Raw genomic sequence first — 129,862 nt, 5'->3', positions numbered from 1 at the left:
TAAAAGCATGGTGGCTTAGCTATGGCTATTGGTAACAAGATGCTATTCTTCCACCATTTTGTGACCACCCAAATTGTTTGGTGTGTGTTTGATGCTATACTCGAGGTCTCAAACCTAGGGAACTTGTGCTCTCCAATTATCGGTTTATTCGTTTTCTAAATTCATTTTGATACCAAGCTTTGAAAATGTAATTATTTCAACACATTTTTAAAAATATAATTCGAGTTGTAGTCTGTCATCTTGAGCTATATTTTTTTAGTTTGATCCGATCACATATATAAAAAGCATTTAGAGAAATTGTTTTCATGAAATTACAATTGTAAACCCATAAATTAGTATATGATGCAAATCTGTTAGTAATATCTACCCGATCATAAATTTACCAAAGAATAATTATATTCTATAATAGTAATTTGGGCATTTAAATAAAAGGAGCAAGACGTAATTTAACTCCAAATATCATTGCATAGCATACCCGCAACGTAATTTAAGTCTGTGCGCGTATGTATGTGGTCAACAAACTGTGGGCTGTTGCACAAGTGCCTTGGGGAGAAAGACAAATTATTTTTCATCTTACAGAACTATAGAAAAACGAGTTGCATCAAAACAGTCCATTTTAACCCAAAACAAGTAACTGAATTTTGATCCGTCCAATAATTTGAAAATTTCCAACGTCATTGTTACCAGAATAAAAATTGAAGCAGATAATAATTTCATCATAAGGCAAGTAACAAAATTTATGTATTGTCTTGGCCTCTACGTTTTGAGGTCTATGTTTTTTTTTTGGTACAGACTTTTTTAGGTTTATGTTATGAACGTGAAGCCTATATTTATGTGTTTTAATCAATAACAACGGGTGTCTATGAGTAGCACGATCTTAATAACTTCCTCCATTTGCATCATAGTTGCTTTCTTGTGAATGAGGAAAAGCCTAACCGACAAGTAGGTTGATGCGACTCTATTTTGTTGGTACAAGTTGATCTGACCCTTGTGTGAAGGGGTTTAGGGTTTTTGATAGAAGTATACATTTTATATATGTTTATGGCAAGAAGATGTGACAATGCATTGTGTGAATAATTAGTCACTTAGGAGAAAATACGTTTTTAATGTGTAGTTTATGAGAAATTGTATTTTCCAATTATTTCAATGAATATATATGTATCAAGTATTTAGAACTTTATCTTTGGATAACTTTATCTCATTTTTCTAATTCGTCAAATATTAAGATGTATTCACTATGAGCCGGTTGAGCCCTATTAATAATAAGTCAATTTTTTTAACGTGCCGATGTAGCGATGTATGTGAGGCGCGTTAAACTATATTCATATGTTATTCGCAATAGTTAAAGAATATATAAGGTATTCATCCGATCCAGATACATGTCATGTAGGCGACTTTACCGGAAACACAAAAGGAGGTTGCTCTATACTTGACTACTTGAGGTACCATTAAATAGTTTTTTTTTTTTTAAAGTTCAAATGTATTTGGGCTCGGGATGAAGCCCATTTTATGAGGGTCGGCAGTTACGTGCAGCAACAATGAAATATAGAGGGGACATGTCAGGAGTTGGCCCAATACGTTGTTCGTACTTCGTACCCAAGAGCTTTGCTCAGTATAAACCTAGTTAATTATCAGCCAATATGAGCGTGTGACAAGAAATCTTCGAAAAACCTGAGGCTCTCGACATTTATAAAGAAGAATGGGTTTATGTTTGAACAGATAAAAAGTTCGAAAGGAATTTTCACCTCGTAAAAACCTTGGATTGTATATGCTCATAATAAGTTGATCATCGAACAACTTGTCGTTGAAAAACAAAACAAGGATATACAGTTTTCATGGTATATGGATCAACATCCAGATTATAGCAGAACTCAGGTATTCTTATATTGGTATGGAGCTACTCATTGGGATTTTATTCAGGTACTACTGCATGCATGCTTGCTTGTCGTTAGAATCATTAGATTTGCTCGAAGATAATAGTACAAATTTTCCAATCGCGTAATGTATTGTGTACATCAATCGATCACTCAATATAATGTCTCAATCCGATGAAAGCTATATGCCTACATATACATGATCCTGATGATGTATGCAGTATGTATAGATGTATGTAAATCACTAATTAATTTATTTAACTAGCTAATTAGGCCTATTTGATTGGACTTGCTGATTAAGGTCGAAAAGGCCATAAAGCATGATGCATGTAAGAGGGACGTACGGTCGGCATGTATAGACAATAATACAAAGAGATACGTACACACATATATAGCTACAGAACAAAAGGAGTTGAGCATGCAGTAAGGTCCAGACAGATAAATACGTCGGGGGCTTAAGATCTTGTCCACCGACCCATGTTCGGATTCTTCTTCGTCAGTTTTGTTGTTTGTTTAACAATCTATTTCCTGCGTGGCTGCGCCGCAGGCACAGTTGGAAGTGTCGCGCATGCGATTAAGACTCTGACCTTGGTGTTCTTTTGTAGCAGACTACTGCATTACACCATTTCATCTTGACCGAGATGATACATTGGCGGTATTGGTTATTACATTATAAAAGGCAAGCATGGATGTTGACGAAGGAATTCTGAGTTCAAACTTCATCACCAAGCTAAGGAATCATGCATGAAGAAGCTAACACTACCGGAGTTATTATATACTCATCATAGTCATCGAATTCAATATGTATATATATAGGGGCGATCAAGAGTGGATGTTCGCACAACCCTTAAAGTGCGGACGTCTATGCGTTTTCAGCCGCTTGGCGCCGATGGCGGCGATTTTTTACCGGATGAACAACAACCATCAATATAAAACTTATTCTCCATGGTGGAGTCGCAACAAAACCAGTTTGTAGCTAACTCGATTGAGCTTGAAGTTTCTGCCATTATAGTTGCCCAAACCTTTGATTCTTGATCTTCTTTTATTTTCATGGAAATGCATACCAACATGCCATTGTTGTTCATCCGGCAAGAGAATCTCCGCCATCGGTGCCGAGTGGTTGAAAACGCAGAGACGTCTGTGTTTTAAGGGTTGTGCGGACATATATATATATATATATATATATATATATATATATATATATATATATTTTTTCTAATATATACATTCACAATACTTTTAAATTTAGCTGATCAGCATCTTATATACATTCTCAATATGTATGCCTGATTTTGAGAAAATGAACTCTCGACAGGTTGACACTACAAAAGTCTAATTACGTGCCTTTGCTATGATGCAATAGTATATAATTGAAGGAAAACCAATAATTTACTAGGTGCTTACTACGTACATTTTACTGATTTAAGTTTACATGCAGATCACACGCATCATCGATCAAATAAATCCCACACTTAACCAAAATATACATAAAAATATACATAGAAGATTTACCATTTACATTAATTACATATCTTTGCTGAGGATACTTGGAACACTCGATACTAAAAAATGCCAGATCGAAAACCAAGAAGATCGTGCACTGAAATCTAGAAAACTTTTCCAATCAATTATAGGAACGGTGTTTAATTTTATGGTCCCAAAACCAAGTTGGGGGTTCTGGCATCGAATACATTATGCATCATTAGCTTACATGTGCCCTAAAAGACTTGGGGATCGACAGAACTCATACTAGTGACCCATCGCCTCTTGGCTCAAAAGAACCTGATTGACTGCACCGATAACGAGGTTATGCTATGCTAGCTCGACCATCATGATCAAGAGGACCACCCCAATGTGATCAAATGCTAGAAATGGTTGAGAAACTATTTGGTATTTGGTATAGACGTATAGTATAGTAGTATGGGAATGAAATTTGAATTTGAACTCAATCTTGAACCGTGTTTAAGGAGACACCAACATTCCATTTCATGATTGACATTCTTTGGTTTGAAATAAAAGAAGAGGTATAAAGATGTTAAGAGAATTTAAGAATCAACTTTGTGATGATAATCAAGTGTAGTGTCCTTTCCAAACCCTTTATTTAGATTGTAATTTGTAAGAGAAAAGAAAGGATCGGAGATCGACAAAGCAATATGTGCATAAAGAAGAGATAAGATTATGGATTTAAGGGGGTAGGTTTTGGAGAAGCTTGAAGCTCAAGATTAACATGCCGACGTACTTGTATATGTTAAATTGATGACACAAAAGTGACCTGTCTCTCTAGCTATGGTTCTTTCTTTATCGACTATTCAACATGTAGATAGTGCATGGCATGTGGAAAATCCAGAACAAGATTTATGAACCCCGGAGAAGAAAAGAAATGCAGAATAATATGTAGTATATTTTCTGTAGATCCTACTTGTACGCGCTACTTATAATTTATAATCAACAATGCTTGATAATTATCTCCTGCACTTTACAACGTGTTCCATGAAGATCACAGAGCCAGACACATAGAATTTGGAAGCGGAACAGTAACTGATAAGTTTCTTTGTTTTATAATTTATATATTTGCTTGTGAATGAAGGTTATACTTGACACAAAATTCTGAGAACTTCTTATTACACGTGAAACTTGGTTGATTGCATTTTGTGATTGAACTTTGATTCATCTATGAGTGAAATTACAGATACACGAAAAGATAGTCTCTACGTGGTCAGGGCCGGCCCTGAGAATTTGGGCGCTACATGCGAAATGAAAAAATGGGGTCTCCTTACAAAAAATGTAGGTACAATTTTTTCTTCTAATGATTGAAATAAGCTGCAAAACATAATAGTTTATTGAAGTTATAGTTACTATACCCAATGCTTTTGTAACCATAATGATGGTGGTGGGAGAAAAATAAATTTTTACTCAAAGTAATTACCGAATTGATGATGAACCGGATAAAAAAAGATGACAACTAAGAAATAAGGATGATTCATATGATCACACAAAGACACAATCGGCAAATCATTGATCAATCAACAACACACATACCATAAATTAAGAAAAACCATAAACATATTTGACTCAAAAAAATTGAAATTTGCAGATATGATCACTTACCCACACGTTGAATTGGAATTGACATTGTTCTCTCTATTTCCCAAATTTGTTGGAAACTAAATCTAACCTTCTACTTCGTTACATCAACAAGAACACAGTTCTTTTTACGTTTATAAATCCCAAAATTTATCTCTCTATTTCACCTATATATAAATAATAATGTCATTTAAACAGACCTGTTTTTCTTTCGGGGCCTCCTGGGTTAGGGGCTCTAGGTAGCCGCCTGATGGGGCAAGCCCAGGGCTGGGCCTGTTCGTGGTCCTTGATTGCTCAAAATTTAGCAAATGATTACTTACTTTGAAAACCCCGCATGCAAGGTCCTCACAAAGTAATGAAAGTTTCTTTGGCTTCTTTGGTTTACAAAGAAAATTAAAGGAACAAAACGATCAATAAATGAAGTCCTTGATCGAGAACCCTGTTAAACATTAGAGAAGGATTGAATCGATTGATCGATGTTCTGGTCTCAATATTGAGACGATAATAGAAAATAAACCCTAAATGGTCTTGAATGAAATTAAAAGGAAATGATTACTATGAATAACTGAATAACATGCAGATCAGATCGATAGAGCTAGCTAGCCGGATATATAGATTCATTGTTCGGTGTACGGTGAAAATAACGTGGGAACAACCAAACAACACAAGTCGCTTTATTCTCTCTGTACTTTGGACCCCCTCGCGATTTCGAGTGTCTTCTTCACGCTGCCAACCTCGAGCTTCCTAATGGCTAGCAAGCCAAGATGGAGCATCCTCGATCTAGTGATTTCACAATGATGTGATCGATGAGAGCTAGCTATATTCCCGCCAAGCTTTTCATTTGAGTAATTGAATTTACCATCAACTCAAGTAAATGAAGGAATCCTATTATATAGACCCTTGCATTCTCAATAATATGATTTAATTTTTGAAGTATATGTACTATCTATTTTGAGCAATTTTAGTAACATCTTACTGGAAAAATGGAACGATAGATGGACAAGTTCTTTTAGGTGGATCCGAGTAAGGAACTCTTTGGAAATACAAACAAACTGTGAACGAATACAATGAGCAGAGTAAAACCTAATACTATCGATCAAGTGCCGAAGAGCCCTAGCTAGAAGAGGGTAATGTCACGTGACTAACGGGTGGGGTGGGGTGGGGTGGGGCGGGAGGAGGGGGAATCTATCCCTTGCTTGTAGGAGGAGGAAAACGTTGAGGTCCTACTGGTTTAATTTGGACCCGCAATTTGGAGTGCTCTTTCGGTATGCTAGCAATCTTTATCGAGGACCCAAATATTCTCTTATCCCTCTCTTTCACTCTCCTAGCTTCTGTCACCGTGTCACTATATTTGGTGTGACGATCATGCCGTGTTGTATGACGTCTGCACTATCAGCATCGACGGCCCGTTTTGTCCCATCCCAACAACCCTGACGTCCATCACCGCCGTTTGTTTCAACCAGCAGGAGTGTTAGCTAGTCAAGCTGAGCTCAGATGTGGGGCCTGTGTTGAGCCTTGTGCAGACACGGTGGGGGCTCACTCCTTCTGCTACCGACGGTGTTTACACCCTAAACCTTGAAACAGCGAGCTGAGCTTAGCAGAGCATAAGAGAGCTAGCGCGCGCGCGCACACACACACACACACTCTCTCTCTCTCTCTCTCTCTCTCTCCCCACTGCCTTTATCTTCCCTTCTTATAGCTCCCCCAGTCCAACCCCCCACTCACACATCATTCTCTCATCTCCTCCATCACTTCCCTCTACTACTACTACTACTACTACTCTCTCTCTCTCATCTCACAGATAGTAGTAGAAGTTTTACCTAGTGAAACTGAGAGCTAATTATTTGATCTAACTAAGAGAATGAGATGAAGTGTGTATGAAGGGAAAAGCTTTGGTAGTTTGTTCCAGCTGCTGATTCTTCTTGTTCATCAATCATCTGGATTTAATTAGTTCGCTTTGTGTGATGAGTCATAATTCTCTTCAAGTTTGCATGGATTCAGCTGACTGGCTTCAGGTACGGTCCATCGATCACCTTAATACATTCTAATTGCTTTGTTAAGATCTGATGCTTAGAACATGATCCTCCAGCTCCAGAGTTATGTACTAGATCGACAAGTACTCTGTATATGATCGCTCATTGATCGTGAAATGTAGTAATATGCTCAGAAATGTCATAGAGAATTCGAAGACGCTTAATACAAATACAATGTATATGCATGGAAATGGTTTTAGCTGATCTCGTATTACAAGTTTACAACATTCATAAACACCAGAAAGGTATTGGCCAGATACATCTTTTAGGCCAAATTTTCTAATTTTTGTTTTCTCTTGCACAATTAAATTTTGAGACATAGCTCAAATATGACAAGGGAGAAGTTCAAGTTAAGCTGGATGTTACTTCCAAATATGGAAACAATTATAAAGAGAGAAAAGCTAAATATGGAAAAAAAAAAAAAAGAAACCCATCTTGGTAATTCAACAAGAATGTCTTGATAAATTATTGGTCATGTACGTCTAACATGTCAAATCCTAGCATTATTTGATTACTAGATATTTATCTCAAAGGACAAAGAATGTCTTGTCCCGTAGATTTTGTGTTAGAACAATAATTCTGACGCAATCTCTATGTGTTTATTAAATCCATTTCAGGGCTCGATTCATGAGGACCATTCTCCGATGGACTCTTCTTCACCACTATCCGGCGACATTCTAACGTGCTCAAGGCCCTTGATAGAGAGAAGGCTGAGGCCACCTCATGACCAATCCCTCAAGTGCCCGAGGTGCGACTCCACCCACACCAAGTTCTGCTACTACAATAACTACAGTCTCTCTCAGCCTAGGTACTTTTGCAAGACCTGTAGAAGGTACTGGACCAAAGGAGGTACACTCAGAAACATTCCTGTCGGTGGTGGTTGTAGAAAGAACAAGAAGGTTGCTTCGAAGAAACCTAATGAAGATCACACCCCCTCGATGAACCCTAGCCATCTCGGGTCGTCATCTTCGTCTTCTCATCACAACCGTACTGATCTACAGCTTTCGTTCCCGGACCAGATGCAGCTTTCGCATCTCAATAACTTGATGCTTGGTGCTCAAGGGACAGGAAACCCTAGTTTTATGGATGGAAGGTACGGGAACATCAATGGAATGCTGGAGAATTCGAATCAATTGAGGCCAATTGATTTCATGGAGAGCAAGTTGGAAGCTATTGTGGGGAATTCTAGGAACTATGATTTCATGGGTGGTGGTGGTGATAGTTTGGGTATGGTAGGTGGCCTTAGCAATATGGCCGCTGCTCATGGATTAGAATCTGGCTTCCATGGTTTTTGCTCAAGTCCATTTGGTTCAATGTCTCTTGATCATCATGGGAATAACAATGGAACTAATTTCATGGACACTTGCCAAAGGTTAATGTTGCCATATGAAGCGAATGAGGATCAACAGCATCATCAAACTGACATTCATGACGTGAAGCCTAACACTAAGCTCTTGTCTCTTGAGTGGCAAGACCAGGGCTGTTCCGATTCCGGAAAAGAATCATCATATGGGTACCTCAATGGTCTGGGATCATGGACAGGCGTGATGAACAACTACGGGCCATCTGCGACGAACTCATTAGTCTAATGAAATTACTAATTATTTGTGTGATTAGTGACTTTAATTTGATCAGTTATGATTATTTGCATTAATCAAAGAGTGTAGGTTAATTACTCAACCACGTACTACTAGTTTCTTCGTATATGAATATGTATGCCTTCGTTGAAAATGGTTTCAATTTCTTTCTGTTATGAAGGTGTTCCAGTCCTTTCATGTAAATTGTAATTAAGGTACTCCAGTCCTTTCATGTTGTTTATTGACTTAGTGAAGTAATCATTTAACAAGGAGTGTGTGTGAATGAGAACCTGGAGAGTCCAAAAATGAGTACTGCCTTGCTTTGGTGGATTCATTGTTTATGATTACTAGTTTGTACTTTTGTTTCTTTGGTTCTTTCTCCTACTTTGTTGTACTCTTAGTCTTGGCTGAAACTTTACAAGCTAGTGCAGGCAAGCAAGACGTTAATTTAAAGGTCAAAGATTTTGTTTTTGTAGTACCGGACTACCGGTACCGAGACTGATACACTATTCTCTTTTTAGTGTAAAAACTCCTCTTTATGAATTATGATTAAGTTATAACTTGAATATGCTTTGTGCTTCGCGGTTAGGAACTTGGCATGCTTTACAGTTAATTTATAGATGTTCGTGAGATGTAGAAATTAAAATGAGACCAAAGCCCTTTCGATCGATGAAAGCCGGACTATTGTTTCAAGTTTCATTGTATCTACAAGTTAGAACGTAACCATATATTAGACGCGAGCTCTGATATGGCTAGGGAAAGAAAGATAAATCAGCCAAACCTCTATATCTGCATTATCTGGCGATGGTATTCTTGTCCACTTAACAAGCTAGCGGGGGTGAGTCCGAGCGCGCGCCAAGTAATAGGACAGGGTTCTTCGCTGAGAAACTTACATAACCTACAATACTCGCGCATATACATCCTCCTCGTCAAGTGCTCCACGTACGGTTCCGATCATGACTAGCTATAGAACACTCACTAATTAATCTTGTGGGAATAAGATGCATGCATGGATCCTCCTCGATCCATGGTGCTATTTGGTTCTTCATCCTCGGGTAAAAATTATTTTCTCCCTTTCTCTTGCTTCCCTTGGGCTCATCTTTTGACGACTTGAGGCCCATCGGTCTTTTCTTGCTGCCTGACTTTCACCATTGCCTGCCAACGAGTTAGGGTTTGGCTACCAAAAATTGCCCTCCCGACTTTATATATCAGAATCCATTTTGCATAATTGGGCCGGACAATAAAAGAGTGGGGAGTTAAAGGCCCAAAAGGAAGTAAAATAAGATCACCGTAACCCGACCCGAAGAGCCTATATCTCTCTCTCGTCTCTGCTCTCTTTCCCTCATTTCTCTCTGTTGGATTTGGCGGCTGTTAACCCGACGGTGAGTTTCTCCTACATGGGTTTTCTTAAATCTTATATATTCTTTCCGGGCTCTTTTATGTATTTGTGTTTTTGTTGATGAACCCAGTGAGAAAGAGGTTGGGTTTTAGCTTTGGAATCGCTTTGTAACCGTAGAGTAGTTTGTTTCTTTCCCAGCAATTTTGTTTGTTTTGTACTGGCCGCTTACATCTGGTTCAATTCTGCACACCACCACCTGTTTCTGTAAATTCCCCAATGAAACTGCTAAATCTATATGTTGACTCATTGACGTATGGTATATGCACAAAGATTGGATTTTTGATTGGTAAGACGTTTTAATGAGACATTGTGCTGTGAAAAAGCAACGATCTGGGCTTTGCTGACTCAAGTTTGATCCTTTTCTTTCTCTGCAGAAGAGAGAGAGAGAGAGAGAGAGAGAGAGAGAGAGAGAGAGAGAGAGAGAGAGTTGCCAACATAGTTCGGGCAGTTCAAGTTGTTGGAACTCGTATGAGGCATTGTTCTCACTGGCCCTGAATCATGAGGATTATTGCAGTTGCCAGATCCTTTCGTGCTCGTTACATGCTGCCTAAAGCAACTGGTCATTTGCAAGTTCGTGCGTTCCAACACGATTTTGTTCCGAGGGAGCCTAAGTCGAAGCCGATACGGTACAAATATCCGGAAGTTTATAACCCCTATGGTCCTAGACCCCCACCCTCCGATAAGATTGTTCAGCTTGCTGAAAGAATTGCGGCACTGGCTCCTGCAGAAAGGAGTCAACTTGGTCCTGCACTGGTGGAGAGCCTAAAGCTGCCGCAGTTTCAGCCCATTTCAGTGGAAGGGGTGGATTTAGGTCCACAGGGAGGGGCTGCTGGTGCGTCAAAGGGTGAGGAGAAGAAGGTTGAGAAAATTGCTTTTGATGTCAAATTGGAGAAGTTTGAAGCGTCTGCGAAAATCAAGGTGATCAAGGAAGTGCGGGCTTTTACCAGTCTAGGATTGAAGGAGGCGAAAGATCTTGTCGAGAAGGCACCTTGTGTGCTCAAACAAGGGCTTACCAAAGAGGAAGCAAATGACATGATTGAGAAACTAAAGGCTGCTGGAGGAGTTGCTGTTATGGAGTAATATTCTAGTTGTTTTAGCGTTTGGCTAGTTTATGCCCCTCAAATGAGCTGCATTATCGTTTCTGGTCAGATGATATATGGTAACTTCGTTGCAGCCTTTAATGAATTAGAATGTAGGAAGTAATAATTGTGGATCTATATTTTTCATTGCTTGGTACAAACTAAATCATGTAGTTCAGACTGCAAGGTTTCTTCAAGTCGTTAATGTCATTGTCCGCTCCATAAGTAATGGGAATAAGCTTATAGACCCTTAAACCAGGATGAGTGGATGCAGAGAAAACGATTTTAGTGATTGTGAGCAAGGCATGGACAGTGAAAACATGTATAAGATGTTATTGGAGGAACAATGCTCGACGGTGGATATAATTTAGGTCTCGAATGGGGAAGTGGCAATGCAGGAAACCTTCTTTGAACTTTCAAGGGCTATTGATCATATCATTTTCCAGCTACAGATATAGTCTGCGGAATGAAACAAAATTCTGGCCAAGAGACTTAATTTGCATGGTTGTCAGTCAAATCGTCTCTAACTACTTATGAAATGCTGAAACATGGCACTGAAGAAACGGAAGCTGCGATGAACATAGCACTGGGAACATGGATCACAAGGAAAGTAAGAGCCTTATTAAAGAAAATACAGTGTCTCCAACAGAACTAAGCTGAGATTAACTCTACAATAGTCATTATTTTGTTTTTAGTATCAACATACAGTTACAGTGTATCGTTTCTGTATTAAGCATCAACATACAGGCATAACCTATATCGTTTTCGTATGATGTAGCAGCGTCTCCAGAGTCAAGTCCGCCCACACCTTCATTAGACCCTACAATTGGAGCTTTTAACTTATTGGTTCATATCTGCAAACACAGTCGTATATCTTTCCTTTAATCAACTTCTCTGCCAACCTTTGATTCTTCACCATTGCAAGCTACAAAAGGATATTTTTTTGTTAACTTGGTTTTTACTTAACACTACAATAAGATTAAAGAACAGATTACATAATGAATACATCAAAACATGGGATTTCTGAACTGGTGATCAAAAGAAAAAGAATCAGTTCCACATTTCAAAGTAGACAACACGAGTATCTCACCTTCAAAGCATCACATTTGAACCTGGCATTGAAGTTGGTATGAAGAGATCTGCCCATGCCTTCCAAGATAATCTGCATGGATAGTATAAATAAGTACCAAGACAGAATTGGTGATTTCAAAAGTTTTCTACTCTTTTTATGTGTCTTTCCTAATATTGTAGCAACTGGAGAATATCATACCAAATCAGCCTCTTTTGCAGCCGCCGCTAGCTCTGAGCTGACTTGCCGCAAGTCTATGCAAGGACTGCCACAACCATTCTCAACAACCATTAATGGAACTGATGATGAATTTCCTTTAGAACCATCTAGGTTGCTGACCATGGCATCCACAAGCAAGCCACCCGCTTCAGCAGCTCTCCGAAGAATATCACAATGCTGTTGATCAGAAAAATCAGTTTTTTGTCTATGTTTTGTACAGAAGAGAGAAAGTTAAATGACTACAACATGTTTGAAAACCAATAGGCTTGAGACCCAAATGCAGTATGGAAACAGAAACATAGTTGTGGTTATGCATTGAGACCAACCTTGGCAGCTTCAGCAACAATCTCAGGAAGCTCCATAGCAGTGACATCATTTAGAGCAGGAAGGGAGTTGGCAACTAAAACAACCTGGAAAAACAATCTCATTACATAAGTTTTACCACAAATTTTAATGCAATGGAAAATAAACTATCTTAGTCGAGCATTTGCAAAAAATGAATTTCGGAAAACAAAGATCACAAAATAAAAAGACCCTGTTTCATTCTCTCAGCTACATTTATCTTTGCCTATATGTTTTATGATTTAGTCTAAAAGACCTAAAGCACCTTGTGCTTGCAGAAATGAACAAGGTGATAACAGCTTCACCAAGTAAATGTAAGGGACTTACCTCCGTGCCACGTCGAAGCAGTTCCCGTGCTAGTGGAAGCATTCCTAAAACAACATCAGCACCTGCGTTATCCACAAAGAGCAAAGCTCTTTTATGTGGGCGAGGTTTCTTGTCTCCAAATCCAAACATTCGTTTTTGAAAGACATCAAAATCATCCACCTATATAAAAATGAAGAGCACATTTACAGAGATTGAGTAATAATACAAATAACTGAACTGACACCAGAGTATTGTTTGGATCCACTTACCCGCCAAGGTCTATGCATCTTATCACGACTCATTCTGTAAATTTCAATAATTGTTCCTTTGTGATAGAGATCCACACAGGCATGGGAGCCCCAGTCAAAAATGTTTGCAGCAAGAACTCCTTCAATGAGTGAAAGCATTCTTGTTTCCTGCAGATAATCATGTTAATGGATAGTAGGCAGGTGAAGTGGTAACGGCTGGAGGTATGAAAACGAATGAGTGCTTGCTAAATGGAGAATAAAGTTTGACAAACCACCCGGTAGAAACCAGAATAACGATTTTAATCTTCAAATAACAGGCTTGCCATATTTTCAGGTAAGGTGTTGCAAAGATAGAGCATGAAATACGAATATACAAATATCAGGTCATGCCATGATTATGCATGTATTAATTTGAACCGTAAGCTCTAGGGATGAAGTACCAGAAGTGTACCTCACTAATACAAACATCAGGTGATACCATGATTATGCATGTATTAATTTGAACTGTAATCTCTAGGCATGAAGTACCGGAAGTGTACCTCACTCATACTATCAAGTTCCATGAGCAGATCGGGTAAAACAGCAAGTGATGCCTCGTTTTCCCTGTTACATCATAAAAGAGGGGGAAAGCGGGTTAAACCAGATGAGACATACGTCACGCGCACCACTTATGCGTTCTCTGAACCCTATACTTATATATATCACCACAAATAAGCTGCCCAGGTGGAAATTATCTTAAAAGCTTCATTGAATAAAGTGCAGCTACCTTTGTTTTATACTTCTATAAGCATCAACAAATTGGAACTCCCTCAAGCATTCTTCTCTGAGTTCCAGTAGATTGGCCAAACCTAATTTTCCATATGCAGCAGGCTCCTCCATCAACCTACATGAGGCGTTCAGATCCTTTGATTTGTTGATAACTTATCCAGTCATTGTCGATACTTAATACTACTAATATATAGAGAAGCCACATACACCTACCCTACAATCATGGTACAGATATACCTAATGAGAACCTCACTCCACTAGATCCCATGCCAAATTACATTTTGCTTTAGGAATACATATGAGATATAATTTTATAGAGGATATTCTTACCGTGCCAAGTGCACAGAAAAAGCTCGAGCAAAGGCATCACCTCTTCTTTTGGCATCTTCTGTCCCACCTTCACTTGCAACCGCCTGCAATGTTTCACATCAAACTCTCAAAATCATAAACCAATGATAAATCATATCCAATCTCATTATTCATTTATAAGAATAAAACCCAGCAAATACATCAAAAAGAAATAGAATAACAACAGAGGACAACTACATCAACAAGACCAAAAATGTGAAGAACCTTGACATTCATCAAGATTTGCCAAGAACGATAAAAGACTCTGGTATACGTTCATGCTCACCTTATCAACAAGGTCTGGCAGATGCCCTGAGAGTACAGTGAACCAATACCTAAAAGACAAATCACAAGCCAATCAGTCCCAACAGACAAAACGTCATAGTTTCTTTGGAATCATAGTTAGATTACCCACTATAGAGAATTTAACTTTAGGGATTCCAAAAGTGCTAATAGCCACTCACTCTAATTCACTGTGATCTGAGAGATCAATCGTGTTAGGCTCATACCTGCAATTCAACAGACATGTCAAAAAGTATGACCATGATGAGCATTTAGAAGAAGAAAACATGATTTTTTAACCATAGTAAAGATCATGTAAATTCAATATAGACATATAATGCAAATGTCAGTATAACGAACATGAAAGGTAATTGGCTGAGAGAAAAGCATAAATAGTAACTGTGTTCCCTCGCACATTGTCTCAGTCCTTGATACTTTCAAAACAAAATGGAAATGGACACAAGCAATGTTGCCATTCAAATTACAACTGACCTATTCTTTCTTTTGTTTCTTCAATGACATATTATTATGAAACATATAAGATTGAGATGAAAGAATAAACACTTAAAATAACAGTTCGCTGGGCTAAGTGATTGAATGATCAAATGCATCAGAATATTATCTAGTTTTTTGTTCCAAGATAAATGCATCAGTTTTGACATTTGTGGGTGTATTTAAAATTGGAACCTCATCTTAGGTTAGAGTGCTCCAGTTACCATAAAATTGTCTTCTGTCCACAAGAATATTATCTTTGCATAATTAGCAACACCAATCCATAAGTTTACTTACGTTTTTGGATCCACCAATAATGGAAATACTTCCAAAGTGGGTACCAGATGGAGAACCCCAATGTTGAAAGCACTTGCATCAGGACGCAGGGTACCTCCTTTGGATGATGGAACTTCAAAGCCTCCAAGTCCAGTAGTTCCAGGTGGATCCATTGGCACAGGAGCGGTGATCTCAGTTCCCTTCCGAACAAACTTCTCCATCCACGAAATCTGCATTCGAAGTTTCTGACCTTAAAAACTCTCTTAAATAGTTGACATTACTCATGCAAAGACTAGACTTCTGTTAAAGAAGAACAACAAGTAGACTATACATACATGTACATATTTTAATCCAATAATTTAACAAACCGAAGCTAAACTATAACAAAATAATTTAGGATGGAAGAGAAGACTGTCAAAAATCAATTGCCAACATCAACCAAAAACTCAAATGTGCAATAGCTCCAAGGACAGAATGACTGATAAATAAGTAAACTACTCCCCAATTCAATGTGGATACCAGAATGAACTACTAAGATTATTTGTTTAGAAGCTTCACAGAAATGCTTGCTTCTTGAAAAGGAGATCAATGGGTGAAAAGAAACTCACAAAAAAGGCCCCTATCCCCAAACAGCTAGAGAAGTATCACAACTATGGATATCCTTAATGAACCTAGATGGATTTAATGAGGCACACCAGCACTGGCATATAATTACATACAGGAGCATTCAAAGTTTAAGACTAGCCCCATGCAATGGTTTGTCCAAATTCTAGCAGCTCTCATGGTCGCTCATCCACAGATTCCAGCCTTTTGCTTTTAAGCCAAGTTGACCTACAGGCAGAATATATGCCTGTATAGGTGCTCCAATAATATAATTGTGAAACGCTTGACATGGGCAAAATATGATTACTAGGATCTGTTCAAGTGATGGACCACAAAAATCCCGACCCTTGTTTATTTTTCCATAATTTTCCCGGTTGTTTGATTTTGGAAAATCATAAACTAACTGTTTGACATTTTTCAGTTCCATCAATCCTATAATTGCTTAAAAAACAAGATTTGGGATTGGGGAGATTTTGGTGAGAAAATATGAACATGAGATTTTAGCCGAAAAATCATGTGCTAAATAGTCCTCAATTTTTGGTGAAATCATGGTCTCTGACAATATTTATGTTCTTTGAGAAGAAAGTTCCAGGTTTTGGCTCTTGTTAGGTTGATAATCACTTAACATCATTCACTGAGCTCAGCCTCACTTGCATGTTGTAGGTCCTTCTGTTTGGACTCGGATGACATGAGTTCTAATGGTTTGGAATAATATCATCACGACATTCTACAGAATCAATCAAATGGGGTCACTTTCAAACTTTACTTTGTTGCACTAGTGGGAATGCCCTGGGCACTATAAGAATGGATTGATATACCTAAGACAGACATCTTATTTAACAGTTATAATATAGCCAATATATACCACTACAGTAGCTGGGTTATTTGTACTAAAGATAAACAAGATTAAGTCAATCAACCAAACTCTGGGCACTAAAGAATGGATTGACATACCTACACAGACATCTTAATTAACAGTTATTTTCAGCCAATATATACCACTACAGTAGCTGGGTTATTTTGTTTTTTGAAGGAGTAGATGGGTTATTTGTATCTTAAGATAAACAAGATTAAGTCAATCAACCAAGATTGGTTAAAATCAGAGGGTTAGCAGCTGAAGATCAGGTTCTCTAACTCTGACAATACTTACCTTCTCATTCAAATCCCCCAGTGGTGGACCGTGAATCTTTCCTCCTGTATATGATGCGCCCATGGGAAACCTTTCGACCAAGTGGTGGACCATCAAGTCATCAAGACCATGCTTTTCATAGCTCATAAATGCACCTAGTGCTCCCAGAAACCCTTCATGTCTTAAAAACATTGCCTGTGCCTCTCCTTTTGACCTAAAAGAAAATATATCAACTTTATAATGTCAATGTAAAAGGATGAGACGAGCAGCTAGGAAAGCATGTCACACATAAGAAAGAGAATAAAAGAGGAGAAAACGTCTTAATTTCAATGCTGTAACACGTACCAGAACTGAACTGCAAAGGAGATGGTGTCCATGGTATAAGCATGGCCCCTAATGAAAAACCCTCCAAAAAATATTCGTTTCAGACCAAATTGTAGTGCATTTAAATAAGATATCTGCATAAAATAAGAGTTCAGTCAGACCTATGGGTTACCGTGATTATTTCTTGAATCAGATGAAAGAGTTAAGAGATAGTTTTACGTACATCTACAGCCACATATTAACTAATATCTACTCTCGAATCGAAAAATAATAACTAACCTATTAAAATTATGATTCCACAGGATATAAATAAAACAAAAAATTGCTTTCAGTAAATATTTCCAATGCATGTTCACTTGGTATTAGTACACAGGGTACTAACAGCTTAGGGTTGGGTCTAATTCCATGTACAAAACAGGTCATGTTTTTTTGTAAGCTACTAAAAGTGGTAATCACCAAAATGTGTTTCCAGTATATAAAAGTAACAATAATCTACAATGTAACCCAAACAATTTATTTGGAGGAGAAATACAGAGGATGCAAAAGGTAAGGTTATTGCATATTCGATCTCACATATTTTAAGGTACTGAGTAGAATGCAAAACAAATATAATCTTGTAACTACAGAACAAACCTGGCCAATATTGTAAGAAATCATTCTTAAGAGAGACAGGGATATATCTTCAGGTCTGTAGTCCTCAAGCTCCTTGTTGTCTGAAATAGTCTTTCCAAAACTAGAAGCAATGGTTGAAGCTGAAAGACCAATCTGTGACAAGTTTTAGGATAATGAGAGGGTTAGTCACTCCATCGACAAAACAAATACAAATTGCCAATAATGCCTGGTGTAAGTAGATATTCAAAGTGTTCAAAAAAGCATATGCAAGTTATAAATCTGATAAATTACAGCAACAAGTGAACATTAGTCATACCTTTGAGTAATCCATACCGCCATAAATGTCCCCTACAAGCATGTCTATATTACTATTGTCTCCCCTTTGACTAAGCTCTAACAACTCGTCGAAACTGATATGGGAATGGATTAGCAGAAAGAACAAAGACCTTTGAGTCAAAGACCGTGACCATGAAGAATATAAAAGAAAGAGGATGAAGAACAGAAAGACAGAAAAATCAATTAGCAGAACAAACTAACGTATTGCATTTTGTTAACAGCCTTCCTAAGCCCCAATAGGTACCACCACCTACATTTGTCCCACTTACTCGCTGAAATTTTCCTTCTCCATCAACCTATACCAACCTCATTACTTGTTATATCAAAAAAGTCTCCACAACTGGCAAACATACAAACATAAAATTGACTTACCTTGATGATACTAACACCGGAACCAATAGTAACAAGAAGATAAGGATACAAATCGTTCGGGTCAATTTGCACGAACTCTTTCTTGCCCTCCATATGTGTGAAAGCTTCATGTCGAATTGCCTACTAGAATCATGGTAGAACATCTAGTTACCTTTCTGATATGTATGGTAATCATGAAGGAAAAATATGCAAATGATTATTAAAGAGTGCAAACACGTGTAATTGTAGTATACAATAAAACGTTCTAATGTCCTTGGTTTAAAATAATGGACAAACAAGTAAATACCAGTTATCTAAATGAAACTTTGCACACAGAGTAGTAGTACGTAGAGAAGGAACCAAAATGACATCTTTTACGAAACATCCACCTTGAGTAAAAAATTTGCTCCAGCTACAAGACAATTCATTTCATCTTCTTTGTCAAGGCCAACCCCAAGCCTTTCCTTAAAAAGGTCTGCAAACTTGTATGCCCCACCACCTGTTGCCTTCAATAAGGAAGGACCTCATTAATATCAATATGAGTGAAAAGTGCACAACCATAAAGAATTTCTGAATTTAAACATGATTGATAAAGCAGCTATAATACCTTAATAACAGCATTTTCATTTGTTGGGGCATCAGGATTCCAGATACGAGCATCCATCCCTATTCACATTTTGTGAACAGAATCATATAGTTGCCGGAGAGTTAAGAAAATTACATCAACTCATATGCATCATTAACTTCATGAAAATTTAAAATAAATACTGATTAATTTGAGAATAAAACAACAAAAACAAGGGCAAAAGACAGCACGAGGAGTAACCTCCACAATGAAGTTGTTTAGAATAAATGAAGTCTAAGCACTCATTGATCTTGATTGTCTCAAACTTCACAAAATGAAGCCTTCCACCAAGAACAGGGTAGCTTCTTCGACTACCATTGGAAATTCCCAGTCTCTCCTTCAGAGTTTTCTTCCTTCGATCATCAATTGATTGGTCTTCATGTCTAGAAAAATACACCAACTTGATGAGAGATCCTGCCAGTAAACCACACACAGGTTTAAGAGCAGAATATATATACTAAACAAGTTCAAAGAGTTTTCAATCTTATCACAGTTAGGAAAATTCAAATAACTAAGGCATCCCACAGTACATAGAGAGAACTATCACAACGTGTGGTTTGCTAAAAGGAAGAAGATAAAAGCTGAACCATGTGATAATAATACTATCTTCTCATTCATCAACGTTGATCACAGTAATGCTCATTGGATACAAACCACAAGAAACTGAGAAGCCCCAAAACACAATTGCATGCAGTGAAAAGTTGAAACCTTCAACTCAATTACCCAAAAACACAGCTGAATTGATGAAGTATTACCTCCAATATCCAAAGCCAGATGAGACAAGTGATCAGACTGATTAGGCAACAGAATAGTAGGGTCCCTCTCTTCAAAAGTCCCCTGAATAGCAGCTTTGCTGAGGTCCAACTGAGGCCGAGAGCCAGACCGGTGAATGGAACTTCCGGTGACCGGAGCCATATCTTTCTCAGTATGACCCTCAATTTTATCTAAAGATAAAGTCTGCTGCTTCTCCTTTATAGTATCGTTAGTTCCAAGAGGTTGCTGAGTTAGACCCGCCATTACTCCAAAACCTCCCAAAACACACCACCAACCTCACAACTGTTTGTTTTCACTGACCTATTACATAAAAACAAACAATCATTGGTCCAAACTGGATTGGAATTTCTAGTCCAACTTTGAATTTATTAAATAAAAACGGTGCCCCAGAAAAATGAGGTGCCTTTGGGTAACAGCAAGCACATAATTATGGACCCAGAACGCTATAAAGATTGAACCTTTGATTATAAAAATAAAAAAGATGAGATGGGTGAAGTGGAAGAGAGATATGTAGTTGAACTGAATATGAAACCAGAAGTAACTGTGTGAGAAATTAACAAAACACCAACCTTAAAAGCGTGAAGCTTGATGATTTTTTGTGTTGATGTACGAGGATTTGGGAGAGATTAGGAGAAGAGTAATAGGTGGGTCGTCGTCTGTTTAACTGAGTTGGTGTTCAAGGATAGGGGGAAGTCAGCAATGGTTGTATTCGGATCGGTTGGCGCGCCGGGTGTTAGAGTCTGTACTCGCCGAGGGAGCGCGTGAAAGTCACCGAGGGCTCACTGCCAACAAACCAGTCAAATTAACTCTCAAGTTCCGAGTCTAAAATGGTGACGCAGACATAACGTCGGAAATCTGGTTCTTGTACTTTCTACCTTCAGTTAGGATTTGCCCGATGAGTTTTTCTCTTAAGAGAGTGATAATGAGAGAACAGAGTTGCGTTGCAACAGCATATGTACAATTGAAACTTCTTGCAAAATGATGGGATTCATACTTGTCATGTCAACCAAGAAAACCAACTAGTCCTAATCGAAAACACCAACAACGTAGGTTCTACTGTTCTAGATCCGAGAAGTATTTGTTGTTACGTAAGCGAATCACAAGAAGATAGCAGAGCTACCTTTTGAGTAGATGTTCTGAATTTCTTAATTGTGACACAAAATGGGATGAAACATGCTGAACAATAAGAAAATATAGTGAAATTTCTACAAGAAACTCAATAAATTGATCACACGAACAATCAATTGATTAGTATGTTGGAGGTCAAGACCATTCTGAATCTCCTGACCAAAGAGAGAAAATTATGTTCCACTAATTCACTCTGAAAACCATTTTACCATGCCTTGCAGCTCATAAAGTAAATGCAAAATATGACTCGTAAGCCCAATTCAGCAAACCAGCCATGCTAAAAATGGGAAATCCAGCACGCAAATATCTTCAAAATTTCTGACCAAATATATATAACAGCTTACTGTTAGGAAACTCAACAAGCAAAGAAAAACCGAAGCCGCCTTCATATTTAATTTGCATTACGACTGTAAAGTGGTCTGTTCAACACAAAAGGAAAAGAACGTATCTTTTTGGTACTCAGAACATACAACTTGATGCCAATCTAATCCAATAAACCATTATTGCAGCAACCAACTACCAAGCTAATCAGTAACTGGACATCAGGTTTTTTTTCATCATCATTCAACATAGTATTTAGGCACTAGCAGCCTTCCCCACAGGTGAGGCCTCTGAGCTGCCATTTGTTGTTTTAGTCTGCTTTGTTTGGTAATCTTTCACGGCAGCCTTGATGGCATCCTCAGCAAGCATGCTGCAGTGTAGCTTGACTGGAGGAAGAGAGAGATGCTTTGCGATTTCCCTGCACAACATTCAAAGAGTATAATCAGATCACTGATACACAATGTGATCAGACGATTGGAATGCCCAGGAAGCAAGAAAATATTAGCTCAGCTCATTACGCATGCATATTTCCCACTAGAGTGGAACTGGCGACAACAAATTTTGAACATGCTATGAAGGCAACTTAAAGAAGCGGACCCTCACTTCAACAGAAAGAACTAAGATAAAGTGACCATAAGAAACTGTTTTCGGGTGAAGTGGGCATCCAACAAGGCTATTCAAAGACATAACACCAACAATGGCACCCAAAACAAAACCTTTCAGGTTAAATAAATCATGGAAGGGAATTACACAGACATGCTGGTGGGCAAAACTAACATAAAGCTATTCTTCTCATGTACTCTACAAAAACAGTGAGCAGATGACAGCAGCAAGCCAGGAAATGTTTCATCCTCGCCAATAAGTTAATCCTAATGGAATAATCTAACATGACAAGCTGTGAACCCAACTAGGTATCAGATCACTTTGTTAAAGACAGCATCCCTAAGAAAGCAAGTTTTAACACTACTTCCTAAACACTGAGAATAAATCACAGCAACAATAATAGGTTTCAGAGACACAGTCCAAAAGCGGATACTATAACATGCTACGACGATTGGAGATACAAGCCTAACAAACGCACCCAAATAGGCGATCATGTACAGCACACAACATCCGCAACCGAACAAAGATACGAAATTCAATAAGAACTCACGTGTTTTTAATGGTCAGCACTTCCTCCATTTGCTTACCCTTCACCCATTCGGTAGCTGAAACACGAAACCATCCAACCATTAGACAAATAACACCAAAAGCTACCAATTCATGTAATTTAATTCACATTAAACAATACTAAAGCAAAAACTAATCAATCATCTGAAGACCTGAACTAATCAATTCACCAAATTAATATGAACATGAACAGTAGAGCTACTCAAAATTATAATAAAAAAACAAAGAACTGAATCAAGGGATGAGGTCACTAACCGACGGAGGAGGAGGCGATGGCTGAGCCACAGCCGAATGTCTTGAAGACGGCGTCGGTAATCTTGCCCTGCTCGTCGACCTTGATCTGGAGCTTCATGACGTCACCGCAGGCGGGAGCGCCGACGAGTCCGGTGCCGACGGAGGGGTCGTTCTTGTCGAAGGAGCCGACGTTGCGGGGGTTGTCGTAGTGGTCCACCACCCTCTCGTGGTAGAAACGACGCGGCGCAGCCATCACCGCCGGCAGCTGGGCCTCGCGGGAGCCCTGGAGGAGCCTCTTCGTCACCAGCCTCAACATTTTCGTAGGGTTTTTTGGGGGTTTCTCTTCTCCTTCTTCTTCTTCTTACTTGGTTTCAGGTGGGATTCGATTTTGTGAAGGAAAGGCGGTGTCTCTAATTTTTAAGGGGATTGAGATGGAGAAGGGCGGTGTGGGGGGGCTACGTGGACGGTGCAGATGACTCATGACTGTTTAGATTAAGGAATCGGTTTCCCATTTTTGTGGATGTCCTTTTTTATTTGAGGGGTAAAGTCGGGTCATTAAAAGTTCTACTGTGATGATAAGAAGAAGAATAAGAAGAAGAAATTGTGAGTGAATTGCTTGGATGAAACTTCAAAACTAAAGCATTCAGATTATCACTAATGTGATCTAAAAACCGGCGGCACATCTTTAAACTCAAGTTTTCAACCTGGAAAATTAACTACCATAGTCTTTCAAGGAGACTAAGCTCATGATATTTGAAAGATGATTTTCAACTTATAAAGTCTTACAATAGATCTTTAATCTGGTTGAGTCTCAAAAAGTTTGGTCAATGTTTTTAAATTCTTTGCATTGGAGTGTTAGTGATGGTAAGAAGATATCTTGTTGGCAAGATAATTGGTTGGGTGAGCCTCTTGCTACTAATGTTGGAGTATGTGGTTTTATTCCACTTCATGCTAAGGTGAATGATGTTATTGTTGATTCTCATTGGGTTCTCCCAATATATTTTATTTCTTAATTCCCTCAAGTAGCAGAAAAAATTGAGCGCATTGCTCTGCCTGGTGCAGACACATCTGACTCTTTTTTATGTCTGCACTCATCCTCAAGAATTCTGATGGCAAAAGAAGCTTTTGTTTCCTCAAATCATGGTGAGCATAAAGATTGGGGTAAAGTGATATGGAGTAAAACAATTCAACATCGCAAAACTCTTGTTGTTTGGAAGGATCTTCATGAGTGTTTATTAACTGATGAGGTTTTACAACGATAAGGTTTTTCACTTCCATCTCGTTGCTCCTTTTGTGGAAGTCATGCAGAATCAGGTACACATCTTTTTTTGCATTGTTATGAAATTGTGGCTTTATGGAAATGAGTTTGTCTTCTATTTTCTCATTCATTCTCGCCTTGGAGTACCATTGATGAAGTGTTTAATGGTGTTGGTGTTTTAGCGTTCCCAAAACCTAAACGTCTCCTGTAATCTAATTTGGTTTATTTGGATCACTATGAATTTGGTGCGTTTCGAATGTAAGATTTTTAATGTGTTGGAAGCCAAACGTCATCTTTTGGAATTGTTCAGAGAGTCTGCTGTGCATTTTTTTCATCCTTACAAGAAGCATCATGATATGTATATTTTTTTCTATTCTTGGTATCTCACAATTGTTTGACAATGCTACCAGCTTCATCTCGTCCTTTAATTAATGGTTTTTTGGCTGAGGGTTTGCTATTTGCTAGGGGTGTTTATATTTATGGTTTTACATGTGTGGGTGTACACATGCCGGATTGAACTTTTATTTATCCTATTTGTTGGAGTTTATTTGTAATACCCCGATTTTTCGGGTTTGCATTGTAAAAATTCTCGTAAGTCATTTAACTTGAGAATTGAATAATATATATATATATATATATATATATATATAAGTACACATAATTGCAAGATTTTTTTTTAAAAGCTCATGATATTTGTAAACTCCTCAGTCTTTACTGGGCATAGAGGTGGCAAATGGGCTCAAAAGCCCGAGCCCGGCCTGAACTCGGCCCGTTAAAAATCGGCCCGGCCCGAGCACGTTAGAAGTCCGGCCCGACCCGAGCCCGTTATTATAATGGGCCGTGCCTGGCCGAGATATTTTGGCCCGTGGGCCCATCACGGCCCGAGCCCGTTTTTAGCCCGGCATGACCCGATCACGGTTAATTCATGGGTCGGCCCGTTAGACACATAATTTTATATTATTTATATCAATATTTAAACAATTATCATTATTAAACTTGAATATTATACTTTTTAAATTAAAATCTATTGATTATTTCATTATTTTAACTATAATATTTCACAAATATTATCAAAATACTGAATAAAACGTCATTATTTTGAGATACGTAACATTTTAAAAATAAGATTATGAAATGTGTTGTAGTATTTTATCTATTTTACTACTCTAAATAGTTATATAAAACAAATATTCAAATTACATAATATTTTTTTTAATTGTGTCATATAATGCTAATGGGCCGGACCGGCCCATTTTTTGGCCCGGCATGGGCCCGGGCCGTGGGCTGGGCCGGGCTTAATATTTAAGAAAATGGCCCGGCCCGAGCTCGACACGATAAATAAATGGGCCAGCCCGAACACGGCACGAGCACGTTTTTGGCCCGTTTAAAATGGACCGGGCCGGCCCGTTTTCCACCTCTAACTGGGCATATCGCAATATCGACGGAAGAAGATCTACGATCCAAAAAGTATCTAGTAATGCTATCGAACCTACCTCTGTCATGATCATTGAAAAATATGCCATGCTCCCATTCACCACTAGTAGCATACTTGAAGCCAAACTCAGGTTGCATGACGACATTTATGTTGTACTCCCTAGCCAACAATTTCTTTACGTAATCTTTCATCACCCATATCTCGACCTTCAGACCACTTCCTTTTGGTGACGGAAATGTCACCACAATAGCCATGGATCCTCTTAAAGTAAGCAGGTGCAAGCAAGAGTCCGAGTTCGAGCTACGCAATGCGGGGGAGTAGGAGTCCAATGAAACTCTTCCTTTTTGAAGTCGAAAGAAATTATATGGCTTTTCAGTAGACTAATACCCTAGGAAGCACGGAAACATGGGGGAATATGTGTTTCCGAACTGTGACGGAAACACGTTTCTAGAAAAAATGTATTTTGGAAACGCAATGGAAATACGAGTTTATGAAAAAATGTGTTTTGAAAATGCGAGTTTCTGATAAAATAAAGGTTTTTTCTAAAAAATGAAGGGCTAGATATATTTTCGTTGAGTCAAATGACTCATTTCAACATATTTTCAACCTCTCGCTGATTCGCCGACTCTCACTCCCTTTTGTTGATACTTAGATCTTTCATTATAATTGTGTTATTTCTTTTTTGGTTGGTAACTATAGCCACCTGAATACAGATGCTAGTAGTGGTGGTTAATCTGTAATGGAGTGTTGAATTCAATCTTTCTACTCTGGAAACTGAGTAATGGCAAAATTAGATACTTGCATGTCAAAGATAAGATTATTTTGTACTCTGCAGGGAACAGTACTGTTAATGTTAAGAATCTATCTAAATCTCCTATATCATCACCTGTATGTATGTGTATGCAAGTGATTAGAAATTAGAACCTATTAAAATCCAAGAATTTCTACCGTACTTATTTCGAAAATGAAATAGTGATTATGAAGATGTGGAAGAATGAGTTGCACCATCATAGATATAAACTAGACAGAGTGATGGGTAGACGAGACATTGAGACAAGTAATTTTTAACAATACGTCCGTGTTTTGTGGAATTACATTTCTGAGTTCCCAGCATTCTAATCCCAAATGACTTCTCTTATTTTGTATCATTCATTCATTATTTAGGTTCATCGAGTCATTCACATTTTTGGTAGATGGAGTTGCACAGCTACTTGTACACACTATACCAATAGATAGGGATGAACGGTTTATGTGTCTGATTCTCATATTTGCACAGATAACCCCTTGAAAGTGAACTATGCTCGGCTACGGTCGCTAAATATGTCTCTGATGAAGTTAGTCGGAAATTTTCCGATAATCTACCTCCCTTGCTCTGAAATATATATGTATCTGGGCCAAGTTGAAGTGCTGAACCTTGTGGTTGAGCAAAATAAAATTGTCATAACTCAAAAGCTATGCCAATCTTGTTTGACAAATCCTATGTCCGAGTTGCGTGTACGAGTACAAGGAAAACAAGGGTGCAATACCGGCAGGCAATGAAATTTATAAACCAAATTGAAATCATGGAGAAGAGAGGGGAAGGGCGATTAGTCTTCACTCTTCAGGACCCAAATATACTAGGAAAAGTCATAGAAGAGGCTCATATTTTGAACTTGGGTTAAAAAACCCCAGGCCAACCAGAAAGAGCAAGAGAAGGAAGTTTGTACCCAAATCCAAACCTTCTTTTTATAGAAAAGCATAGTCCACAGTCCACACCATCTATAATCTTACTTGTATATGCAATAAATGTCGTCAGGCTATATGTATGCATGACTGCCTGAAACTCGTGGTTAAACAGAAAGTCGTAATTAACCAAAGATTGAGAACAAAAGAATCAAACAAAGAGACAATTCCACTACAGATTGCTCCTAGCTTTCTAGTCGCTATAAACATCAGGGGATTCAGGGCCTCTAATTTCTGAAAGTCTTCTACTCTTTCACTTCAGTGTTTCTATCATGAAGTCCTGACAATTTTTTTGCTACCTACCTACAATGTAACAACACAAAACACATCAAATCGAAGTATCGAACCTTTCATTTCTTCATCCTCTTTACCTCTATCTTTGATCAATAAACTCATTGCTTGTGACTTGGTTGAGGTTTTATTTGCTACCCAATACTGAAATGTTGCTAGCTAGCTAGCTAGTCGAGCTAGAATCTTGAGCAATTAGATGATTGAAGAACACGCGTTTATACATATATATTGTGGGCACTAAGAGAACTTCAGCGTTTGACACTCTTTCCTGGGATTTTTTGTTAAAGGTGCTGACGGCCTTTGGTTTCAATCAGACTTTCATTGATTGGGTGCGAGCAATTCTTGAATCTGCTAACCTTTCTTTGTTAGTCAATGGAAGGACTGTAGGATACTTCTCTTGTGGTAGGGGAATTCGCCAGGATGATCCGCTTTCCCCATTAATTTTTTGTTTAGCGGAAGAAGCTCTTAGCCGGGGTATTACCGATTTGGTTCACAGAAACAAGCTTCGTATCATATCCTCTCCACGTGGTATACAAGCTCATTCCCATGTTCTTTTTGCCGATGACATAATCATTTTTTGTCGCGGTGATCGTAGAACCCTGGGAGTTATCATGTCTTATTTGGAGGAGTATGGTCTGAACTCTGGACAAACTGTTAACAAGGCTAAGTCAAAAGTTTTCATTAGTAAGCATATGCAACCGCGTAAGCATTCCATTGTCTCAAAATTGAGTATTTCTCAAGGGTATGCTCCATTCATTTATTTGGGTGTTCCTATTTTCCGAGGTAAAACACGTGTCAGTCACTTTAGAAGTAGTACAGACAAAGTTCACACAAAATTTTCTAGCTGGAAAGGTTATATTTTGTCCATGGCTGGTCGTATGCAATTAATTAAATCCTTCATATCTAGTATGCTGGTTTATAGCTTCCAAATTTATGAATGGCATGTGTCATTACTTCGGAGGATGGAGACTTATTGTAGGAATTTTTTATGGTCGGGTTCTGTTGATAAGAGAGGTATGCCTTTGGTTTCCTGGAAGGATTGTTGCTTGCCTTATAAAGAAGGAGGGTTGGGTCTCAAGCAATTGACTACGTGGAACGCTATTTTGTTCTTAAAAAGCATGGGAGGTTTTTTTCCAGCTGTCGGAGGGTTGTGATTTGATTCGCACCAAATTTTAGAAGAATGACCAGGTACAAAGATCTTATGTTATTTCTTCAATATGGCCAGGTATAAGAAAATATTGGGACATTGTCATTGCAAATGGACGTTGGATTATTAGAGATGGTTCAAAGGTTTCTTTTGGCATGATAATTCATGGGTATGCCTCTCATTCATTTTTTAACGTGCATGGGGGGTTATATCATCAAATGGAGGTCAAAGTCCTTAATTATGTCCATGATGGAAGTTGGAATTTTCCCTTCCTTTTGCACTTTCACTTTTCCAGCGATATGTGCTTTTGTGAACAAAGTTCCAATCTCTATCACTACTCCCGCTGAAGGCAAGCTTATTTGGTCTCCTTCTACATCAGGGGAGCTCACTGCTAAAGAAGCGTATAGTTTTTTTAAGCCTATTAATCCTCCATTAATATGGGGTAAGCTAATTTGGGCAAAATATATTCTTCCTCGCATTTCTCTATTGGCTTGGAAAGTTCTACGGGGGCGGGTTCTATCAGAGGATTATTTACATAGAAGAGGCATATCTCTAGATTCAGTTTATAGAGACTACAGAGGTACGGTTTTAGGTGCTTTCTCTTCTACTTTTGATATCCCTAGCTCAGTTGATGCAGAAGTCATGGTGGTCATTAAGGCTATTGAACTAGCTTGGGTTAGAGACTGGAAGTTTATATAGTTAGAGGTGGACTATTCTCTTATTCTTATTTATCTATAATTTCCTCATCTAGTTCCTTTGAGTCTTCGTGTGGAGTGGTCTAATTGCTTGCATCGAATCTCCCGAATGCATTTTAGATCGAGCCATATTTTTCGTGAGGGCAATCAAGCTGCTAATGCTCTTGCTGATTTCGGTGCTTCTTCAGATAGTTTTACTTGGTGGGATTAGTTCCATATTTTCTGGTGAGTCACTATAATAGAGATCAATTAGGATTTCCTAATTTTCATTTTCGTTAAATGTTTCTTATTTGGTTGAGAGATAATTATGTTTATTATTCTTTATTTATCTTTGTATCTTTTTTTTTTCAATAAATTTTCCTAAGAGGAGTTGGTTTTCTCTACGCTTACCAAAAATAAAAACTAAGAGAAGTTCATATCGTACATTCTCATGTTTATAAGCTAGGCCAGAGAAAATGAAAGCACGTAGACCGGTATATTGTATACGTAAAACGTAAAAAAAAAAAAACTATGCAAGATCATAAGCATGTATATGTAATTGATTAACGGATCGCAATTGCTAGCTTGACACAGAGTGGTACATGCAAATGATGCAATGGAGTACTTGATCGACCACAATGATAGCTAGCCAAGCAGCCAGCTAGGTGTATCTATCTAAGCTATAAAGCCAAGCTGCATGAAAGTACTGGCATTAATTGTTATCCGTCCATCTTAGCCAATTAGAGTATGCATGCCATTGGAAGTGGACCTGTAAATAATGAACATATATGATAATTAAGCGACAATTTGTACCGAAAGATTTTCTGAAAGCCCAAGTGAGCAAATTTTCCACATATATATCAATACAGGACTGCTCCTATACGGGACAGTTTTTACGGGATGGAAAGGGACAACTCAGTAATAGTCATTGGATAATTAATGAATTGATCTGACGGCTATAATTGCATAATCACACAAACTCAATTATCAAAGACTCATACCCAATCACTTCTCTTGCTCCACTAAACCACGTGAGTCCATCTTCTCAGATTCTCTCTTCTTCTTCCTTCTCCTCAGACTCTTTCTCTTCTTCTTCTTCCCTCTTCTCAAATTCTCAATCCACAATTTGGGTATTCTACAATCGATCAAGCCTCTCATATGCCACTTTTCTTTCATCCACATCATTATAAGGCGTGTATATCTTGGAGGTACTTTTTTACTTTCCTGAATTTGGATTTTTTTTCCAATTTAAAGAACGAGTTTTATAATCATGAACATAGATTACTTTTGCTTATGATTTTACTGCTGGTGTTCTAAGTGGAATGAATGCGGCAAACCCTAACATTTGATTTTCTCTTTCTTTGTTTTAATCGTCAAAATTTATATGACCCCTCTTTGAAAGTATGGCAATATATTAAATTGAAGCACTTGAATTGTTAAATCAATAGCTTATTAATTTACATAAACTAATGCTCTGCTATTGAGAATTTTGTTTGGTTGTTAACTTCTTTATAACTCTTGCTTTGTTGATTATGTTGTGTTGAAAGTTAATTAACAATTGTGTTTGGAATGTAGTACTACATTATGACCGGTGAAGAAGCATCAGAAGAGCCTATTGTGAATGTTGTTCAAGATGAACCAAAACTTCAGCTGGGTCAGGAATTCGAGTCAGTTGAGGAGGCTTATCACTTTTACAATGATATATATGCAAAAGTTGTTGGTTTTAGTGTGAGAATGGGTTCAAACAAGAAAAATAAGGTGAATAGGGAGATTACTTGGAAACAATTTTTGTGTTCCAAGGAAGGAAAATCAGACGAGACTCCTACAGAAGAAAGGAATTTCGGAATGAAGCGTACGGGGTGTAAGGCAAGGTTGAATATCATTTTCAACAAGACAAGCAAAAAATGGTGCGTAAGTGACTTTGAAGAGGCATATACACATGCACTTACAACCCCTAAAAGGGTACATTTGTTGGCATCACACCGCAAGCTTACAAAGGCAAAAAAGTGTCTCATGGGAAAACTTAGTAGTGTTAATGTTCCATTAAGTCAACAATTCAAAATAATGGAGACAGTGGCAGGTGGTATATCAAATGTTGGTTGTGTTCCCAGAGATTTGAGAAACGATGAAAGAAATCTGAGGGAAGAACTGAAGGGACATGATGCAACTATGTTACTGGAATACTTTGAGTCAGAAAAAGAAAAGAAGCCCTCTTTCTATTTTCAGGTTGATAGAGATGAAAATAACAGGATGAAGCGTTGTTTTTGGGCTGATCCTACATCAAAGAAGTCATATTATTTCTTTAATGATGTTGTTGTGTTTGATACCATGTACAACACAAATAAATATAATATGATCTTCGCTCCAATCACAGGCGTCAACCATCATGGGCAGACAATTGTATTTGGTTGTGGACTTTTAAGTGATGAGAAAACTGAATCGTTTATTTGGTTACTGGAACAATGGCTAAAAGCTATGCCTAGTGGTCCACCGAAGGTTATAATCACTGATTAAGATCCGGCAATTGCAAAAGCCATCGCTCAAGTTCTTCCACTAGCACTCCACCGTTTTTGTATTTGGGACATCATGTTTAAATTTAAAGATAAGATTGGTCCAGTTATTGCTCAAAATTATTATGGAATCTTTAAATCCAACGTATATAAATCTGAGACTAGAGAAGAATTTGAAGCTAGTTGGAAGAATGCTCTGCAACAAAGCAATCAAGAAGCTCATGTGTGGCTGAACACAATGTATGAATTACGAAGTAAATGTGTGCCTGCATTTTGCAACCACATCTTTCATGCAGGTATGCAAAGTAGTCAAAGGGTTGAAAGTAACCATTCTTTCTTCAAAACATTTGTTTCAGAAAACAATTCTTTATTTGATTTTGCTACAAGGATTGAAAGGGGACTCAGACAACAAAGACATGAAGAACTGATTCGGGATCATGTTGATAGTAATGAAACTCCGAAGACAAGGACGTTCTATCCCATAGAGAAGCAAATGCGTGAGGTGTACACAAAAGAAATATTTTTGAGGTTCCAAGATGAGTTGGTTAAAAGTACTGCTTATTTGAAATGTGAAATTGAGAAAGAGGATGAAAGTGAATGCATGTATATGGTTATAAGGGCTCCATATAATGAACAAAGCTGGAAAAGACGACATATTTTTCATGACAAAGTATCTGGTTTTGCTAAGTGTAGTTATGGAGGCTTTGAGATAGAAGGAATTGCATGTAGGCATATCATTTTCTTTTTTCGAAGTATGAATATGGTACATTTGCCAAGTGAATACATCTTGGATAGATGGACAAAAAATGCAAAAGTTGGAAGAGTTTGGGATGATGATGGAGTGGAAGTTAAAGATGTGGGTGATAAGACATTGCTAATGAGATATATTCAATTATCTCAACTTTCACAGGCCTTGATTGATGAGGCATCTCTTTCCCAGGAAGCAACAAAATATTTCACAGATGGACTCAACTCGCTTCGTGTTGGAATTAAAGAGCTTCACTCAAGTCTAGGTGTTGAGGAATCTCCATCCACAAGTAAACGAAAACCGGAGCAAATACTCATTGAGGAACCATCTCAAGTAAAAGCTAAAGGAAGTGGGAAGCGGTTGAAATCATCCAAGGAAATAGCAATGAATAAGCAGAAACATTGTGGAAAATGTGGTCAAACTGGGCATAACATACTAACATGTGAGAAGCACAATACTGACATGTAAAATTTTTATTCACTATTATTACTTGATTTTATTTTCCTATATGATTAATTAATGTATCTTTAATATTATACATGATCAGTTCAAGCCAAGTCAACCCTGCAGACGAATCAAATGCAGCTCCACCTAGCATGTAAATGATGAAGACATGAAGTTAATCACAAATCTATTTTGTTTTAGCATCTTTTTTGTTCTTTAGATATGCAATGCACTATAATTTAGATCAGTTTGGTTGCGATTTGATGAATGTTTTGTCATTCAAGCACAACCCCATAACTCAGTATATTCTTTTGGATTTTAAATGCAACTTATGATTGTGAAACATGATGTATGTTACATGTTTCAGTATATAGTTTATATGAAGGAATGAAGCAGGCAAAACTCTATTTCAGCCAAAGCAAATTAAGTACCCTTCAAATTATCATCATGTTAATTAATTAGCTCAGTAAACAAACTAAACATACAATTTCTGGTAATCTTCTAGTTGAACACAACAAATTATAATGCCAATGTTTACATTGTTTCTACTCTCTCTCTCTCTCTCTCTCTCTCTCTCTCATTCATTATTGGAAGTAGTACAAACCAAATTCCACAGCAGAATAACAATTTATTAACAGTAGATTATAGAGCAGCTGGTTCCTCTCCAAATTGGTGAAAATTTTCTCAAGGATGGTAGTACTAGTAGATTGAGAGTCTGAGAAGAGGGACTCACGTGGTTTAGTGGAGCAAGAGAAGTGATTGGGTATGTGTAACGACCCTAAAATTTTGAGCTTAAAAACTCAAAATTCTAAAGTCGTTAAACACAAAATAATCTCAATAAAATCGAAATCATTTAACGTGCACAGCGGATCATCACTGAGTTCTCAATACAACTCAGAAAACCAATTATTACAAACCAAACATATAATTCAACATTATATCAATTGGAAATGTATAATCCTCACAAGATAGTCACACCAAATCCTCACGCAAGCTGGTGATGAATAACTTCAAGTCCTCTAAGCGGTCCGTCAATTCCCGCTAATCCACACCTGCGGAGTTATCCACTACACCATCGAATTGGTGCACCGGGATTGTAAACACAAACCCGGTAAGCTTTACAGCTCGTATGAGTAAAATGAAAATATATAACTCGCATATCAATATATACGAAAATCCACAAATCAAACAAATATAAATGCACTCATGAGTCAGTGGACGACCCATCTGGTTGTCCCAAAGAAAAAGAAGCGCTCATGAGGAATTAAGTAACCCTTCTGGTTACCCAAATGCATTTATAATACGGGTACCAAGAACGCTGGTACACATCTGTTACCCCTCTCGTAATACACCGCCGATATTTAATAGTCACCCGCTACCCAACATCCAAAACAATCTGAGTACCCATGAGCAGATAACCACCCGTTACCTCACATGCAGTACTAAGGCAGACAGACTAGAGCTCTAACTGTATCGTAACTTTCGCCCGGCCAAAGGCTAGGTTCCGACTTGCCAAACACGTACAATAATCTCACATCATATTGTACCAAATCACGTCCGAAGACAAATCAACATTTTAACAATCTCAATGTTAAAATCACGTACAATAATCTCACATCATATTGTACCAAAATCATGTCCGAAGACAAATCAACATTTTAACAATCTCAATGTTAAAATCACGTACAATAATCTCATATCATATTGTACAAATCAAAATCACATGCTCGATATTTAAATCTCGTCATCGAAATGACATAAATCACGATAAAATCATAACAGTATATTATATAGCAAACTATATATATATGTACATATTTACCATTTGTACAATATATATATAATCCATTATATCATATACATGTCATATTTCATAAACACGTCCGAAGACAAAACATTTTAACAAACTCATGTTAAAACCACGTACAATAATCACACTTCATATTGTACAAAAATCAAATCACATGCTCAATATTTAATTCTCGTCATTTGAAATGACCAATTCCAATGAATTCATAACAGTATATAATATAGCAAACTATATATATATGTACTTATTACCATTTATACGATATATATGTAATCCACTATATTGTATACGTGTCGTAATTCAATCTTAAAAACTCTTGCAAAAATCTTGAATCACCGCAAAGGTAGATTCGTAAATAAGTGAGATTTTACTCACCTTATTGACTTAAGCGTAATCCCACAATTCCCGAAGATAATTCCTTTCCTTGATTTAACGATCACCTTGAAAAGATAAGAAAAGAATTTAGAATCGTTTCGTAAACCTTTAAATGCCGAAACAGTAATAATCGGATACTGTTCAGCAATTTTCGGTTTTACGAAGTTACTGTTCACTGTTACTATTCACGGTTACTGTACAACTATACCATTAATACGTATTTCTGTACGTATAAATATTATATACGTATTTCTGTACGTATAAATATTATATATATATTGTTGTACGTATAAATATTATATACGTATTTCTGTACGTATAAATATTATGCACGTATTTCTGTACGTATAAATATTATATACGTATTTATGTACGTATAAATATTATATACGTATTTATGTACGTATAAATATTATATACGTATTTCTGTACGTATACGTACTGTTTAAATGTAAATACAATCTCAGTAAATAAAATTTACTAAATCACCCTTTTACAAATTACTTTTTACATTTACTGAAAGTAATTTATATTTACATTTACCGTAGGTAAAATTTAATTACATTTACCGTACGTAAATAAAATTTACATTTACCGTACACAGTAAATTACCAAAATACCCTCCTGTCAAAACTGTTCACACTACCGCACGTGGCGCTCACGCGCCACTCACTGTGGCAGCGCGTGGGGCCCACGCGCCGAGGCTAACCACGGCGCGTAGCACGCCACCGCCGCCCCAAATTCCTCACTTTTCTTCTCCCTTCCCCCTCCACGGCCTCACGCCGCCCTTATGCCCCTACACAGCAGAATAACAATTTATTAACAGTAGATTATAGAGCAGCTGGTTCCTCTCCAAATTGGTGAAAATTTTCTCAAGGATGGTAGTACTAGTAGATTGAGAGTCTGAGAAGAGGGACTCACGTGGTTTAGTGGAGCAAGAGAAGTGATTGGGTATGAGTCTTTGATAATTGAGTTTGTGTGATTATGCAATTATAGCCGTCAGATCAATTCATTAATTATCCAATGGCTATTACTGAGTTGTCCCTTTCTATCCCGTAAAAACTGTCCCGTATAGAAGCAGTCCTGTATATCAATCAATATATGATAGAAATTAGACATGCAACCAATTAACGTTGATCAGTTTTTATCTATAGTATTTCTCTTCAAGTGATCTCTATCTTCGAGTAATCACTGTAATCTCTTTTGAGTCTTCGATCGACGTCTATATCGACCTGTAAATACTGAATTACTGATGGACCATTCCGATGTAAATTATGTAGTTGACCGATTCCTCCGCTGCTGACGAACTCATTTAATTTCCATCGGCAGATATTTCGATCGAGCTTTGCTTTAATACATACATACATACATTGATACATACATGCATTCATACAGTATGAGCTTCTGCGTATTAATCCCCATTTAACAAACTAAACTTATTGTTCCCATTACTGGGATCAGGTGATGATTTACAAGCGGGATATACCAGAAAACCAAATTACAAGAGAACTCTTACATAGACATAGTATATAGTAGACTGATAATTTCCTTTCTATATACGTACGGATCAATCAAGCTATATAGTTCATACGTGCTGGACTGCTGGTGTTAATTATACATCTGAATTCAGCACAGGCTAGTTAAGCGCGCAGTTGCTTAATTAACCTTTATTAACTTCCTGATTTGCTAATTGCTATCAATCATTAGGACAAGGATGGGCGTGAAGCCGTGAAGTGATGAAGCTCGTGATGGGTACGTACGTTCCACAGAGGTTAATAACCTACCATGCATTGACCTAACCTTCCTTAATAAGGTACGCTGTCCTCTCATAAACTTCGATCAATATGTTTAATTATGTACTTAATTAAATGTTTTTTTCTTTTTTCTTGAGAGATCAAAACCTAGCTAATTGTTCATTGATTGTACGGCCGGGACTAAAATATAAACAACTTAATCGGCGATAAGTTCAATTGAGGCCGGACGTTCAATCCACCAAATGATCGACTTAAAGACAACAACAAGAAGGCAACAAACACACACATGAATGCATAGTTGCATACGATCAATATTGATTACTATTGACAGTTTGGTAGTAGCTAGCCCGCCATTACGTTCGACTCATTGTCTGGCTTCTTATCTACCCCACGATGCATGTTCAAGACCTAAATCAGTTTGATTAATTAGCCAAAACACATATGCAATTAGGTTTGCACTTGGCTTCTTTCATTCTTACTTTGTTCTTGTAAAACGTAAGTCAATTTAGTCAACTTTCCTCTCTCGTTTTCCAGCTTCTGTTTTTGTCTACTCGTCTTTTTTGGGACCATTTCATTATGTTGAAAACGCACATCACGAATTTGATTACGTACGAAAGATATCTCACCGATGTTCATTCACGTAAGAGAAATAATAAAGTATACATTCATCGATTAGCTAGTGCTAAACTAGAGTAAGCCCTAATTGATACATATCAGTCAAAAATTTGAAATTTCTTGTAGTGAAATGCTTGAGTTAAATCCTAAAGATGATTAAAAGGGAAGTTAGGTGCATCCAAAATTTGGAAGAAAAAAAAAGCATAAAACTAGTAGAGCTATTTGAACTCTCATATTAGAAATGTCACGAGTAATCTTTAGAAAATAGTGTAGGTTAGAACCATTTGGAATCACACACGTACATTAATGTCAATCATACGTGACATGCCACGTTATATTGTCACATTAACATTGTCACATCAAAAATTAAAATTATATAAAAATGTCATTTTAAATTAAAAGATAAATATATCCTTGTTAATCCAACGGTTTCATATTATTATAAAAATAAATTTTTTGTTCTTTTGATCATTTCTTATTTTTCATCACAATAATGCTTCTAAAATACAATTTAAAAAATTGAAATTTACGAAAATATGCTTGAAATATGTGTGTGCACGCGCGAAATATATATATATATATATATGTATAAAATATATTTATTTTTAAATTCAAACGATGTAAGGTAATTACAACATTTATATTTAGATGAAAACTTTTGATAAGATTTTTTTGGTTTTTTTTTTCTGAAAGAGAATATTATTTTATTAGAGTATAATCGATTTAAAGGAATATGTAAGGTAACAAATGTTATTTTTCCTAGAGTATCTTAAGTAATACCACATTTATACCATATTTAATACAATTATGTCAATGGTAATCTTTCTAGTGACAAATATGTCAAAATTCATGACTTTCTTATTTAATTAATTTACATTTACGATTAATTAATGACTATAATTAATTAATATAATTACCATATAGGCACTACACACATACACATATATATATATATATATATATATACCAGTCTTGTTCACACTGTCAGTAGTTGACCATGAAATTCATGTCTAACCACCATTGAATGTAAATCTAAGGCTTGAAAACAAAATAACTTAATTTTAAAAAGATTCTCCTTATCTTTATATTTATATCCAATTGTAGTTGAGCATGAATTTCATAGTCAGCTACTGACCATGTGAACGAGACTGTATATATATATATATATATATAATCCCTATACATAGTGAAGCTTCACTTTGAAATTACAAAGTGAAGTTCCAATTTTGGCACACTTTTCGGTCAACTTTTTTCACCATAAGTGATTCAATATTTAGGTATGTTATTCAAGATCATCTCTATAAAGTTTCATCCAATTTGACAATGGTTTGAGTTTTCAAAATTGATATTTACACGAACGGTTCACGTTAAACAGTTTTAATCCATTCATTAATTTAATATAATTTCAATACCTTAACGATGTCCGAATTAGGTGAAATTTTGTAGAGATGATCTTGAATGGCATACCTAAATATTGAATCGCTTATGGTGAAAAAAAAATTGACCGAAAAGTGTGCAAAATTGGAACTTCATTATGTAATTTCAGAATGAATGTTCACTCTAGATAGGGACTATATATATATATATATATATATATATATATATCGCATGCGTGCACACATACACACACGCGTATATATATCTATATATTTCAAGCATACTTCGTATTTTTTGTTACATTTTGAAAGTATTTTGAAAAAAAATAAATGATATAAAAAAGAACTACAATTTTTTGTAATAATAATCTAGTAGTTTGATTAACAAAGATAAAATTATCTTTTAATTCAAAAATAACAATTTTTTATTATTGTAATTACTGATATGACAATGTGACATGACATGTCACGTGGGATTGCGGCGTCACTCGTCGGATCTGACGCCATATATGCTAAAATATTTTCCTTCGAATTATTAGATTCGTGTCTATGAGACGTTGCTAAAATCAATGGAAAAAAAAAACACTGCCAAGGGTCTACAAACCCTTCACAATATTATGTTTCCAACCCAACACGAGATTGTGATACTGTTGAAGTCAGACTACCACAACTCAGAATCACAGATATTAATTGACACTTACAGTATTTAATTTAACGACGTCTGTTGATTACGATTAACCTCAACTCTCAGTTACTTTAGAATTTAGATTATCTTTTCACCTGAAGATCACATGCAGGTTCCCATCACTCGTACGTGCCTGTTGCATCATCATATGTGGGGCCAAAATTATTAAGACATTTTCCTAATTACTGTACCTAATTAATTACTCTAACTAAGTGTTGCTTAAGCTATCATAAGACCCACCAACTACATTGTTGCTAACTGTGGCAGGTACACCGGAAAAAAAGTATAATTGTCCGAGAAAATGTTGTTTTCAGACTGATAAGTGACATCTTAATTCCCACTAATATGAAAGAGAATCAAAATTCTGTGACTGATGGAGTCCCAATTGATTATTGGACCTTTATTACACATGGAAATCCCGGAATATTCCTAACTACGCTAATCTTGCTAGCTCTAATGCAAACCATGTACATATGAATATTCATATATATGCCTATGTCCTAATCCTAATTAATGTGCTGATCGCCTGATCCATTAAATTATTAATTACGTTCTACACACTAATTAGGTGTACATTTTCTTACATTGCTTAGCTGCTCAACGCGTCCATTTGAGCTTTACCTCTTCAGTCTTCATAGTTCATACGACAGAACCCAAACAATGATGAAGGTGTTGGAAACCCATGTAAGAATATATTCTTAACTAATAAAATGATCTTTGTGACGATCGAATATCTTCAAGTACATACTCTTAAGGTAGATACACGACAATTAAGTGGATGAATATGTAGTACATAGCTAGCTAATATGCTGTTATATTTGTCACATATTAAAGTCGTACGTAGCTAGGTGATAAATCGTGAATATTTTCTCACACAAACACACATATAAGCTGACAAACACTCACAAAAGCAAAAGCACGTTGACATGACAAGGAAGGAAGACACAGCTGAGACATGATATAATTCCCTTATCTCTCCATTAAGCAAAGGCTATGTTGTCTCCGCTGAAAGCCAGTTGTGTATCTAGAACCCTAGCTATGTAAGATCTTCATCGTTCAATCATTCAAACTGGGACACTAATCTGGGCTTCATAATGTTATAAAGCTATTTACTGCAACTCCGTCTCATTATTTATGGATTCAAATCTAGCTATGTAATATTGTTATATGTGATCCAGCATATATAATTAGGTATTCGTATGCATCATCCTATATCATCTTCTTCTCTGATTCCATGAGACATCAAAGAATCAAAGGATCGGGAAAAAATAATTATCTGGACAGCTGGAGGATATATATTGAGAGAGACAGTATGAATTATAATAAACCACAATCCTGAATACAAAATATTGAAATTGGTACGACTCTTTTGAGTGGATATGTATGATCGACAACCTTATTAGCTGAATGCTTTGGCAAACAAAAGATGGAGGACATCGTCTTCGTTAGGGTCTTCGTTAGTGCCGGACTTGAGATTTAGAGACATGAGACGAGTTCTCATAATGGTGCCCTCATATGCTTGATATGGGGAAAAAAAATTAATGATGACTTTATAACATTGTGATACAATATATTGATCCTAAAATAGCTTCTAATGTTTCTCTTCAGTTATTCACTTCAAAATTTGACCAAATATTTACATTTCATGCTAACTTTGACAATAATTGTACGTCTATATCTAAGAAAATATCCCAATTAAACAAATTTGAATTAAAAAAAACCGCTAGAATTACTAAATTAGTGGTCCAACTAAAGTTAATCTAATCTAAAGAGTTTGACCTAAATTGTTGGTCTTAGTTGATAGTTGATACTACAGCCGAGGGTTATGTGCTCATCATTATGACTTTTGGGGTGCTAAGATCCAAAGTCGAGAGGGAAACAACCCAGATCGTACGCCAAGGTCCCTAAACAATCACTTGGTGGAAAAGGAAGTGATCGATGACAACCAGGAGGTGGGCTTGGAAGCAGCCATCCTTTGAAGAAAGCGTAATAGCTCACTGGTCTAGCTCCATGGCACCGAAAATGTATCGGGGCTCAAGTGATTCACCGAAGCGACGAGACCTTGAAAACTTATTTTTTTCAAGTGTCAGATCAAAGGATTGTACGTATCCCTACAAAGTCTGATGCCTGAAGCGGTGGCTGCTAGTGTCTCACCTCAGGTCCGAGCCTGATTTTCGTCTCTATTATATGCAACTTTAATCAACGAGGATTCGGAAAAGGAACTTGGAAGTCGAATTGTCTGTACAGTATTGGGTAGTTTTCCGATCGTGTGATAGTTTATCCACGTACCTAACGTGTGTATCCTTTGCTAGTTTGCCGATCTTAATCGATCACTTGAATAATTGGTATTTCTTGTGTCGTAGATGCTTGATTGGGATAGTGTACGTGATATTACAATGTTGTCAAATTACTATAAGCTTGTAATAACAAACTAATTACGCGCATTATGTTAATACTGTTCATGAGGGATAAATGGAAATGATGCAAGCTGGGCATGAAGGTTTATAGGGCAAGTTTTGGTAAGAGCCCACTTTTCGAGAGCCTAAATTTAAATTTCTGATGTGTCGATCAATGATAGGTATGTTTGGAAAATGGTAGACACGACAATTATCTCCTAGACGTTAGAAAAAAATGGGTAAGTTTGTAATCAACTTTCACCACACGTGCAAAGTCGTCAGTTTGAGACGCATAGAACTTTAGAACCCAAACCCAGACCGAGCTCGATCAGCTCTGCAACGATGGCGACCTTGCTCTCATCACCTCCACTTTCTTGTCTTGATTGAACATCGGGCCGACATCAATGGCTTCCTTTCGTCATTGTGAACACCTCTGTGATGTTAAGTTTCAACGATGATCTCTATAGAAAGATCAGAGGATCTGAGGATTAGAGATGGCGACAGTTCCGATTGGGTTGGGTTTTAGGATTCTGGCCAAATCGTTGCGGTGTATTTGTAGCGCAGGCTTTGTATTAACGTCGTTGTTCTCTATGTGGTGTTAGGTTTATGAGAAGACAAGCCAAGAGGAAGGATCAAAAGGAAGATGGTGATGTGTTACCCGACGACCGGTGATGCATACCCTCTTGCATCCAGATATATTAAGGGCGAATGCGATGTAGATTGGGTTGGGTTCCATCTCAATAACAATGCTACTGTTTCAATCGATGATTTCTGGTAATGTAGTATAGTGTGGACAAGAAAAAGTTACATTCAATCAAATTACATTCGCCACTTTTACGTTAAAGACTCAGACACCGTCTAAAAAAACCTATGGGCTCTGAGAGAGTAGGCACTTAGCAGACGTTGGCAGGTTTATAGGTTGCATCATTCTATTATAGTATTATACTGATATGGATCCCATAACTAAAATATTGGACGGGTAGTTAGCTCTGCATTTCCTCTTTCGTCCACAAATTCAAGGATAACATATAAAAGGCGATGATGAGTAAACTACTGTGTTCATCAGAACAAGCAAAGTAATCTTCAAGTTGAGTGGCCAATTAACGGTTAGTATATTCAAATAGCAGCAAGGGCAAAGTAGGACAAGAATGCAAAGCCAAAATTGTAACCTGGATCAACTCATTGAGTTTAATTAATTAACTGCACACAGAGTAAAGCGATCGATGCTAAAAATAGTAAATGATTACAATTTTGGTGACGAGTGTAAGAGAACTATATCAGTCAAGCTATTGCTAAAATATGAGTTTATCGAATTGCGTAAGGACAAGTATGCATGGCATGTACGGTGGACACGGAGACCCGAAATCCGAATAAAATCCTATCCGAACCTAAATTGAATCTGAAAAAAAAAATTGAAAATCGAAAAAAATCAAACCGAAAATAAAAAAACTGAACCGAACCGATTATGTTTGGATTGGATTTTGGGTTTAGTCCCTCATAAACCGAACAAAACCGACCCAAATAACTAAAAGTCAACGGTCAATGTCATCGTTTTGGTATATTTTTACTTTTATTATTTAAAAAAAAAAGTAAAACTAAAGCCAACATAAACTTAATTGATCTAATCAATCTTGCGGTCTCTCTCATATCTCAGACACAAAAAAAACTTATGGTCATTTCTTTTCTAAATCCTCACTCCTTAGTTTAGCGCTATAGTAAAAGTTCACTTCATTCCGCAAAACCAGTCCATATAACTCATCCCTTCTCCCTCTTCCTTCGATCTCCATTTTCCGTCACTTCTTTCTTTACCGTCACTCTAAAAATTGAATTATCTAATCAATGATTCTATTAATGTTTCATATTCGTAGCGAATAAGTATCAATAACGGCTCACATGAGACATTAGTTGACACCTAGGCGATCGCCAACTTTTACACGCCGGGACTTGCAGGTTTGTATTAGAAAATAATATATAATACTTGTTTCAAGATGAAATAATTGTGTATTATTGAATGATATAGAGACCTATATATAGGCATTACAAAACCACAATCCCATAGGATTCGGAGTCCTAATATATTACGGAGATGTTAATCTATCTCCTAACAAGAAACCTATTAGGCTCAGACACACACAAAGGTAGAATAGTAATTCTCCCGGAACACTCCCCCTTGTGTCGCATGCCTAGGTTGCATGGTGCACACATCGTTGCCTCGGTAAAAACCTTGTCAAGCAAAATAAAAACCTCTTGGGTAAAAACAAAAGCTTGATCGAAGGGAAAAAGAGCACAGCGCACCGTCTACATTTGATAGCATCATGTGAGCTAGACTCCCCCTAAAGTCTATGAAACAACTCCCTCTAATTAGTGCCATAATCATAGAGTACAAAGAACAACGTATACAGCGTTCATTACATGCTTCTGAAACGTAGTATTGAGATAATGATTAATCATTAATATAGCCACACATCATTAGATCATACATGCTATACTTAGCCAAACTTAGATCTTAGGAAACAAGATTGCATAACAACTCAAAACAAGAGTTTGCAATTGAAAATCAGATTCTCGGGTAGAATGACCTTCACTCACTTAAACGGCCATAACTTCTTCGTCAAAATAGGTATCAAAGAACCGTAAAATGTTCTGAAAAGTAGACACCCGTGGCTTTCTAGTGACATAAGGTTCACAACCTAAACCGATCGGAGCATTTTTCACAACGCTCTGTTGAAGTTGACTGACTTGCAAATTTCCGGACATGACTGTCATATTTTGCTAAAACGGCTATAACTCACTCAATATGATAGCTATGAACGAATGGTTGGTGTACCTCGAATGTAGACACATAAGCATTTCCAACGGTACTAATTTCACAATATTTCATTGAGCGAGCTGTCTTGTAGGTCTCGTTGAAGTTGACTTACGAAAGTGGACAGATTCTGATTTGCCACATTAAATGTGTCTTTCACAAAAGAATGGGGGAATGGACCAATGAATAACTGATTTTGGTCCGAGACGGAACCGTACGCATCCTCTACGCTACCAGTGTCGACTACTACACCAAGGCGTACGTTGATGTTGCTGCTGGTGGCGTTGGTGTGGATAAGATTTGTGCTGGTTCACTAAGTGTAGAACTAAACCCATGTCAAAGGAGCAATGCAAGTCCAATGAAGATGCATAGGCGCATAGTTAATCACATCATAATAAAAAGCAATAGTGTCCCAACAACACTTACATATATAAATGTATAGCTCATTGAATATCTTCATCATCTATACTTAGACTGAATAGAGAATCAAGAATTAGCTTTCATATGAACACATATGGGTATGAGTTCTTGCAACCGATTGTACTACGTTCTCTCGAACGTCGCAATATGATTACATAAGCTCTCCGTGGTCTGGAGGCATTTAAAGTCCCTCGGGCACTCTCATATCTGCGTCAAGATCCCTTTACAGATATTCTATAACCACTATCATATGCTGCAAATCAGTTTTCATGAACACTACTACTGATCAAGTAGCGGAAAGCAATTATGTCCATAACGAAAGAATATAACTCATCATAGTCAATACTAGGATAATGAGACATCATAGTCAATACTAGGATAATGAGACAATCTTTGCGCCATAATTCCTGTATATATCGCATGACTTCATCTTTCTCATTACATTTACAAACAACGACCAACATAACAAGTCTAGTTCAGCATGTATTGATTCTTTCCACTTCGGTCAAGTTGCTCATCGTTGATACTTTACAACAGAATAAGAGCATAAGCGAATACATCATCAATCATGGGAGATCAATCCATTAAACACATGCGCGCGCTATATACGATCAATTTGTGAGAATTCTATTCTTCTCTAACATTAACAAAAGGAGTCTGTAATGTCCCATAGAAACTTAGTTGATACACATGTTTAGAGAATATCTCTTGATGATGGGCGAAATACTTTTTCCTACGCACTTCGCTTCTTTCTGGTTTTGATTCCAGAGAATAATGGTCTCTCCCTCATCTAGGTAAGAGCCAAGACCAAAGCTATGACCCTTACTAGTCCATCTTTGCGTTTGACGCCCTTGTTTTGTGGTGTAATACCACGGGCGCCGACAACATCACAGCGTATGATGGTATCATCGCCGGCTTCCTTCCCACTGTCAGGGATGGTGCAAGCGGTGCTAGGACCATGTCATATGAAATTCTCTCATATTCTGAGAGTTCCAACCTTGCCGGCACATCACAGCATTTATGTGCGATCTCGTCACTTTCGCAATATCAGTAAAGTCATTGAGCATCGAATCTTTGACTTTCTGGATGTCGATAATGCATTGCACATTTGCTCAATTTTAGTAGTGCGGGATCTTAATGAGACATAGTGTCACACCACATCAATTCCTGGCGTTAAAACCAAAATGGGAGCATTCCATATCTCCCCCTAACGACGGGAAGTATGTCTCATCAAAGTGACCGTCTGCTAATATCGCAGGATAGAAATCAACGGTTGTAGATTGGAAATAGCGGAAAAGTGTTGGTGATTCATAAATCATAACCAACTAGAATACTTAATCGTTTCAAGTAGACCCATTGAGATAACTACAATAGAGGCACATAAACAACTTTAACCAAATAGTCGTTTAATGAAAAGAACGTTGGGATCATATCCAGTAACCATCTGGTACGCACTAAACGCTTGGCAAGTTGTGGGTCTAAAACGAATAAGTGTCGCTGCATGCAACATCATTACATATCCCCATGAAAAAATCGGCAGGTTAGTACCCATAACCAAGTCCGAGCTCTACTGGATCGTGCAATGAATGAACATGAGGAATAATATGTTGAACGACGATCCTGGTAGACATGCAAAACGAAATCATCAAAGTCGTTAAGGTGAACTCTCCAACGGTATCCAATCAAATAGATTTGAAAGGATAGGAAAGGTAGTGAGCCCTCAGGATGATGATTATAGCTAAAAACATTAGCAAATGCAGCGTTTCTTGTGGATAGCAAAGCGACGTGTGACCAACGCGTCGATGCTCTTAATCTATACCATAAAAATACCGAAAGATGTCCACATTCGGTTGGATAAGGTCCACTAATGTCACCTTAAATACTTCGTAAGAATGTAATGTTCTCGGTTGGAGCCTTAGCAAATAAGGACTTCCTTGAAATCTAGGAAAAGAACAAGCTTTGCAAAATGAGCGATGGGCATCAGAGATTACCATTAGAGATTACCATAGAGGCATTAGAAAACACGGGAGGCATCACAAGCTCCAGTGAAGTAAGGGATGCCGCCACCGACGGCCTTAATGCCATGGAGCCACCGAAATAGGCAGGCTCGGCCTCACCGTGCATGGCACGGATAGGCTCGGCCTTACCGTGTGTAGCATGGGTGAAGTGGTCCTCCAATCGCTTCGTGAATATGAAAAATAGATGATCATGTGAATTTTAAAGAACTCCAATCATCATATCTTGTTCAAAATGACCAAAAAATGATCATGTCAAAATCGAGGAGACAACAAAACCGAACTCATGATTCAAAGAATCTTGAGTTACATAAAACTACTGCTGCAGGCAAGCAAAGTTATGTTCGCAGGCTAACAAAGCTACTGTCAAAGCTTTAAAAAGCTACTGTCAATAAAATCTGACAGATTTATTCCTCTCCATTCTTAACACAAATATCAGTATGAAAATCTATCATTGGCATGTATGGCCTTTAAAACTTAGCAAGGCACAAAGATATAGAACACAATTTCCGCACGAGATCCGTAAAACAACTACCTGCACCGTAGGACAGTGTGGGTGGTTGCGCAATTAGCAAGACACTCGATTTCACGGCGGGACATGCTCAAAATAAAATTAAGAGAGTCAACAACGCGATGAACTTCTCCAGACAATACGCCGTATGATATTGTAAGAGGGGGGATTGAAACAAATGTGCAATCCCATCGAGTGTATCACATGGCAATAGAACTACATTCTTCAACTTAAGAGTTGAAAAAACATGGTATTGGAGCAGTTGAATACCAAACAATTTGGGTGGTAAAGACCATCGAATTGGTGCGGGTGGTCACCACTAATAATAAAATCGTTTGAGCTATGAAACGACTTGGAGAAAACCGGAAAATTAACCGGAAAACCATATCAAAATAACTCAAAACCTGGTGAAATTTAGACTAGGAAAACGTGGCAGTAAAAACTGTTGGAAATATGCCGAAAAAATGACGAGAAACGACGAAAAAATCGTCGGAAACTGACGGCACCGATTGCCGGAAAACTGGCCGGTATGGAGGCCGGAACTTTAGGTCCGACAGGGGACGCCGGTAAGAACCGGGTGGCGGTGCCGGAAACACCGGAATATGGCAGGAAGGTGGCGAATACGCCGGTAAAACGCCGAAAAACGTTTCAGAAACGCCGGAACATTAACCAGGAAAAACGACGTCAATTTTGACGTTCCGAGGTCCGTTTTCCAAATTTGAAGGTTCAAAATCACAATGCAGTGCTATTGGGGTCCCATGTAACCCAAAAGCGGCCAATTTAAAAACCACGTGAGTTGCAAACGTTGACCATGCATGCTAAGCCAAGGCAAATAAAATTCTCACGAGTCCTTCTTGTAAACAAGAAATACGAGAAATTTTATTGAATATGCCAATATTTAATACAACACAGACAATCTTCCAATTCCAATAGAGGACTTAAGCTAAAGTCGAGCAATAATCATGGCAATGCCAACGTCATACTTGAAAAATAGTAAGCAGAAGACATAGTTAAAATAGATTGACTAATCAAAAGTCTGTAGCAACAAAATCTTGCATATCGGATTGGGCGGAGCCTTAGCCTGAGGCTAAAAAAATGAGCTTACTTGAGAATGGAAGAATGTTACGTTTCCATCTCCAAAATGCCCTCAAGAAATAGATACATGTGCCAAAAATGACATGTGTTTCTCGGATGTGGAGCATGCTTCAAGTTCAACTCTGGTAATACAACGTCATAGACGTTTATTGAATCACTTTAAGTGTGTCCCATAGAATGTGTTATTTTTGGGATATTTTGTCAGCAAATAGTGCTGCTTCAGAGTAAAGAATTTCAACTCAAATAAATGAGTACGTAGACCTTGAGATTATCGTTTATAGACATGAGTTTAAGAAAACTCAAACATTCAAATAACAGTCGTGATGACAACGCTTCTATAAGAAACGAGGGCTATATAGGTTCGAATATAGTCTCATTGGCGTTATAAGAAAGGCCGGAATTAAGACAAGAAGAAGGCGAATAGCGCCCGATATAATATATCTATACGTTCAAAAGCGAGAACGTTGATGAAAAATTTACCTTTGAAGGTTTGTAGTATACGGGAGTAGCTTCTCTTGAGCGAAGTCCTTGCTTGTGAATTTCGCGTTTCTTGCGTGAATATACCGGAGGAGCAATTTTGAATGCTTTGATGCGGGGACTTGCAGGGCAAAAAGATGTTTTTGCGGAGCGAATACGGAGGAGACGCTGTGGGGCTACGTGCGGGGCTGCAGGGGGAGGTTGCAGGGGCAGCGTGCAGGGGGCTGCAGCGGCGGCGAGCAGGAGGTGCGCCGGGGAGGAGATGCCGGAGGACGGCGGAGGAGAAGAGAAGAAAAAAAAATTTCTAGGGCTCTAAAAGTTCAGGGTTTTAGGGCAAAGTGCGTGATAACGTGTTTCAGGATGAAATAATTGTGTATTATTGAATGATATGGAGACCTATATATAGGCATTACAAAACCATAATCCCGTAGGATTTGAAGTCCTAATCTATTACGGATATGCTAATCTATCTCCTAACAGGAAACCTATTAGGCTAAGACACACACAAATGTAGAATAGTAATTCTCCCGGAACAATACTCTAATTTAAGGATTTGAAACAAAAATAATTATTAAAAAAATCCTTAAAAAGTCACAAATAAATTCTAATTTCGAAATTTTGTTGATCGACACCAATAGATGTGATAGATATATATATTTAGGAACCCTGTAAAAATTTCATCCGTTTTGAATATGATTTTACCGTCCGTACCTGCGGTTAACCAAAAAAGAATCGTTTTGACATATTGAAACCCCATTGACCGGAGCTTTGCCAAATAGATTTCTTCAATGCGACTGCACACGATAGATAACAAAAATTAGGTGATTTCAGATATGCAAACGGCTTTCGGCGTTCGCATATTTGTAATAGGTCATCTCTTAGGGCATATTAGTGGTGTTTTCGATTTACCGAAAATTCTGACGGTCAAATGAGTTCCGAATTGGATGAAATTTTTATAGGGTCACTAAATATATATACCGATTACATCGGCTGGTGTCGATCGATCCCTAGAAGTTTCCTTCATATAGTCGCTTAGTAATGCGATAGTTTTGTTTTAAAACCTAATATAAAGGTTATGATACATTAGTTGACGCTTAGGCGATCGCTCAGTCTAATTTGAAATATGGTCGATTGACACCAGCAGATGTGATCGGTATATATATTTAGGGACACCATAAAAATTTCATCCATTTTAGACATGGTTTGACCTTTCGTACCAACTGTTAATTAAAAAAGAGGCGTTTTGACATATTGAAACTCCATTGACCGGGCTTTGCCAAATATATTTCTTTAGTGCAACCGCGCACGATAAGTAATAAAAATTATGTGATTTTCAGATATGGAAACGGCTTTCGGCGTTCGCATCTTTGTAATGGATCCTCCCTTAGGACAAATTAGTTGTGTTTTCGGTTTACCGTAAATTCCGACAGTCAAACGAGATCCGAATTGGATGAAATTTTTACAAGGTCACTAAATATATATACCGATGATATCAGATAGTATCGATCGATCCCGAGAAGTTTCCTTCATATAGTCGCTTCATAATGCGATAGTTTTATTATAAACCTAATATAAAGGTTATGATACATTAGTGGACACTTCGTCGATCAATAACTCCAGTTCGAAATATGATAGATCGACACCATCAGATGTGATCAATATATATTTAGAGAACCTGTAAAAATTTCGTCTGTTTTGGATATTGATTGACCGTCCGTACCTATGGTCAACAAAAAAATGTGTTTTGACATATTAAAATCCTCATTGACCGGGGCTTTGCCAAATGAGTTTTTTTACTCCGACCGCACACAATCGGTGACAAAAATTAGGTGATTTCATATATGCAAACGGTTTTGGTGTTCGCGTTTTGGTAATGTGTATTCCCTTATGACACATTAGTCTTGTTTTCGGGTAAAAGCCCATCGGGCTTGCGGGCCTCCGCGAGCTTTTCGGAACCGCAGGCTAAATGATGAGACATAAGTTAATTAGGTATGAAATAATCATTAGACTATTAGTTTTTCATCTTTATGTTAAATTTTGTACTTTTAAAATTAATATATAATATTACGTATTTTATATACGGGTAAAACCGAAAAAAAACCCGAACCGTACGAGTTTGGTTGGGTTGGGTTGTGGGTCACAATCTCTAAAATAAAAATACCGAACCGAACCGAACTGAATTTAAAATTTAGGTTGGGTTATGAGTTTTGTCCAAAACCAAACTGGATAAACCCGTGTCAACCCCTAATGGCATGGGTTGCCCCGATATGTCAATGTAAAGCGACCAAAGCGCATCTACTTATCATGTTTTCATTTAGTAAATGGATATTATTAATACTGTATCAACTATCAATTAAGTGATGTAGATGCATTTAGAATACAAGGTAGGACGCCGATGGTTTTGTAGTCTGTACGTGTGACATAGCATGATGATAGCAAGCTTTGTCTTAGAATGAACAAGAGTTGGCAGGCTAGCTGAGTCTTGACTCTTGAATCCAAAACTTCAATCCAAACCATCAAATCCCAGGAAACAATTAAGTATCATATCCGTACTTAACTAGCTACTGAGAGTATGTGTACAACTCTTGATCACCAAAAGTTAGCTGATCGTTGTAATAATGTAATGTACGTATATATGAAGCTAGTTCATAGTCAGCATGATGCATGATTTAATTTACTTGGTTTTGCGACACCAACTAATTAACCATATTCAAACCTTATTAAATCTTATTAGTAAGTACGTTCCATTCTAAACTCAATTTCTCACATGACTTGGATCACTGTATCGTAATTTGATATCAATGCTGAGTCTTTGAGCTCGAGTCTTGTCGTACGCTCACATATATTCCAACAGTTATTGCTGGCCGGAAATGTTAGCACACGAGTTTTATTAGGGTTCTCTCATAATTTGCGCACATTTCTCTACTGTCTTTCACAATTTTCTGGATTAGGTCGAAACCCCGACAGAAAATTATCATTGACTATAAATCAGGAACTAAAACAATGGATTTTTTTAGGGTGAAGTACTCCATTGTATGGAGCTCAAAATTTTCACTTTTTAAATTCAAATTTTCAAAATTTAGTGGTCCTCATTACATTTTGAGGTCAATTTTTTTTATTAATTTTTTTTACACAAATCTAGTGTCTCTATACAATGAAGTGCTTTATAAATCATAATAGAATTTCTCCTAAAATAATGGAAGCATGCATATATGCAATCAATAACTATATGTTGTGGAAATGGAGGCGGTAGGTCTGTAATCTCACTTCACCACACGTGAAAAATCGTCAGTTTGAGACGCATAGAACATTAGAACTCATGCCCAGATCGAGCTCGATCAGCTCTGCGGCGATGGCGACCTTGCTCTCATCACCTCCACTTTCTTGTCTTGATTGAACATCGGGCCGACATCAATGGCTTCCTCTCGGCATTATGAACACCTTTGTGATGTTAAGTTTCAACGATGATCTCTATAGAAAAGATCAGAGGATTAGAGATGGCGACAGTTCCGATTGGGTTGGGTTTTAGGATTCTGGCCAAATCGTTGCGGTGTATTTGTAGTGCAGGCTTCGTATTGCCGTCGTTGTTCTCTATGTGGTGTTAGGTTTATGAGAAGACAAGCCAAGATGGAGAATAAAATGGAAGATGGTGATGTGTTATCCGACGACCGGTGATGCATACCCTCCTGCATCCAGATATATTAAGGGCGAATGCGATGTAGATTGGGTTGGGCTCCATCTCAATGGGCGAATGCGATGTAGATTGGGTTGGGCTCCATCTCAATAACGATGCTACTGTTTCAATCGATGATATCTGGTAATGGAGAATAGTGTGGACAAGAAAAAGTGACCTTCAATTAAATTACATTCGCCACTATTACGATAAAGACTCAAACGCCGTCTAAAAAAAACCTATGGGCTCTAAGAGAGTAGCAGGTTTATAGGTTGCATCATTCTATTATAGTATTATACTGATATGGATCCCATAACTAAAATATTGGACGGGTAGTTAGCTCTGCATTTCCTCTTTCGTCCACAAATTCAAGGATAACATATAAAAGGCGATGATGAGTAAACTACTGTGTTCATCAGAGCAAGCAAAGTAATCTTCAAGTTGAGTGGCCAATTAACAGTTAGTATATTCAAATAGCAGCAAGGGCAAAGTAGGACAAGAATGCAAAGCCAAAATTGTAACCTGGATCAACTAATTGAGTTTAATTTAACTGCACACAGAGTAAAGCGATCGATGCTAAAAATAGTAAATGATTACAATTTTGGTGACGAGTTCATCTGTAAGAGAAATATATCAGTCAAGCTATTGCTAAAATCTGAGTTTATCGAATTGCGTATAGGACAAGTATGCATGGCATGGGTTGCCCCAATATGTCAATGTAAAGCGACACAAAGCGCATCTACTTATCATGTTTTCATTTAGTAAGTGCATATTATTAATACTGTATCAACTATCAATTAAGTGATGTAGATGCATTTAGAATACAAGGTAGGACGCCGATGGTTTTGTAGTCTGTACGTGTGACATAGCATGATGATAGCAAGCTTTGTCTTAGAATGAACAAGAGTCGAGTCTTGACTCTTGAATCCAAAACTTCAATCCAAACCATCAAATCCCAGGAAACAATTAAGTATCATATCAGTACTTAACTAGCTACTGAGAGTATGTGTACAACTCTTGATCACCAAAAGTTAGCTGATCGTTGTAATGTACGTATATATGAAGCTAGTTCATAGTCATGATGCATGATTTAATTTACTTGGTTTTGTGACACCAACTAATTAACCATATTCAAACCTTATTAAATCTTATTAGTAAGTACGTTCCATTCTAAACTCAATTTCTCTCATGACTTGGATCACTGTATCGTAATTTGATATCAATGCCAAGTCTTTGAGCTCGAGTCTTGTCGTACGCTCACTTATATTCCAACAGTTATTGCTGGCCGGAAATGTTAGTACACGAGTTTTATTAGGGTTCTCATAATTTGCGCACCTTTTCTACTGTCTTTCACAATTTTCTGGATTAGGTCGAAACCCCGACATAAAATTATCATTGACTATAAATCAGAAACTAAAACAATAGATTTGTTTAGGGTGAAGTACTCCATTATATGGAGCTCAAAATTTTCACCTTTTAAATCTAAATTTCCAAAATCTAGTGATCCTCATTACATTTTGAGGTCAATTTTGTTTTTGTTTTTTTTTGTACACATAATCTAGTGTCTCCATATAATGGAGTGCTTCACATTAGAATTTTTCCTAAAACAATGGAAGCATGCATATATGCAACCAATAACTATATGTTGGTTTGTGCATGGCCACTGTGAATAATGTGCTACTTTTAACATGGAGTTTGAATCTCCTTTTTCAGCATACCAAACCTATAATACGATGATTAGCTTTTGAGTACATATATTTTAACCTGCCAAGATATTATTAAAATCTTGATCGATCTACATCCTCACTCATGAACTTTTATTAGTTATATGGTGTAAACTATGAACAAAATGAAGGTTTATTATTATTTGTTTCTGTAAAGAAAATCACCTAAAGGTTTCTAAAGCTTTTGATTGAATTGTTTAGGGCTAGATGATATCAAAAACTTTCTGCACCTTAATGTAGATCATGAAATAGTGGAATACAGATTGATCACCTTATCAAATTGCTTCTGACTTTTTAACTGGCAAATAGAAGAATACTAACCTAGGTTTACATGCCTATATTACCAGTGTTTCTAGATCGTACGGATAAACTTGGGGTATAGAGATTAACAAAACCTAGGTTGAAAAAAAAAAGGGTATAAAAACGGAAAACCCATTAATTCACTTATTGTGATGCACATGCATCCTTACTAGCTTAAAGAATTAAAACATTTAAGAGCATTAGCTTAATTGCTTCTATTTACACATCATTTACATTCAATCGAACATTTAATTTTTTGTTGTGGTGAAAAGGTATGAGAAATTCTATGTTTGAATTCACTTTTATTTTTTTGCCGATATAAGTGTGGGTTGCATGTTCTTTGTTTGAGAAGATTATTCTTGTTGTGGTGAAAAGGTATGTGAAGTTCTATATTTGAATTCACTTTTATTACCTGCCGATATAAGTAAACGTGCATGTTGTTTGAGAAAGATTATTGTAAACGGAAATTCTTAAAAAGAAAAAGAAAGAAAACTTGCATATTTTCAAAGAAAAAAAGTACATAATCAGCGGATGCATGCAGTAGTGGTAACAGGCTGTTGTGGCTTAAACAATGTCTTGAGTTTGAAACCTTGTGGATACAACACCATGCGCTGGGAGAGTCAACCCCTCTACGGAGACCGTCAAACACTCGGAAGAGATGACTTGTAAAGAGGTACGACCCCGATATATCAAATCTTTTTTACGTACGAAAAAAAAGGTACATATAACCTAATTTGTTCAATTCCATAAACAAAGCTCCTGGAATTCTATCTTTTCTATGGTATTTTGTTAGAACAGAAAGCTTTCAGTTGCATCACTGTTTTTGTATTTCCCTCCCCCACCTTGCAACTACTTCTTTTAAAAATAAGTCTCTGTAGAGATTAGAAAAAGAAAGAAAAACTCTATCTTCTGGTCAGAATTTAAAAAGTAAAACAGTTTGATAAGAAAAAATGGAGGAAGGGATTATAAAACCAAATCCTCTTAATCATCCTATGTTAGGTGTGACCAAGGTTTGAAAAAGTAGTATGCAGATGAATAGCCACTTACTAGCGATTAGACGGCTAGGCGGTGCATATGCGGTTTTAAATTATTAAATATATATTTATTTTTATACATATATTTAAAATATTTTTATAAAAATATATAATGATATTTAATATTAATTTCAAAATAGTGTAAATTCACGATAACTTAAGTGAAAATTTCATACAAAAGTATTAAAACAAAAGATAAATTATAAAACAAATGCAATACTAAATCTCAAAATTTTTAAGTTTTTTTTAATCAACTGATTTTTGACCATATGGGCCGCCTAATTCGCATAACGTCAAAGATGACTGCTAAGTCAAAAATCACGGTGGTGACTAGCCTCCTAATGTCTAGACGCCTTCTAGGCGGCCGCTTTTTTGAATTATGGATGTGATAGAGGTACACCCCCAAAATACTAAAGAAACTTGGCCTGTCTTTCTTTAGGCAAATTGTTTCGATTTCTTTCTACCAAATATTGTTGTAGGATGATGGGGTTTGAGAAAGTTTTCAAATTTCAATAGTTCTCGATCAGTTATGGAAATTAAAACCATATCGAAAGGTTTAATAATCTAATTTTTCAACTGGCCCCCTCTTCTCTCTTCTAAGTGTCGGAGACTCGACTCATGATGTAAGTTCTTGTTTTTATTCAAGTGGCTGGAGAGTTATATATGTCTACTCATCACACACTATCTCATTCACGCATTGGTTCAAAGAGTTTAATCTCCCCACATTTCTCTCTCATTTGCTCATTTATCATTTGCCTCAGAAGTCAGTTGCAGTACCACTTGTTCTGGGCACACATTTCACTCTCTTTGCCACAACTATCTTCTTAACTCTGCTCTGAGTCTCAGGTGATGTAGTTGCAAAGACCCTAACGACATTTCCTGCGAGTCCTGAGTTTGTATGTGTTTTTTGCTCCAAAGGATCTTTGTTGAATAATGTAATCTTGCTTCAAGTGTTCATCTTGGTTCTCTTCTCTGTTTGGTTGATTCCCATTTGCTCAGAACTGTTTTGAGTCATTATGTAACACGAGTTCAATCATGGGTTCTCGCTAATCTTGCTTAGTACAAATCCGTTTTTCTGTTTTGCTGAATTTCAAAAGCCTTTTCTCTTGTTGAATCAGCAAACAAGGTCTTCTTTTGTGTTCTATTCATGCCCATTTGCTTCAAATTGTTTTAAGACCTTCCAATTCAGTTTCTGATAATGGGTTTTCGCTAAATTGCTTGTCCTTGCTCTACCAAACTTTCAAAGTAGCTTGATTGTGACATTTGCAATTGAAGTTCACAAATCTCATCCACTATCTATATTTTTTAGCAGTCTTATGCATCCGTTCACTATAGGAAGCTTTTCTCATAAAAGAAAGGGGAGGTGATGGATCTTAGTTTTGTCAAAGTTAACCGCTAGTTTTGATCTGAGCATATGGAGGGTGCTTCTTCATTTCGTTAGTTATTCAACTTCTTGATTCACTATGAATTCCATCCGCTAATTCTCGGTGATCATATAACAGTATGGAGTCCAAGTAGTTAAATTCATTCCTAATTTGATTCTTTTGTTCAAAGAACCAAAGACTAGTCTATTCATTATTGTTTCCTCTAAAATGTAAATTTCATCTACCCTAGCAGTTCATTTGTATATGGACCTAATTAAGGGTCTACAGTTTACTTCAAATGTTCAATGAATCGACAGTATCCATTACTGGTAGTTTTCCTCGTTAAGATTCCTATTATGATCAAGAAATCATTCTTTCTCGCGCATAATCCTGTGCATATATACTAATGCAAACTTAGACTCCATACTGGCCTCTCGAGTCCATATCACTTATTTCCTTGGTTACTTGTCACTCAAACAACACTACTCGAAGGGTCTTCCTTTCCTTCTTGTTCCCCTAGTATTGAACTTAATATGGAAGAAACGTTTGTTCCTTTTCGGGGGATCAAGAATGACCTCAAAGGAAGGATTCTTTGCTATAAACAAGATTGGACTGGTGGTTTACGAGCGGGTATAAGGTTTGTGAATACCTTACATCTCAATTTTATATTAGAAATAAGATCGTACTGTTACTGAAAAATGCAAATGATCTGAGAAAGCCTACCAGTTTAGGAATAGCATTGATTTTAGTCCATTAATTATTTTAATGCATGTGAATACTGGCAATTTGGCGCTTTTGATTTGTACCTTACTGAAGTTATCCTAATATTGTCTTTCATTTAGGATCTTGGCCCCAACAACATACATATTCTTTGCTTCAACAATTCCAGTTATATCTTTTGGGGAGCAGCTGGAAAGAAATACAAGTCGAACAATACCTTAATTTTTCCCTCCTTTTTGGTTTACTATTTTCTAAAAATTTGCTAAGGGGTGTGCCTGTGTTTATATGTACAGATGGAACTTTGACTGCCGTACAGACTCTTGCATCAACTGCAATTTGTGGCGTTATCCACTCAGTTGTTGGAGGGCAGCCCCTGCTCATACTAGGGGTGGCTGAACCAACAGTATTGATGTATACATTTTTGTTCAACTTTGCTAAGGACCGGAAGGAATTGGGACAGGAACTCTTTCTAGCTTGGACTGGATGGTAACTCCCGAACATTGTGCAGAATTTAAATTAACGAATGAAATGCCAAATTTCTGATTAAAATGGATTTTTCTTTCTTGCCTTGTAAATACGAATATAGGGTATGTGTGTGGACATCTCTTTTGCTCTTTTTGCTGGCAATTCTGGGTGCTTGCTCTATAATCAATAGGTTCACGCGTATTGCTGGTGAATTATTTGGTCTTCTTATCGCCATGCTTTTTATGCAGCAGGCCATAAGAGTGAGTTCTCTTTGTCATCCTGCTGTGTTAATTGGATTGAAGGATTTGATAACTTTTTATTTATTTCATTATGTATGAATTTGATATGGGAATCTGCATTTCTTTATATTAAGTTTGACTTAACGTCCTTCTAAAGGGAGTTGTCGAGGAATTCGGCATACCTGAAAGAGAAAAGCCGAATCAGACTGCACTCCTACCTTCTTGGCGGTTCGGCAATGGAATGTTTGCATTAGTTCTGTCGTTTGGCCTTCTATATACTGCATTGAGAAGTCGTAAAGCTAGATCATGGCGTTATGGCACAGGTATGCAGCATTCACCATTTACTTTCCAACTTTTTAAAAAGTTAAAAGAGTAAACCAAATTTATTGCATTCGTCGAATAGCTACTTCTTCTGCTGTAATAGTTTCAATGGTGCTCTGGGAGACAGGTTAATTGTGTACATCTACTCTGTCAATTATATACCTAACTAGCTTTCTTGTCTGACAAATGTAACCATATCTATAGGGTGGCTACGTGGATTTATAGCGGATTATGGAGTCCCTCTTATGGTACTTGGATGGACTGCTGTATCTTACATACCGGTAAATGATGTCCCAAGAGGAATCCCAAGACGACTTTTCAGTCCAAATCCATGGTCTCCTGGTGCATACTCAAACTGGACAGTTGTCAAGGTGGTTATTATAGTGATTGTTTGCCATATTCTTCATAAGACATTTCCGAGCATACTCATGCTGTTTAGTTGTGCAGGAGATGATGACTGTTCCTCCTTTATACATAGTTGGAGCATTTATACCAGCAACTATGATTGCTGTGCTCTATTACTTTGATCACAGTGTTGCATCTCAACTTGCCCAACAGAAGGAGTTTAATCTAAAGAAACCAGCTTCATATCACTATGACCTTCTCCTTCTCGGATTTCTGGTAAGCAGCTTTCAGATTCTCTGACATTGACAAAAATATCTTTCATCCACTTTTATTTTGTAAAACTTTCCTCTTAACTTTGGATTTTCCACTTTCAGGTCATATTGTGTGGGCTTATTGGCATTCCACCTGCAAATGGTGTAATTCCACAATCTCCTATGCATACGAAAAGCTTAGCTACTCTAAAACATCAGGTGCTGAAAGTTATAATAATCTTGCCTATGTAGTGGTGGAATTTTTATTGTTCTCAAAGTATAGAAAAGTGTACAAGCTTGCAGGGAATTAGACTCATTGAGTGCATTTTTGCTGCAAAAAAATGGATTCCTTTCAACATAGTAGCTCGAATAAATGCAATATCTAATTTCAAAGATCATGACTGATTTCTTCACAGACCTTGTTTCTGAATTCTATTACTTGTTTAGATTTCAACAGCTTTCTCCTTTTGGCTCATATATCTGAAAATATAGAATGCATCTTTTGTTTTATTTTGAATAGCTTTTGCGGAATAAGCTTGTAGTAACAGCAAGGAATAGTATACGCAAAAACTCAACTTTGAGTCAATTATACCGCAACATGCAAGAAGCATACAACGAAATGCAGACGCCACTAGTCCACCAACGTCCATCGGCTATGGTAAATATACCAACACATAGTTCTTGATTTGTACAAAAGTTTGCATGCATTGCTGTTTAATGTTCAACATATGTGCTTGGCAGGGACTGAAAGAGCTGAAAGAATCTACAGTCCAATTAGCCTCAAGTACTGGCTACATTGATGCCCCTGTTGATGACACCGTTTTTGATGTGGATAAGGATATAGATGACCTTTTGCCTATTGAAGTTAAGGAGCAACGCCTCAGCAATCTGCTCCAGGCATTGCTGGCTGGTGGTTGTGTAGCTGCTATGCCTCTTTTGAAGAAAATCCCAACCTCGGTTCTTTGGGGTTATTTTGCTTTTATGGCGATTGAAAGCTTGCCTGGAAACCAATTTTGGGAGAGAATATTGTTTCTTTTCACTGCTCCAAGTCGAAGATATAAGTAAGTTGAAGCTTACCTTGTTATTTGCAGCTTCTTGGAATATACTTAGGTCCATTACCTGCAATAAACATGTTCTTGACTTTCAAGTGTCAAGCATTAAAGATGTTTGCATAACATTCTCAACCAAATCTATGGATTGTGCTATTTATATTAGAGCACAGTATCAAGTTTTACAGAGTTTGATTCAGAAACTACAGCTCTTTGTTTTTTTTTACACATTTTCAAACCCTTGCATTTTATATTTCATTGCAAAGTTTTTAGATAGTAATCACCCGACTCTACAGGGTGCTGGAGCAGTATCATGGAACCTTTCTTGAGACTGTGCCTTTCAAAACGATCGCGACCTTCACCTTGTTCCAGACAGCTTACTTGCTTCTGTGTTTTGGCATAACATGGATCCCAATTGCCGGAGTGCTTTTCCCGTTGTTGATCATGCTTCTAGTCCCAGTGCGGCAGTATCTGCTCCCTAAGTTTTTCAAAAGAGCTCACCTTCAAGACATGGATGCTGCAGAATACGAGGAAGCCCCTGCCATTGCTTTCAACATGCCCTTTGAAGTACGTTGTTCCTTTCTTCAGTGGTTCAGCTTTTGCCTTGAATATTTGTACTGAGTGATGCTTTAAAATCATGACAGGATCAGGAGGCAAGCATTGATGGTGGGGAAGTACTTGATGAAATTATCACTAGAAGCAGGGGGGAGATCCGACACATTCAGAGTCCAAAAGTATCAAGTTTGACCCCTACTTCTTCCCTAGAAGGTATGAAATCAGCTTATAGCCCAAGGTTAACACAGAGAGTGTACAGCCCCCGTTCGAATGAACTGAGAGGAGGAAGAAATCCCCGATTAAGTGGACAAGGTTTCGAAACAGTTGACACTCCCAGCTCCAGTTTGAATGAACTCCGAGGAGAAAAAAGCCCGCGAAGGCATGGAAAGGGCCTCGAAACAATGCAGACTCTCAGCCCTGGGTCATCTATACTCAGACAAAGCTCTCCTGGCGCTTCAAACTACCAAACCTAGGAGTGTGATTCAGGTTGGTTTATTTGGCAATGCTACTCAAGAGGTCATGTGGTATGTTCATGTGTAACTAAGTCACATAAATATTATATCATAAGATGGCAGGAGGAGAAACAGTATAAGCTGTGATTATATGTAGATTCTCTCATTTTATCATGTCATAAGGCTTTATTTTATTGACTTTTCATTATACAAATATAGATATCAAGTCATCTATAGATGTCAAATCATTACCGGAGTTTGTGCTCCATCCGAATTATTTCTATACTTTTTTTCTGTGCCAGAAAGGATAGAACTGTAAAACTAAACCCTAAATATGGAAACTGAAATATCATCCCTATCATGACAAAACAAAGTAAACTAAGTCACTACTGTGAACTATTAATGTCTTGTTTCAGGATGAAATAATTGTGTATTATTGAATGATATGAGGGCCTATATATAAACATTACAAAACCACAATCCCGTAGGATTCAGAGTCCTAATCTATTACAGAGATGCTAATCTATCTCTTAACAGGAAACTTATTAGGCTAAGACACACACAAGGGTAGAATAATAATTCTCCCGGAACACTCCCCCTTGTGTCGCATGCCTAGGTTGCATGGTGCACACATCGTTGCCTCGGTAAAAACCGTGTCAAGCAAAATAAAAACCTCTTGGGTAAAAACAAAAGCTTGATCGAAGGGAAAAAGAGCACAACGCACCGTCTACATTTGATAGCATCATGTGAGGTAGACTCCCCCTGAAGTCTACGAAACAACTCTTCCTGACTAGTGTCATAATCATGGAGTACAAAGAACAACGTATACAACTTTCATTACATGCTTCTCAAATGTAGTTTCAGGCTAATGATTAATCATTAATCTAGCCACACATCCTTAGATCATACATGTTATACTTAGCCAAACTTAGATCTTAGGAAACAAGATTGCATAACAACTCAAAACAAGAGTTTGCAATGAAAATCAGATTCTCGGGTAGAATGACCTTCACTCACTTAAACGGCCATAACTTCTTCGTCAAAATAGGTATTAGTGAACCGTAAAATGTTCTGAAAAGTAGACACCCGTGGCTTTCCAGTGACATAAAGTTCACAACCTAATCCGATCGGAGCAGTTCACAGTGCTCTGTCGAAGTTGACTGACTTGCAAATTTCTGGACAGAAATGTCCTACTTTGCTAAAACGGCCATAACTCACTCAATATGATAGGTATGAACAAATAGTTAGTGTCCCTGAAAAATAGACACATAGGCCTTTCCAATGGTACCAATTTCACCATATTTCATCAATCGAGCTGTCTTGTAGGTCTCGTTGAAGTTGACCTATGAAACTGGACAGATTCTGATTTGTCACATTCAATGTGTCTTTCGCAAAAAGAATGGGGGAATGGACCAATGAAGGACTGATTTTGGTCCGAGACGGAACCGTACGCATCCTCTACGCTACCAGTGTCGACTACTACACCAAGTCGTACGTTGATGTTGTTGGAGCTGCTGGCGGCATTGGTGTGGATAGGATTTGTGTTGGTTCACTAAGTGTAGAACTAAACCCATGTCAAGGGAGCAATGCAAGTCCAATGACGATGCATATGCGCATAGTTAATCACATCATAATGAAAGCAATAGTGTCCCAACAACACTTACATATATGAATCTATTGCTCATTGAATCTCTTCATCATCTATACTTAGACGGAATAGAGAATCAAGAATTAGCTTTCATATGAACACATATGGATATGAGTTCTTGCAATCGATTGTACTACGTTCTCTCGAACATCACAATCTGATTACATAAGCTCTTCGTGGTCTAGAGGCATTTAAAGTCCCTCGGGCACTCTCATATCTGCGTCAAGATCCCTTTACAGATATTCTATAACTACTATCATATGCTGCAAATCAGTTTTCATGGACACTACTACTGATCAAGTAGCGGAAAGCAATTATGTCCATAACGAGAGAATATAACTCATCGTAGTCAATACTAGGATAATGAGACAATATTTGCGCCTAAGTCCTGCATATATTGCATGATTTCATCTTTCTCATTACACTTACGAACAACGACCAACATAACAAGTCTAGTTCAGCCTGTATTGATTCTTTCCACTTCGGTCAAGTTGCTCATCGTTTATACTTTACAACAGAATAAGAGCATAAGCGAATACATCATCAATCATGGGAGATCAATCCATTAAACACATGCGCGCGCTGTATACGATCAATTTGTGAGAATTCTATTCTTCTCTAACATCAACAAAAGGAGTCTGTAGCGTCCCACAGAAACTTAGTTGATACACATGTTTAGAGAATATCTCTTGATGATAGGCGAAATACTTGTGAATACGCATCTCGCTTATTTTTGGTTTTGATTCCAGAGAATAATGGTCTCCCCCTCATCTAGGTAGGAGCCAAGACCGAAGCTATGACCATTACTAGTCTATCTTTGTGTTTGCCGCCCTTGTTTTGTGGTGTAATACCACAGGCGTCGATAACACCACAACGTACGATGGTGCCATCGCCGGCTTCCTTCCCACTATCAGGGATGGTGCCAACGGTGCTAGGACTAGGTCATATGAAATTCTCCCATATTCTGAGAGTTCCAACCTTACCGACACATCACAACATTTAAGTGCGATCTCATCACTTTCGCAATATCGGTAAAGTCATTGAGCATCAAATCTTTGACTTTCTGGAGGTAGATAATGCGTTGCACATTTACTCACTTTGAGTAGTGCGGGATCTTAATGAGACATAGTGCCACACCACGTCAATTCCTGGCGTTAAAACCAGAATGGGAGCATTCCATATCTCCCCCTAACGACGGGAAGTATGTCTCATCAAAGTGACCGTCTGCTAATATCGCAAAATAGAGATCAACGGTTGTAGATTGGAAATAGCGGACAAGTGTTGGTGATTCATAAATCATAACCAACAAGAATACTTAATCGTTTCAAATAGACCCATTGAGTTAACTACAATAGAGGCAAAAAAAACAACTTTAACCAAATAGGCGTTTAATGAAAAGAACGTTGGTACGCACTAAACGCTTGGCAAGTTGTGGGTCTAAAACGAATAAGTGTCGCTGCATGCAACATCATTACATATCTCAATGCAAAAATTGGCAGGTTAGTACCCATAACTAAGTCTGAGCTCTGCTAGATCATACAATGAATGAACATGAGGACTAATATGTTCAACGACGATCCTAGTAGACATGCAAAACGAAATCATCAAAGTCGTGGAGGTGAACTCTCCAACGGTATCCAATCAAATAGATTTGAGAGGATGGGAAGGGTGGTGAGCCCTTAGTATGATGATCATAGCAAAAAACTTAGCAAATGCAGCGTTCCTTATGGAAAGCAAAGTGACGTGTGACCAACGCGTCGATGCTCTTAACCTATACCATAAAAATACCGAAAAATGTCCGCATTCGGTTGGATAAGGTCCACTAATGTCACCTTAAATACTTCGTAAGAATGAAATGTTCTCGGTTGGAGCCTTAGCAAATAAGGACTTCCTTGAAATCTAGCAAAAGAACAAGCTTTGCAAAGTGAGCGATGGGCATCAGAGATTCTTATGGAGGCATTAGAAAACACGGGAGGCATCACAAGCTCCTGTGAAGGAGGGGATGCCGCCATCAACGGCCTGAATGCCATGGAGCCGCCGAGAGGGGCAGGCTTGGCCTCACCATGTGGAGCACGAGTGAGGTGATCCTCCAATCGCTTCGTGAACATGAAAAATAGATGATCATGTGAATCTCAAAGAACTCGAATCATCATATCTCGTTCAAAATAACCAAAAATGATCATGTCAAAACCGAGAAGACAGAAAAACTGAACCCATGATTCAAAGAATCTTGAGTTACATAAAGCTACTGCTGCATGCAAGCAAAGCTATATCTGCAGGCGAACAAAGCTACTGTCTAAGCTTGAAAAAGCTACTGTCAATGAAATCTGATAGATTTATTCCTCTCCATTCTTAACACAAATATCAAGATGAAAATCCATCATTGGCATGTATGGCCTTTAAAACTTAGCAAGACACGAAGATATAGAACACAATCTCCGCACGAGATCCGTAAAATAACTACATGCGCCGTAGGACAGTGTGGGTGGTTACGCAATTAGCAAGACACTCGATTTCATGGCGGGACATGCTCAAAATAAAATTAAGAGAGTCAACAACGCGATGAACTTCTCTAGACAATACGCCGTAGGATATTGTAAGAGGGGGGATTGAAACAAATGTGCAATCCCATCGAGTGTATCACATGGAAATAGAACTACATTCTTCAACTTAAGAGTTGAAAAAATATGGTATTGGAGCAGTTGAATACCAAACAATTTGGGTGGTAAAGACCATCCAATTGGTATGGGTGGTCACCAATAATAATAAAATCGTTTGAGCTATGAAACGACTTGGAGAAAACCGGGAAAATTAACCGGAAAACCATGTCAAAATAACTCAAAACCGGGTGAAATTTGGACTGAAAAAACGTGGTAGTAAAAACTGCTGAAAATAGGCCGGAAAAATGACGAGAAACAATGAAAAAATCGTCGGAAAAACTCATCGGAAACCGGCGGCACCGATTGCCGGAAAACTGGTCGGTGGCGGCCGGAACTGGCCGGTATAGAGGCCGAAACTTCAGGTCCGACAGGGGACGCCGGTAAGAACCAGGTGGCGGTGCCGGAAACGCCGGAATATGGCCGGAAGGCGGCGAATATGCCGGTAAAACACCGGAAAACGTTCCGGAAACGCCGGAATAGTAACCGGGAAAAAAGACGTCAATTTTGACGTTCCGATGTCCGTTTTCCAAATTTGAAGGTCAAAAATCACAATATAGTGCTATTGGGGTCCCATGTAACCCAAAAGCAGCCAATTTAAAAACCACGTGAGTTGCAAATGTTGACCATGCATGCTAAGCCAAGGCAAATAAAATTCTCACGAGTCCATCTTGTAAACAAGAAATACGATAAATTTTATAGAATATGACAATATTTAATACAACACAAACAAGCTTCAATTCCAATAGACGACTTAAGCTAAAGTCGAGCAATAATCATGGCAATGCCAACGTCATACTTGAAAAATAATAAGCAGAAGACATAGTCAAAATAGATTGACTAATCAAAAGTCCGTAGCAACAAAATCTTGCATATCGGATTGGGCGGAGCCTTAGCGTGAGGCTAAAAAATGTGCTTACTTGAGAATGGAAGAATGTTACGTTTCCATCTCCAAAATGCCCTCAAGAAATAGATACAGGTGCCAAAATGACATGTGGTTCTCGGATGTGGAGTATGCTTCAAGGTCAACTCTGGTAATACAACGTCATAGACGTTTATTGAATCACTTTAAGTGTGTCTCATAGAATATGTTATTTTTGGGATTTTTTGTCAGCAAATAGTGCTGCTTCAGAGTAATGAATTTCAACTCAAATAAATGAGTACATAGACCTTGAGATTATCGTTTATAGACATGAGTTTAAGAAAACTCAAACATTCAAATAACAGTCGTGAGGACGATGCATCCATAAGAAACTAGGGCTATATAGGTTCGAATAATCGAAATTATTCAAGTATGTAACCGGAATTAGAAAGAGTTGTGATGTATATGGTTACAAAATAATCAATGCATATCGGCGATTCTCATGATCGCACCCAAAACAGCGGTGTACTCAGACAACCACACGAAATCGATTTCTTCCCTTTAATTAATAATGTGACTTCCCCAGGACCGTCACACAGAAAACATCGACCAAGAGGGGAAACCCATCCCTCTATAGTCTCATCGGCGTTATAAGAAAGGCCGGAATTAAGACAAGAAGAAGGCTAATAGCGCCCTATATAATATATCTATACGTTCAAAAGCAGGAACGTTTATGAAAAATTTACCTTTGAAGGTTTGTAGTATACGGGAGTAGCTTCTCTTGAGCGAAGTCCTTGCTTGTGAATTTCACGTTTCTTGTGTGAATATGCGGGAGGAGCAATTTTGAATGCTTTGATGCAGTGACTTGCTGGGCAAAAAGATGTTTTTGCAGAGCGAATGCAGAGGAGACCCTGCATGCAGGGGCTGCGGAGGGGTCGCAGGAGATGCATGCGGGAGCTGCAGGGGCGGCGCACGGGGCTGCATGGGCTGCGTACGTGCGAGCAGAGGCTGCAGGGCAGCATGGGGGTCGCAGGGGCTACAGGGCAGGATCTACGTGTGGGGCTGCAGATGCGGGGGCTGCAAGGGTGCGTGCAGGGGTGTTGCAGTGGCAGCGTGCAGGGGGGGCTGCAGCGACGGCAAGCAGGGGCTGCACTGACGAGGAATACCGACGGGAAGATGCCGGAGGCCGGAGACGACGACGGCCGGTGGTGGTGAAGAGAAAAAATTTCTAGGGCTCTAAAAATTCAGGGTTTTAGGGCAATGTGCTGATAACGTGTTTCAGGATGAAATAATTATGTATTATTAAATGATATGAGGGCCTATATATAGGCATTACAAAACCACAATCCCGTAAGATTCGGAGTCCTAATCTATTACAGAGATGCTAATCTATTTCCTAACAGGAAACCTATTAAGCTAAGACACACACAAATGTAGAATAATAATTCTCCCGGAACATGTCTCAGTTTTTTCCAATATATCATATATATCATCTAATAATTAAGTGTGAGATTCATTTCGTAGATAGTGAAGGAAAAGTTGCATTAACAACATATTCATATAACTATAGAGTTTCAGCAGTTTTTTTTCGAATATATATATATACACACACCCACCACTTTAAATAGCAGAAATCTACCTGTACGTTCTTCATTGTTTTTCACTGATGTTAATGGTGTGCAATTGCGTAAAGTATGAATTGAAAGCACCACAAATGAGTGGTGATCTAGAGAAACTGAAAAGGCATGATATAAATGATTTCAAATTCGACAAAAATTCCGATGTATCAAGCAAGTGAAAAGTAAGCAGCTGCATGTCCTAGCCGCGAGTCTTTGGCTCTTTGTAATGTAGTTTCCTTGTAAGTTCATGTTAATACGATAGAAATCAGGAATATTTTTCTTACTCTCTTCTTGGGTGCAAGTAACATTGTAAAAATTAAGACTGATATCTATTATGCTGAATTGCTAATGCAAAATCAGAAACACGTACACTATGTATATATGAGACTGCAGAAAATTGGACGCCGGATCGGAAGACAAACATTTCGTAATGGGAGCTAATTTCAGTGATTTGGTCTCTCAATATTATTTTCAGAACCATCTTTTAGGCTTATCATGCATGCCACTATTGTTTTGCAACTCGTCTGCCACTACTGGAAGGACACATAAACTGTTTTGGGGACTTCAGTGATGTGAAAAATGATGTAGTTACATATGAACTTTTGGATACATAAACTGGTGGAATACACACCTAACTCTCCACTCTATATGCTTTTGCCGTGCATGCTTGCTTTTCACTTAATTAACAAGCGTTGTGGTACTGATAAGATGGTTAACCCACTTCGATCACCGAAGCTCTCAATGTGCAAGGACCTGATGACTATTGATCGATGTCACAGCTGATGTAGTGGTGTTGCTCACTCTGCAATGGCAACAGGAAGCAATGTTCGATCACATGAAAATCTTACAATACGTGTCGTACCTCTAGCTCATTGAAATATAACGTATTGAGAGAGAGCCGAAGGATTAGAGGCTCAACTAAACATCAGATTAGGTCGATCAAAAACTAGAATCACCGACTCATATCCTTCGATCACTTAGTAATTGGGTGAACACTTTGTATTCATTAAGCGTTTGGAAAGGGGTTAGAACAAAACTGTAGAGATAATGTTCAGTGAGCATCACTAGAATGGTCTAATATCTCACCCAACTGTGATGTCATGTACGAGAGAGAGAGAGAGAGAGAGAGAGAGAGAGAGAGAGAGGACTGCAGCAGATGGGAAACGACTTGTCGTTATAAGGAGTCCACAGTATCCAACTTGAGAACAGAAACATAGTAAGAGTGGTTGTGAGTTGTGACTCGTGAGTTCTGATTTGTGAAGCAGAATCAGGATCAGAATGGCGCTGAGGCCTGAAATCGTGTTGTTTGGAGACTCAATAACAGAGCAGTCCTTCAAACCAGGAGGCTGGGGTGCCGCTCTTGCTGACACTTATTCTCGCAAGGTCTGCTCTTTTTTTTGTTTTTTTTTCTCATCTCAATTCTCAAAGATTCAAACTTTTACCAATCAAATCCAAAATGCATGCTGTGATTGATAGGCTGATGTCAAAGTTCGTGGCTATGGTGGGTATAACTCCAGATGGGCTATGTTCTTGTTGCATCAGATCTTTCCTCTGGTACTTGAATGGTTCTGCTAATTCAATTGGGGTTTTCCATTTGTTTCTGGATGATGCTGATTTTGTGTCAAATTATGTATTTGGCATTAGAAAGTTTGCATCTTTGGAATGTGTATTGCATGCCTGGTATGCACATTGCGTAATTGATTATGTGATAGAGAGAAAGAGATAGAGACTTGTTTTATATGTGGTGTTTTTAAGTTCATGAAGCTCAACTTAAACTAGAGCTTGGATCAAAGAGTATCATAGTATTGGATGGTATGAAACTTGAAGAGGTCTGTATTGCATTCTAGAGCATCAAAGTAGTCATGCTTTGGGGAGGACTTAAGCATCTGATAGCTTCACTGATGGATTATTGTTTTGATGTGTTAGATTAGATGTCCAAGCAATATGGTCAGATAGTAGATGAGACCAACCGCGTTTTATGATAGTAAAGATAGGACTTTATGGGATAAAAACATTTGTAATTGTTATCATTCATCCCCACTATGATTATGCAGGATTCTAGAAAACCTCCTGCTGCCGCAACAATTTTCTTTGGGGCCAATGATGCAGCTATTTTGGGGAGAACAAGTGAACGGCAGCATGTTCCTCTTGAAGAGTACAAGGAGAATCTAAGAAAAATTGTTCTTCATTTGAAGGTCCAAGTTGTTGACTTTTAGTACTTGAATCACATTTTCAGATTTTTAAATTCAGTGTATGCTTGCTGTCTAGTAGATGTTATTCTGGACTTATGGAACCATTTATATTAGTTATTTGAATCTGGTACATGATACTTTTGTCCCATTTCATAAGTTGCTAGTTCACTGCATTTGCACACTTATCACCTCATATAAATTTAGGGTGTTGTTATCCCAAAATGGTCTCATGTAGTCCATACATGTTCTTGTAAGAGATCTTTATTTTCAGCGCTCTTTGTCCCAAATCTCATTGTATATAGGGATTGTGATTGCAGCACTGCAGCCCCACAATTCTTATTGTGCTTATTACACCACCACCTGTGGATGAAGAAGGGCGTAACCAATATGCACGGTATTCTTCCTTGAACTACAAAATTCACTAGGCATAGTGAAAAGCATAACCATGTTTATGTGATTGCTACCTTTTGTAAAATCATGCAGTATCTCCACCTTCCAGTTCTGATATCTACACCATTGTATTGCTGTTGTCCTTCCGAGCTCTCTGCTCAGTTGTTATGCTGCTCCACCAGGAGCACCAATCATCTCCATTTATCCCTTCTCAATTTCCATCCACACCTAATATATACTTTCATTTCTGCATCATGGGTATGATCATTTAACCTCTTCACCACCATGCCACTAATCAATGTCTGCTGTGGGTTCTGCAGATCAATATATGGTGAGGATGCTAGGAAACTGCCAGAAAGGACAAATGAAGCGGCAGGAGCTTATGCAAAGCAGTGCCTTGAGCTAGCTGGGGAATTGGGTGTCCGCTCCATCAATCTTTGGTCCAAATTGCAGGAAACAGAAGGTTGGCAGAATAAATTTCTAAGGTTTGTCATCTTTGGAGCTTCAATTGTCAAGTTTCTTGAATGATTGTAAACATGATCCCAGCCAGATTTTTTACTTGCTATTAATAAACATTTGAAACAGTTTATACCTATTAAACTGGCAAAATAGTCAGGGCAGGGAAACCTCTGATTAGTATCAACACATGAAAAGTATGTTGGATACATCTACTAAGGTGTTCACCCATGGAAAGACTGAAGATTCTTGAGTATATATGTTCTTAATTGCAGCGACGGGTTGCACCTAACACCAGAAGGCAATGCTGTGGTCCACCAAGAAGTTGTAAGAGTTTTCAAGGAAGCATGGTTTTCTGCTGAAGAAATGCCTCGTGATTTTCCTCACCACTCAGAAATTGATGGGAAGAACCCTGAGAAAGCTTTCGAGCAAAGATGCCTATAATAGATTTTTCTATTTCATAAATCAAACTCTCCACAACAAATCTGGGTAATATTACCCAAAGTATATTGCTCCACACACCACACGAGCATAATTACATGTCCATATTTATTCCCTGAGTATGACAATGACAACTGAACTCGGGGGGAAACTTTTGTTGAATGTCAGGAATTAATTCATTATTAATGACCATACTGTGATTTATAGCAGTTCCATACTTTCAATGAAACATTCTTTGTGTTTGTTGACCAGGTATGTACACATTCTACAGTTAAAAAGTTTTTCTGGTCTATGTTCTTGATAATGCCTTCTTAATGAGTTGATGATCTTCATAATAAATGACCACACTGTTAGACTGAAGCCTCTTTTGCTTTGAATGTATTCGAATTTATAATTGTGTGCTTCATGCATTGGCTGTACATCTTCTTGTGAAGGATTTGCACTCTGTTTTGGTATTGACACTTGTGCTTGTTGTTTATGCCTTTATGGGCTACAAGATCCTCCCGTATTCGGGCTGAACCCTTTTACAGTTTTACTGATCTCTAATATACTTCTAAACAATTGATGATAATTTTTTGGTGGGTTAACTCGATAATAATTTTCACTGCGAGCATTAAATGCTTAACGTTATGTAAACACTCGCTCTCTTTTATGACGGTGTTTAAGTTTGAGTAACTCGACATGTCTTTATTGTGTTTCTTTACTTACAACCAGTTTTTACCATAAATTGTATTATTTCTAACGATTCAATAAGTTAACATCATTAATAACAAATAAACAATCCAGCGCAACTCGTTGTACAATACTCACTACTTACATTCTTCATTCTTGAGGTGAATAAATTTATAATTTGGAGCAATTTAATATTGATTTTGACCATATCGATCCCAAGTAGAAATGCATAACGCCATAAGAACACTTAAAGAAATTAATTAATTGGGTTTTAATTGCAGTCTGGAATATAGCCAACAAATATTCGAGATTAACCATAAAACCAATCAGTCAAAATCCTTGTCCAAGTAAAAGCTAATTAAGCTCCCCTGACCATTTGATGGGGAGTCAATGGCTATGATTAATGCTTTTTCCCAAACAAGTATTCTTGATTAACAAATATAACCACCAATAGTCAAAGCTCTTGTCCAAGATAAGGCTTAATTGAGTGCCCCAGGCCATTTGATGAGTCAGAATCAATGGCCAGGATACCTCCTTATATTAATTGCCTCCTCACTCACCTATTAAGCTAACAAAGCACCCCAAGTGTTACCATTTCTCTCCTGGTACCAAAATTTTCCAAGTTCTTAATTTCTCTAATGGAGCTTAACAAGCTGAAAGATAATCCGGCCTCCCAAATCCCATCATTACTTGTGCCAGAGAACAACAATAGCTACATGATGAAACCCTACACCATGAAAGATGAGTTCCTCCCATTTGAAGCTTCTTCCTCTTCCTCAAAGGGTTACCTTCAAGATTTTCACCATCTTGATAATCAATTTCATCAATATGCTAGTTGCTCTTCATCAAATACCATGATGAGTCTCCAAAACCCATGTTTTGAACCTTTCTACAATGACAACAATGCCTACACTTGTGACCAAGGCTCACCCACTGATGTGAGTTTCTATGAGTGCAAGCCTCTAAACATTTCAGAGAATTCAGGACATGGCCAAGTCTTGGACAATTTCCAAAGCGGGTCTGGAGGAGGGTACTTGAATTACCCAAATCCGAGATCAAATGCCATTGGTAACATGATGGGGATTACTCATAGGAGTGGTACTAATTTTCTGCCTCTGATAAATTCCCAGGACATTATACCTGTGAGCTTTGTGGTACCAGATGAAGTCTCTTGCATAAACTCAGAAAATGGGTATTACAAAAGAGCTGGGATGAATCATAAGGGTACTAGTAGATTGTCTGCTATAGCAAGGGCAGGGTCAGCTATTAAGGGTCGGAAGAAGAACAATGTAGTCAAGGGTCAGTGGACAATTGACGAAGATAGGTACAATATTTAGGAAATGTTCTGCTTCCATTTTGTGTAGCTAGTTTTACATATGATCAGATGGGTTTCTAATTATCTCTGTCAATGTTAAACAGGGTGTTGGTTCAGCTGGTTGAACAGTATGGAGTGAGGAAGTGGTGTCATATTGCTCAGATGTTGCCGGGAAGAATTGGCAAGCAGTGCAGAGAGAGATGGCATAACCACCTCAGGCCTGATATCAAGGTAGTTTTGATTGAACCGAAATATTCAATCACTTAATCCTAGTTGCTAAGCTTACTTTTGTCTAGATTAATCTTCGGTGAAAATGTAACCCCTAAATTGTTGTATTTTTATACTTCAAAAAACTATATATAAGATGTTTGATGAAATGTCTCGAACAAATATGAACACATGTAATTTTAATAGTTAAAAACATTTATCTTATAAAATATGAGATTTTAAGTTTCGGATTTATATCTTTTTAAATAGAAAAGGAGGAGCGCACTTGCTGTACACATCAAACAAATTTGTTTTCACCACACCAATCACATCACTAGTAAAATATAGGATTCACTTTTATTTTCTGGTGTCATAACTCATAAGCTAGTTTTCCTATATGCAGAAGGACGCATGGAGTGAGGAGGAAGACAAGATACTGATTCAAGCTCATGGAGAGATAGGAAACAAGTGGGCAGAGATTGCAAAGAGACTTCCTGGAAGGACTGAAAACTCCATCAAAAACCACTGGAATGCAACCAAAAGAAGGCAATATTCGAAGCGAAAATGCCGCTCCAAGTACCCCAGAGGCTCTCTTCTTCAGGAATACATCAAGAGCTTGAACCTGGACGCGTCGCCGCACACTGGCCGTCAGAGGAAAAGTAGTAACAACAACAAGATCAGCAACAGCAGCAGTTCACCGGCCGATCAAAGCAATGGCACTACTGCCAGCACCAAAGTTCAGTCACAAACCAATGTTGGTTTCAATAACAGTGAGAATGATAGGTTGGTCCCAAACTATGAGTTCAGTGAGGAGGAAGCCGATTTTTGTTTTGATGATAACTTGTTTGAAGAGGGCTGCAGCATTGATTCTCTGCTTAATGACATTTCTTGTGCTACGGATTTCGGTGAAAATGGTAATGGCTTTCATGGAAAAATGATGGGTTCTTCTGCTCAGCAGCCTGTTCTTGTTGATGGTGAGAAGAATTTTGAGATGTTGGATATGCAAGTGGATTTGGGTTCTGCAATGATGGGGACTAATGAAGTGAAGAAGGAGCTGGATTTGGTGGAGATGATTTCTCAGGTCAATGAAGCCGATGATGCCAGCTCTTGATATATAGCTATAGTATACAACACTTTGAGGAACACAACATACCATACCATACCTATATATATATATACAAACATATATAGAAGAAAGCTTTGTAAGCTTTTACTTGTATTGGTTAATCTTGATGATTTTCTTCTTAAAGTTCAGAAATTTATGCGTCTTGCATGAAGATGATAGCAATGAAATAAGTTTAAGTTTTCACTTTTCAGTGACTACTTGCTCAATTAAAAGGATCTTCGATCTTAGTGGTCTCACCTGCTACTATTGCTTAATTTACCGATAGAAAATCTACTTCTGAGTTACTTTGTAATTTCTCTAATGTCGGGCTTTTGTAACAAATGTAATATAGGAATTCTAATTTGTCTAAGATCGTTACAAAATCAAGCCTCTATCCCGACTATCCGTTAACAGCTAAGAACCATTTCTATGAGATATGTTAATCTCAAAATGAGTTTGCAAACCCCTCGTTCAGAATCAAATCATGAGGGAAGTTTAGTCGCGATTCTTGTATAATGAAAATGCATTCTACATTCAATCCTCATTCGTAAACCCCAGGGAAATTTCAATTACACTTAAAACCAAAGACTACAGATGATAGTACATCATTTGGTCCGCAAAATAGAAGCCAAAAATTTAAAACTTGAATGACAAGAACCAAGCTAACTAGTTTCTTTTCACCAAAAAAGAAAGCTTCCAACTCCCTGATCTACAGTTTAATTCAACAGACTCGTCACAATACTTCAAGCAGTCTTCGGCTTTGCCTTGATGCGCTTCACCCTTGAATACAAGAAAACTCCAGCGAGTGCAATCCCAGTTCCTGCATCATATAAAACAAAACATTATATACCTCTGAAAACCTCTCGGAGTTTGTTGTGGTAAAATAAAAGAAATTCAGTACAATTTATAAATCCAGCAAACATATATTTAACATCTTCAGAAACCTAGTACAGGTCATCTTACCAAGAGAGTTAATAGGTGAGACCGGTGTTTTGAAGAAGATAACAGAGCTCACGATAACCACCACTCGCTTCACACAATTGCCGACAGAGTGAGTAACAGGTGATACCCTCTGCAATATCATATATGAAACCTGCAATGTTCATCAATAGTCATCAGTTTCCACCACTAGTCCAATGGACATAATAACAAGCATATGTTTTTCATCATATGAGATCAAACACTTCTATCTAGTCCCTTTCTTCCATTTGTGGACCCTTGTTAATGTGCATATTTATCTATCTGATATCTGTGTGATAAAGCTAGTTAACTGCGGAGCAGAGAGAACACCAACCTGCTGATACGCGTGGAAGCAGAGTGCAGCAATAAGAGACCTCACATATAATTGATTTAGATTCAATCCCTGTCATTGGAGATTAAACATTGGTTAGCTTACTGTACAGTCTATAATGATTTCTCAGCAACTTTTAGCATCTGAAAATTACTTACAGCAGATGTCATAGCTGCTGGTGTAAATTTCACCCCTTCTAAGAAGATGGCCACAGGAGTCAACAAGAAAAAGGACATGACTGTTATTATCGAGAAGAGTGTAATGTTGTCCATAGATGCCTGTAAAAAAACAGAACTCTGGTTATGCCAATTGTCAATTCAGAGAGATCATAAACCCCAAACAAACTAAAAAGGAGAGCAAGAAGAAAAGCAACTACGTGTAACTATTTGCCCCAGTTTGATACCAATCCAAAATTTAGAACTCCTTCCTTACCACTACCATAATCAATAGTTATTCATAAAATGAATGTGGAAAGCAAATATTACCTCGTTCTTAACCATGACCTTCTTGCTGAGGACATTCCGAGATTGGTTTGTCAAATTGGAAGCCATGGCACTCCAGAATCCCGCCCTGCTCACACACAAAGCAATAAAATTATATACAAATACACATTCATATGTCTTTCATTTACCAATCAAATCTATATGCTCTGGTTTCTTGTCTCTGTCTTTTATTTTTCTCTTTTAAGCGTTAGCGTAATATATAATGCAATAGCTTACCAGTTAAATGAGGCCTCAGTAACCGATGCCAGTCCCACTCCACCAATAATTGGTATCAAGGAAGCAACCACCCAGGGAGTTGGTATCTGTACGAGCATGAACAGACAAATTATTACAAGTGCTTTGAAATAACATCCATGAAATGCAACTACAATTTAGTTTTCATGTTGGATTCAAAACTGTTCATAGTATGTACTTTAGTATGGAAAATTTAATTAAATCAATATTACATAATTTAGAAACACATGAGTGCAGTCAATGTTCTCATAGAAAGCCAGAGCAGTGATATTTCAGGCCAGCTATGCTTGTGCATTGACACAGATGATGGAGGAAAAGAGTGTATAAAAATCTAACCTCACCGAGAAACATGGCAGAAAGGATAACGGAGAAAAAGGGCTCAGTAGCCTTGATCGTGTGGGTGAATGATACAGCCACTTTCCCAAGACTCATATTAGTAAAAAGGTTGCCCAAAGTGTGAACAACGGCCAGAGGCAGAATTGCTGCGAGCTGTCAGTAAATTGTACAAAATATAAGAAGCACTCAAAAAGGGAAAATCACCACACCAACCCCTGCATCAGAGACACAGACTCAATCAAACTAGGAGATACCTGTGCACCGCTGATTTTCGGCTTCTTGTAGAGATTCAAACCCCACATTAGCATAACAACAACCGATCCAACAGCAAATTGTATTCCGGTAACAGTTGCTGGGTATGGAAACACCTTCAAGACCTGTGAAGAAGTTTCGTTAGTCATACTACACGAATTGCAAGCATCCAAAAATAACAGAGCAACACACCATAGTTCAATGCATACAAAAATACAATGGACAGATAAATCGCCTGCGAAATTCTAAAATCGTTAGATCTTCATATCCTTTATTATCACCTTTAAACGAAACTAAACATTGCGATTTCGATAAAACTTGCAGCTACTCAGCAGTAAATCAAATCTACATTTTCATCTTGTTTCATTTTTCACTTTTTAACGAGCAATAAAAATCTGAACCGATTCAAACAAGTTCCACGGTTTCAATTTCACAGTGATCAAAATTCATTCACCACATTCAAACTTAGTAAATAAAGTCCACATGTCCAAAACGATTACAAAACAAAAGCAAGGAAGCGCTACCTGCTTGTTATAGATATTGAAGTAGATGTTGAACAGGTACCACAGTCCAAACAACGACCCGAGCTCAAGAGTCTTGAACAAGCTACTCTTCGGCTCGGCGGTCTCGCCGGAGCTCTCGGCAGCAGCGGCGACCTCGAAGCGGCTCCGATCGAGGGCGGGAGAAGTCCACGGCCTGAGCTTGAAGTCGGAGGAGGAGAAGCCGGACCAGGATCGGCGAGAGAGAGAGGCGGAGAGGTCGGCGTCATTGGCGGAGGAGGTGAGAGCGGTGGTAGGCTTAAGGGAGGCGGAGACGCGCGTGGGAGCGAATCTGAGGGTGGAGGAGTGGGCGGAGAGGCGGCGGGACTTGAGGAGAGGGAGAGAGGGGGAGAGAGTGAAGGCGGCGGTCTGCATTTTGGAGACTCAGACGGTCGAGATCTGAGCGCCGGAGACGGATAGAGAGAGTGAGAGAGAGAAACTAAGGCCTCGAGGAGTCCGTCGAGGCTGAGAGAGAGAGAGAGAGAGGCTGGTAGGCTGGGTTGGTGGAGCGAAGTGTATTTGTATTTGTATTTGTATTTGTATTTGTAAAAACCGAGCGGCCCTGGAATATGGAAAATCGGAAATTACAATTTATTGGAAAAGGAAAAAAAAGGCAGGGGATCTTTAATTATATGTGTACATTTTAGGGGGGGGGGGGGGGCGTGGGTTCGAATCTGAAATTCCGAAAGGTCGGATATTCTTATGCACTGTGAGTTTCGTCTCTGCATTTCTTCGTATTCTTCAAATGTTCTTGGGCTGTAATGTAGACCTGATTCATCAACAAATTTTTACGCAGTCGCGTTTGAATATTGTTTATATAATTACAGGGTACAGTCTAGATGATTGAACATGATTTATTTTGATATGGTGGTTTAGCGACTACCATCGTGTTCTTTAATCTATATGAACTATGGTGTTAACACTTTGTGTGTGGGGCGGCTAGAGGTGATGGCTAATTTGCGGGTAGGTGTTTCTTTTTCGTATATTGTTGTATTGGGTGGGTTGCTTTGAGAATAAATCAGAATCCGGTAGGGTCTGTAATTGACCCTCTGGTGGGGGGCAAGGTAGGCGGCTTAGAAAATTGGATTTGATTTCCCTCCCTTCCCTCGCCTTTCCTTCCATGCTGCATGCTTTGCTTCCCAGTTGTGTGTGGAAATGTTGTTTCCAACAACCGTGAGTTATGGACTATGCACCAATCTTTCATATGGATCACCAAATTGTTTGAATACTTATCACGCACCTAGATCACCAAAAGCTTTGCTATTAATGGGTTCGTTCATCCCTCGGGAAATGTCAAGATCAACAAATTGACCATATTTCCACTTCGTTGAGATTAGTATATACAAAGGAGTATGTATAACTACTACTCGGATTGCAAAAGGGAATATAAAACGAACCACATGTGGTGATGCTTAGTGAATCAGATCGGGCACGATGGAAAAGGCAAGATCATCTTGCGACCTAATGTTGGTAGATCATCAGCTTAGCAGGAAATACCCCATACGTACGGTTAGGTGATAAGCTGTGCTCATGAGTTTATACCTATCTTTTATATGAGACCATGGGTTTACCATCATACACGGATACACAATACATAAGGTAAACTTCCTTCAGAATTAGATGTTAGATGAATGATTATATAATAACGAAACTATTAAAACTATATTGACTACTGTAAACAATACAATTTAGGGTGATTTTAAAATTAATCTTAGTCGTGGATTACCGTCTAGCTAGTTGATTCAACCTGCTTAGTCTGCATCGTTGTTACCCTACATTTGACATATAAAAGAGCATGCTAAAGTAATCAGTGTTATCAACTTATCATATACATTGCACGCTGACATGTACAACATAGCTTAATGTAAACTTTAGACGTGCACACCCACAACTTGTACTATAAGTTAACGCGCCGTTAGTTTACACCGTGGAACTAAATTTTGAAGGTTAATTGACTTAATTCATCCACTAAGTGTCAAATGTAATATCACTAATATGACACCATAGCAAGATATTTTGTTCCAATCCAATAATCTGAGAAACTCAATCAGATATCAACACACACTTTGTTCAAACTATTGTGAGCAAACCAATCAATGAAAAAAGGAATGAATTATTTTTTCTCTTGTTCTTCGAATTCATTTTTTTGTTACAATCAATTCATTTTTATACCCAACAAGATGGATTATATTTGCACTTCTATAAATTCTATTTATACCTCGGTCTAGCTGGGTTCTAAATCTCGTTTCAAACAAAAAATTATATTTATACATCCACCATATTTATATTATTATTTGACTTTGTCAACTTATTTGAAATGTAATTAAAGACAAACAAACAAAAGAAGAATTTTTTAAAACTTTTTTTACATACCTATTAAATCTTCTTTTTTACGGGGAGATGAACATTGAAAGATAATGAAAAATTTATTTCACTAAGTCATTTTCAAAACTCATACTAATTTTGACGATAAAAACGAGTTCAATTCAGAAACACATCTCACATTTGTTCTTGTAATCAGTGGCGCACCCATTCAGGGGGCCATTTGGGTTCCGGCCGAGACAAAATTCTTGTTATTTTACTAGTGCATGTGTCTTTATTTTATGTTGCAGGTATAAGTTGAGTTGGCTGAGGATGTTGGTCTCATCCTAGGTGATCTAAGTTCGAATCCAATCACACTCCTTTTAATTCTTTCCTTTTCTCCCACATTTTCTTCTTTATCTTTTTTTTTCAGCAATATATCTTCTTATTTCTAAGTCTCTCTTATGAAAATAGGGTTTGATGACAAGAGTTGTATAATCATACGATGAATATTGAACTATCATGTTTTAAATCATCTCTCATGCACTCCAAAATGTGCATAAATGGTACCAAAATAAAATAAAATTGGAAATCGCTAAATAAAACACATAAATTAGCATATCTTATTTTTAGATCCTAGATGCTTGTTTTGGAATTCATAAACACTATAAACCCCTAAAGCACCATCTAAATTATCATTAATCTTCAATTGCTCCATGGTATCTCTGTAGGCTGAGAACAATTGATTGATTGAATGGGTAATTGATTATAGACCCAAAAATCAACACCATTTTTAATCTAAAACCCACCATAAAACTCTTTTCAATTAGGTTGAACAAGAAATTAAAACAAAATTATTTGCTCTAAGAAATAAAACTTGTTCTTGATGAAAATTACTTTTTTGCCACTGGTACAAATACATTTAGTATGTTTATGAATTGCTTAATTGTAGCTTCAATTTAATATCTCATCACTTTATATTAATCTATTAACCTTGAAATCCTTTCATTTTTGAAATTCCTTGTCACCTTCAAAACTCTTATCCAAGCACTACCTTAGAGTAGGTATTTTTATTATTCTATGTTTTCAATGTGTGTGTGTGTGTGTTTGCTAAATATGAAGAACCTATGTAACCGGTAAAAAACATAATCCTTATTGTTTAGTGAAGTACGTGATTCTACGAAATAGGTATGTTTTTTTTCTTCAGTCCGGTAAATATGTGAGAGGATTCATATGGTTATTTGTGTATTGGTTGGGATTTGTACGTTTCATAATTTTGTTGAGTAGGTGGGTTTCACAATTTGGTTTGGATTTGTATCTATAGAGTATGTGTGGTTTTGTTGTGCATCTAAGGTTGAGGTAAGAAGTTCTATTCTATAGAGCATTGAAATCTATTTAGTAGGTAACATGATTTGCATATGTTTAACAAGTATACGTAAAGTGGATAATTGTTTAGTAGGTAGTGAGATATGTATCCATAGTGTTGGAATTGGAAAATTATGGGGATTTCATTATGCTTTTTAAATTATAATGTGTATGGTTGTTTTGGTTTATGATAGGTGCTTTCAATCTGCTGAATATGTAGGAGAATAAAAAGTATATTCCAAGTATATGAAAAAAAATCTTTGATAACATAAAGTGATAGGAGGCTAAATAGACGTCAAGAGATGGAGAAACAAAAACTAAGGCAAAATTTAAGGCTCATTATGACAAATTCAAATAATTAATCATATGAAATAAGAAAAAGAAAAATCAAAATTCATTCAATCATACCTTTGTTTCACTCTTATATATTCTATAATTTCTCTAAATTAATGTTGATACCCGATTTTCTCAAATTTCTCTAAAATAAAATTGCAATTTTCATTTATAATAGATACAATTAAATATTAACTAAATTAGAAAGTTGGTTAAAGCTAATTTTAAGGAGGAGTTTCAATTTCTCAACCTAAAGGGTAAAAAAGTGAAACCATTCTAAATGAAAAATATTTGTTATAAAAATATTAGGTTTAAATAATTCATTTAGATTTAGATTGAAAAAGTTTTTGGATATGGGTTTAGATTTAAGTGGGGGCTTCAAAATTGGGATTATGTCTAATTATCTCTTGATTGAATGAGTGCCGATACTGATCTATGTAAACATCATATATGAAGGGACCCCTCCTTGATCTATATATACCATAGTTAATTTGAAACGTATTTTGATTATATATTCTCTTCTATGCCCAAATCTTCTCGTCGTTTGCTTCAATCTTTTAAGATGCAAACCCACAACTGACAACTCAATAAAGCTTTAATCATTTTGGGTACCACCCTCTAGTGGTAGAAACGACGGCATAGTTATCAGCGCTAACAATTTTCCTCCAATCCTCCTCACATACGAGATCCTCCTCTACGTTCATTCTTCATGAACAACAATCTAAGGACATAGAAAGAGTTGAAGGGTATGGTAAACATGAGGAGGTATATTTAGATATTTGAGTATTAAAAAAGTAAAATAAATGTGTAATAAATAATAGAGGTACTGAGGTACACATATAAATTATGGAACTGCAAATAAAACCCCAACAAAATATTCCAAACTTTTAGTTTCCCCGAAAAAGCAAGAAAAGAGAAGGACAAGACACGTGTAGCCCCTCCTTCCATAGTAAGCGAAGATCCCCACTCCCCTCAATAAGAGGCTCAGTCCAAAATATCCAACAATGTCCCTCTCCCCAAAACTACCCTCCATCCCGTCCTAACCGCTCCCATAAGTAACCACATCTTAAAAAGGGCCACATCGTCTTTCCCCCTTTAATCACAGATACTAAATTATATCCCGCAAATCCCGCACGTGCGAGCATTTCGCTCCTCTTCTCCACCACCGCTCTCAATTTTCGCTCCAAATTAGAAACCCTATAAAAACCCTTGCGGATAAAATCTCCAGAATTTTCAAGGAGATTTTGAACAATTATGCATTCCCTGAGCTTCAAGGTTTCCACCGACTACTGCGCCAGGTCTTGTTTTCCGGGTCCGGGAAAGGCCGCGGAGTCGGAGGCCCGGCCCAGACGTGTCCGGTTCGGGTTTAGGGATTTCGGCAGAGGCGCTAGAATTGTGACGTGTGCGTCCGAGTCCGAGAGGAATGGCTGGAGCGGGAGCGGGAGCCGGAGTTCGAGCTCGAGTCCGGGTCGGGGCCCGAGACCGAGTTCGTTTCTGTCTCGGAGCCAGACTTATGCTTTGTTGAAGCAGCAAATGGAGGTTGCTACCAAATCTGAGGTGCTTGATTTTGCGTAATTTCAAATTCGGAAATGAAAGCATTTTGAAATTTGTTGTGTTTGTTTTTGTGTTGAGGTGTGTGGTTTGGATTTGTAGGATTATGAAGAGGCGGCGAGGATTCGAGACTCGTTGAAGAAGTTGGAGAAGGAAGAGCCGGTTTTGCATCTCCGGCGGTTGATAAAGGAGGCGGTGGCCGAAGAGCGGTTTGAGGTAGTTAATTTTTTGATTGCGTTGGTGCTTGTTGCATTGTAGCTCTAGTATGTTTGATGTGTCGAATTTGTTTTCGAAATTTATGATGGTGATGTTGGATTCATTTTTGAAACTGTGTGATTATGTGGTCAGGACGCGGCTAATTTTCGAGACGAGCTTAAGGAAATCGCACCTCACTCGTTCTTGAAATGTTCGAGTGACGCAACGACCTTGGTACGAGAATGTAGCATCCTTGGTGTTTTATTAGCTAGTATAGTATTCTGTTATCGTAGCTTGTGTTTGGACTTTGGAACGATATAGTTTCTTTTCTCTTCTACATTGTTCAATATTTTGCTTTCAGCGATATAGTCCGTCATAATAAACGTGAAGTGGATATCTTGAATTTTGGCAGAATATTGCTGAAGCTAATTTATGAACCTGAAGTGAGGTTTTTGTTTCTTCAGGGCATTCGGGTTCAAGTTAGGAGTGTGTACATAGAGGGCCGAAGTCAGCCTTCAAAGGGCCAACATTTCTTTGCATATAGAATAAGAATTACCAATAACTCTGACCGCCCTGTACAACTCCTTAGAAGGCATTGGATTGTCACTGATGCCAATGGAAAATCCGAGAATGTGTGGTTAGTTCAATAATTTCTATGGTTCCTCTTACTTGTCCTATTAGTTAGCAAGGATTTTCTTTTTCTTTCTTTCAACCAATTTCTCATCGGTTTTCCTCATCATTGTAGGGGAATTGGTGTTATCGGTCAGCAGCCAGTGATTCTTCCCCAGACTAGTTTTGAATACTCCTCTGCTTGCCCGTTAAGCACTCCAACTGGAAGAATGGTAAAATGTGACACTTCTCTCGTTTTTTGTATTTGTATGACAATTATTTTTTCTTGGATGAATAATATTCAATACTAGGCAATTTTCTCTTACATGTTTTCTGTGATTATGATACTCTCATCACTTTCAGAATCATAATTAAATGAGTTCTGGCTAAACCTTAGACATATATTTTAAAAGTTAACCAAAAAAAAAGACAAGATATTTTAAAGAATCCTCTCTATAGCCTGACAACCACTTATGACAATACGGTATTATGGGGTGATAGGCAGTGTTCCACAACACACTATTTCTGATGTTAAAATTTCTTGAATTGCTTCCAAGAGTTCATAAATTTAAAATGGATAGAAAACTGAGATGCTACCTGCCTATCACCAAGTGCTGTGTGCTGATCAATGCGTACTGATTGCTCTAGCTACATGCACTTGTATCACACATAATAAGGATCTTTTGACATCTGCCAGGTTAAGTCATCTATATGTGTGAACACCATCAAGATTATCTTAGCATGTGGCATGTGTAAGCAGAGTCTAACATTGGTCGGGTAGCCCTTCGTTTATAACCATCATCCATGTTCCCTTTTTGCAACATATCGTAGAATCAGAGTTCATTGATAGTACTCAACAAAAAATGTAGTCTAATCTTCCTTGAATTTGACAACAGCAATTTCAGTTCTTAGTGTAAACAGTTCAATGAGACATTAGAAGATTGTAGGAATTAAAGAAATCCAAATGTGAATTTAATTGTTTGGAATATAATGATTATCAAACCCAAATGCAACCTTATAAAATTGGTATGTTGATTTTGGTTTGTCTACAATGCAGGAAGGTGACTTTGAGATGAAACACATCAATAGGTTAAGTTCAGAATCGTTTAATGTGGCTATTGCCCCATTTTCTCTCTCCATATTAGGAGATGATGATTCTTTGTGAATTTTGAGAAGTGCGTTGTGGCACCATTCGGAAAGGCGGGAAAATTTCATAAAGAAAATTCAACATTCTATTTGTTGAATACAGCTAGCGATTAAGTGTATAAAGCATTTCAGATTTTGGAGAGTAAGGTATTACATAGTATAGTTGTTGTATGAGAAAATATGAGAAAGCTAACTTTGTAAACATAAACGTATAGGTTTTGGTAACAGTTTTGATTGAAATCTGTTCATATTCTTAGTAGCCTTGGAGGTATGTAGTGTTTTGAAATTCAAAGTCCTATAGTGTTTAGTAGGCCTTATATGATGAATTGATCATCAGTCATTCTTCACTGGCTTCCCTCGCCCTCTTGTTGTTCTTGCTCTAGAAGGTCTTGTACTGTGCATCTAAATCCTGCTTCTAAATTTTTCTGATTCATTGATGTCATGATAATGTTTGAAGCGGAGTTGCATTCCCAATTTATTACCATTCTTAAATTCGATTTCATCTGTTCTGTATTTGATTTCCTTATGATCTTGCCATCATATTTGAAGAATTCACCATGTAGTGTCTCTGCTAATTGTTATTAATGTATTAATGTTATGATGCACGTAGCCAAGAGAAGTGATACCACCAAGTATCTACCCAAGTTCAGTTTCCTTTAAAATTATGTACTTAATAATGTATCCTCTTTTCATTATCCTATGCATTACATTCCGGCCTATCAGATCATGATCATTCACTTTGCATGGGCCTGTAAATTTGAGTTGCATACATCCTGAGCTTCCCTGGCCAAAAGGTGAATCCAAGCATACCAATTTGTCATGCTTGTCTAATTTACCAAAGTTGATGTACTCCCGTTTAGCTAGCTTCCATAAATGTAGCTTTCTTCATCCATTTTCTTAGGTGCGAGTTCAGTGAGGGAAGTTCTGGGGCTCTTCCCCAATATGGCAATACATATAGCCACTCGTTTTCAGTAATTCAATCATCAGGTGCTGAAATTGCTTTTGGGTGTCTAGATCTGTGGCATTTCAATATGAAGAGCAATATAATGGGTCTGTTCTCTTTCTCGCTTGCAAAACACACAAGTCATAGGAAATATGAGTCTAATTGTTGTTTTTTAGATTTAAACATTCACTTTTTGTGCCTAAATCTGGTATTGAATCATTGTATCAGTTTAAGTTAGAACACATATCCTTCTACTTTCATGCATTATATACCAAAATAAGGAAAGAAAACTAGTTGGATGTAGGCTTTTCAAAATATTTTAGTTATATTACGAGCTACCAAAAGCTTAATTCTTAATTTTAGGATTGTTAGTATCTTTGATTACTTTTCAGGTGTTTTAATATGCTCTCTACTGTATTCATACTTTTAATACTCTGCAAACTAAATAAAGGTTCTTACTTCTTCTGTACAAAGTAAAACTGAAACTGTAATTTTCTTATTCCGGTAATGAACTGCAGAAACTGATTTGTTTTTGCCCTGAAATTTGATATTAATGGCTTTCACCAGCAGTTCTTATTAGTTCTTGAATGATCATCAAACATGGTATAGCAAAACTACAATGAAAATTAACAAACATAGATTTGAAATTCAGAAAGTATAGGTGGAAGCTTGGAGGCTGGAGCTACAGAAGTATAATGTGGCTATGCAAAGAGATTGTGCATTTGATTATATCTCCTTTTTGTCTGATGGGATAGGTACTTAATTAATCACTAATCTTTTGAGTGTCCCTGATTTTCCTATTATTTCTTAAAAAGACAAAAACAGTTGGTGTGTGGTACTGTTATTTTACACTAGGGTTTTAAACACTGATTAAAGAAACAATGATCAAACTATTCTAAATTCCTCAAAATTACATGGGTTGCCCATTTTCCAAGTAATTAGTAGCGTCTGGCCTTGTTTTGTTTTGCTTGCTTTGGCTTGGTTGCTACGCTTCTCCACCGCCTTGACTCCACCACCCTATTTTTGAACGTCAACCTCAACTTAGCCGCTGTCACCAGCTCTCTCATTTCTTGCAACACGTTATTACAACTTAAATACGAAGTAAAAAAATAAGAAGGAAAATCAGAATATATGATCTGCCATTTCCACTGGTTTTAATCTCCCACTGTGAATTATATATTCTCCATTTTAATTTTTTTTACCACTTTCTGCTTTTCCCTTCCTCTCTGGGTCTCTTTGTTTTTTTTTTTTGGCTCTATACTGATTCAGAAGCTGTGAAAGCTGTAAAGCCACTGAAGGCGGTGATATTTTGTTTCCCCACTTTTATCATTCTTGCATTTTCAATTTCATTTCCGAGGCCAAATAAGTGTGAGGGTTTTCCATTCTGGGTAGTCTCACAGGTGAGTCATGAACCAATTAAGTCAAGGAGGGGGTCACAGTCTAACGAGTCCTATCAGCAGCAATTTCATGCTTTAACAGAAAGCTAACAAGATCATTGCTCTGTACATGTTAATGACCCATAATGTTCCCAATGCTTAGCAAATGATCCCAAAACTAATCCGACCCATATTGAATTTACAGCGTCTTTCACCATTAGGTAAATTATCAACCGAAAGGATGTTCCGACAGTTCCAAAACATCAAGATCATTAAGTATGCGAATTCAAGAAAAGTTACTAATTTTTCAAAGTTGCCAATGTCTTTGTTCTTTGACATGTGTCAATATTTAGAGGATGATTAGGATATAATTCTGATAAAATGGACTATCATTTATAGGTGGGGGTTTTTCAGAAGAGGTTTAAGAAGATTTATCTATTTGTTTATTTGATTGGTAAACACTCATCTCATCATTTTTCATGTTTGATTGAATAATCATGACTTGTTGGATATGAGTCCAAAAGCACTGGTCAAAATTTGGTCTCCAAGTAAATCATGGTGACAGCAAATAGATATTCACCTAGGGACCCCAGATACCCCATTTGGCTTTCTTTTGGGTTAACTCATCCACATAGGCATGAGTTTGCTTTATTCCTTTGCAATAGTATAGCAGCTCTCAAACCAGTTCTGTACTATGCAAGCATCTTCATGCATTCCAATAAAATAACCCCATTGTTCCTTGTTTGGTCTCTCTCTCTCTCTCTCTCTCTCTCTCTCTCTCTCTCTCTCTCTCTCTCTCTCATATTGGTAACTTGAAAGTCTGGTTATCAAGAAAAGGTGCCAAGGGCATGTATGTCTTGAGGAATTTAATATTTGCATGGAACTGATGGAAGTATGGAGATTGAGACTGCTCAGGACTTTGGTCTGTTTAGTTAATTAATCCATTACAAGGTTTTTGATTTATATATATAGGAAAGGAAACTGAAGCTTATGCTCAAAGCATAGCGCCCTTTTCGTCGTCGTCTTCTTCTTCTTCTTCTTCTTGTCATCCATGTCATTTAGTTCCTCTCCATTTCAAAGAAGCAACGCATCTCCTCCTCCCTCATTTTTCTTGCTTTCCCTTGTAAGTATCAACCTTTCCTTTGCTTAGAATTCAGCTGCTTCTTTTCATCTCATTTGATTATTTATATTAGTAAGAAAAAAAAATGTCGGTTTTGTATCTTTCTGTGCAAATATCCGCGTAAAGCTTAGAATCTCTGCTAAATTCAAGTATCAGTTAATGTGTTCAAATAGGCCATGGATGGTTCTTGTTGCTTTCGACTTTATGTTTGAACTTCTCGTTTGCTTAAATGTGGTGTCTTCATTGCATTAACATCTTGCTATCTGTTTTCTCCATTCTCCCTTTCTGGATTTGGATCTTCATACACTTGTTTGTGATTTGTCTATTGCTTTGAGCATTTCTACTTTCCCCTTTTCATCATATAGATTATTCCTCCACTTTATTCTTGAGAATTTTCTTTTCCTGAAATGAGCTTGTCAAAGATCAGATTTTTGAAGCTTTGGTTTTGAAAACAGATTCTGCCTTTTGGATTTCTCAGTTTTCTTAACATTGATCTCTTGTCTCATTGGGACTGTGGTTGTTCTCAAATTTCTTGGTAAATCAGTGGTGCTCAATTAAACTTTTATCTTGGAAAATCATCAACTTATCATTCCCATTTGGTTTTTTACTCTGAGAATTACTTTGGTGACAAAGTTTCTGGAAATCTGAAATCATTGCGAGTGAGAAGCAATCAGAGAAGTGAATGTAATATCATGAATTCTTTAACAGGAACCAAAAGTTCTTGGCAGCCAATCATGACTGCAGATACAACGGCCTCGGGTTACTGGCTGAACTGGAGGGTGTTGCTTTGTTCCATATGGGTCATGATCTCCCTGACTCTTTCAGTACTTCTCATTTGGAGATTTGAAGGGCTTCGAAATTCGAGGCGTAATAATAATAATAATAATAGCAGAGTAACTCAGCAAGAAGAAGAAACCATTGGAACTTTGTATGAAGATGAAACTTGGAGACCATGCCTCAAAGGAATCCACCCAGCTTGGCTTCTGGCTTTTAGACTTGTTGCTTTCTTTGTGCTTTTGGTTCTGCTCATCATCACAGCTTGTGTTGATGGAGGTACCATCTTTTATTTCTATACACAGTGAGTTCTCATTTCTTGAACCAATCTTTCATTTACTATCAATTAATTCTTAAACATGTATGCAACTTTTGTTAACAATTTCCTGTCTTTTGGATGATCACCAAATGGTTTACTAAGCTTCATATTGATTTTTCGGTCTTGGACAGGTGGACGTTCACATTGATTACTATTTATTTTGGCGTAAGTTGTTACATCTTCAAAATGCCTTCTCTTATGTTTGCTCATCTACTTGGTACTTTTCTTCTCTTCACTGATTTCAATGGCTGCTGATTGTCAAATATTTCCATGTTTAGCTTGGATCATTGCTCTCCATTCGAGGTTGCTACCGATACCATAAGAAAACTTCTGGTGAAAGGGTTGATAATGTAGAGGTAGATTCAGAACAGGGAACCATAGAAAAATCCGTAGGCCCTCATGTTGAAGAGCAACATCAACCACGCCATCCTGCAGGCATTTTGGGTTATGTTTTCCAAATAATTTTCCAGGTAAAATGTTTCAGAAGTCCGAGATGCAACTGTAGTCTTCATGCTTAATTTCATAATTATGCCCTTTGTCTACTTGGCTTACTCAATGTCTCGACCTTTGTACAGATGAATGCAGGAGCTGTTATCCTCACAGACTGTGTCTTTTGGTTTATAATTGTTCCATTTCTTACAATCAAAGATTACAACCTGAACTTTGTAAGTATCATTCAAATACAGTTTATAACTTTAAATTTCTTAATAAATTACGTGATCTATGATTGTGATAGTAAACAATACTTCATCCTTTTTGTGGCAGCTGATTATAAATATGCACACAATCAATGCCGTCTTCTTGCTTGGTGAAACTGCTTTGAATTGCTTGGTAAGTTGCACAAACTAGTTCAGAGTACTATATATGGGGTTTCAAATTCTTACCATGGTATAAATATTATTGAATATGTTTCTTTTTTATTTGCAGCCATTTCCTTGGTTCAGAATAGGATATTTCTACCTGTGGACAATCACTTACGTAGTATTTCAGTGGATCTGTCATGCTTGTGTCAAATTTTGGTAAATCCTTTCTCTCTTTGATTTGCTACATTACAGAAAACAGCATAGCTATACACTTGAAGTGATGACTGATGAGTTTTGACTTAAAAAACAGGTGGCCGTATCCATTTCTAGACTTGTCATCTCCATATGCTCCATTATGGTATGTAGCCTCAACTCCCAAGTTCTAATCCTCATTGCTTGTATTGTTTTTATGCCGATGGCTAACGCATGCTTTCTCTACTGCAAACCCTTTGAAGGTACTTTTCGGTCGGTCTACTGCACTTCCCATGCTATGGCATCTTCGCTCTGATAATGAAGTTGAAACACCATCTCTTATCGACAAGGTGCCCCGACTCTCATCAATGTGGGAGGTAACTTGGACTACACAGTACCTGAAGCACCACAGAAAAAGTACAGCACCAAGAAAATATTGTTCTAGCTTGTAGGAGACTAGGAAAGCATGCACAGGGCAGTACGTTGAAGATTCAAAGATATTGTTCCGTAGTTTAGTTTTGGATGATGCTCTGTACGTAGTAGTCATACGAAGATGTACGTAAAAGCAGTTTCTTTTTTCTTTTGACAAAATGAGATTACTGATGTACTCATATTATTCTAAATTTCTATGTCTAATTTCCTTCCTATGGACATTTAATTCTCGTTATTTTTGTTCAATTATGTTATTTGAGTGTTTTTGTAGGTTTGTGCCAAAGAAGGAAGAAGAGAAGCTAAAATGAGCTAACAAGGATTGAAAAACAATTTAATCTCAAGTTATAGAATCTGCAAGTGCAAAAAGTCCAACTTTGTCGAGCTACTGAAAGAGTTTCAAATTATGATGGTTTTAATGAACGTAGATCAAAACAGAAATTGGGGCTCGAGTTTGTTAACATGAGCAACGTCCATGGAGAACTCAAGTTGTGTTGCCTAAGATCATTCGACTCTAATACATCAAAGTCAATGCTTCATAAAGGATGCAATGAATACAAGGATTTCCTATTTCTACGAGAGTTATCTCAAGGTTTTCTCATTCCATATCAAAATAGGAATCTGCACCCAAGTTTTATAAGGAAACTTGAAACCAAAGATGGCCAGAAATCTTCCCTATTCAAGGGATCAACAAAATGTGGCGGTCCCTTTTTGGGATACTGTATGTAAAAGTTTTAAGAATTTGATTGATGACTAGAGCATTATCTGTCATCTAATCACATCAGTCGTAAGAAATTTGTCAAGATGAGATATTAACTCCATGATCGAGTTCCACAACCATTCAATCTTTTCAGTTTTGAAGCCTTGGCCCTCATGGATGAAAATACATCGGAGTCCAACATATAATCACTACTCAATACGTTGATATTGGATTTCGAAAGTAAAGGACACAAGTCACCCAACACTTCTCCACTTTCATTACAAAGAAGAAAGACCAGCCAAAAAGAATGTTTCCCTGCTTTACAACAAATTTAATTACAACAATGATGGCTCGGTCAGTTCTGATTATTCAAGATACGAGAAAGAGGTGTAAAATTTCCATGCAAGCCAAAGTATGTATGATAGTCAAAGTAAAGTATGTATGCGTGTGTTTTATAATGAAGTAGGTGGGAAGGAACCCAACAAAATGACATTGTCGCCGTCTTTATGTTCCCTTGAGTTATCTGTCTTCACCTTTGAAAATAATCCCGAGAGTAATCCAGAACCCGACCCTTTCCCAAACAAATCCAGTACACCACTAACCTCAAGGCCAAGCAAAGAGCTTGCCCTCCGATCGTGCTCTGCAGGCTCATCAGCTCTCAGTTGTTCTCCACAAGGGCAGTTTGTGAGCTTTTTGAAGCAAAGGTTATGAAATACTGATTCACAAGATGGGCACCTTACAATCTCATTTTCCTGCCAATGGTTTCTACAGTTAGATTAGGACATCTATAAGGAGTTCTCAGTTTCATGTTGGAAAACAAGAAGTTCAATTGCTTTGCAAAATGAGTAGATGTCTCTTATTTGCTTACGAAAATATAAAGCATTGTGATACTTAGTACTTACACTTATTTCTTTTAAAGCAGGCCACAAACTCTTAATTCACCACTGATGGTAATAATCAAAGGATATGGGGGTGAGTAATTGTAGTGTGACTAACATAGTGGCAAAACGAATGAGCTTCAATTCATGCTATAAAGATTTTAAGACCACATGAGGGAATTTATAAAATGGGCCTTTTAAATGGGAATTAATTAGACCCAAAATCAAAGATATTAATAGCCGGCATAACCAACAAAATTACTATCATAACCAAATTAAGTTAAGGATGCCCCACCTGGAAAGGGAAAATGAGAGATGAAGGGTCATTGCATGCTTGTCGTGCACCACAGGGAACTCCCACATCACAGCATATGAGACACTGCTCTGTTATATGCCCAAGAATTTTCCTCGAGACAGTTTCCACCATCACGGGCAGCACTGCCACAAAAACAGTATGTAAGCAGATATGTGATACACATATGGTTCAAACAAATTGCAAGTAGATTCCAGTATGACATGCGTGGCATGAGTATAAATCTTGTAACTGAAAGCTAACCTGCAAAGGCTCCTTTTGATAGATCAATGAGGTCTCTCAACGCAAAAAAATCATTGCTTTCTAGAAGATATTTTCTAGACCCTAAACCTTTGTTGATTGACCTGCGGAAAGGGCAGCGAACATATGGAAGCATAGCGCCTATTTTCTTCCTAACACCCATAACTTGACGCAAGGCTGGGACCTTTGAGAAAAGGAACGGATTAACTGCGCTGACACATAGCATTGGCTGCACATAAAAGAGAGTTCATTATAGACAATGAGACATTAGCTCAATTCTTAATACTGCCTATATTTTGAAGAAAATTTGTAACATAAATGTTAAATTGGTGCCAAAAGGATAACAGAGTGTTAACCCTCATAGAGATCTGTAAGTAGGCTATGCAAACTACCAAATTGTACTAGTCTAAAAGATAGGTTCACAGATCAAGAATTCTAGACTGTATTACTAGCCCATACACAGCTGTTTCCAGAATCGCTGGAAGCAGTTGGAATTCAACTGAGATAACTGGACATGGCAAAATGTACCAACTATCAATACTCTGCCTTCCATGGCCTGGTGGCCAGGTTACAGTTACAAGATTCGTTCCCACCATTACAATATGGGAGTTAAAATGTCAAACATGATTCCACATAAGAAAAATCTTGCAACAAAATTCTATCAGTATGTTGCCCACTCATTGGATTTCAATTAATTGCCCTAACAGAGATAAAGAATATTATTAATAAGGAGGGGCTCTCCATCGTTTAACTTACTTGGTCATGTATAGAGTCAAGGTAAGATTTAGCCAACTGTGACACTGAATATTGAGTAAAATCCCAATGATGCAATACTCTGGCTGGTAAAACTGCAATCTCATTCGTATGGCATGAAGAGCAAAATAATTGACCTGTATATTCACACAATCGAGGCTTGCCCCATCCGAATGTCAGTGCAAAATCCCGTATCAGAGTCTTCCCATCATCAAAATGTTTGTGGCATCCTGCACACATATAATGTTGTGCTTCAAGCATCTGCTTCACAGATTTGTATGGTTGAACTTCGACAATAAGTGATATCGTTTTTCCAAAAGTGGACACATTTTCTGTGTCTGCCCTTCTGTTAACAGAGTCAGGTGCATTTGACGATATGGAGCTTGGCAATGAATCTTGAGGAGACAAAAACCAAATTAATGCACTCGGAGGATTTGAAAAGAATCTATAATGGAGAACAGACTGTAGACACTCTTGAATTAGTATGCTTCTCTCTGCAATAACATCAGGAGATGCATTTCCAAAAATCCTTCTGGATTCCTTTTCTACAGCAGACCAGGGAGAAGGTAGATTCCATCCATGGTCAGCAAACAATGTTTTCAACCGATGGTAGAGTGTAAAGAAATCACGATACCTACGTTCAATCTCCCATTGATTCTTGCCACTCCACACTCTCATTTTATAAACAGTGTATTCCTTCACTCCTACCAGTCTTTCACTAAAGGAGACATCTCCTTTCTTCTGCCTTGCACCCACCACTTCAACCCCATCAATTCTGAGTGAATGCTGATTAAATAGGTAAGCATCATCTGTGCCAGAAGTAGAAGCAGTCGATCCACCATCTCTTAATGGTAGAGATAGTTGTGACTGTAAGTTCCTGTTACCATGACTGAACCTTGCTCCTGGTGACTCTGCAGAGTCGAGCAATATCTCTTCCATATCATTAACAAACTCATCATCAAACTCATTCAGCTCCAAATTATCTGTCTGCAGCATCGGTAATACAACAAATAAGATACAAACAAGTCAAACCATAGGAAAGTACTATATGCACACAACACATAGCACATGACAAACAATATCATCAATCAGCATAAGCATATAATAACTTTAATCTGTTTAGGAATACCCTGTGATCAAACTCGAGCTGCCTGATTAAACTTTGAATTTACAGAGCGATAATAGTCATTAACAAATAAGACTATAAGAGTGTTTGTGCATAAACATTTAATACCTTAACACATCATTTGAGTTTCCTCAAAGCTATGGCTTGCCCTAAGTTTCTAACGGTTATGCAAGTTAATTCAATCAGATGCCAATGTACTGAACTGCTAATATACCAAAAGATGGTGTGGACATCCCCAAAGGACATGATCAAATCTACAACTCAATCATCTTCTTGTACCAGATGAAGCATATTTCAGAAAGCAAGTTGTAAAATCAGAATGAGTTTTAGACTCACGACGCTACTGTAAGCCAAAGATACTAATGATCTTCAATAATTTTCTTCCAAGGAAACAAAGATTTCTATTTTAGAGCAGGGACAATTTGAGTCGTCCAATTTGCGAAGATACTTGTCACCATTTTTGAGTGACAGTATTGTTTGAACATGGAATAACGTGAACTTTTATGTAGCTTGGGGCAATAGAATGAAAACAAAATACTATAAAAGCACAATATATATGGTGAAATTCTGATCCCACCCAAAAAATAGGAGTGTGCTGAGCGTGACTAACCTTAAGTGGCATAGGGTATTTTTCAAAGAGATCCTTTGAAACAGGAGCATTTCTCGTCATATTATTTTCAAAAAATAAGGTTGGCGAATTTGGCTTATGGTCTTCAAAGAATTCTGCCTTTGTACTTTCAGGAGGTCCAGTTGAATGGATACTCAGTTGATCTGTTGATATCTCAGAAAGGGGGTCCAGTTTAACTTTTATCTTCCCAAAATTTTTATTTCCTAAATCTTGACCATCATCAATTCCAGTGACCTCAGTATTAGTACACGTATGCACATCAGACATGTCGTCAACCATAATGTTGAAACCCTTTTTCTCCGGAGCTTCTTTTGCTTCTGAATTGAGCTGTATTTTGGAAAAATTGGCAAACAACGCAGCTTTAGGATAATTTGATGACTCGTCGGGAACTGAAATTTTATTCATGGTCAACACAATGTTTTTCAAATCCTCCTGTTCTGGTTCTTGAACATTTTGAATATCAGTTGGTGTGGTAATAGAACTTTTGGTAACCTCAATCAAATCATCAATAGCTTGGACCTGATAACTGGCCACAGGAATGTCCCTCACATCTTCAACTCCTGGTTCAGCAAAATTGGGAGACTTAGCTGGTTCTCTGAAATTTTCAACATTTTTTGCCAGATTGTTACCAGCTTCAACATGTACGCTACCTCTCGGCATGCCAGTCACATCCTTCTCTTGCTCAGTTTGGCACGTACCCTCCTGTGAATCAACGGAACCAGAATTTAAACCTTTCCCTTCACTTTCCACATTCAGTTCTCTCCGATCTTGGAACACACTCTTAGTGGAAAAATCTACATTACTTTGTTCACTCTCCTGCATAAAATCATCCCAATCATCAGAACCAAAAGCTACAGATGAGTTCATAAGAAACGGATTCTCATTCTCATTTTTCGGTTTTGATTGCTCATGATGTTGATGATAAAAGTCACTCTTAGGCTCATCATCTGTACCATAGTTGTACATGGACCCCTCATCCTCCGAATACTCATTTCTCGATGACGCCCCTTCTTCCCTCTCCACCTCTCCACCATCCAAACATCTCTCTTCAACTTCCATTCCCATCCGAGAACCACTTCCAACCTCTTTTGGCTCGTCACGATCCAACACGCAGTCAAGTCCAACACTATCTTTCCCCACAACTCTTCTTCCTTCAACATTCTCCTCCTCACTATCATCTGAACCACACTTGAGCTCCGAACCCTCCATCAAACCCGGTCCACTCTTCTCAAGCTTCCAAGACATCAACTCATTAGCATCACCGCCATCAACTCCGATATCATCATCCTCATTTCCATACAACTCCAGCCCACTAGACCCATACTTATCACCCGGACGGCCTCTAATACTATCCTCCCTACTAAATTCAATCCCACCACTACTCGAAAGTCTCCGATCCTCTCGATTACTCATAACACTCCTCCCTCCCAAGCTGAAACCCTCAACGCCGCCGCCGCCGTCTTCCCCAAACCCTAGACTCCTCACGGAGCCGAAATCCGGCTCCGGAAAATCATTAAAAACTGTGACTGTGCTACACATGCTCGGCGTGCCCATGACCGAGTTCGCGCTGCAGTAGCGGTCGTACTCCGACTGCCCGAACGAGGAGTACCTTGACGGAGGCGACGCGGTTAAGGCGTCGCCGTCTCCGTCGGATTTCCGATCGAACGGATTGGTCGGATCGGATTCATTTAGTCGCAGACTCTCCATTAATTATCAACGAAGCGTGAATTTTAAGGAAGAGCAAGAATGAATATGAGCGAATTGAAGGAGAGGAGTGAACCTGGAATCTTCGGACGGCCGACGGGGCCGGTGGAGGCGAGCGGAGATGACGGGATTGCAGATCGGAGAGTGAGGTCAGCATTCGGGAGTGTGAATAAGCCAAAAAAAAAGGAGGTAGAGGTGGTGGTTTTGAATCAAAGTTTGGTGAAGATTTTATGAGGGATGGTGTTCTTGTTCAATGGGAGAAAATTTGAGATGCTCGGACGGACACAGTCTTCCTCATTTATTTTTACAAGCATTTTGGACAGTGACCTCGTTATTAGTTGTCGTCGTATTGGATTGAAAAATGTCGCGGGAGGCCTCTTCTGGTAATTTCACCCGCTTTTAGTCTCTCTAGTCCGCATATTCGCCCGCTAAGCGTCCGCCTAGCTTATCTTTTTTAGCCTGTGCAGCATCATTCAATGTGATGATACCACTCAGGGAGTGAGGTAGGACTGTATGAGGCTCAAGCTTCACTTCTTTCAATTTTCTGAACCAGTGTGGTTGTGAATTTATGATTAACATTTTACTTTGATGTATGATAAAATGAAATTACTGAATTTGCAGCACATTGAATGACACCACGAGTAAAATATTGTCAAATCATGAGTTACTCTTTTAAAGATAAAAAAGTAATATACATTACAAAGACGAGTTGCAAGGGCGATAAATATATGAAGATCCAAGTAACATACTACATTTGAGTAACTTTGATCAAATAAATATATAAATAATTTTTTGTGAGTAATTACGCCGTTTATGAAATATATTACGCCGCTATTATGTTACCGATCTATCGTTAGATATTGAAATAATATAGAGTTGCACAATTTTTTTTTGATTTGGGTGAATTTACATTTGCCACATCTGTTCATGGTTGGGTTAGATTTGAATTTTTTTTTTACTTGGCTCAAATAGTTTACCTTTTCTTCTAAAAACGAAACAAGAGTAATTTTTCACTTTGATCATGGTTGGCGCGGGTTAGCCCAATCTAAAACCCTAAACCCACATTGGAGCAAAATCTCCGAAGAAACCACACCACAACCTCCACAGATCGAACGCCGCTCAATCATGGCGGCCAGTAGCGAAGCTCTGAACACGGTGAAAGCGACGGAGCCAACGCAGTGGCTGGCGCCGAGCCCGGAGCTATCGCAAAACGCTCGAGCTGCGCTGAAGAACCTCTTCTCCTCTCTCAGACCGTTCACGCCGAAGTCGCCTTTCGACAAGCTCCTGGTGGAGGGCTTCGACGCCGAGCAGATATGGCAGCAAATCGACATCCAATCCCAGCCGCTCATCTCGAATCTCCGCCGCGAATTGAGGCGGTACGAGAAAAATCCGGAGGAGATCAAGACGCTGAAGGTGGTTGTGGAAGGACAGGAGAATCTTCTGGAAGCTCAGAAGGAGGAGGAGAAGGGCAGAGACGATTTCGATGGGGAGTTGGAGGAGTCTGATGAAGAAGAGGAAGGTGATGATGATGACGTGGAGGAAATGGAAGAAGGAGATGATGAAGATGAAGATGAGGAAGAAGAAGAAGAAGTAGAAGAAGAAGGTGGAGGTAACAACGAAATCGAGGATGGTTTCTTTAGTATAAAGGAATTGGGGAAGTATTTGAAGACTACGGAAGCTGAGGAGTATGAGGATGACAAAGAGGATGGAGAAGAAGCTGGTGAAGACGAGGCAGGCGAAGACGATGATGTGCAGGAGGTGAGGGTGGTGTTTTATTTAGAGCTACAATTGGTTTTTAGTTTGCAAATTTTGCTGACTTTTAAAAGCTTTAATTTTTCATGCTGCTAACTCGAATTCATTTTTTCCTGTTTAGCTCATGAATTTAGGGGAAGGTGAGGACGATGGGGAAGGCAAAGATGCAAGGTACTGCATTTAACAAGTTACTTGGTTCTGGAATTAATGATTGATTAATGCTTACTAATTTTATTATTCAAAGTTACAACATGCGTCTGCGTCCGTGTATCTGCATTGTAATATGCTGAAATTTGCATTTGTGCTACAGATATGAAGACTTTTTTGGGAATAAGGAACTTTCTACAGACGAGAGGACCCTTTCTACCCACGAGAAGGAACAACTGAAACGTAAGACTGAAATAGAGCAGAGGGAAAATGCAATGATGGATCCCAAAACTTGGACCATGCAGGGAGAGGTACGTTGATTTTCATTTACTTTTGACACTAATTGACCCTTTTGTAACTTTACTTAGGTAGTGATGAGTCTTTAAATGGATTACGCATTAGTTTGTGCTTTGATCAGGTGACTGCAACAAAAAGGCCACGGAACAGTGCATTAGAAGTTGATCTAGATTTTGAACACAATGTTAGACCGGCCCCTCCGATCACAGAGGAGGTTACAGTAGCAGTTGAGGATATGATCCGTAAAAGGATTGAGCAGGTACACAAAATTTCTGACTGATACATTACAGAAATGTGGTTTCATGTGATCAGTTCAAAGTTCCGATATCATGGGTTTTGGTCGTTTGATCAATCACATATGTACAGGGAACTTTTTTGGTTTGTTGTGTGGACCACTATAACTATGAAAAAAAAATCATCATTCTGTTGTTCTCGTTGATTTTTTCTTGAACAACCTCTTTTTCGTTTTTAAGTGGATTATAACTTGTCATAAGATGGATTTTAATTTGTTTTGTAGGAACTTTTTGATGATGTTCAAAGGGCTCCTACTTTACGGACGAAAGCACCAAGAGAAAGAAAGGAGATGGTAACTGTTACTCTATAATGTCTCTGGAGTCTAATTATAATGTCATAGAAACATTTACATCTTCAATGTCTAATATTGTTCTTTTTAATATATAGGACGAGAAAAAGAGCGAGAAAGGTCTGGCCGGAGAGTATGAGGTATCTTCTGATGCAAAATGCACTACTTTGTTCATGCTTTTGTTCCCTTGAGCTGGAGTTTATTTCTTTCTTAAGATCTATATGTTTTATTTAGAAGTTGTTTTCCTTTATTAGTATGTTCAGTTACAAGGAAAAAGTACTGAGTAGCTATTGTTACAACCTTCTGCAGCAAGAGTATCTTCAAAAGATAAATGCAGATTCTGGCCCATTGTCATCCAAAGACAAGCAGAAGATTGAGGTGCGTATTTCGATTGCTGTTGTTTCCATCTCTGCAACAGTTTTATGTTTCTTTTTAATACATTGAACTTCAATTTTCTTCTATACACTAATATGCGCAATACCTTTATTTGTATTGTTTGAGGTTTTGTCTTCTGTGTTCCTCCTTCTGTGTCCATAAAAGTGCTGGTTCATTTACTTTGTGGTCTATATCATTGATCAGGCAGACATGCTGTTTAGGAAACTTTGCTTAAAGTTGGATGCTCTTTCTCATTTCCACTTCACTCCAAAACCTGTATGCTTCTCCTTTTAACTTTTAACTAATGATTAAGAAAGTAAAATTTCTCTCTTTGGTATTTACTTGTTATCTACCATTCTTTGGCATAGGTTATTGAGGATATGACTATACAAGATAATGTCCCTGCTCTAGTTATGGAAGAGGTAACGTGAACCTTACTTTCTCCTCCTTTGAAACTGTTATTTTAATTTTCCTTTTTCGTTTGGGAGTATTACTTTTACTTCTCTGAAGTATAAAATAGAATTGAGCATGTGACATGTCTTCTTTGGGCAGATCGCACCTGTGGCAGTCTCTGATGCAGCAATGCTAGCTCCTGAGGAAGTATTTTCTGGTAAAGGTGATATTAAAGAAGAAGCAGAACTTACACAGGCGGAGAGAAAAAGGAGGAGAGCTAACAAGAAAAGGAAATTTAAAGGTAAATTTCCCTATAATCCACTTTTTAGATAGTTATATTCTGTTTGTACTCTTATTATATCACCCATGTCATGCCAATTTGTTTGCTTCCCATCTCTGTGTTTATATGAATAAGATACCAATCTCTGTGTCGAGTACTGATTCTGCACATTATTACAGCTGTGACAGCACAAAAAGTGGCAAAGAAGCCACGGGATAGCATTATGGAAAGCATAGAAGCCATGTAACAGAAAGGTGCAATAAGAATATGGTGGCAGTTTTGCAAGATAACATGATGTTAATCTTGGTCTCAATACAATGACTGCTAGGAAGAGCAGTTGCGTTTTGGTTGGGAGAGAGTTTATCTTGAAGATCACCCTTGCTCAGTCCCAGCTCTCCCTGCCTACTCAAGGAAATTGAAAATGTATGAAAATGGTCCAAAGAGATATCGGTGGACCCTTGTTTGCTGATTTGATTTGATCTATTTTTTCTCGGAATTTTGGTAGATGCCTATTGTCTTTGAGGTCATATAAATTAGAGGAAGCGAGTTACTATAATCAACGTTGCATATTTTCACTTCTGATGTCTGTCCGAGCATTTGTAGTTCTGTTGTCTCTGTAATCAACTATCAAAGTCGAGTGCTCATTTGGAAAAGATTAGATTGCCAACACTGAACAGCGACTGTTTCAAAATCCTTTGTTTTCTGTACAAAATTATGCCCGTGAGGGTATTCAAAGCTAATTCTGGCATGGTGAACATTGGTAGATTAACAGAAAATGTTCAGGGGTCAAAACACCTTTTCAGATATCAAAACTCAATAACATGCTTGTTACTAGGTGCTGTTATTTCTCAGTATATGAGGCCTACCAACACAAGGAAAAAGGCAACACGAAATCCAGTCATATTCCAATTCATAACGAAATCTCAACTCTCAATGGAGCTGTTCTACTTGTTCAAATTTTCTTCGAGCCTCTCAATAGCAGCACCGACACCGCTCTGTGGTTCTCTTTGATGCAGGGGCGGATTCCCTTCATTTGCCATCTCCACCAGCTTCAAGTGAGCCCACCCTGCAACAAAATGCATTAACCTTTATTAGCAGAATAGGAATCAACACGCATGAGAGAATCCATGGATAGAATATAGTACCCAGTGGGAAACCAATGGCTGCTCCAAGGATTGAACCCAGCAACATATTTCTTCCACGCCATTGCAATGATCCTGGCACTTGATATATTAGAAACAGAATGTGAGATAACAACAGTAATGTTCATCAATTATCTCCACATTTTTAGGCTTTAACATCAACCTCAGATGTTGATACTTAATAACATATCCAATGACTATAGCAGCAGGCAATAAATTAACCCGAATAGTATGAATAACTCGTACATAATAGCCCGAATGTCGCAGCAGTGGCTGACCCAGCTCCCGCAATATTGAATACATCTAGCACACCTCTTTTTTCAGCTAGCAGATTTTGTAAACCATAAAAGGTAGCAGTGAACAAGCCAAGACGCACTCCGCCAACTATTGAGCCTTGCGTGACCCGAATGAACCTTTTCTCCATCGCATCTCTCATCAAACAATATTGCTCCCGCTTGTCTGGTGTGCTCCCAAGCTTCAGCATTACTTCAGCATCCTTGCTCTGGCAAAAGAGGCAGAATTTCTCACAACTTTCAGTTAATATAGTTGAATGTAGCCACACTAGTAGAACACCAATTTAGAAGACAATTGGACAAAGCTACATGATCATGTTGTTTACATCCAATCTTTTGGAAGATAAGGATAATAACCATAACATCTCAACTAATCATGACTTGCTACAAAGAGTCGAGTACAAGAAACTTACGACTGAAGCAGATGCCTCTTTGCTACCACCATACAGCATGCCTGCAAATACTCCAGCGACAGTTGCTGTGCCCCAGTTGACAGTCCCAGCTAGCTTCGGAGAATGCTGATTCAAAGAAAACAATGTATTCTTTAGAGACAAACAGTGATTTATTCTTACTTCTCCTTACAAATGTTCCGATGTCTCGCTTGAATTCAGTCCTAAACAATGCAGTAACGTTGCAGGAGATCACATACTGCCCAGATTCAGACCCAAAAAAAAAAAAAAAAATACTGCCCAGATTATATCACAGAAAAACAAGACCCTCAATTTATGTCTCTATAGTGAACCAATGAACGGCAGGCATTATGTCGAACACATGGTGGGCAATTCTGAAATCAATGGAAAACCCAAGTTTCAGACACATATAACACCCAAAACCCGAGTTCTAAATCTCAGACTTAACATCTTATCAGACCCAATGAAACAAGTGACCCTAAAACCCTAAACCCGATCACGAAGTGAACAACTGGGAAAAAAACCATTACTTGAATTTAAAAAAAATATATATATGTATATATATTAATTACAGGGTTGACAGAATCGTCATACAAGAATAACAAAGAAGCTATGCAGAGAGAGAGAGAGATGATCCATTACTTCTGATACAGTTTCTTCTGGTTTCTCCTGAGCTTCCATTGTCCCCAACCACCCAAAGACGACGACGTCCTTGATTGTATCGGACTTGTTTCAAAGAAAAGCAGCCTTCTTTATCTCTCTAAATTAGAATTTCTGGACAATCAAATTGGAGGGAGAGGGTTTATGACTACGGTGGTAATGACCGCCATCGCCACTTCTCATTTCTCGGTGAGGTGGCACGTGTGTGGTAATTTTAGGCCAACTCTTACCCCCATTTTGTCTACTACTATGATTGGCCGTACACGTTCTCAAGCTCTATCTGAGCTGTTCGGGACTACAGAGGGGTAGAATCGTCTTTTCATCGACATATCCAATGACCTCCAGCGCTTATTCCAGAATTTCGGCAATTATTTAACGTATATTCTATAGTTTCATATCTTTTTATGTAAGGATATACGCTAGAAAACGAGCCTTAAATGGTCGGATCTGAGAATGTGACTGTGGGAGAATTTGGTGAGCACTGGCATGGGGATTCTGAGCGGGAGCCTGGTATTGCTCCGAGTCAGGCAGCTGGGAGCAAGATGTTGCTGTATTTGAAAGACTGGTATTTTGTAAAGGTACCAGTTATAATTAAGCTTTTGTTAATGGGGTTTCGGTAGTTCAGGAGCTAGTTTTGATTGCTTTCGGATATCTTTATTTGTTAATGACAATAGAATGAATGTAAATATAGTGTGCGTCAGAGATCTCTTTTCTTTGCATATTATAATTAGTGATTACATATGCTGGTTTGTTATTAATTAGCTCAACGTTTAAATTGATGCTTTAATGAAGTGTTAGCAAATCATCGAGTATTTTACCGACGAAATGTATCCCTTTAAAAAAAAAAAGGTGTTTTGTATTCGGTTATATTGTATGTGTTCCTATAAAGGTCAAGTAAGCGAATTAAATATGTCATTATAGAATTTCAAACAAAAATAAGGAGATAAACAACTATCGTACATGATACAAATGCAATCTTCCTCTAGGGGAGAATTTCAAAAAAAAAAAAAGTAGAAGAGATGAGCAAGTACAACTATAGACACAACACAAATGCAATCTTCCACTCGGGAATTGGTAATCGGAATAACTCATTTAACACAGAGGAGGAAGGCTTTTCGACAGAAAGAATCAAGTCTCTCAAAAGAGATGTAGCAACACAGGAGTTGTTTTCCAACCAAGGGAATGCAACAATGTAGCTCATGGTCTTGCCAAATTCATCTTGAATAAGAGTGAAAACTTGTATTGTATTGAAAATTGGCAGGAATGGCTTCTGAAATTGATTGAGAACGATCGATACCCATTTTTGTAACCCTTCCCGCTTTTAATGAATGGTTACCTTGCTGATCAAAATATATACATCAATCAACATTACATAAGCCACGCATAGTAAATTAGTTTGCTTTTCACTTTAGATAGACACGTCTATTCCGTTGGTGTAGTGGTCATAAAGAAGTAGAGATGCAAGAACATGAGCATCATTTCATGCAATTTTTATTGCATTGCAGAGTTGCAGTACAAAAAGCAGCCTAAAGCTTCATGCAGGAATTTAGTAACAACAATTCTCCAACCAAAAAAAGAGAAACCAAAACCCATAAACAATTCACCAAGATTCTCAACACATAAAGTCCCCCTAATCATGCTCACTAGTCCAAGCAAAGTATCATTACATATTTTTCACTCCCACTTCTCAGTTCTCACTATCCCTTTCCTCTCATTCACAGATCCACAAACCAGTTTCTATCAGACTCTCTCTGTCACATCCATGAGTACTACTATGCTTATTCTCAGCCTCCTCCATCTTCTGATATCAGCACTAATTCCATCAACTTTAGGCAACACATGCAGATCCTACTGTGGAAACATAACCATAGACTACCCCTTTGCCATCCATTCCGGTTGCGGCCACCCGGGTTTTCGAGATCTCCTATATTGCATCAACGATGTTCTTATGTTCCACATTAGCTCAGGATCCTATAGGGTACTGGAGATAGACTATGCCTACCAAGCCCTCACTCTACATGAGCCTCACATGTCAACTTGTGATACCATTGTGCTAGGTGCAAAGGGTAATGGCTTCGCAGTCGAGCAATGGCGCGCACCATACATGAATCCTTCCGCCGACAATGTGTTCATGCTGATAGGCTGCTCGGCTCAGTCGCCACTCTTCCAAGGCTTCCCGGGAAAGCACTTGCCATGTAGGAATGTTTCAGGCATGAGCTGTGAGGAGTACTATGGTTGCCCTGCTTGGGACCTTTTGGGCCATAGAATGGTGGGCTCCAAGTTCGGGTCAGGCCCGCCCGAGTGTTGTGCTGTGCCTTTTGAGGCTATCAAGTCAGTGAACCTCAGTAAGCTTCAGTGTGAAGGGTACAGCAGTGCTTACAGTCTTGCACCTTTGAGGCTTGATGGGGCAAATGGATGGTCTTATGGGATCCGTGTGAAGTATTCTGTTCAAGAAAATGATGAGTTCTGTAGGGCTTGTGAGGCTACCGGCGGCACCTGCGGGTATGGTACTGATGGTGTTAAGCAATTGTGCATGTGTGGGAGCTCAAATTCGACATCAAACTGCGATTCTGGTTAGATATCAACTACTTCATTGTCTACGCTATATAACCTATATTTTGTTCAAATAGACTAACACTCTTGTCAAAAATATGACATGTGATGTCGTTAGATGAGTTAAGATGACAGATTGTAATGATGTGCATATTGTCTCGCAATAATTGATCATCTTGGTGATGTGCAGTGAAATCATCGTCAGGAAGAACATACTCAAAGGCAGAAACAGTCACAGTCACAGGTAGCTTCTTTTAGGTCTTACAACTTCAAATATGTGTTTTTCATCAGATGTTATATTCTGGTTTCTGATTCGACAACTTGTATGTAGGATTATTGATGCTCTTGCTAGCTTGGATTGCAAAGAAGTGAAGAAACTATTATTGCTATAAATTGCAGCATCAGCATATGTGATGTATGTAAACGCCAGAGTTACAGATATGTTCGAGTGAGGGAGTTGTAAACATAATTTTGAACATTTTATGCTTTCTTATAGGTATGTAATTGCTTTTATTATCGAAACTGAAAGCAACTTGATAGAGTTGATAAACAGAGATCTCTAAGTCCACAACTATCTTATTTTCTCCAGAACATACACATGAGTTCTGACATATGGAACTGGCTCATCTGCTCTATCTAAAAGACTAAAACAGAGTACAAGCACATTACAATAGTTTCACCAGTTGCCTTATTTTGATCTCTCAAATTTTGGCTCCAAGTTCATTGGCTCGAAACTTTAAGCATTATTAATAGATGACTGTATCTTGCCTCATTGTCTGTAATCATCAGATGAAATGGATTAAAATCAAAATACCAATTTCAATCACCAACTTAAGATATAGCTAGATCACTAAACTTACTTTTGAGATAGACACCCATCGATCAAGCGTCCCCCGGATAGCTTTACCTGAAACTTGAGTCTCACGAGCCAAAGAAACTCCTTCAGCCAAATTGTTTACACGACCACTGACTAAAAGAGCTGCTACTGCATTTAGGATCTGGCCAAAATTGACAATGCACATATATCTCAAACATATAAACTAAGAACGAAATTGATATATTGCTACAAAAAAACTTACAAATGCATCTGCAATGTACCCTTTCTCCCCCGACAATACACGCTTCAATGCCGCAGCATTAAACTCTGGATCTCCACCTCACAAATCATCTATAGTGCATCGAGGAATTCCAAAGTCCACTACCATATCAAAAATTTGATTTCATTAAGAATGAAAGATTATTAGGGTTAATTGTCAATGCACACATAACAAGAAGCATAAGAATTTTTAAGCTGACAACTTGAGCCAATTCTCACATGGATCAAAGGAGAACTTCTCAATCTTGTTAGGAGTCACATCAAGGATAAGTCCAGGTCCTGTATTCAATCAATTAGACAAATGTTAGGATTAATCAATATGGAAATAGCTATTTCAAAATATGCAAAATAATTATAATATAGTATAAAAGATAAAGAGTACCAAGGGGACTCATTTCGTCCAAGCCTTCTGAGTGAACAACCAATGTTTTTTTCATGCCAAAGCTTTGTAATGCTTTAGCCATCTTCAAGACCTATACAATTGAGAAATGAAACACATGCATATGAGAATGGTTAATTATATGGTAAACGTTGAAACTTTCAAATATATGCATTGTGTCCACTATTCTATGAAATCCTTACCAATTCTTCCTTGTATACACCAACAACGGCAAAAGGAACTTGAGCTGGATTCAACATAGGTCCCAAAATGTTGAATACAGTCTTTACTTTTAGCCTTTTTCTCACGGGACGAACAACACGCATTGCTGGATGATACTTTGGTGCCATCATAAAACCAATGCCTACTTCATCAACACATCTCTTGACCCCCTATTTTGCATGAATATATTGTGCAAGTTGTTAGCATTTGAACTCTTTCATGAATATAGTTATATTCACGTCATTGTAAAGTTATTGCATCTAAGAAACAAAAGTGACCAATATGGTTTGTGTAGGCCTTGATTAAGGCATTCAACCTGCCCATTTGACAAGAGAAGAAGATGCAATCTAACTAGACTCTACAATACCATCAGTCCATCTTTCTAAGACAAATTGTTAACAAAACCAACCTGAGGTTGCAACTCAAGGTATAGCCCCAAAGCTTCCAATACATCTGCACTCCCACATGCAGAGGAACTTGAGCGATTACCTTGCTGAAATACAAACAAGTTGCTAACCATTATTCATAGTTCAAGACTTCAAGTAAAGAGCTTGATTAAAAGAAAGCATTAAAGCAACAGTGTCAACTGTCAAGGAATTAAGAATGTGACCTTTGCAACTCTTGCACCACAAGCTGCAGCAAGTATGGAAGCCCCAGTGGAAATGTTTACTGTGTTTGCTCCATCACCCCCAGTCCCAACTATGTCAACTGCATCATCCAAGCCCTCAATCTTCAAACTCTGCTTCATCATTGCCTTCGCCAATCCCACAATCTGTTTAAATATATAAAGTGATATACAAATTATTGACAAAACCAATAGAGAGGACCATTTTATATAAGAAAAATAGAGTACCAGCTGCAAGCAACAAAATAGAGACAAACAAGAACATGAGATACTGAAACAAGAGGAAAACCAAACAGAAAACTAGAACCCACCCTTTAACTCAGGCCACCACCACATACACACAACAACAGAACATGAAACACATGACAATAAGCTCATGATGTCCATTACCACTCAAACAGAGCAGAAGAATATGAACTGGTATAGGGAAGAATCATTTATATTTTAACTTTTTAAGATGATGCTTAATATATCATTAGATCTGGTCACGTTTATCCTGAACAGGTAGCATGTAATTCTTTACATCATATCTTCTTTTCAAACTAATATAGAGTTTCCTTCCAATTACAAATAAAAAAGTTAACCGATTTCACATAAAGAGAGGATAAATAGCTTCCTGATTTTTTTAAGAATTCACAAACAAGAGTAATATACAATGCTGACCACATGAGATTGCAACTACAGGATCCAACTCACAATGCTACTTATGTTTAAAGTTATTCTCTTTAGAATTTTACTTACCTCTTCATAGGTCTCTCCCTTGGCTTTCAACAACACAAGAAAGGCGCTACTCAGAGCCTCATTAGCCTCACTCAGCAAGAACTCCAATGAGGCTCCAGCTTCCGACTCCGATAAATCCACCTTATCAATCAGGGACTCAATCAACTGCGAAAACAAAAACAACAACAAATAATCTCTCACAAACCCAATTCTGTTTCAATTCAACACAAAACAAAAAACGAAACAAACCCAATTGGCACCTCACTGAAGGAAGAAAACGGCGGGTTTGATCCCTCGAAAACAATGGACTGTCCAGATAGTCCAGCACTGCAAAGCGTGGATGGACTCGTTTGCTTTGCATTGGGAAACAGAACATTGCAGCAGGAGCTGTTGAACTTGAGCTTAGTGCGGTGTGCCAACGAAGCCAGACTGATAAGAGAGTGAAGATGCGCAGACATTGCCATAATGGGTTATCTTACCCACAATTGCTAATGAAAACTCCCCATTATTAGCCATAGACAAGTTTCAGAGAAATTTGCAGTGAAGCCTCAGTCTAGCTTCTGTTCTGAAAGACCACCGGCACAAATCGGTTACACAAGGATACAATTTCATTTTAAATCCTTTTTTTTTTAATTTGCTGGACGGGCAAAGAAAATAACGAATTCACTTATGTCCAATCGGAAAAGATTTTTTCGTCTTAGAAAGTCTACTATGTATGTGCCTCTTTTCGAGAATGCAAATTTGCTACCCACCCATATTTCTCCACTTTCATCACCACTTACCTAGTTAGTTGACACATGTATTCTAACATTAATCACTCTAACTATGGTTACTCTACATATTAATTTTATTTCTTTTTTTATTTTATCTAATCTTTTTCTTTAAACGAAGTATCAAATCCTAATACTATATAATTAATGAAATTTATTATATATTATTGAAGTTAAAAATATCAAAAGCCTAATATATATTAATCAACGAGTAGTATATAATTTCTCTTTTTCAAAAAGTGAGTAACAAGCTTCCGGAAAAAAAATTACAAGAGAACAAGTTTGATCATATATCTGCAAGTCAATCTTGCCAACATAGTATCGCTAAGAAAAATAATATAGAAAAACATTCAAAAGAAGAACATATCTCCTTCCATTAGAATCGAATTTAATATATTGTCATCGTGTTATAGCTATTGAAATTGTCATAAATAATATCCTAAAATGAACACTAAAAATTAAAACGATCAAATATATGCATGAGATTAATGATTAGTACTTATTATGAAATGAGAAAAGATTAGTATAATATAAACTAGGATTAGAAAGTTTTTGTATGCATGATTGAGTAGCATGGAACGTTGGGGAAATAAGTCAAATAACTTCAATAATATTAGGATTTGATATTTTGTTATTAGGATTTGACATTTTAGTTTTAAAATAAAAAATAAAAGAAAGAAAGAAAAAGATTATATAAAATATGTAGAGTAACCATAGTTAGAGTGGTTAAATTTAGAAAATATATGTCAACTAAGTAGGTGGGTGGTGATGAAAGTGAGAAAGTATGGGTGGGGAGCAAATTTGCATCCTCTTTTCAAATGGTGTGATGGAAGCCGCTTCACAAGTATAACAGTAAATTTCATGTTAATCCCTAATCAAGTAATTGATTTGAGTTACTTAATTGGTGTGTCATAGTTCTAGTTCTTATCATAGTTGTGGATCTAGTCTAATCTTGAACGGCATACCTTGAAGTGTCAGTTGGTGCCATACCAATCGCAAAAGCATCAGGTACCATAATCTGACATGAATAATGTTTGTGTAGATCCACCGATGACATGAAACAACTTTGAGACGGATGTGTATGGATCCATCCTACTGGAAAAAGTGATTGATTTAGCCTTCAAAAATTATGAAAACGCATATATTGTAAAACTGAAACGGAATTGGTCTACTTGTATTATTACGAACCCCTTTTATATAGGGAAAATATCACATGGAAATGTATAAATCAGTTTAATGACAATAATGCAAATTGATCTGTTACATAATTTAGATACGTAATTAACTAAATATCAATACTGATTGCTTAATTGTCTCCGTCAGTTACTTTGACAAATACACACTAATAAAGTAATAATATTTTTCCTTTAACATACATAAATTTTTTAATATCTTTTAATCTTTTAATATATAAATATGACAGTTCTAATGAGATTATTTGTAATAAACCAAGCTAGTAGCTCTCACAAATTCTTGTACTCTTGCGCGAATTGTGATATGAATAATCTTCTGGTGCGTTGCTAGTTTGAGAGTTTAGCTGGCGACAACTCGAATGCCATCTTTTATCCTAGATTTACCGGCCATCATTGAGGTAACACATATGGATTTTGAAATTTTGTCGTTTTCCATATCTAAACCTACCAAATACGAATCAGTCTCTAAAATTTTGTAAGTTAGTTTTAATCACGATGACAATACACATTATAAAATTTTGTCATGTCTAAATCAATGATTGCATGTGTGTGTTTGACAACCGTTTATCCAGTTGAGTGTGTGCGTGTGTCGACCAAGCAACAGATATATATTAGCGAACCCCAGATTCCCCAGAAGTACTCATCAATGGCCGATAGATATATAGTGTAGGCTACTTCTAGACCATCTGAAACATAGATCCAAAATTTAAGCTCCCAAGTACAAGATAGCTAGACTGATCCGCATAAATGATAATATATCATATTGTAAGTAAAATGGTTCAGAAAATATAATGGCATTGGCAGGGGTCTTGCTAACTGTAATAGGATTTGTTAGTTAGCAATGAGCCTATGGGACTTAGGAGGCTTTATACTCCAAGAAAGTAAGAATATGGCGTGTAGCATCCTACTTCAACTAGGAGTAGAATCCGTGGGAAGGCCGGATTGCCATATCGTCTGTCGGTGGATGGTTGAAGCGATCTGCTAGCCTACTCTCGTCCAGAATATATAGAACCCTTGACTCAAGCTAGCCACATTTTGGATCTCTAAACCCTATTTACAATAGAACGTACATTGCTTTACCATAAAAATACATGTTTAATTTCTCTACTTGGATATACACATTTGGAACGTGATCAATTTCTTTCATCCAACTGATTACTTAATGTAATTCTACGTCTTCAATGACATATAAATTTTATGTCGGTTCTCGTCCAACCTTCTTTTCATCAGCATAATCATCTGAGACAACCTTTCATTATTTGAGAAGAGATCCAAAAACTCTATTTGTCTCTCAATCTTCAGATTTTCCAATTCCAAATCACATTTGCAAGTCCAGAAGATTATTCATATCACAATTCGCGCAAGTCCGGTAAACTTTCGACGAAATGATTGATTGAAGTTGAAGCCCTCAACAAAGAAAATGTTACTAATCATTCCAAAACTTGAAAGCCCCCATCTGGGAACTGGAACATAATAAACTATAAAGGAAAAGAGACCAAGGGAAAACAAAATCAAATTTGCCAGAAATGACAATTTCTTTTGGGTCAATTTCAGTTATTTCACTATTTGGGGCCAAACCTAAAACGGAAAGCAACAAAAAACTTCAAACCAAAGCCCATTTTTAGAAAGCAGCTCAATTTTTTTACACCTGACATTCAGAGATAGCCAGATTCACATTTCCAATATTAGATGGCCAATCGAGGACCAGGGGAATATCAAAAGGACCAGGCAGCAATCCCCATTAATTAATCTGCTGATGTCTGAAATCATTTCCCTTTCCGTTTGAATAACATATTCGTTCCGTTTTTCTTTTGTTTTCTGAACAAGCATGTATATATAGCTAGAGAAAGAAGAACGAATAGACAAAGATCGATGCTTATAAGTTACAAGAGATCACAAAATAGGAGTAATCAGAAATGTATGCTGGCACATCCAAAGAGGTTTTGCAGGAATCACATATCAACCTCTTAAAAATAGCAGCTAATTAAAGCACATGTATAAACAGGCACTCAATTTTTCAGTCAATCTGCGCAAACCATGGCCGCTCTGCCCATCAAATTGGTGCTTGCGGATGGAAGATATTTGCACGAAACATAGAAACTATACAATATCAGAAAGAACACACAAAGAAAACATGGTGACCATTTTATATATAGATGATCAAAATCAATATGAAGCAAATTAAAACATGTTCTGAGAAGAAGTAAATTAAGCTGGATATGAAAGCATAGAGAGCTAGGAGGGAAGAAGAATGAGGGAGGCTGTGAAATGAAGGCATCGCTTTGGTATTTATAATGGAAATGATCTGAGATCTTCTTCTTCTTCCCTCTAGGGTTTTGGGCAGCGGGCAGGTTGGTTTCATACAAGGAAGCTAGGGTGGTGTCGGGCAGCATTGTCGGAGCTGCCCGGTTATAATAAGAAAGTTTAATGTGCAAGTTGCACGTCGGAGCTGGCTAGGGTCTAGCTTATCTGAGGCTGCGTGACGTGTATGCACGTTGTTCGAGCTGGGAAAACGGATCCTCCTCAGAGAATAATCAGCATGTCCCGGTGCCGAACCCTGGACGGTTCAGCCCTTCCGTTCTCTGTTGTTGCTGGCGTGCCAGTACCTTTGAATTAGGTACAACTGTTGTTTTTGTTTGACAATGATCGCGCTCCACGTACTGTCTTCCTCTCAGACGATTGCTCCGTAGTTGCTGATAAACCGCTGAAGTTCGAATGGCCTATACACAACCGGAGTTGCTAGGTACCTTTCACTCCACCTCAAGTAGATGGCCGATCTTACTTTTGACCGCTTGGGAAAAAGCATAGCTTATACTGTGTCGTTAATAGCAGGACTCTCTTGCGAATGAAATTTGCTGACTAGTGCAGGCTTTGGGTTTGCTAGAAGCTAGGCTAGCGACTCGATGGACTTGACTCGAATTGCCGAAGTTAATCGGACTTGTTGCTACATGCAACGCGAGGCGTACATCTGGGTAGCTCCGCTCCGATGGGAGACTTGGTTGCCGAAGTTAATCGGACTTTTGCCGAAGTTACTCGGACTTTTACTCCGTTGGGAGATTTTGACTATGCGGTTGCGCGATAGTTTGTTTGACGTTGCGTACGTTATTCTGTGCCTTCAACCCCTTTATATAGAGAACACAACTTGTTCTTTCTTGCGAATCAAGTCTTGAGAATCGCCTAGTTGATTTAGATTCACCTTCTTCAATCAACTCAAATTCTATACGGCGATAGTCCCCGAAATCTATTCTAATACGGCAGATAAGCTTGCTTTGTGATATACTTTCCCCAAATATCCGGTCCACGAGCCTAAGTAGTCTAGATAATACCGGAGTATTATTTTAGGCCCAAACACATGTCAAAACCTTAGAGGCTCTGGGTTGTTATTTTCCTTTTTTACTTTTTAATGCCATATCTATAGAAATTTTAAGAAATAACCAAATTTTGATCATTTAATTGATTTTTAGCCCCTTTTTTTCACTGGTTAAAAACTAACTACAATATGACTAAATGAGGGCACAATACTCTTGGAAACGATTAAAATATCTAAAAGCAAAATTCACATGTTAACCATGTGTTTTCTTCATTTTTTAAAAAACTATTTGATTGGCTTTCTACCAATATGTTGGTTTTTAACCGTCTGTTAATTTTGTTGAAGCGAATGATAGATGATAGTTAAAAACTTGTAATATAAGATTCTTAAATTTAAACCACATGTGGGATCGAGTTGGAAAAGCACACGTGTAGAAATGAGTAGAGTCTCACGTTGGCATTGATGAAGTTTAAATTGATTTTTCTTAGTAGTGAGAGAGGGAGCAGTGACAGATCTAGAAACATTTGTCAGCCAAGATAAAATTAAGATAAAGATGAAACAAAATTGAAAATCCGACTCTTAGTAAATAAGTTAAAAAAGAAAAGCATCATCCATTCATCATCAATGATTAAAAAAATAATTAAAAAATGAATAACAAAACATTGACATTGAGCGACATAGATGATAACTATGATTGATATTTTGATGAGACAAAGAATTGAAGATGGACTTTGTTAGGAGAATTCAAAAAGTATTGGGAAATTGAAATATTGATACACCAGTTTTTATATGTTGTTAGTTTAACTGATATTTAAATGAAGTTTTTTTTTTCAAATTGAGGAATCAAATCGATTCAATAATAGTTGAAATCCTTAAATGACAATGTTTTACTCTTACAGTCTTACATAAGGAAAAAGAAACAAAAAAAGAACGACTTGCAACTCCTTCCCTAGAATTTTGCCCAAAATTACTATTTTTACATGGGTTTTTCATGAAAAAGCTCTATACTTCAAGCTAACAATAAAATCATAGCCTAAGCACTTGCCTAGACTCGCCTACGAATGAATCCGCCCCCTGGAGAGGGGGAATCGTTTGACATAATCTCCTGGCTCGTTTTAGCTTTTGCAAGCACAAATTATTTGAGAAAATGACGTGGTGGCGATTAAAAACAAAGGTTCCTAGTCGACGTTAGCAAGTCATCGTGGGTTTCGTCCTTCATACGGTGAAATGAGAACGTTCGGTATTACATTAGTAAAACTTATCACATCTGATATGATCACTAATTCAGTTTTAGATAAATCAGACAAGTCTCAAGCAATAAAATAGAAGGAAGCTAGGGAAGCTCTCCTTTCTTTTACCTTTTTTCCACAAAATATGAACAAGAGTATATATTGTTACATTTGGAGTCATGTACAACGGTGCCTCCCCTTAGAAAAGTAAGCTACAGGACTTTGAGGTTATTGCCTAGTTTATAGGGAGGATTTGATCCCTTTCCACAATCACTGTTTTATTGTAATCTGTGTACAAAGCTATGCATAATACATGAACAAGCTATTCCCAGCAGCACTGGCAATTAAGTTTGCTTCTGGATGCCATGCCACCTGTAATAGCTTGGAGTTTAAGTCATAACCAATATCATTTTCGTTTAAGCTTGAATTTTCATGCCCTAAAAAAGCAGAAGAGATGAATTAGTTGAAAGGGAAACAGATGCATTCTACAGATAAAACAAGAACATAATGAGGCTGTAAGCCTAACCATGCCGGTAAAATCCCCGTGCCAGGTTGCTCAAGGATGACCTCCTAACTCTTGGAGCAGCCTGTAGAAGTGGTTTCCTATTTCGAGTTCACAAAAGAGTTCAGACAACCAGCTCATTTTTATAGAATACCGTCTTATTTCCAGGTATACTGGCACCATTTGATACACAACATTATAGATATACTATGAGAAACCCATTCATTCTTTGATCATAAGGATTCAATTCCACTAACGTTGATACAATTTGAGGAAATCACACGTGAATAAAAGGTAAACAAGCCAACCTGTTAGGATTTTTACTAGCTTCTATCGTAGTTCCTTCTTCACCTCTAGTACCATGGGAGAAAATGCGTACCAGGTTGCTGTATTTAAATTGTCAAAAAAGTTTAATGCATTGGCCGATACAAGCAAAATCAAAGTATAACTGGTAACAGTTCCATGACCATTTCATACCTATAAGACCCAGTTGCATAATGAAGTCTATCTCCACTGATGCAGCACCCAAATTTATCAAATATGCGATCATTAGTATACAACTCAGATAACTGTAGGAAGAAAAATAGAGCTGTCAGCTGGAGGGACACGGGCATGCAAGTCAAGTCATGCTCATAATGACACCTGAATCATCTCATCAGAAACTCAGCACAGGTTACTTAAAAACAAATTGGGGAATTTATGCATTTGGGAGTACATGCTCTGACTATTTATGGATCTAATTCAATACACATTAACCGAAAAAAGAAAAAATCTTCAGTTTGGAGCTCAGAATATCTTTTAGTTACCTTAGGACGAAGGTGCTCGTGAATCCTGTATACTGCAACTGGTGAAGAATCCATTTGCATGTCCCAGAGCTAAAACATGAAACAAAAACATTAATGTAAAATTGCATCTACAAAAAGGGGTAAGACCTGTCTTTTTTAATCCATGGAGAAGACAGACTTTAAAAATTTGACCCATAAAATCTGTTGGGACATGAATTAAGAGACATCTCATCCAATTTACCTTGGAATTTCTGTTTCATATCCCAAGATAAAAACTTATTTAGGAAAAAAGTACCTTTAGATTCATGTAGTCACGACTTGAGATGTGCCGCCCATCTTTTGAGAACTTGATATCAAAGATGGATGCTATAATTTCTGTGAAGAACGATTTCAACGCATGTGGATCGCCATCTTGTAGTCTGTACTCCAAGTAACAAGAATCAAAATGACTTGCGTGACAGATCAATAGTAGATAATCAGTCCACAAAAATGAACAGAACTAATTTAAACTCACATTCTTGCACTGTTATCGCATAAAGCTGACTGCCTCATATCAACCAAGCAAGCGAATAAATCCTCTTGAGCTGCTGTATGCAAGCAGATTACAATGAATGGGATGGAATTCAGCCGCTGTTATGACCTCTGAATTAACATGTCATCAATCAGCACAAAGATTCCAAACTATATGTATATGTAATCAATCAGCAAAAAGATTCCAAACTATATGAATATGTATTGACCTTCAAAGCGGACTTCAAAGGCCGCAATAGTTTATCAATCTGATAGACAAACAATGACACACAAAAGCATTGGTTTAAAAATTGAGTCACCCGGTTTGTTAGACCTGGGCACCCTGGGTTGGTTATTGCTTCTCCATCCTAAAGAACAATGGTTGAAGATTCCACTGCTAAACTTAGGTATGATCCACAGAATCCCGAAATTTGCTCGCAGTTCAAGTATTTGTAAAGACATGATTTTCATTCTTAATTAGCATGCAGTAGTTTGATAAAAGGAGCTCAGATGTAAAGGTCACAGGAGGGAATGAGAGACTACCAGTAAGGTCGTCCATGTTTGGTGGCTTCATGTCTATGATATTGAAACATTGATCACTGATATCAAGGTTCCACAAGTTTATTCTAAGGTCATCTGCTGAAAGAAAAGTTTCACCATCACTGCATAAAAGTTGAAACCAGATTATTTTCAAGATGCATATAAAATTCCAAGTCTATGACTAACTACTTAACAACAAAAAATTTCACCATCACTGAAGGAAAATGTATCCGCATAATGAAAAAAACAAAATGGCTTCTCTCATATTCTAACTCTCGTGGCCTTTTCTTGTTATTAGGGACTAAACGCATGCCAGCAAAGTTTACCTATTATTTGAGATGGAGTGAATATTAAAATCATGAGCATGAGCATACACCTTTCAGCATCTTGTTTGAGCAGTGTCTTCAAAGTCCGCAGCCTAATCGCAAAACAAATTATGATCACGATGATGTATACTGTGAAAAAACTGATGCTGATGACACAACGATAGTACAAAAGAAATTGTATTAACCTTGGCATGTCCGTCTTCATATTGGGACACGTTATTAGCCATCTTCTCCACCCATTCTTGACGATAGCCATTAGCAACAATCAATTTATCTTCTCTAGTGATGAAACTCTTTTCAGAGAGAAGCATATTATCTGATCTCGTAACTGGACCAGGGTTCATTTCTTTTACTTTCTTCACCTTACCTTCCTTAACCTGATCACGAAAACCAGAAAAGCACACAAATCAGTATTTCGCAAGCATATGTAAGTGTATATAGTCAACATAGTTTCACAAAAAGGGCATCAAACTAGCATTAGTCTTCCACACAATTGTTGTATCTTATTCCTTCTGTATCATTAAAATTCCATACCTTCCACAATTTTATCGTCTTATCATTTGTTGAAAGAATAAATTGAGATCCGTTGGAAGTTGCACACCACTTTAATTTGTTGATCTTGTCTTCAATTTCAACACTCTTCAAGTAGTCAAACTGCGTATAACATAAGAACACGGCAAACTAATCATCACATTGCACTAACAGAACCAAACATACACGCTGGTACAATCACAACAGTCACTAACACTCGTCCCACATAACGCGCTAACAAAAACAAGACTCCAAATCCAGCATACCTCCGGCTCTCGGTCCTAAACTGGAATTCCGGATGCTGAGTGGACGAAACGTCCAACTGCTCCAGTTCACTTCGAGAGCGGTGCTCATCCGAATTCTAAGAAACCAATTAATAATTAAAGATCATAAGCCGAATTTTCATGCCAAAAGTAGAAGCAGCAGCCTAACAAGGAAGATGACCGCAACGAATCCAAAAGGCAAACAATGCTGCATCAAGAAATCTTCTCAACATAAATTCTCACATGTTTGCCATCCTTCCTCTCGAAAATTACACAGCGGCCACCTCGATCTCCGATGGCCAGGTGATCACCACTCTTGTCGAATCCAATAGCAGATATCACATCAACTACACAATCACCACAATCAAGTTCATTCTGAATTTTTATTCTCATTTCTCCATTGCTTCAATTTGGAACTAGAAAAATGATGCTAAACAAGGTAATAATAATTAGTGTTATTTCACAATCAAAGTGACTAGTGGAGTTGGTGAGAAACCCTAACCTTCCTGAAGTTCATCGCCGGGAGCTCGTTCGCCGAAAACCTGAGAGAATTTCCAGTCCAGTCGGAGCTGAGAGAGTCATGCCGGAGCTAGCTTACAACAAAGCTTGAAACTCACAAGGCTCCAATTGGAGGAATCACTGTGGCTCATCAAAGTGAAAGCCAGAAGATTCTTTTTTATTATTTTGAATTTCCGACTCGAATCTCAGTTCCTCTTCTCCGTCAACCACTCATTTTTCCCAGCTATATATATATATATATATATGCGCCAAAAACATGAAAATTAAAATAAAATAAAAACCCAGAGAAAATAAGATGCGCCAAAATTGACAGGCCGGCGAATAAACGGGCCCGTTTATTGAAAAAGAAAAAGCCCAAAATAATATTGGCTTTGTTACCGATGTGGGACTCAATCTATTATTTCCCGGCGCTTCTTTACAATACATAATTAGAAGGTAAAGAGATTTGGCTCTAGTTAACTTTACAAACCTACAGCCCTGCAACCCTATAGAATTAAAACAAGATGAACTTCTACTTGACCTGAGATGCTTAATGCAATGAAAACTCTCAAAGCCATTCAAGACCTAAACGCACAATCTTCAGGTCATTGCATCTCTTTAAAATTTGGCAATTAGCACGATGTAGTAGAAGAATCCGAATTAAGTATGCTGGCATTCAAGAATGGAGGCTGTTTTGGTGAAGGAATGATGTATTCTTTAGTGTTGAGCATGTGAACTACTTCAGACATGGATGGTCTCAGTGTAAAGGAAGCAATCTGAAGTACATTAGACGCCTCTCTTTCGGCGTACTCACCTTTCAAGATGGCATCAACAGATTTGGTAATAGTATTAGCCATGTAGTGCTGGTAAACCTGATGGCACAACAAAGTAGGTTAGGAATACGACTTGGAAATGAAACTTGGCCTAAATAATGATCATGCCAATGGAAAAATATAGTAACCAAGAGAGAGATATGAATCTTACAAAATTAAGAACTGAGCTTGAACCCTCCATGAAAACTTGGTTCTTCCCGCCACATACAATCTCAAGAACAAGCACACCAAAGGCATTAACATTAGCCTTATCGGTTAGTTGTCCTCGATATTCAGGAGCCATATAACCTCTGCAAAAATTGAAAAACAAATTGATGACTGCACATTGTAGCAATTGTTTTTTTCAGTACAATTACTAGGAGGTAGGGGTGGTTTTTTCTTACAATGTGCCTGCAATTCCTGTGCTAAGATGAGACTTATCAGGACCACAGCGTGCAAGTCCGAAATCAGCAATCTTTGGAGTAAGAATCTCATCAAGGAGAATGTTGCTGGATTTTATATCCCTGTGAATTATTTTCTTGCCGCAACTTTCATGGAGATACACAAGCCCCTCAGCAATGCCAGAAATGATGTCAAATCTCTGTTGCCAACTTAGGACTTGCTCATTGCCATTACAAAAAAGGATTTGATCAAGGCTTCTGTTGGGTACATATTCATAAACTAGAAGGCTCACTGGGCCTTCAATGCTGCAACCCAAAAGCCTAACAAGGTTCTTATATTGAATACCATTAATAAGGTTCACTTCATTATAATCAGTGTGAGAACCCATTTTGCTAGAAGTTATCCGTCCATTGCTTTGTGTAGAAGAATAGTCTTTTCACTGCTACATTGCTCCCATCTGGAAGAGTTCCCTTGAATACAGAACCAGCTCCACCTTGGCCTAGTTTTCTTGAGGCATTGAAGAAATCGGTGGCCTTTTCGAGCATTTCATACTTGAAATTCAAGCTGTTCTTGTGTTGAGAATTTGATTTCCCATTTGAGCACTTGCCACTGTTAAAGATTGATTAGAAACTGTATAGAAAGAACAACAAATGATTAGTAGTTAGGTTACAGTTCCAATTTAAATGTTGACCTCCTGTCTTCATTTGTAATCTCCTGTACGCCATTATAAACCCAAATAGAGACAGAACAGAAAGGACTATTCCAGCTACCATGAAAGCTAAAACCTCCCACAGATCAACTGAAAAACATCAGACCAAAATGAAGAAACAACCATGACATGAAAATTATCCTGGCCACATGTTTTTGATATTGATCACCAAATGCTAAATTTCGTACACAACCTACAGCCCCTATTGGAATTGAGTAGAGAAGACACTTTGTTGATAAACACTCAAAACGAATGGACCAAAATTGTAGAAATGAATGTAGAAGTGAGCCTCACCAATTCCATTTAGTTCTTCTTCTTGAATGTTAAAGAACTTCTCGGTAGAGTACCTCATATAACACCCTGCCAGCATAGCCCTACCTTGCTTCCCAGGCAAGCATGCCCTGAGACTCCATCACTGAGCTAATGCATAAACACTTTCGACTCCACCTTTCTGCTCCACCACAGCAAACCCTTCATTCTCTTGTGCCTTCACCGTCACGTTACCAATCACATTTATCACCTTGTGGTTAAACCTCTCCTCGTTATCTTTCGAAACATTAAACGAACTCCCACATTTTACAATCTTGTGATCTTCGGCGAGGACTCGCAGGAAAAGTCATGGTTGTCGTAAGCGAGGAAGCAGCCGTCGAGGTAGATGCGAGCTGAGGTTGAAGGGAGGCATTTGGGGAGTTTGGTTCTCAGAACTGAGAAACAAGTAGAGCAGTCCTTTTGGGACAGATCGGAATGGAATTGCGCAAAGGAATAAACTGTTGGAGCTGGTGAGGTGGTAGTGCTAAATTGTCCCCATGTTTTCTTGTTGACACTCTTGGAGATGGATTCCATGGCGTCTATGAAGTTGGGAATGCAGTTGCTGTCAGAGGTGTGGGTGTCTGGGTGGAGTTTCCGCAGAAATGACCGGCTTTGGCCCAATTACGTAAAGAAAAAAGTTCACCATCGGTACCCAAACTATTGTGGCAATGTCAATGTAGTACCTCAACTCTGAGTTGTACCAATGTAGTACCCAAACTTGTAATTCGCTATCAACGAAGGGTCTGAGCCCGATTTCCGTTACGGCTCCGTTATCTCGGTCACATGTCCTGCACGTGACCACACAAAAAATTCAATAGCGGTACCCAAACTCTTGTGGCAAGGTCAATGTAGTACCCAAACTCTGAGTTATACCAATGTAGTACTCAAACTAGTTTTTCGCTATCAATGAGGGGTCTGATGCCAATTTACGTCACGGTTTCGTCTTATGGATCAAAATAAAAACGGTATTTACCTAAATAACTCTATGTGGGTTCTAAGAGATTTTGTGTTCGGGGTCTGGCGGTCGATTTGTCGCCGGCCTCAGCACAGGCACTAAATAAGAAACTCTTACAGTAAATATCTAGAATTATGAAACAACTTACAAATTGGGCAAAACACCAACCCATTCTCATTATACTCCGGGCACCTCACCACCATAGTGTGGCATCGAGGAGCTCCACCTCCTCTCATCCCCACCGCCTCCTCTTTCACCATTAACACCATATTCGAGTTCCTCCACCTCTCCTTGTAACCCCCGATCCATCGACACGTCATGATCGCAGACTTTCATTCTGAGATTCTCGACCACTGACCGCACCGTTTTACATGTCTCGAATGTCGTAGGTGGAGGATGTGAGGGAGACGATGTTGTGGCTCAAGGCGGAACTTGGAGAAGTCGTCATCGTGATTGAAGAGTTTGGAAGAAACACAACCTGTAGTGTTGCTTTGCCTCAAAATTTGAGCTCAGAAATACAATGTGGAAGGACTAAGAGTGAAGGAGAATGAGATGAAAATGAGAAAAGATAAGAAGTTATGACACGTGGCCCAGAAGATGGAGTTGTGATAGAAATTGACTTCAGACCCCTCGTTGATAGAGAAAAACGAGTTTGGGTACTACAGTGGTACAACTCAAAGTTGGGGTACTACATTGATCTTGCTACAAGAGTTTGGGTACCGATGTTGAAATTTTTTTTGTGGTCACGTGCGGGACACATGACCGAGATAACGAAGCCGTGACGGAAATTGGGCTCGGACCCTTCGTTGATAGCGAATTACAAGTTTGGGTACTACATTGGTACAACTCAGAGTTGGGGTACTACATTGACCTTGCCACAATAGTTTAGATACCGATGGCGAAATTAACTCTTACGTAAAAGTTCAATTCATGACTCATGTCTTTAGATAAGAACACCCAACTTTTTTTTACCTATATAAGGTCATTTTATTATAAAAACACTCTCATTTTAAAATAAAGTTGAATTAAATTACAGACTACCACTAGATTTAAAACAAAAAAACAAAAAAAACCACCACTGTCATCTCTGACGAAGTCTCCGGTCGATCTCCGGTGAGGTGCGTCAGTCTCGGCAGTCTCTGGTCAAACTCAGGTAAGTCTCAACTTTTCCGGCCACACTCCGGCAAACCTAAGAAGTCTATGGCAAGGCTCCGATAACTTCCAGCTAGTTCCAGCGAGATCTCCAACAACTTCTGGCGACATTAGAAATGATACTGCCACAAGCATCAAAAGGTACTACGGCCGACAGTAAAAGCTACTACGATGAGATTTTCGGCAATCTTCGACGAGATCTCAAAAGCTACTACCAAGCACAGAAAAGCTGCTACCAAGCCAAAGAAAAGCTATTATGAACGTCTACCAAAGCTACTATCAATGAAAAATAAAGCTATTATCACTAACAGTAAAAGCTACTACGATGAGATTTCCGACAACTTTCGATGAGGGCTCAAAAGCTACTATCGAGCCACACAAAAGCTACTATGACTATCTACCAAAATTACTATCAATGAGAAATAAAAACAACTACCAAGGTCCACGCGAATAAAAGCTTACTATTGTGCAAAGATAAATATACTACCACTGCCTCCAAAACTACTACTAACAGTAAACAAATGTACTATAAATAGTAAAAAAAGGTACTACCATAGCTATAGCTATTATCACCATCATCATTGTCACTGCCAAATAAAGCTACTACTAATCACAAACACAGCTATTACTAACAAAAAAAATACTATCACAAGTAACAAAAGCTATTGTCATCGACACCAAAAGCTACTATCATTGTCATCAAAAGCTTTCGCTAACAACAAACAAAGCTACTACCTACAACAAACAAAGTTATATCTAGCCTAATTCATAGTCTATGTTCAAACGCTTTGGCCTCGCTGGAATCACTTTCCTCGTTCAAGCCGGCCCATGGTGACACCTTTATACACCCAATTCGCAGTAAGAGGTGATTGATCTCTCTCTCTCTCTCTCTTAATGCCACAAGCTTCTAAGCCCTATCAGCCCTATTGAAAACTCAAATCAGAGCCTAGATGTCCACAAGCACAGCCTCACAAATCTCCACCAACTTGAATTTGAATATCTAGAAACAAATAAAACAATTCATCAGAGCTTTAATAACTGGCAATAAGATCAATAAGCTTTGAAATCAAGAACATATGCTCCAACTCTTTAAAATCTAAATTGAAGAAAAGAGCACCTGAAAACTTGAACTCCAATGAAGCAATCGATGAGGGATCGTCCTCGCAAGAAACTTCAATGAAACTGAGGCGTCTGGGCTGGACTTTGAAGTTGTGGAGCAAATCAGAATCTTCCATATCTGAGATCATGTCCTTGCATTGGCTTTATCCAGTCGGACTTGGACTTGTTGGAGCCAAAGTTCGTCGGAGCGGGAAGATTGATCAAAAAAATAATAGGTGGAGGTGCGGTAAAGGTATCGTGGCCGGAGGTAGACCGTTGCGGGGTCAAAAGAGGGCTACGATGACGACCTTGGCGAGGATGAAGGTGTGCAACCGGCGGTAGATTGTTGCGGGGTGAGAGAAGGAAACGCTTCGACGACGGGCTTGACTAGGAATGAGGCATGTGGCCGGTGACGGACTGTTGTACAATTCAAATCCGATCATATCAGAGAGAGAGAGAGAGAGAGAGAGAGAGAGAGAGAGAGAGTTTGGTTGTTTAAAAGGGTATATAGGTAAAATTGAAAATATAGTTGGGCAAAAAATGGTCTTATTTAAGTAAAAAGATTATAGTGTCCTTAAAAAAGAGAAAGTAGTGAAAATTATTCTTAGATAGTATTTCTAAAACCATTATAAGGCTTTTTAGTATAGTCACTTCAGAGTTGTGGATTTTGGTTACGAAAGAGTGTTGGGAGGTGGATGTTTCCAAGAGGATATGGTTCTTTAGTTTTATATATTCAAGATTTCAGGACAGCGTGCAGTTTGAATCTTTGCTATTCAAGTTGGGAAGGAGGTTGGTGAGGCCTCAATGTTTGTTTTCATCGTTTTTCATGCATTGGAAAATAAAAATTGAGCTTACTGAGGAGGACATTTTTGACGCTTTTTAACGACCCAGAAGATTATGAACTTGCAATCATGGTTATGGTAGAGAAGGGCCCGTATAATATGGTTGTTTTATTTAGACATAAAATTAATTTGCATAAACAATCCAGAATGAGAATGTAGTCATGGTGTTAACACTTAAAACACATTGATTAATGTATGCAGTTCTGATACGATCACCAAAAAAAATGTAAGATGTATCTCTTAGAAATTGCAAACTTATTATGAGTGATTAATTATCATGTGCTGCTGAGCTTGTGAAAATCGATAGTAAGGAAATGTTCCTACCTAATGATGTTACAGACAACCATATCACAGAGTAAATATAAGTAGTCGGCCTTGGGTAATGTGAACTGTCACTATGCCAACATTATCGTCATACAACATTGCAACTACGTCATCTGACAAAAATACTTATGTCGTCTAAGGTTCTGCCGTGTGAATGAGGCTTACACGACAATTTTTTTTGTCTTATGAAACTAGTTCAAACGGCAAAAGATATGTCATCTAAATGTATCACTTATGGAATGACTATTCTCTATCCATTCTCTATATGTCATGTATATGGTTAAACCACGATAGATAAATGTCATCCTTGGATATTCATAATACATATTTTCTATTTTTTATGCAATGTAAGTTGTGCTTTCATGACATTTAAAAGTAGTTAGATTGAATATAAATGAATGATTATTCTCTATCCATTCTCTATATGTCGTGTGTATGGTTAAACCATGACAGATAAATGTCGTCCTTTAGGTATTCAAAATACATATTTTCTATTTTTATATAGTTTTAGTTATGCTCTCACGACATTTAATTGTGGTCTGATGGAAGATAAATGAAAGTTTGTTTGATAATATGTTGTATGATAATGTGTTTAACGACATATTTGTGTTGTTACGTCAGTGAGATATGTTGATTGATAAAAACAACCACTACATTTTTTTGTGGTCTGATGTTGTTCTGCCAACTATGCATTTTAAAACACTTATATCGTTGATTGAGGAAGAAACAATAGGTCGGGTGATGGAGGCTAATACGACATTTATATGTTGTTTCTTGAAACGTTTGTCATTTGACATTTAGTATCAACCATATATGTTGTATGATGGAGGGCAGTAAGACATTTCCATTTTCTTTGTTGAAAGTATAAACACTTTTGTGTCGTTTATTGTTCATAGCTCACAATCAACAATCAACTCTGAACTTTATTTGATTATGCTCATGTCATTCAAAACTCATAAATCCGAAAACATATTAAAGCAAATTCAATTGTATCAAAATACCATAACACAACCAACAAAGTACTATCACTGTTGTGATCAACATAAAAGTTTTTACAAAAGACTTAGTTGACATCAACATAGTATATAACGCAACTAACAAAGTACTATCATTGTTGTGATCAACATAGAAGCTTTTATAAAAGACATAGTTGACATCAACATAGTAGATAGAGAAACTGCATGTAGTTCAACACTTTTCAACAATTCTATCAAAATACACAAAAGCAGCTCCTAGCTACTAACTACTACGTGGAATCTACTATAAACATAAGCAAATCTAGCTAGCAAAGTCTATAAGAGTTAACTTACTTATCTGGAAATCCGGAAACATATTTAGCCCATTCCTGTCAAACCTCAGCAATGCAATATGTCTCGTTGTATAAGTCTAACCAGTAGTTGTTCCCCACTGCAATAAGGAAATGCATCATACTTTCCTTTCGTTAGACATAGCAACATTTTTGCTAATAATAAATCCACAAATAAAGGATTAACTTTCTTTCTAAGTCCAAATTCTTGTCCTCTAGAATCTCTTTCATGTAGTGCATAACAAAATATGCACAACTCTTGACCTCTTTTTGTTGCGGAGTACCATAAAAGTAAATAATTATGATTTTTACAAGTGACACAGATGATAAGTATGTAAATCTATTGAGCAGAAAATACAAACCAACTCACAAGAAGAGGATTAAACGAAATATTATATTTCTTTCCAATGGGTTTCTTCAAAATGCCCTTGTACATTTGCAGGAAGCTTCAAACATAAAACAATGTATTGCAAGTTCATGGAAGAATTCAATAAGTAATATAAGTTATTGATATCTTATACTACGATAATACACACTTACTTTTTTATAATTGTTAGTCGTTCAACACTATCCAGTTTATTTCTCAGTGGATCTATATAATATGCAGATTGCTTTGTTGGTTTAACAATTATCAAAGTCCAATGACGACTGTGCAATAACATAAAAGATAATTATGTTATTTTTTTCATAAACAATAGAACATGACAAAGCAGATGCACTGATTGAATCTTAAATACCATGTATTATAAGGAATTAAAAAGAGATGCCCTAGCTCCCCTTCCTTGTACATAAGTGACAGAATACGAGACCTCTGAGTGGGAGTTCCAGACCCAATTGCATTGACACGTTCACAGTTGACTAATGCAAACATATTGATCAACTTAATCTCACTAGCAGCATTCATGGTAGAAGGTTCTACATTATGTTTCCAATTGAAATAATTAGTTACAATGACATTCAAATATACATGGTCATGAATAACCTAAATGGTAA

At 37.8% G+C, this 129,862-nt stretch overlaps 17 protein-coding genes and 1 pseudogene across 18 annotated transcripts; 10 read left to right on the top strand and 8 right to left on the bottom strand.

Annotated features, from left to right (window-relative positions):
* The first annotated feature begins 6,699 nt into the window (after nt 1–6,699).
* LOC126794557 (dof zinc finger protein DOF5.6) lies at nt 6,700–8,919 on the top strand. The gene is made up of 2 exons (XM_050521304.1): nt 6,700–6,973; nt 7,609–8,919. Exons 1-2 carry the CDS (start codon nt 6,923–6,925, stop codon nt 8,578–8,580), a joined length of 1,023 nt encoding a protein of 340 aa, XP_050377261.1. The 5' UTR covers nt 6,700–6,922; the 3' UTR covers nt 8,581–8,919.
* A 1,414-nt stretch (nt 8,920–10,333) lies between these two features.
* On the top strand, nt 10,334–11,514 carry LOC126793762 (uncharacterized). The gene has a single exon (XM_050520379.1). It carries the CDS (start codon nt 10,466–10,468, stop codon nt 11,045–11,047), a length of 582 nt encoding a protein of 193 aa, XP_050376336.1. The 5' UTR covers nt 10,334–10,465; the 3' UTR covers nt 11,048–11,514.
* A 131-nt stretch (nt 11,515–11,645) lies between these two features.
* Nucleotides 11,646–20,875, bottom strand: LOC126793760 (pantothenate kinase 2). Its single transcript, XM_050520378.1, has 23 exons — nt 20,720–20,875; nt 20,132–20,450; nt 19,578–19,790; nt 19,359–19,417; nt 19,141–19,257; nt 18,773–18,892; nt 18,602–18,696; nt 18,381–18,474; nt 18,086–18,217; nt 17,474–17,586; nt 17,150–17,342; nt 15,418–15,626; nt 14,811–14,855; nt 14,633–14,681; nt 14,329–14,411; nt 13,997–14,113; nt 13,770–13,833; nt 13,252–13,398; nt 13,004–13,162; nt 12,661–12,744; nt 12,317–12,511; nt 12,137–12,208; nt 11,646–11,971 (listed from the first exon to the last, which is right to left on the bottom strand). The coding sequence occupies exons 2-23, from the start codon at nt 20,391–20,393 to the stop codon at nt 11,882–11,884; spliced, it is 2,712 nt and encodes a 903-aa protein (XP_050376335.1). The 5' UTR covers nt 20,394–20,450; nt 20,720–20,875; the 3' UTR covers nt 11,646–11,881.
* A 767-nt stretch (nt 20,876–21,642) lies between these two features.
* On the bottom strand, nt 21,643–23,389 carry LOC126794588 (uncharacterized). Its single transcript, XM_050521344.1, has 3 exons — nt 23,025–23,389; nt 22,753–22,807; nt 21,643–22,017 (listed from the first exon to the last, which is right to left on the bottom strand). Exons 1-3 carry the CDS (start codon nt 23,317–23,319, stop codon nt 21,855–21,857), a joined length of 513 nt encoding a protein of 170 aa, XP_050377301.1. The 5' UTR covers nt 23,320–23,389; the 3' UTR covers nt 21,643–21,854.
* A 5,716-nt stretch (nt 23,390–29,105) lies between these two features.
* On the top strand, nt 29,106–33,256 carry LOC126795382 (protein FAR1-RELATED SEQUENCE 5-like). The gene is made up of 4 exons (XM_050522227.1): nt 29,106–29,531; nt 31,106–32,026; nt 32,138–32,336; nt 32,397–33,256. The coding sequence occupies exons 1-4, from the start codon at nt 29,106–29,108 to the stop codon at nt 33,254–33,256; spliced, it is 2,406 nt and encodes an 801-aa protein (XP_050378184.1).
* Nucleotides 33,257–56,992: 23,736 nt separating this feature from the next.
* On the top strand, nt 56,993–62,336 carry LOC126793709 (probable boron transporter 2). Its single transcript, XM_050520308.1, has 12 exons — nt 56,993–58,299; nt 58,505–58,587; nt 58,676–58,868; nt 58,969–59,107; nt 59,244–59,409; nt 59,612–59,778; nt 59,855–60,028; nt 60,127–60,222; nt 60,524–60,661; nt 60,745–61,064; nt 61,349–61,619; nt 61,697–62,336. Exons 1-12 carry the CDS (start codon nt 58,196–58,198, stop codon nt 62,078–62,080), a joined length of 2,235 nt encoding a protein of 744 aa, XP_050376265.1. The 5' UTR covers nt 56,993–58,195; the 3' UTR covers nt 62,081–62,336.
* A 7,667-nt stretch (nt 62,337–70,003) lies between these two features.
* Nucleotides 70,004–72,566, top strand: LOC126794374 (GDSL esterase/lipase At5g62930). 2 transcript variants are annotated; one of them, XM_050521075.1, is made up of 6 exons: nt 70,004–70,228; nt 70,322–70,399; nt 70,900–71,040; nt 71,355–71,431; nt 71,748–71,912; nt 72,013–72,161. In XM_050521075.1, exons 1-6 carry the CDS (start codon nt 70,124–70,126, stop codon nt 72,062–72,064), a joined length of 618 nt encoding a protein of 205 aa, XP_050377032.1. In that variant the 5' UTR covers nt 70,004–70,123; the 3' UTR covers nt 72,065–72,161. The 2 variants fall into 2 exon arrangements, with proteins under 2 accessions (XP_050377032.1, XP_050377031.1); XM_050521074.1 differs by having other exon boundaries at nt 70,011–70,228; nt 72,159–72,566.
* Nucleotides 72,567–73,634: 1,068 nt separating this feature from the next.
* LOC126795381 (transcription factor MYB98-like) lies at nt 73,635–75,629 on the top strand. Its single transcript, XM_050522226.1, has 4 exons — nt 73,635–74,320; nt 74,416–74,542; nt 74,922–75,423; nt 75,526–75,629. The coding sequence occupies exons 1-4, from the start codon at nt 73,635–73,637 to the stop codon at nt 75,627–75,629; spliced, it is 1,419 nt and encodes a 472-aa protein (XP_050378183.1).
* Nucleotides 75,630–76,108: 479 nt separating this feature from the next.
* Nucleotides 76,109–79,270, bottom strand: LOC126793562 (triose phosphate/phosphate translocator, non-green plastid, chloroplastic-like). Its single transcript, XM_050520122.1, has 9 exons — nt 78,764–79,270; nt 78,242–78,364; nt 77,988–78,140; nt 77,634–77,719; nt 77,400–77,484; nt 77,073–77,192; nt 76,918–76,986; nt 76,587–76,716; nt 76,109–76,443 (listed from the first exon to the last, which is right to left on the bottom strand). The coding sequence occupies exons 1-9, from the start codon at nt 79,151–79,153 to the stop codon at nt 76,367–76,369; spliced, it is 1,233 nt and encodes a 410-aa protein (XP_050376079.1). The 5' UTR covers nt 79,154–79,270; the 3' UTR covers nt 76,109–76,366.
* Nucleotides 79,271–83,909: 4,639 nt separating this feature from the next.
* Nucleotides 83,910–86,606, top strand: LOC126795097 (uncharacterized). Its single transcript, XM_050521920.1, has 6 exons — nt 83,910–84,334; nt 84,431–84,544; nt 84,677–84,757; nt 84,988–85,160; nt 85,269–85,365; nt 86,190–86,606. The coding sequence occupies exons 1-6, from the start codon at nt 84,032–84,034 to the stop codon at nt 86,295–86,297; spliced, it is 876 nt and encodes a 291-aa protein (XP_050377877.1). The 5' UTR covers nt 83,910–84,031; the 3' UTR covers nt 86,298–86,606.
* Nucleotides 86,607–89,710: 3,104 nt separating this feature from the next.
* LOC126794717 (uncharacterized) lies at nt 89,711–92,456 on the top strand. The gene is made up of 8 exons (XM_050521485.1): nt 89,711–90,795; nt 90,942–90,975; nt 91,089–91,280; nt 91,386–91,475; nt 91,576–91,641; nt 91,738–91,829; nt 91,924–91,971; nt 92,069–92,456. Exons 1-8 carry the CDS (start codon nt 90,410–90,412, stop codon nt 92,184–92,186), a joined length of 1,026 nt encoding a protein of 341 aa, XP_050377442.1. The 5' UTR covers nt 89,711–90,409; the 3' UTR covers nt 92,187–92,456.
* Nucleotides 92,457–93,145: 689 nt separating this feature from the next.
* LOC126793185 (uncharacterized) lies at nt 93,146–98,850 on the bottom strand. Its single transcript, XM_050519630.1, has 5 exons — nt 96,855–98,850; nt 95,122–96,105; nt 94,369–94,594; nt 94,108–94,250; nt 93,146–93,686 (listed from the first exon to the last, which is right to left on the bottom strand). The coding sequence occupies exons 1-5, from the start codon at nt 98,577–98,579 to the stop codon at nt 93,387–93,389; spliced, it is 3,378 nt and encodes a 1,125-aa protein (XP_050375587.1). The 5' UTR covers nt 98,580–98,850; the 3' UTR covers nt 93,146–93,386.
* Nucleotides 98,851–99,611: 761 nt separating this feature from the next.
* On the top strand, nt 99,612–103,077 carry LOC126793352 (M phase phosphoprotein 10). Its single transcript, XM_050519846.1, has 11 exons — nt 99,612–100,334; nt 100,450–100,499; nt 100,639–100,786; nt 100,894–101,031; nt 101,290–101,358; nt 101,454–101,495; nt 101,665–101,733; nt 101,935–102,006; nt 102,099–102,152; nt 102,283–102,424; nt 102,583–103,077. Exons 1-11 carry the CDS (start codon nt 99,702–99,704, stop codon nt 102,648–102,650), a joined length of 1,485 nt encoding a protein of 494 aa, XP_050375803.1. The 5' UTR covers nt 99,612–99,701; the 3' UTR covers nt 102,651–103,077.
* Nucleotides 103,078–103,166: 89 nt separating this feature from the next.
* On the bottom strand, nt 103,167–105,091 carry LOC126793353 (uncharacterized). The gene is made up of 5 exons (XM_050519847.1): nt 104,891–105,091; nt 104,252–104,356; nt 103,792–104,047; nt 103,549–103,626; nt 103,167–103,469 (listed from the first exon to the last, which is right to left on the bottom strand). The coding sequence occupies exons 1-5, from the start codon at nt 104,927–104,929 to the stop codon at nt 103,348–103,350; spliced, it is 600 nt and encodes a 199-aa protein (XP_050375804.1). The 5' UTR covers nt 104,930–105,091; the 3' UTR covers nt 103,167–103,347.
* Nucleotides 105,092–106,586: 1,495 nt separating this feature from the next.
* LOC126794633 (uncharacterized) lies at nt 106,587–107,936 on the top strand. The gene is made up of 3 exons (XM_050521393.1): nt 106,587–107,481; nt 107,652–107,705; nt 107,793–107,936. The coding sequence occupies exons 1-3, from the start codon at nt 106,671–106,673 to the stop codon at nt 107,831–107,833; spliced, it is 906 nt and encodes a 301-aa protein (XP_050377350.1). The 5' UTR covers nt 106,587–106,670; the 3' UTR covers nt 107,834–107,936.
* A 271-nt stretch (nt 107,937–108,207) lies between these two features.
* LOC126794632 (anthranilate phosphoribosyltransferase, chloroplastic-like) lies at nt 108,208–110,967 on the bottom strand. The gene is given in 10 exon segments (XM_050521392.1): nt 108,208–108,237; nt 108,322–108,459; nt 108,541–108,659; nt 108,777–108,836; nt 108,940–109,030; nt 109,140–109,328; nt 109,568–109,651; nt 109,769–109,930; nt 110,525–110,668; nt 110,764–110,967. Coding segments are annotated over 10 exon segments (1,221 nt in total).
* Nucleotides 110,968–117,122: 6,155 nt separating this feature from the next.
* Nucleotides 117,123–121,538, bottom strand: LOC126795380 (serine/threonine protein phosphatase 2A 55 kDa regulatory subunit B beta isoform-like; annotated as a pseudogene).
* Nucleotides 121,539–121,592: 54 nt separating this feature from the next.
* On the bottom strand, nt 121,593–124,467 carry LOC126795379 (cysteine-rich receptor-like protein kinase 1). Its single transcript, XM_050522225.1, is given in 8 exon segments — nt 121,593–121,832; nt 121,945–122,083; nt 122,177–122,568; nt 122,570–122,766; nt 122,878–122,973; nt 123,178–123,492; nt 123,495–123,802; nt 124,316–124,467. Coding segments are annotated over 8 exon segments (1,839 nt in total).
* Between the last annotated feature and the right edge of the window lie 5,395 nt (nt 124,468–129,862).

Source organism: Argentina anserina, chromosome 5 (assembly GCF_933775445.1).
Source record: "Argentina anserina chromosome 5, drPotAnse1.1, whole genome shotgun sequence".
NCBI classification, from domain to species: Eukaryota; Viridiplantae; Streptophyta; class Magnoliopsida; order Rosales; family Rosaceae; genus Argentina; species Argentina anserina.
Note: the sequence above shows the minus strand (reverse complement) of the source record. Positions and strands in the feature narration are given on the sequence as shown.

Coding starts and splice junctions, on each gene's coding strand:
- LOC126794557 (XM_050521304.1), top strand. CDS start 6,923: ATGAGTCATAATTCTCTTCAAGTTTGCATGGATTCAGCTGACTGGCTT. Junction 6,974..7,608: donor ATTCAGCTGACTGGCTTCAG/GTACGGTCCATC, acceptor AATCCATTTCAG/GGCTCGATTCATGAGGACCA.
- LOC126793762 (XM_050520379.1), top strand. CDS start 10,466: ATGAGGATTATTGCAGTTGCCAGATCCTTTCGTGCTCGTTACATGCTG.
- LOC126793760 (XM_050520378.1), bottom strand. CDS start 20,393: ATGGCGGGTCTAACTCAGCAACCTCTTGGAACTAACGATACTATAAAG. Junction 13,399..13,769: donor AACTTGATAGTATGAGTGAG/GTACACTTCCGG, acceptor GATTATCTGCAG/GAAACAAGAATGCTTTCACT. Junction 11,972..12,136: donor TCAAATGTGATGCTTTGAAG/GTGAGATACTCG, acceptor ATCCTTTTGTAG/CTTGCAATGGTGAAGAATCA.
- LOC126794588 (XM_050521344.1), bottom strand. CDS start 23,319: ATGTTGAGGCTGGTGACGAAGAGGCTCCTCCAGGGCTCCCGCGAGGCC. Junction 22,808..23,024: donor CATCGCCTCCTCCTCCGTCG/GTTAGTGACCTC, acceptor TTCGTGTTTCAG/CTACCGAATGGGTGAAGGGT. Junction 22,018..22,752: donor GTGCTGACCATTAAAAACAC/GTGAGTTCTTAT, acceptor AATGTTGTGCAG/GGAAATCGCAAAGCATCTCT.
- LOC126795382 (XM_050522227.1), top strand. CDS start 29,106: ATGGAAGTTGGAATTTTCCCTTCCTTTTGCACTTTCACTTTTCCAGCG. Junction 29,532..31,105: donor AGGCTATTGAACTAGCTTGG/GTTAGAGACTGG, acceptor TTTGGAATGTAG/TACTACATTATGACCGGTGA. Junction 32,337..32,396: donor CAACCACATCTTTCATGCAG/GTATGCAAAGTA, acceptor CATTTGTTTCAG/AAAACAATTCTTTATTTGAT.
- LOC126793709 (XM_050520308.1), top strand. CDS start 58,196: ATGGAAGAAACGTTTGTTCCTTTTCGGGGGATCAAGAATGACCTCAAA. Junction 58,588..58,675: donor GCAGCTGGAAAGAAATACAA/GTCGAACAATAC, acceptor TTATATGTACAG/ATGGAACTTTGACTGCCGTA. Junction 59,410..59,611: donor ATCATGGCGTTATGGCACAG/GTATGCAGCATT, acceptor CCATATCTATAG/GGTGGCTACGTGGATTTATA.
- LOC126794374 (XM_050521074.1), top strand. CDS start 70,124: ATGGCGCTGAGGCCTGAAATCGTGTTGTTTGGAGACTCAATAACAGAG. Junction 70,229..70,321: donor CTGACACTTATTCTCGCAAG/GTCTGCTCTTTT, acceptor TGTGATTGATAG/GCTGATGTCAAAGTTCGTGG. Junction 71,913..72,158: donor TGGCAGAATAAATTTCTAAG/GTTTGTCATCTT, acceptor TCTTAATTGCAG/CGACGGGTTGCACCTAACAC.
- LOC126795381 (XM_050522226.1), top strand. CDS start 73,635: ATGGAGCTTAACAAGCTGAAAGATAATCCGGCCTCCCAAATCCCATCA. Junction 74,321..74,415: donor TGGACAATTGACGAAGATAG/GTACAATATTTA, acceptor AATGTTAAACAG/GGTGTTGGTTCAGCTGGTTG. Junction 74,543..74,921: donor ACCTCAGGCCTGATATCAAG/GTAGTTTTGATT, acceptor TCCTATATGCAG/AAGGACGCATGGAGTGAGGA.
- LOC126793562 (XM_050520122.1), bottom strand. CDS start 79,153: ATGCAGACCGCCGCCTTCACTCTCTCCCCCTCTCTCCCTCTCCTCAAG. Junction 77,720..77,987: donor CTGCCATGTTTCTCGGTGAG/GTTAGATTTTTA, acceptor ATGCTCGTACAG/ATACCAACTCCCTGGGTGGT. Junction 77,193..77,399: donor AGGTCATGGTTAAGAACGAG/GTAATATTTGCT, acceptor GTTTTTTTACAG/GCATCTATGGACAACATTAC.
- LOC126795097 (XM_050521920.1), top strand. CDS start 84,032: ATGCATTCCCTGAGCTTCAAGGTTTCCACCGACTACTGCGCCAGGTCT. Junction 84,545..84,676: donor TGGCCGAAGAGCGGTTTGAG/GTAGTTAATTTT, acceptor TTATGTGGTCAG/GACGCGGCTAATTTTCGAGA. Junction 85,366..86,189: donor GCACTCCAACTGGAAGAATG/GTAAAATGTGAC, acceptor TCTACAATGCAG/GAAGGTGACTTTGAGATGAA.
- LOC126794717 (XM_050521485.1), top strand. CDS start 90,410: ATGAATTCTTTAACAGGAACCAAAAGTTCTTGGCAGCCAATCATGACT. Junction 90,976..91,088: donor TGATTACTATTTATTTTGGC/GTAAGTTGTTAC, acceptor TTCCATGTTTAG/CTTGGATCATTGCTCTCCAT. Junction 91,830..91,923: donor CATGCTTGTGTCAAATTTTG/GTAAATCCTTTC, acceptor CTTAAAAAACAG/GTGGCCGTATCCATTTCTAG.
- LOC126793185 (XM_050519630.1), bottom strand. CDS start 98,579: ATGGAGAGTCTGCGACTAAATGAATCCGATCCGACCAATCCGTTCGAT. Junction 96,106..96,854: donor AATACCCTATGCCACTTAAG/GTTAGTCACGCT, acceptor CCGATGCTGCAG/ACAGATAATTTGGAGCTGAA. Junction 94,595..95,121: donor TTGACTCTATACATGACCAA/GTAAGTTAAACG, acceptor TTTTATGTGCAG/CCAATGCTATGTGTCAGCGC.
- LOC126793352 (XM_050519846.1), top strand. CDS start 99,702: ATGGCGGCCAGTAGCGAAGCTCTGAACACGGTGAAAGCGACGGAGCCA. Junction 102,007..102,098: donor TCCACTTCACTCCAAAACCT/GTATGCTTCTCC, acceptor TCTTTGGCATAG/GTTATTGAGGATATGACTAT. Junction 102,153..102,282: donor CTGCTCTAGTTATGGAAGAG/GTAACGTGAACC, acceptor TTCTTTGGGCAG/ATCGCACCTGTGGCAGTCTC.
- LOC126793353 (XM_050519847.1), bottom strand. CDS start 104,929: ATGGAAGCTCAGGAGAAACCAGAAGAAACTGTATCAGAA. Junction 104,357..104,890: donor CAGAAGAAACTGTATCAGAA/GTAATGGATCAT, acceptor TCTTTGAATCAG/CATTCTCCGAAGCTAGCTGG. Junction 104,048..104,251: donor AAGAGGCATCTGCTTCAGTC/GTAAGTTTCTTG, acceptor CTCTTTTGCCAG/AGCAAGGATGCTGAAGTAAT.
- LOC126794633 (XM_050521393.1), top strand. CDS start 106,671: ATGAGTACTACTATGCTTATTCTCAGCCTCCTCCATCTTCTGATATCA. Junction 107,482..107,651: donor GACATCAAACTGCGATTCTG/GTTAGATATCAA, acceptor GGTGATGTGCAG/TGAAATCATCGTCAGGAAGA. Junction 107,706..107,792: donor AGAAACAGTCACAGTCACAG/GTAGCTTCTTTT, acceptor ACTTGTATGTAG/GATTATTGATGCTCTTGCTA.